Source organism: Diadema setosum, chromosome 14 (assembly GCF_964275005.1).
Source record: "Diadema setosum chromosome 14, eeDiaSeto1, whole genome shotgun sequence".
Lineage (NCBI taxonomy): Eukaryota > Metazoa > Echinodermata > Echinoidea > Diadematoida > Diadematidae > Diadema > Diadema setosum.
This window is the reverse complement of record NC_092698.1, coordinates 12,926,460-13,051,362: the sequence shown is the minus strand read 5'-3', so window position 1 is coordinate 13,051,362 and position 124,903 is coordinate 12,926,460. Positions and strand designations below refer to the sequence as shown.

The 124,903-nt window shown below is 38.6% G+C and overlaps 2 protein-coding genes and 1 pseudogene across 2 annotated transcripts; 1 reads left to right on the top strand and 2 right to left on the bottom strand.

Moving 5' to 3' along the window:
* Nucleotides 1–6,830: 6,830 nt before the first annotated feature.
* On the bottom strand, nucleotides 6,831–62,025 carry LOC140237533 (uncharacterized). The gene is made up of 23 exons (XM_072317468.1): nucleotides 61,902–62,025; nucleotides 54,227–54,354; nucleotides 52,513–52,621; nucleotides 49,600–50,353; nucleotides 48,191–48,340; nucleotides 45,971–46,110; nucleotides 45,235–45,435; nucleotides 42,194–42,341; nucleotides 39,892–39,983; nucleotides 37,157–37,326; nucleotides 34,218–34,419; nucleotides 33,305–33,519; nucleotides 29,438–29,566; nucleotides 27,209–27,341; nucleotides 24,174–24,323; nucleotides 23,655–23,810; nucleotides 22,711–22,875; nucleotides 21,254–21,430; nucleotides 18,237–18,479; nucleotides 17,382–17,564; nucleotides 14,873–14,948; nucleotides 13,968–14,106; nucleotides 6,831–8,349 (listed from the first exon to the last, which is right to left on the bottom strand). The coding sequence occupies exons 1-23, from the start codon at nucleotides 61,998–62,000 to the stop codon at nucleotides 7,140–7,142; spliced, it is 5,169 nt and encodes a 1,722-aa protein (XP_072173569.1). The 5' UTR covers nucleotides 62,001–62,025; the 3' UTR covers nucleotides 6,831–7,139.
* Nucleotides 62,026–73,739: 11,714 nt separating this feature from the next.
* Nucleotides 73,740–121,611, top strand: LOC140237945 (macrophage mannose receptor 1-like; annotated as a pseudogene).
* On the bottom strand, nucleotides 97,861–120,926 carry LOC140237793 (uncharacterized). The gene is made up of 11 exons (XM_072317726.1): nucleotides 120,878–120,926; nucleotides 115,001–115,243; nucleotides 113,061–113,093; nucleotides 112,492–112,521; nucleotides 110,817–110,957; nucleotides 109,310–109,408; nucleotides 104,401–104,558; nucleotides 103,489–103,603; nucleotides 103,118–103,132; nucleotides 102,501–102,654; nucleotides 97,861–101,691 (listed from the first exon to the last, which is right to left on the bottom strand). The coding sequence occupies exons 1-11, from the start codon at nucleotides 120,924–120,926 to the stop codon at nucleotides 101,238–101,240; spliced, it is 1,491 nt and encodes a 496-aa protein (XP_072173827.1). The 3' UTR covers nucleotides 97,861–101,237.
* Nucleotides 121,612–124,903: the final 3,292 nt, after the last annotated feature.

Here is a 124,903-nt window from a genome sequence, read left to right as displayed (position 1 = left end):
AAGACTGTATGGAGCAAATTTCACCAAACTTTGTTGGAGGATGATGTATGATGGGACAATTACTTGATTAGCTTTTCGGTGAAATCGGACAGAGGTCAAAGGTCAAAGATCAAGGTCAAATCCTAAAATTTATCTGTTTATGTGATAACTCAAAACTGGATGAAGCAGCTTTCACCAAACTTGGTCCAAGGATGATGTATGATGGGACAATTAGTTGAGTAGATTCTAGTGACATTGACAAGAGGTCAAAGGTCAAAAGGTCACGGTCAAATGCTAAAAATGTTGCTATTTCCCCCATATCTATGCAATGCCCGCAGTTATTTTCTTCAAACTTAGTGTAGACATGTACTACTGCGTAAGGATTCTTCAGAGAGAGTTTCATGTCATAAGGTCAAAAGGTCAAAGGTTAGGTGAAAATGTTGCAATATCACTTTTCTCTCAAATGGTTCAATGTATCTTCATGGAACATGGTACATATGCATGTACTGACTGGCAGGGATTATCTAGGGAATTTAGGGGTCATGGGTCAATAGTCAGGGGTTCAAAGGTCAAGGTCAACTTCTCAAAATGTTACTACTGTATTTCTCTCATACATGTATACTAGTATATGCAATGATTTCATTATTAGTTTTAAAAGTGTTTAATATATGTACATGTATTACTTGATGGAGATTCTCTTGGAAATTTCCAGCCAGAAGGTCAAAGGTTAAGGGTCAAAGGTCATGTTTAAATGAAAAAAAAATATTTTGTACTGTAATTACACTCTTTCTTCATACCTTGAAAATTATACTCAATGCATAAACTTATAATAAGGTCGGTCAGAAGTCAAGTAAAAATTTTCAATTCCCCAAATATGTGTACCTTAATAGACAATTATAGCAAACCCAGTTCGTGGAAAGTGAACATTCAAGATATTTCTGACAAACCTGTTATTTCGATATTTTGCCAGTTATGTGAAACTGTCATCACACATTGTCAAGACATTGTACTATACACCTATTGGGAGAATCATGCATTATGGCGGAGGCATCAGTCGCCGTAGCGACATTTCTAGTCTTCAAATATATAAAGGGTGGTGTATTTGGTGTTTTTATTTTTTTTTTATTGTAATACATATGAGGATTGAGTGAATGCACATTAGTATAACACATCAGTGAAAGTTTGAGAAAAATCATTCAAAAGTTATGAATTTTTAAAGTTTTGTGCTGCCATTGCACCCAATTTCAAACTTTCATTGATGTTTACTAATACACATATTGATGTATTCACTCGATGCACATTCCCCTTTAAATGGTATAGATGGCCCGCATCATGGCCAAGACCTTCTTTAACACATAGCCACCTGGCTTGGGTTATTACTGTTCTCATCTCTAGGTTGTTTTTTTTTTCACTCCTGTGCATGCACAAATATTCCTATATAGGACGTTTTAGTGGCACATTATTGTCTGCTTGTTTTTTATTGTACAATACGGGAGCATATTGAACGAACTGCATAGACAAATGTATTGATTTGCCATAGGCTACCGTTTTTAGTGGCCATGCAGTAATGATGATGATGATGATAATAACAATAATAATAGTGGCTATTTGTATAGCGCACAGGTCCACCTTTCAGAGCTCATGGTGCTTCAAAAAAATACACCATATTTTGTCTCGTCTGCTTTGCAAACTCTTGTTACAATTCACAAGCGCAAACATCTTGCTATAGGCAAGTGCGAGTAGGTCCTTTTTTAGTGCAGAGCCAACAAGTCTAATATATTGTACGAGTACAGTACTTTTTTACAGTTTACGCTTTTAAAGTTTCTCTAGACAATGATTATAGATGATAATAATTAAACTGGATGGCTTTAATTCATGGAATACCAGGAAATATTACACTTGTCAGGACCAATATTGCACTCATCTTCAGTTTGTGCAATATTAGCCCTAACTCGTGCAATATTCCTTGGTACATGTATACCATTATTATCCATACAGAGAATTTTTAGAGCCCAAATACAAGTGTTATTTTGTCGACACACCTCAAAACCTCCGACCCACTTAGAAAGTTTGTTGAACTCGACCAATATTTTTTGCCGAGGCGACCAATATTTAAAATATTGGACGGCAAGAGGGGGATTCCCCAAAGTTTTTATAAACTGCATCGTGATTGGTTGAGATATACGAGATGACCCGAAATATGAAGTAAAAACGTCTGTGATTGGTCAATCATGAATTAACTAAAATATCGTTTTTCTAAAATTCTGTGTTTATACAAACAAATTTCATATATTGATTAGTTAATTCGACGTTGATCTAAGTTTCCTTTGGAATGTACATCAAAATACATAGATCACATAGATCTGGGAATGAAGTGGATTAACTTGCACTGGAGATTGTACGCGTACCATACCCCATGTCAGGATCAAGTACAGTAGGAGACCATACAGCACTAAGAAACAGAAAGGGTAGCCCCTAAGTGAAAATATTCTTTGCTAAAATCCTCTGTAGGATAATAATGATAATATTGGATGTCCTATTTTCGGTCAATACAAGGAAATATTGGACTCGCTAAGCAAAATATCAGACTCGTCTTCGACTCGTCCAATATTTGTGCATAGCTCGTCCAATATTTCCTTGTATTAACCTCAAGGCCATCCAATATTATATAATTATTTGCCATCCAATATACATGTACTGTATGAGCTGAAATTTTCGCGTACGGATATTTTCGCGCATTGCTACTTGGAGGACATTTTCGCGTGTTTTTAATTTCGCGGTTGCAAGGGTCTAACTTAACTTAGCTATTCGCGTGTTATTTTCGCGGTTCAAAGGCGATTCGCGAAAATAAAACCACCGTGAAAATTTCAGCTCATACAGTAATTATTGGTACAACTCCCCCCCCCCCCCCCCCCCACACACACACACATGCACAGACGCAGTACTAGTAATTGCCTTCAAACATAAGACAACACTCCAGTGGCTTTTCTTGAAAACTTGAACTGTAATATCTCGTGGTGCTTACTTCTGGAGCGTTCTAAATGTTTATGACTGTTTATACAGAGTGTAGAGCTAGCCTTGACAGGTGCATCAGGGCCAGATTGTCTGTTCATATAGAGTTGAGAGTGCTCTGAATGCCCTGTGTAAATGGGGTGTATTCCATGTTGTGCAGTCTCTGCATAACAAAGTGAATATTTTTTCCCTTTTTTTCATAGAGCCCTATCAAAATTTTGAAGGGGGTAGTTTTCATGTTGAGCTCAATGTAAAGTTGTGCTAGACACTTGTTTTTCTCTCCCTTCATTGCGTGAACTATCTCAAAATTTGACATCTTCACTTCTCTCATATATCCATGATTTCTCAACCTTCTCCTTCCCCCCTTTCCTTTGCTGGTTCACCTTTCTCCTCCCAATGATTTCCAAACCCTTTACCTGATTTTCACTCCTTCCTTACAGCTCTCCCTGTCCCCTTTTCTCCCATCTCTACTACCATACTACAGTTCAGCGCTCCCCCTCGATTGTCACTATTTGCTTTCTATACACTCTATGTTGCTTCCCTCCTTCACTCTCTTTCTGAACTCTTCTTTCACCAAACAACAGTCCCTGCAAAGACTACATATAAATGGTGTTACAACAGACCTCTCTTGCTCATTTACATCACCAAGCAAACGTTAAAACCAAACACATTTTTCAGCAGTAGCGGAAAGCGAGTCCCCAAGGTAACATCAAATGATGGCCTCAAAATCAGGTAAAAAGGCTTGCAGATCAGCAGTATAGTCCTCTTTTCAGGCAATTCATACAAAATTTGGCACACATGTTGAGCATGATGAAAAATTGTGCAAGACACATTTTTCAAGAGTGTGCATTGCCACGATAGTAGTACTATGTCCCATAAATCAGGAAAAAGCCTTGTAAATTGTAATTCTCCAATTTGTAGGTGATTCAGAAGAAATTTGGCACATTTTCAAGAGTAGCAGAAAGTATGTTGCCATGGCAATTACAGCACATAGCTACTGCTTATCATTCTCAAGCTGTGTACCAGTACAGAAGTGTTAACAGACTGGTGTATCATTCACATTCATTAACACTTTCAGTTCCTTACAGACCAAATCATGAAAAGTGTGCATTGATAATATCATGTAAGTTGTGGCTGATTCTCCAGTCCTGATATGCAGAGTTGACTACAGTATAAGCCATATATTTAGCAAATCTACTGCTAATTTTTCGCAATTTAGTACTTTCAGACAATCTGCCATCATGGAGTACAGCAATGAATGAAAAAATGTATACCTGCACATTGCATTTATGTCAGGATCAGAGTTAATATTTTCGCTTGTTGTCAAATTTGCAAATAGCACCCAACTTGCAAAATTTGCACAAAAAAATAAATAAAATAAAACCCTCCACAAAACATGGTGTATACAGTAACTCTCAATTCTATCTCCAGTATCTGCTCCACTTTTAGAAGACCACAGATATTGTGTGCATGTGAGCTTTATTCTCCACACACTGTATTGATTCTCTCATAAAATTGCCCTGCATCACCAGAAAAAACATTCCAAACTCCAGAGTCATGTCTTAACAATATAGAAATATTTTATTTACAATACAAAATGCATACTGTATACATCTACAAAGGTGTACCCATATTTGTACACACATTATTTGTACTGTGGGATTCAGTTTTGTTTTTGTTCATCTTTGCATATGCACAACAGAGCGCTTCAACTTTAATTCAACTGCAATATGGTGCGCACAATTCATTTTTGCATGCTATAATAAATAAATGGAAAGATCTTTGAATGTACTTGTTGCAATGGCAGGAAAACCTTTTGGAGTGGAGTTCATCCGTCCTGTATTCATACAATGTCAGTGTCAAACATGGGAAACAATCATACAAAGGGCATTTTCCACAAAGTAAAAACACAACAACTATAGTCCCTAAAGAGAATTTCCAAGAAATATGTAATGAAAATGAAGGGATGTAAAATGCATCAGTAAATCAGGAAGCACATTGTCTAAGGCCATATTTCTCAACCTTTTTCATCCTAAGGCCCACTTTGGCTCCTACAATTTTTTTTTTTTTTTTCGCCCACAATTATATCAAATATGAATGTTTCAAATTTCATTTTTGGCTGACATCATGGCCCACCTGTGAGAGCTTAGCAGCCTGCCAGTTAAGAAGCATGGGTCTAAGGCACTGGGTAGGGCCTACATAATACAGGCCACACCTGAAAGTGGAAGAATGCACATCCTGAGTTGTCATATTCTAAAAGATCAAAGGATCTTGACAAAATGGTCATGAACAATACAGTGCACTCCAATTATAATGTACATGGTTATAATGAAATTCTTGTTACAATGAAATCAAAATTCAGGTTCCAAAATTATCACCAATACTGTTGGTTATAAAGAAATTTCGATATAACGAAAGAAAGCCGCCAGTCCCAAGGACTTCATTATAACAGGGGTACACTGTAGTCGAATTACATATACTTTCTCTTATCATAACTGCACCATACTCTCATCCAAGGTTGACCTGAATTCTATCATACCATTTACCAGACTAGAAGAATGGGTACATGTGGGTGATGATGTTTTTATATGACAGATGTAGGCACAATGCTTTCTGCCCCCCAGTCTTGAATAGTCTAAACAGTCCGTCAGGAATAACAATGTTACTTTGGAGAATTTCAATATTATAATTTTAAAATGATATTATAAAATTATATATAATACAAGTATACACACATACAGGGTATGAATGGGGCGAGTTCATCAAGAAATGGGATTTGTTTAATGTCGTCTTCAATTGCTGGTGATCACCAGTTGCATTCTTGCTAAAATCACTTTAACTAATCTAGCAATTGTCATTTATTTGCCTGAAGATTTCACTCATTCCTTGAATTACAGTGTTTGAATGAATGATACAATACACAGAAATAAGCACACGTGTACATGGATATACAGGAAAGTGAAAAACTCATGTAGAGGTAGAATATTGTTTGACATTTACTGGAGTAGTATAAATGCATTTAGTTATTTGCTTGAGTGGGAGTATTCACACTAATGGATACTGCTAATGTTTTGATACATTGTAACTGATGTAATTGATTAATAATCCGTTGAGGACAAGTCCCAAGTGTGCTCAGGCAAGTGTCTATGGGAAATGCGTTTTGTAGCAAAATCAGCCCATCCTCAAAGGGTTAAACATCATGTAGCAACCTTGTTCAGCAATGCTCTGAGATTGCAATACTTTCAACAAACCTTTTTGGGTAATATTTTGCATTTTCATCATTGCCCAAGTAAAATGATGTTATCATAGCATTATTTCACACATTTTTCATGCATAGGTCTCCATTTAAGAGCAAAAATCAACAGTGTCTGCAGTCCACATGATGTTTTACGTGTAATAATAATCAGCATGATGCCATGGGGGGGGGGGGGGGGGACTTGATTATGCAAATTGTGCTCAGAATGCTCAGCATTTGTGCAGTTGTGAATAGTTTAAACAAACAATAAACCTTGCTCCCTATTTTTCCCTAATGATATATCACTTTTCAGTTTATTGTTATTTTTGTCAGTCTGAGTTGCAACAGAAAGTGTAACTCTTGTTGCAAATCGGGACTCTGTGTGTAGCGAAACAACTTCCAAATGACAAATATGACTGACAAAGTATAGGAGATGTCACATAAATATGTCCTATCCCTTGCAGTACAGAGAACCATTAAAGGGACAATGCAATGCAAATGCATGCTGACTTGTGCTGACTCGTAATACTTTGATCATAACTTCTGGTACCAAAGAAATATCTAAATATGTGCCATACATTTTACCAATAATTTTCTACCATTTTCATTCAGAGTGCCCGCAAATAAACCTTCTAAACCAAAGATTCAGTCAGTGATATCGTCTGTCAATCACTGGTAAAGTACTAATATGATCGACAAGACAATGGAATGCACCTTCTCCAAGGCTGTGCATAACTTGCATGTTTTCCTGCATTGTCTTCTGTAGGTCATATCAGTAACATGCAAAGAATCAGAAAGTTGATATTCAGTGGCATTACCAGGCTTCTGTAAGGACGTGTCAATTTTTGTTTTGTTTTGTTGTTGTTGTTGTTTTTTTACAGTAAAAGTATGTCAACTTGTGATGTAGGTCTAATCATTGATGAATGTATGCAGGACTATTGATCCCACTGTCTTCATGTGATCTTTTGCTGCTGACTGAAGTGGATTTTACAACCTCTTGGGTGAAATGACTTCTGTACTCCATAGTGGAGTGTGCCCTCTGTTGGTCATTGTCCCTGACTGGCTGTGCATTCAAGAAGCTGCTTTGTAGTTCCAAAACTCTCTTTGATAGCTTTGAACCTTGACTAAAGTCCCTATCAAGAAATGGATGGTTCTGGTGTGGTGCTACATCCACACCTACGTCATGGTGATAACGTTGGGTGGTATTACATGTGTCCACTGATTCACAAGATATGTTTACAGGTGGAAGCAGGATGTCCTCACCCACAGCTGAACACACTGTGGGGTGCTTACTCTCGTGCAAGGTTGTGTCTCCCTCATTTGCTGACAACTTTCCTTCACTTGAGAGGTCATGCATCGCGCTTTGACTGCAACTTTTGCTCACATTGTCACAATATTGAGCCTGCTTCTTTGCACAGTGGCCACTTGCATTTGTAGCTTTGTTTTCTGGGTTTATCAATTTATTTGAAGAATATGCATTAGTGTACAAGTGTCCATTTCTAAGCTGCACAGCTGAATCGTGCCCATTAGCATTTGCCATAGATGAGTTACGCAGTGTGCGACTGTTTGCCATCGTCTCACTATGTCCAGGAACCCTGCTATTCTGCATTGGAGATCTTTGTGCATGTTTTTCTTCCATATTCTGTTGATCCTGTCGTGCCATTATTTGGAATCTCTCCTGCCTTGTAGGAAATGTAGACAACTGTACTGCTCTGTCAGCTGAATGGCCTAAGTTTTCATGTTGTTTGTGTCTAGCAGGATTATTGCCCTCTTTGACCGATAATTTCTGAGATACAGAACTTCCTAAACCAGTTCTCAGCTTAGGTGTTGAGGTATTTCCTCTACCCTGCACACCCTGTAGAGAAATTCGCTCATTCCTAGGGTCAATGTCAGGCTGGTTTGTGAGGGACGTTCCCAGATGAGCTTTCAGGCTTTCATCACTGAGTATTACATTTCTTTTTCTAGCTGGAATCAGCTGCTGGTTCATGCCCGATATATCGTCAGTCCCTCCTGCAGACTTCTGTGGAGGGTGTTTCATTTTGATACCTTTGCTGATTGTTGGATGATCTCTGCTTGATGGGCTGTGGTTTTGCTGGGAATGCCACTCTTCACTAGAAATTATTCTGATGTGAATAGAAGAAACAAAGAAATTGAACATTAGAAATTCCCCATTTTCCTCATGCAAACATTAATTCTTTAACATAATATACCAAAGTCATTCAGAATACACAATGATACAGAATATGTGTATTTAGTTACTGGAACTGACCCAGCATGGCTAATCAAGGTTGGCCCTATTTCAAAGTCACACTAACAAATAAATACTTCAATCATTTGGATGTGAAATAAATTTATTTCTGCATTTTGGTTGACAATACGTCATAGGAGAGCTCATTAGTGTACATGCTCGCATCACTTCATTATGTGTTCCATGTGTGCTGTCAAGGCTACTCACCAAGAGTTTACTTTGTCATTTCCCCCTAGATGCGATACAAGAGGATCTGTGGACTACATGTTATCAACATTGACTACAGATTCCAACCACTCACTTGACTCCCACAGGAAATTAAAGGCGTAATTTACCATTTGCAGATGAAACAAACAAAAAAAAAATCATCATTAGTGCTTTATATAGTTCTAAAATGTTAGTTAGGGCTAGAAACAACCACAGTAAAAATTTGAATCCATATAGTCGATGTTAAGTATTGTTAACTACACAAAATGTGAACCAATAGTTATAATAAGAATGCTTCAAGATTAAACTGTCTCCAGTTATGGTTTATTGAGAAAAATACTGATATCTCCTTATATTTTAGGTTTTATTATGAAAATTTTATATGGTACTGGCAGGATGTTTTGTGATACAACAGAACTACACATATGCATTACATGTGATATCTTGAACATTTTTAAAATCACTGCTCCCAAAGGTAAACTAGACCTTTAAGCCAAGTTTTGAAATGAATTATGATTGTTCTGGCAGAAAAAAGAAGCACTGCTACATCGAAGACTGACATACAACTTCCACAATACATACAAACACTTTAACCACAGGTGGCATGGCCAGAACCAGAAGATGGCACAGGTAAGCATCTGCTGGTTTGACCAAGGAGGTATGAAAGAACCATTATGATACCTTTTTGGTTTGACCAGCAACAATACTATCAGTAATACACCTCAGACAAACACAACCAAGGGTAAAAGAAAAACAAACACATGAAAGTCATGATAGAGGTACATCAGGATAATACCATCTAATCAGCCATCAGAGATTTGAACTAGTAGACAGAAGTCAACTTGAGGCTCAACAAGCTAGAAACACAAACTAGTCATGTCTGTCACAGAAGCTTTGCCAGCAGCAAAAAGCCAACTCTAATGGGAGCATCAATTAGATCCTGCCAAGGAATTGAGAGCTGGGGGCATGGTGTTCGTTGGCATATTCCATCACTCTAGTAAAAATACCAAGTACACTGTACTTAGAAAGTTGGACTATGCAGTTTGGAGAAGAAAAAAAAAGACTTAGAACTCTATCACTTCTGATTCTAGAGAAGAATATTATTGAACATTCCTTCATTTAGGAAGTTTGGGCCCCCTGGGGCCCTCAAGGGGAGCATGGTGCCCAGTTAAACAAACTGAGATCCCAACCCCCTAGGCATGCTAACTACCAAGTTTGGTGAAAATTCATCAAGAGGTTTTCAAGAACAATATAAACATGTACAATTTAGGTCCCCATTTGGACCCATCCCACCCCCCCTCCCCCTTCCCCTGGGTCCCAAGGCCCTGGGCACCCCTGATTCCACTGTGTATAATCTTGAATCAACAGTCATCAATGTACTAACTCATAGTATTAACTTAGTTCTATCACCTCTGGTTCTTGGGAGGAAGATTTTTAAAGATTCCTTAATTTTGGGGGTTTGGGCCCCCTGCGGCTCCCCAGGTGGGGCAGGGTGCCCATTTGAAGGAATTGAGATCCTATCCCAAGTTTGGGCCTGAGCGTTTGGCTCAGGTGAGCTACGTAATAAACAAGCAAAATATAGCCAACACTATGTTAACGTTCACGATGAATCTTCAGATTGTTCAGCAAGACGGCTGCATCGAACATCGATCATCAAAGGCACAAATGCATTTGTGGAATTCTTTTGTACATCGATAGAAAACGGACAACTGTTTGAATAATTACAGCCAGTTGGAACTCCAACTCTTAAACCTCCTTGGTAGGTCTTACAATAAACTTGCTCTACAAGCAGCTTGTTTACAACAGTATGCTTACAAATAATTCTATTTAATTATGCGACATTAGTCATGTCGTGGGAAGAAACTCCAACCAATTTACCACGGCCTTCATGGGGACCATCATGGAGGGTCGGTGTAACTTCCGGAAGTGGTAGCGCCGCGCACGTCGACCATACAATTGTTTTTTACCAGCGGCATTTGTCTTCTCCATTCTTGTTGATGGAAATTTCTGAGCGCTAGCTTCTTCGTCGCAATCGACTAAGTTAGAATTGCACTACACACACACGTGTACTCGCAAAATGTCAACATTGCGATTTGACCCCGGAGGTTTTATCTAGGTCATAAGGTATGTAAGTTCATAGATACTCCGAGGGCTTGTCCGCACGGGCAATTTACTCCAACCGGCTAGTCATGGTAGCGAGATACTCTAGAGAAAACTCAGGAGTATCTTGGTGGGAGGAAGAGGTCGTGGTAAGTTCCTCCGACCGGAGGAAGTTACCACGACCTCATTCACACGGGCACTACTCCGACCTTTCCTCCAAAGTTACTCTGACCAAGCTTCCTCCGACCCTTCCTCCGAAGTTACTCTGACCAAGGAGGTTCTAGAGAATGGAGTCGCAACCGTCTTATTTCCTTTGCTAGATGTTCGAAGCCGCCGCTCAAAAATATTTGAAGCATGTGCCAAACATGATCTGCCGCGCAGATACGAAGACAATTGACTTGTGTCTCATTGCATAATCACCAGCCACTTTCAAAGGAAGGCATGTCTTTGTGATGGTAATTACTTTTCGCTATCCCTTCTTATAAAAGGTAGATGAAACAGACACGAGGATGCGCGAATAGAAATTGAGCAAAAAATGCTGAAATAAAGATGAAAATTACTCGACTGGACATACCCGGGCACTAATCTGATATATCTATCAATAAAGAATTATACTTGAAGATTATTCCATATTAGTTTCATTTGTGGAAATTAAGCGGAAAAGTGATAAAACCAGCTTTCCAGGATGGTACAGTTTTGAACATTTTCAGATGATACAGCTCTGATTTACACTTTTGCACAAATTTCTGGATGGGATTGACTTTTGCTTTACATGCTTTATCATTAAGTGAAATTTCATTTCATTTAATAAATAAATAAGCAAAATATGGCCAACATTATGATAACGTTCAAAATGAATCTTCAGATTGCTCAGCAAGACGGTGGCCTGGAACATCGATCATCAAAGGCACAAGTGCACCTGTGGAATTCTTTTGCACATCAATAGAAATCTGACAACTGTTTGAATAATTACAGCCAGTTGGAACTCCATGTATAAAACCTCTTTGCTCCGACCAATACTGCCCTCGTCTGAACACAGCTATTCATGCTTTAGTGCATTTGAGGGTAGACTTTGGCTATGTCTTTCCTTTTGTCATGAATAATCTGAAATTCATGACTGACTCAGTTTTTAGGCACAGGAAAATAAGTGCATAATATGACAACTCCATCTAGTGGCCAGCTGTATCGATGACTAACTTAACCCTCAAGAAAAGGAGAGTTGTATGAGGTCAAAATTGGCTGATATCCAGAACATCTTGGAACCTGAGGTGTTTCAAAGTCATGTCTAGAGGCAAAGAGGTGAGTCTAATGTACTGATAGATGTATTTTTGCAGAATACTACAAGATGAAAAGAGGAAGTAGGTTGAGTTGTTTCAGTCCTTGCCTGTATAGGTATGTGATGTGCAACTTTTTTTAGTCCTTGCCCAACACAAGTATGTGATGTATTCTATGCAAGTAATTATGAGGAGACTGTATGGCATTGCACTTTGCAGACAAATTTCAGTTCAAAGATATGATGAAGGGCATTTCCAATTGAGGTCATTTTGTTTGTATATTCCATGTAAGATAAAAACAAAGAGAAATGTATGCATGGTAGCCAGAGGTATGGTGATACAGGGCAGGTGTAATCAAGCAATCTGACCCAAGCTCAAGGTCTGTTCAAGATAATGGTCAAACTGCACTTCAGACACAGTGTCATTCAGATGGTGACATTACTTCAGTTTTTACCTTGAAGCAACTATTCCAATTCCATTTAAATGCCACTAAACATTTTGGACTAGAAAATTGGCATTAGCCATATGATCTTTGCCCTGGACTTCTTTCTGCATACATGCCTCAAAAACATTTTAGCTTGGGGGGGATCTTGACTCTGAAAATATCCCACATGTATCTAAGCAAATGACAAGTGTTCTGCAGAAGTTTGATTGAACCTGTCCTCTGTCAGTGTCCACTGTGTTAAAAAAAAAAAAATGAATAAAATAAAAAATCAGTGAACCTTTATCTTATGAGAACCTCAAGGTGCTGTACACTCAAGACTTGTAATACACTTGAAGGCCTTACTGAGGGAGTTATTCACCTAAAACCCTCTAAATATAGATACTGGGAAGCACGGTATGGGATGGCAAGGTAGTTTTCACAATTCTTCTGCAAACACTTGCCAGTAATCTTCTTGGATATAGCGATTCCTCAAACACACAAGTTTTCTTTACAAGTGAGACATTCACAGACACCAAACTTGGTCCAAATATGTGCACTACTGTGTTCTCCTATAAATCTGAAATAGATCTAAAATAAATCCATAACTTCACACAGTATCTTCTTGATAAATATATATTTGTCATGAGGCAGAATCAACACAATGATTTCTGATGGCAAAAAAACAAACAACAAAAAAACCCTCAATAGTTACACTGATATTCCAAGGAATCAAAAATGATATTACATTTTCCTTCTGATCTGGTTTAATACGCATCACAAACATACAAAATATACACTGATTTTAAGATGCTAAAAGCAGTCTATTCATTTACCATGTAATATATACATGTAATAGTTGAAATCATATATCTACACATGTATGAAGTTTCAAAATTGTACATTCTTTAAACACAGAAAATCGGACTTTCCCCAAAATTAGTCATGACATGAGGAGACAAGGATCATCATGCAAACACAATTGGTACGCCATCTTCAAGTTTACAAATTACAAAACTTTTTGATTCTTTATAAGACAAAGAACCTGCAACCATTCACAGGCTTGTCATAGAGTTCAGGGGGATACCTGCAATCATGACTTGATGAATTGCTTTTTGTTTGTGCTATGCTCATTATAAATCTTTCAAAACTGGTTGGTGGGATAAAATTGATGTTAACACACACATGACTTAGTTTCTGGTGAAATATGGTTCAAGACAGAATACTTGCAGTATCTGATCTATTTTCAGTCATTAAACCTATCATTTGAAACCCTTCTATTTCAATGCTAATGCTAAATACAAATTCAATGGATGTTTGGTATCAATGAACTATCTCTCTGTTGACAGTTCTTGCCTTAAAACTAGACATAATATCATTCATTCATTTACTCATGATTTTTTCCTCTCTGCCTATCTCTGACCACTGATATAATTTTGATTTGCCCAACTTCTAGCCTGTGTCATACTCCTAACATCTTCATATATTCACCTCTGCCTAACCTTGCCCTCCTGTCTCTTGTAAAACTTGTGCATCTTTGCGGTCACATGCTGGCGCTCCTCACAGACTGCCATTCGGAGTGTCTCCTGACAACGCTTTTGCATGTCGGTGACATAGCTCATAGCAGAGGCTGTAAAGATTGATATGGCAGACAGAAAGGGGTGGGGTGGGAGCAGTCAGGACAGAAACAATTTCATCAAATAGGGGAAACGATGTGGAATATTAAAGTTCAAAGATCAGAAAATCACTGATTGCCAACTTTAAGGTTAAAGTGTAATATATCTAAAATATTGCAAAGGCTTTCCTTGCATTGAACAATTGCATTGGAGATATCTTCTTACACAAACAGGAAAGAATCTAAAGCAATAAATAAATAAATAAATATATATATATATATATATATATATATATATATATATATATATATATATATATATATATATATATGTATATATTTATGCATTTGTGGGGTTTTTATTTCTTTGGAAAAAAGAACATTATTCATAATCCTTCGTTTAACACACCTGTGTCTGTGTTAATAGTTTACAGAGCACATTCTTGGTAGCAAGTCTTATTAATTTTATAGGATAATTGGTCTTCAATTCTGAAAAGAGATTATGTGAATTATTTTTTATTTCTTTCTGCCAACAAAAGTATTGACTGCAATATTTGTGACTACAGTGTTGTAACCAGATTTCAAGGGGTGATATCCTGTTGTGTGCTAACAGTGAAAACAATGTACTCCATTCCTCAGAATGGTTTTCATGAAAATGAGTAAGACCATGGGGAAACTAAAATCACCAACAAAATATTTTTGCCTAGGGACAGAGAGAGTTAAAGACAAGAAAACTAGTGTCTTGGTGGGCTTACATGTATGTGTCTTTATCTCTTCTTACCTCGCACATTTTCCACTGAAGCTAGATAATGTTGCCGTAATTCAACTACCACGTCCGACTCATTACTTGCTGCAGTCTGAAATGATATATATTCAACATAAATGCTTGTAACCAAAGAATTATTTTCATCTTTATTAGTGACATGTAGAGTGAGTGTCAATTCCTTCAATCTTATAAAGAGAGAAAATAAATCCATGGACAGAATGAGACACATGATTAACAAGACAGTCACATACGATGAGCAACCACAATTTTAGCCATAGAGCACAAATCTATATGTCAGACATTTTGCAATTAGTGACTGGTTTGAAAATGGGCACATTCTATGCAAATACTATTTAGTCTTACAATAGATAAAATTCTTAATAAGATGCCTGTCCAGAGATTGGGAGGTCGTAGGTTCGGATCGTGGGTGAGTATGTATGCTGGTGATTTCTTTTGTCATGGCTACTACTAAAACACTGATCAATTCTCGGTATTGCCAATGCTCAAAAACTTCTGTGCACACTGCAGAGCCTTGTCACAGATACGCTGTGAGATTCCTCAGGAGCATTGTAGCTTCCTGTTGGTTTAGACGTGTCTCAGTTCCCATGCAATTCAATGCAATTTTCGTCTGCTTTTCTTTCATTGCTGCTTTTTTCTTCGGTTAGATTTAAGCTAAAAAAGGGTTTAAAACTTCTAACTTTTACTGATTTGTGGTCACTAGAGTCATGGTTAACTACTGTTGGTCACATGATGAAAAGCAAAGAAATCTTCAGAAAAAAAAAACCAAAACCTGGAAATAGACGGAACGTGACCACAGTGCACATGCAGCCAAAACCTGGTGAAGTTTGTTCCTTGTACTAATTCCATAATGCATCTAAAGCACTGCTCGCCGCGAGGCACCCAGGTATTGGCGATACCAAAAATTCAATGCGTATTTACACTGAAGTAGGGCAATTTGTCAATCAGTTGCAATAAAAACAACTTGACGCAAGAATTTTATCAATTTGACTATTTACGCAGTAACCCACTGCACGCTGTAAGCATGAGAATCAGCACTGGCTGTCCAGTGGAAGCTCTATGGTCTAGTGGATAAGACGCTTGTCTGGAGATAGGAGGTTGTAGGCCTGAATCCTGCTTTAGAATGTATGCCTATGATTTCTTTTTTCACGGCTACTACTAAAACACTGATCAATAAGCCAGTTTGGGGTTTCAATTTGCGCATGAGCAGAAAAAGGTCATCTGTACCAACAGGGCATGATGGTTTTTAAATTCACTGAAAAAAGTATCTGTGATGTAGTGATTTTTCAAGTAATCCTTAGGCCTAGATATGGTGCTTGTGAACACATCCACCTGACAGTAAAAGTGGCATTTGGCAACATCAACAACAACAAAATTGTTCATACATTCCATGCAAAATAATGAGATGGATGCTTTCCTAGGTGGTAATTGATGGACGATTCTGGTCACCTGATCTACGCAAGTTGATCTTTGGTTGAACAGGACTGATGAATTCTATAAATTTTTATGTCAGGCAAGCCTATGCATCATGTCACTTTGTAAACAAGTGAAGTGCTAACCAACTGAGAAAAAAGAAAGGTCATTTGTACCAACGTGTGCATGAGCTAACTCCGATCTGGCTTATTCAGTGCTTACTTACGTAGATGTAGGGCAATTTGTCAGTCAGTTACTATTAGTCTTGCTTTGCATACACTATGACATAACAAACACCAAAAGTTCAGGAGGTATCCATTACTGTTTGTGATTGTGTGTAAAGATCCGTGCATTTTGAAATCTAGTAATGATGTATATTTAAATATAAAAACTGGAAATTAGACTCACATGAGGCGACATTTCACTAATTATCAATTGGCTTCCATAGGGGAATAAAGATCCCATCAAAGGAACAGCCCTTGTAATTACATGAAACTGTGCAGAGTCTATGTGCACGGTCCAGGTTAAAAGACGACTTGGAATCCTACGAGCGCCCCTGTCCCACAAGTGTGACAAGTTAAAGTGGAGACCTCCTCTTTTGTTGAGTATGGGTCCCTCCACTCGTTCCATGATGGCCTCTTTGATACCATGCTCAAACCATTTGGAATTCTTGTCCAGAATTATCACTTCCTTGGTTATCAAACAAACGTTTACTTGAGTTTATGTGGGTGTAGACTGCCGAATCCAGGATACTATTCAAACTGTTGGGCCTTCATTTCTGGTTCATATGGGCCCACAGCAATTACTGAATGTATGAGCTGTTCCTTCTATGGGATCTTCAAGCGAAGTGATAATTGGCGAAATGTTGCTTCAAGTGCATTTATTTAAAGTTTTTTGATTCAAATATATATCATAATATATTTTGACTGGATGAATGAGAAGAACTACAATTCAATGTCAGGACATTAATCTATGTTGCCCTGTGTTGCTGGCTCTGCCTTGCAGATGTTATTTGATGAATGTCTCCAAAAGAGGGACAAGAACAAACAAACAAAATTTTGATGGAAAAAAAGAAGGAATAATTCAAACATACCTGTACAGCAACACTGATCTGAATTGGTGGCTTCTTCCCCTTGGCCAATGCTCTCCTTTCCTCCTCCCACTCTGCCTTCATCTGCTCCACCAGAATGGAGTGTTTCTGCTGAATGGCTGACACCCTCTCCTTCATTGACTCCATGGTTACTAAATTTGCTTCATGCATCTCAGATTGCAGCTGCTATGGTAAGAGGGATCCAACATGGATGTTAGTCCAGGGTAGTATTAATTCATCATTGCCAAAGTATCATTTAGTTATTTCTTTAATGCAAATATATTTGGACTGTTGTGTCATTCTCTATACTCACTCATTTCTCACGAACACAACACACAACTTCTTTTTTTTTTTTTTTGTCTTTCTGTAACTATGTCACACTTTTTCATGCCAGAATGATGAACACTATTATAAATGCTTTGTAATAAATTAGAAATGGATGCTTTGATTTCCTCAATTAATGATAACTTCAAAAAATATGCAATATTTTCCTTCTTTTTTTGGGGGGGGGGGAGGGTGGGGGGAGTGGGGTTAAAAGAGAAATGAATGACTAGGTGAATCATGGGAAACTCAAGACTTGTGATTAATCTCTCAACAAGATTAAAAGCAAATGAGCATTAAACCCACTTCCTACGTAATATCATTTACAGAAGGCATGGGGCACAAGAATAGTTCTCAAAGAATTTAAATCACTACTGTCATTGGGGTCTTTCAGACAGATTCATGAAAAAAAAAATCATATTTTCATGGCTGTACATCTCACTTGCTGAGTTGTCATCTAAAGTTAGAGCAGGGCTAGTTTTTGTTTGAATCCTTTGAGGGCCATAGCAAGCACTGAACAACAAGTGGTGCACCTACATTTAATTCTTCCTGCACAGTCCTCTCAGCTTCATGGAGCTTGGCCTGGCACAGCCCAAGCTCATCCCGCAGCTCTGATACTTCCTTCTGGTGTTTGGCCTTCAGCTTGGTGTATTTGTCATGAATGCGCCTCTCATCCTCTCTGGCAGCCCTTAGAGTTCCCTTGATCTTCTCCAAGTCCTGCCTTAGTTTGTCTAGCTGATTCTGAGCTTTCTTTTCCTGGGCAGAGTTTTCTTCCATGGCCTTTGGAAGGGAAAAGAAAGTGAGTATTGCAGACCTTGTGAGCAATGTCTATTCGAAGAGTCTTCTGTGACTCAGCAGTTTTGTGTTTTCATAGCCTGACATTAAAGGGGACTTTTGTTGATGTGTTCTGCTCTAAAAATCTGTATAACGTGGTTAAGATTTCCATGAAAAGAAAACCAATGATTATCCAATGGTGTTTCATTAATATACATACATTTGATGCTTACTGCTTCTATATTGTCAGGTCCATTGTATTACCATCAGTAAAGACTTGGCCACATAGAGTAGGTGCAGACTAGCTATATTATCACACTTGTATACACAGTGGTGGCAACTTGGTGCATGGAGGGACCAGCTCTCTTCGCTATAATGATTGCATCAAGTAATGTACAAGTGTGTATCATGACAGAACAACATCCAGCGAAGGATAGCACAAATATTGTCTTTTCATGAAGTAGGAATTTTTGTAATGAAAAGAGTTGTGATAAGTGGTATATCTGTCATATTGCAAAACAAAGTCCTTGCCTGGTGATACCCTTTAACTGTTTGACCTATATTCTACCTGTATTACCAGTAAATAAAGGGTGAGCCTGTATGTTCACTTTGATTTTGCATTTATGATTCTTATCATGATCATAATATGACTTGTTCTCATAGTGCCTTGTCTATGTTGCTTAAAGCCCTTTAAAGGACAAGTTCACCTTCATAGACATATGGATTGAGAAAATGCAGCAATATTAATAGAACACATCAGCAAGAGTTTGAGGAAAATTGGAAAATCCTTTTAAAGTTATGAATTTTTAAAAAAGTTTCTGCTCAGTCACTGCTGGATGAGAAGACTACTACAGTTTGTGATGTCATATGTGTACAACACTATAAAGAAAGTATAAAGAGAATTCAAGATATTTTCACTTTTCTCGTATAGTAAAAGAACACTTGACTTCCCTCTTTCAGAAGGCAAGGAGGAATAACACTATCCTTAACATACGTCAGTGACGAGTCAAGGAAATGTGCACTTTTTTCAAGAAGTAAAATTTTGTGAAATTCTCTTTTATATTTTCCTTATATCGTTGTACGCATGTGACATCATACACTGTAGTAGTCTTCTCATCCAGCAGTGACTGTGCAGATACACTGTACTTTAAAAATGCATAACTTTTGAACGGATTGTCCGATTTTCCCCCAAACTCTCACTGATGTGTTCTACTTATATTGTTGCATTCACTCAATCCACATGTATATGAAGGTGAACTTGTCCTTTAAAACTCACTATCTTGGCATCTGGAATCAAGCCCGCATTGATAGTGTACTAATTCCACTACTACCTCCAAAGCATTCAAGCCAGTCTGTCCACCCCATCCATGCCAAGGATACTTACATGATTTTGCCTGTGAATGCTTATGGTCTGCAGCCTTATAATCAAAATGATTTCCTTTTGTGTAATTGTAAATATTTTTGTTTTTCTGAAATGTGACACACAATTATCGACAAGTTTGTCCAGACTGGAAACAAAGCTCACAGAAACAAAGAGATAGTAGGAATGAATTACAATCCTGTCTTTACCTTTTTCAGACAAATATTTTGCAGCATTTAGATAGATTTATCCAGAGCCATATCTTTTTTATAACATTTCACCCAACACTTCTAGACAGGAACTTCTAGACAGGAAATATCTAAATGAGGTATTTGGAAGACGTTATCACAACACAACTATGCAACGAGGGCACAGCTGAACTGTATGTAATGTTACAGTGATGTAGGATGGAAAGCTAAAGGTCCTATTGCAGTAAAGAAGCCTGTATTTGTTAAGTAGTGTTCTACTTAACTTACTTACCTGTATAACTGGACTACTTAACATAATAATGTCGGAATTTCGGAGCATGGGTATTTGTTCCATGTTCATCGTGTCACTGCCGGCAACTAGGGACAGCCTGGTGGCAGTGTCCATGCCCAGAAAGCAGTAGATGACAGGTGCGAGTCCCACTGGTTCCTTTTTTCCGACATGTTTGTTAATTTACAGATCAGCAGTTGCGATCTTAACAAATTTAATTTGTAGAGGGAGACAAAGTGAAGAAACTCACACCTGAACCTTCACCCCTCTGAATAATATTTTTCTTTCTTTCATTTAATATGCCTTGTCCGCCTTGGACTACTTAACATAACAATGTCGAAATTTCGGAGCTTGGGTATTTGTTCCATGTTCATCGTGTCACTGCCGGCAACTAGGGACAGCCTGGTGGCAGTGTCCCTGCCCGGAAAGCAGTAGATGACAGGTTCGAGTCCCACTGGTTCCTTTTTTCCGACATGTTTGTTAATTTACAGATCAGCAGTTGCGATCTTAACAAATTTAATTTGTAGAGGGAGACAAAGTGAAGAAACTCACACCTGAACCTTCACCCCTCTGAATAATATTTTTCTTTCTTTTATTTAATATGCCTTGTCCGCCTTGGACTACTTAATATAACAAAGTCGAAATTTCGGAGCTTGGGTATTTGTTCTATGTTCATTGTGTCACTGCTGGCAACCACGGACAGCCTGGTGGTAGTGTCGCTACCTGGAAAGCAGTAGATGACATGTTCGAGTCCCACTGGTTCCTTTTTTTCCGACATGTTTGTTAATTTACAGATCAGCAGTTGCGATCTTAACAAATTTAATTTGTAGAGGGAGACAAAGTGAAGAAACTCGCACCTGAACCTTCACCCCTCTGAATAATATCTTTCTTTCTTTCATTTGATTATTTATGTTAGGAATAAAAGGTTTGAAAGAACAATGACCTTGGCCAATGTCTCTCTCAGCTTCTTCTCCTCCTTGTCCCACTCCTCCTTGGCCTGACAGACAGCTGTAGTCACTCTCTCACTCAGGTCCTCTTCCTGGTTAGCCTGTCTGGACTGCCACTCAGCATGCTGCATTGCATGGTCTGCCTTCATCTGATCTATGGTAGCTGCAGTCTCCTAGACACACACAAATCGTTACAAAAGTAAACAATATCTTGGGAATTATCATGCTTTGTCAGCTGCACCGTGTGTTCATTGCTCCTGCCTCAAACCAAAACAAGGATACTTCCTTGTTTTGTTTTGAGGCAGGAGCAATGAACACACGTATTCACTTCATTTTCTGTATGCATAAAGATTTTTGCCTTTAAGTGCCTTGGCTGTCTACATGTATGTGCACGGAATGATAGGAAGTACTTTAAAACAAGGAATGTTCGCGTGCATTTTAATTTCGCAAATTTTGCGAGAGCCAAGATTCGCAAAATTAAAATGCACACAAAAGTTCTTGTCTACACTACTTAAGCATACTGAAATGCCAGTGGCAATTCACGAAAATCTCATGCCACAAAAGAGGTCATCGGCTCCAATTCGCAAAAATTTCATGCCGCGAATATATATTGTTTTACAGTATTCACTTCATTTTCTGTATGCATAAAGATTTTTGCGTTTAAGCGCCTTGGCTGTCTACATGTATGTGCACGGACAAGAGAGCATGCATAATGTACTGCTAAGAAGTATGGAAGTGACTGGATACAAATTTTGCTTTTATCACTAACATCTCTTCTTCCTATGTTACACTAGTTTAACATAAAAATATCTGGAAACTTTCCTTTGTTGATGTGGTAAGGGGAAAACTCCCAAGATTGTTACTGTAAGTGTGAGTGAATTGTTGGTAGAGAATAAACCTGTTTGACATGACTGCTCAACCAGGGCCTTTTAGATCTTCCGTACAGAGTAACATGCTCTCCTTACTAACAGTAAGAAATATTGTATTCCTATTTTCTGAAAAAGCCTGTTCAAAATATTGGAGGCAACCTACAAAGGGCATGTTTATAATGTAGATACATGTAGCACAAAAAGGCAAAGAAAATGTCTGACTGTAGTCATCAATTGGGGCTTGGGCTCCTCTTGGCACAAACACAGAGACACATACAGAGGATTCACTTTCATTGTACTGCATGGACACAAAGATTAAAAGAGGAGAGTAACAGCTTTTGTAAACTGAGCCCTACTCATAATTTGTGTCTGTATTTTTTTTTTGCCTAGTATCCATGGCCATAATGCTTGGTTCTGTCACACATTACAAGGTCTGTCAGAAGACCATTCCAATAGGGTGGTACCCATTCATGATGCTATCCTTATGTGTTTTCTTTCAAAGGATTTCAAAGGTTTGTTTAGGTCACATCAATCAGCCATTCAAGTAGAATAGTCTTTTCAGTTCATTCTTCCATACAGCTCACCCTTTCTAAGGACATCCTTTTCTGCTTTTCCTGCTTTATCCACTGTTCCTTAGCTGCCTCCACTGCAACAGCCACCTGCTTCACGACATCTGCCTCTAACTCGGCATATTTCTTCTGTACTGCCTTCAAGTCTGCCGTCAACACGAACATCTCATTTTCCTTCTCCTGATGACAGATTTAGAGATAATCAAATTTCACAAAAGTGCACAAGTGAAAGTTTTGCAGAGCAAACACTCTACTTCTGTACAAATGAAGAATGAAATCACCAAATGCAATGTGAATATCATGATTTCTTTTCCCATGGGAATTCTTTCCTTCAGAGAGATTACTGTATGAAACTTTGACTCTGGTAGAATCTAAAATGACCTCATATTTGAAGCAATGCACTGAAAAGAAGAAAATGCAAAGAAATCTTCAAAAATACTCCTGGCTAAAAGTTGTGACATGGGTGAAGTTTCCAGCAAATTCTACTGCATGTGCAGCACTTTTTCCCAATCAGGGTTCAATAACACTGTACTAGTATGTTTCAGCTGCTTTCACAGCCAGTGATACTGTCAAGTTGGTATATTCCATGGAAAGGAATTCCTGTCTCAGTAAGAAATGCTGTCAGCTGTGGGACTGCCATTAGAGTCCTGAGATGAGTATTCCATCTCACAAGTTATGAATGGAGTCGTAGAAATTAATAAGATAATATGACAATGGCAGACGCATTGTCTGCCATTGCGTAAAACGCAAATGCTTAAGTCAACACAGCTTGTGTAGCATAGATATGTTTTGTACACTGCAATGGAGAGATGTGCATGATAGTGCATATTGGCAGTGCCCTAAATTGCATGATTTTATATTTGAACATCCAAGTGGTTTGGAACTGGATAAGCCTGCCACATTCAGGTAAACTTCTATAGACATAAATGTGTCCTAGTAGAGAGGAGTCCTTCACTCACTTCCTTCTTTGCTCTGTCTCCCATTGCTGCAGCTCTCTCTTCCTCTATTGCCTTCTTTATCTGAGTCGCCATGTGCTTCTCAAGCTCCTCATATTTAGTCCTCCATGAGGAGAGCTCACTCTTCTGCTCACATTCTTGTTCTCTTACAGCTTCCTCCTGACAGAAATGAGAAGGGAAACCACCCATTTAATATCAGCTTGCTTCAAAGCAGATAAGACCAAAATGGAAAATGTATAGACATTTTAAACCAAGGAAAGAAATGACATAATCCCCCCTACAAATCTATCATAAGATCGTGAGATTTTAGCCCTCAAAACCAAGTGCATGTATCAAAGCATTGTGTCTTGTCGATAGAAATTGACTACAATGTAACACTCTGAGACTAAAGCACATTTATTTGGTAAAGTTGCTTAATAGAACATTAGACAAATAAAATTATAGATGTATATTTGAAACAATTCACAAAATATATTCTATGTGATATCTGTAAGCCAGTACAAAAATAACAGGACTTTATACCTGCTTAGCTTTTAACTGAAGAAATTCTTCCTCCTTTTCCTTTTTGGCCCGCTCCTGCAAGATTACCACTTCTGCTCGATGGTTGGCCTCGAGAGATACTTTCAGTTCATCCAGAGCTTTTTGTTTCTCTTCCTGCAGCTCTACCCTGACCTGTTGAGAGAGATTATGAGATTACTAGCAGGCAATCACAACAGTAATAATTTATACTGATTATCAATTACACCATGAGATGCAGGGTGGCCACGTGGCTTAGTCAGTAGCATATCTGCCTTGCTATCGAATGGCTTGAGTTCGGGCACTCTGGCAGAGACAAAACAGTCTGTTCCTTAGATAGGACGTAAAATGGAGGACCTGTGTGTTACAGAGTCACAACCCATGCATATAAAAAAAATCCCACTCCATTTTAATGTTCATTCATCGCTTAGAGCAGGGTGCATATTAAAGGTCCTGTTTTCCTTTGGGAACAGTGATTTAACAAATTTTCAAAATATGACATTTAATGCATATGTGTAGGTCTGTTGTACCACAAAACATCCTATCATATACAATTTTCGCAATAAAGCCTAAAATATAAGGATATATCTGCATTTTTCTCAATAAACCGTAACTGTAGACGGTTTAGTCTGGAAACATTCTTATTATAACTATTGTTCACATTTTGTATATTTAACAATACTTAACATCGATTTCACCTATTCAAATTTTTACAGCTTGGTTGTTTCTATCCCTAACTCACATTTTAGAACTGTTTTAAAGCACTAACGCTGGATTTTTGTTTCATTTGCAAATGGTAAATTATGCCTTTAAACCTGGTTAAGTGGTTTGCCCCATGAATATGAAATTGTATTCCATGGAAGACAAGCTAGTGTAGCTGAATATGGGCTATCCAGCCATTTTGTACAGATGGAAAAATGAAAACATGTGAAACAAACATATAGTGCATACAGTACTAGTCATGATTGTACCACATAATCTTGAAGTTGCAAACGTGATGACATTGGTCTTCAGAAGGAAGTTCTCATTGTAATCCTATAAAAGTGTTTCCAAATAAATACGGATTAATTATAATCATTATTGATGGTGCCTAATTGACCCCTTCATTTCAACTGCAACCAAAGTGGACATTGACCAGTTTACTCCCAGTATTTGTGATTACATGGACTATCAAATACAAATTATTTGTCTTTATGAACAATTTCTTAATGTGGTGGAGCCTATCACTGATACTTTTTGCAACAGACAACACAGTGTCCATTAAAGGGGGGGGGGGGGGGACCTGCTTGACTAGATAACAGTCCAGTGGAGCAGTCTCAAAGAACCAAAGCTTGCTTTAATGATCTTTATGGCCTTGTTCAATGATGCCTGTGAAGATATTGAGTCGCAAATTTTTCTTGCCATTTGATGTTCATTTCACAGTCACTTTTTTTTTTTATCAGTGGACACACACTACCTCTGAACTCTTCATTCACGTGAACCTATTCTTCCAAACACTGAATCAGCACCAACTTCTGCAAAGAACATTGCCACTCAATAGAAGCAATCCAGTGATCTCTTGTGATAATATCAAGACTCATCAATAACGACATACGTACACGTACGGTATAAGAGCACATCCAAAATACAGTTTTGTATGACCACACTATAAGAGTCAGAGCATAATATTGTTTATCTTTAAATGCAAAGTGCCATTCATTATGCATCATATACCGGTACTTCATTTAAATAGTACTATTAAAACTAAACATTGCACACAGTACATACGCATACATGTGTAAACGCACTGTAAATGTATGGCTTCCACTAGCATGAGAGGTAACCCTGTCCAGTGCAATGTAATGGCAAAAAAGTATAAGATATCTTTCAAGATAGACTTTCAAATTTGGAAAATCATTTCTAAGTAGGTTTCATCTTTCTTTTTAGTCAATTTAGGTATTAACTGATCTTATAAAAAGCTCAAGTCATGCTGGTTAGGCTCAAATTGAAAACCTGTATAGGTTCTTGAAAATTCTTGATTTAAACTCCTTTTTATCATTGCTGTGTTTGTTTTCATTTCTATATCAAATCACACACACACTCAAACAAAACTAGAACTATCACTCATTGTGATTGATATACCCCCACCCACGACTGAGGGAATTAGCTCAACCAGGATTAATTTTTTTACTTTTTAATGGAAAAAAATGTTACCATGGCAATGCACTGTTCAACAGTGAATAAATGTATTGCTCACTGTTAGTCAAATGCCCCACATCTCAAGTCAAGTGCTCAAAAACTGAGTGAGCAAGATAAATAAACTGACGATTTCTATGGCTTTCAATAAAAATTTTGTTACCATGGCAACACAATGTTGGACATTAAGAAAAAATGAAGTTTGCACAACTATATATATATATGAAGAGTTTGTTTGCAAAAAACGATAAGTCCATTTTTGAACATTTTGAAGTACGGTCTTTTTCATAAAGTACAAAATAATACCTTTTAAATGACATATTGGTCACTACATATAAAGGTATACTTTTGAAGTTATGGTCAAAAGAAACAAAATTTTTTTTATTATTTTCTTCATTTTTCTTGACCTTTAATCGCCAATATCTCCATTTGGCAAATATGGACTTATCGGTTTTTGCAAACAAACTCTTATATATATATATATATATATATATATATATATCACATGTGCCAAATTTCAAGCCAAATGCTAAAAGGCTGAGGGGCTTAGTTGAATTCACAATATAAGTGTATCATTTTCATTCAAAATATACTGTTACCATGGCAACACATTTTCAACACTGACAAAAGACTTTTTGCACATCTAGGTAATGTAGAGGGGTATAATAAATGAAGGGATTGCTCTCTATTGACTGATATTTAAAAAAAGACCTTCCATATCCCTAAATGATTTTGATTCAATTTCCCCCGATTCATTTAAAACTTATCATTACAGTAGCTCAGCATGAGAGTTATATCCTTTCTTCAACATGCTCACCTCTGTTAGAGCAAGTGATAAATGGGAGCTCTTTGCACCCTTTATTTACCTGCATGATAGCTTCTGTACACATTTCTTCCATTTTCTTGCTGGCATCTTCAAGTGATTTCTTTTCTTCACAGATCTCTAGATATAGCTCTTTAGTCTTGTGCAGTTCTTTTTCGAGTTGACTCTTCTCATTTCTGGAAAAATAAGATGAATGGGTGTATGTGTATACATAAAAGCTGCTTAAATTTTCTTAAAAGAGGATGTTCGATGCAATAGCCATCATGGTATCTTCAATGTACACTCCAATACTTTACTCTCCATGTGTGACTGTGCATCACAAAACCAACAAAGTCACATGCCCAGATTTTATGAGGACTAAAAATAGGTAATAGTCAATCCTGAATTTTTCGTATTTTCTGAAAGAGCAATTCTTCTACATTATTCTAAAGTTTCAGATCACAAAACAAATGGGAAATTGCATTTTAGGAGTTTTTCTAGAATACTTTTTTGTGGAATACTGTAAAACCAGGAATGTTCGCGTGCATTTTAATTTCGTGAATTTTGCAAGATTTGAGATTTGTGAAATGAAAATGCATGCGAAAGTTCTTATTTACACTATATGTGCATTGAATGTTAGAGGCAACTCGCGAAAATTTCATGCAGCAGAAAAAGGCTGTTGGCTCCAATTCGCGAAAATTTCATGCCATGAAAATATTGTGTTTTACAGTGGTTTGATTAGGTATGTCTTAGAGGCCCCTTTTCATTTCATGAAAACCCTGTACACACTCTTTACTTTCAACTTTTGAATGGATGACGCCATTGCCTTGAAAGTTGGTATTAGTCATGGACAGAATGTGTGAATAGAGAGTGCTCAATTCTAGCTTAATCTGATAATCTCTTCATTGTTGTTGCTATGGGATTTTCCATCCTGTTTTGGTCCCATTCATTGCACGCAGCACAGCTTGGTAAGATTAAGTGCTTGAATAGACCCTATACTTCACAGCCTCTTTTCTCTATTCACACTTTGTGTGCTTTCTTCCCCGCATTTAGACAGAGTCCATTTGAGTTGAGTTATACATCATTTTAAAGCTTAACCCCGGGCTGACCTTGTGAGTACACTCGGGACTAGTCTTCAACGGATTAAAGTCTGCTCTTTAAGAATCTGCTCTTTCAGAATCTGCCCTTAACTAAAAAAAGTATGTCTGGCGACCCTTTGTTGGTTTTGTGATACAGGGTCACATATATATGGTACATAATATATGACCAAGGCACCACAAAACCAACAAAAAGTCGCCAGGCATACATTTTTAGTTTAGGACAGATTCTAAAAAGAGCAGCCTCTAAGCTTTGAAATGATGTTTAACTCCATTCAAATGGACTCTCCTAACCTATTTAAATATTGGAAAGAAAACACTTTCTCTGGAAAAGTGTGAATTGAGAAAAGAGGCTCTGAGGTATAGGGTCTAATCAAGCACTTAATCTTTTCAGATGTCACATTTCTGTTGTTTCAGAATGGCTTATATTGGACATCAGAAGTGTGATATGCACTTCCAAAGAAGCCAGTTTATGCACTTATTTCAATCTAATACATATCATTTTCGTATAAAGTGCCCTGCAATTACCTGTACTTTGCAGTGAATATCAAGAAATCCCAATGAAAATGTTAAAGAGTGCTCCAAAAATCAAATATACCATGAGCATATTGTGTCTAATTACTCCTGGTGTCCAATCTATTCGACGGTATACCAGGAATTGTGTCCATTAGGTAACTATGGAATGCTTACCCCACAAGGTGAAGAAGAATGGGTTTAGGCTAAACTCCATAGTTACCGCAGGCACACTATTTCTTCTTATGCATGAAAAGAAACATGCATCATTTGTTTTATAGAACAGTGACAAATTTTGCCCAAGAGCCATTGTTTTGATCTAATTTCAGACAATTCTGAAAGTCTTTCCTTTTTGCTTGCCATAGATGAAATCTGTACCATTTTGAAGAGTTTGAGTAATTCAATGTGAAAACACACTTTGAGCAATCACATTGTTGCCTTATTAGATTTAAGTCATGGTACCTGTGGTCAAAACATCACTTGTATTGCACTGGCATCAGGAAATTTTAATTTATTCAACATCTTTCTTGAGCAGTATTGAACAGTCTATTGAAGGATGTGGGAGCTGTTTTCACACATCAATATAAACATTTAAATATAACACATCTAAAAATATATATATATATATATTTATATATATATAAATAAATAGATAACAAAAAGCTATTCAAATGTTACAATACCTGACTTCCTGTAGCTGGTAACGATGGGCCTCTTCCATGTTGTCCTTCTCGGCCTGAAGTTCACTGACCAGCTGCTTCCGCAGATTTTGAGACGTGTCTTCATGTAACTGTAGCCATGTTCTTTGACACCTAACCACGAACAGCAATAGAATGGGACCACTCTTCAATAGTTATGCAAGACATATTTACAACAAAACTTACTTCGGTATGTTCTAGACAAACACATTCTAAAATGCAATATCAAACCATTTCCTATGGTATCAACAACAATGTATGAATGACTTACTGCCCTCTATCTTGCAAACAGAATTGTTAATATTTGCATTGTTGATAGAAACACTAAAAAGGTAAGCCATCTCCATTCACAACAAGCAATCACAATCACTGAATTGACTTCACATTGAAGGAAAGTTCAGGATTAGTATTCAGAATGACCATCAGCATGTTGTCTTCTTGGGTATTGAAAGTTTTGTCCTTGCACTGTTGAGGAGGAGTCCCAAGCATACTTGGGCAAGTGTCTATGGACAATGCATGTTGTAACAAAATCAGCCTGTCTTCAACAGGTTAACCTTACTGTGCTTTGCAGATGCTCGAAACTAACTGTCAGTGACTATGATATCTTTGAGGGCATCTGTGGTGGTACAACATTGGGTGGTAGAAGGCTTTTCTGGTGCACCACATATTCTTTCTTGGGTATGTATGTGGCCCTGAAAATGTGGCCACCAGGTTGATGGAAAACCAGGCCCATGGCCGACAGCACACATGGGACAAGTCTGCAATCATCCACCATTCTCAAACCTCTGCACACGAGATTCTTTGGGATGAAAGCAAGCTCATTACTCAAGTCCCCAACTGGCACCAATGACAAGTCAGAGAAGGTTTGGAGATTGGAGACCCGGACAGTTGTCTCCATCTTCAATAGCAATATCTGGCTAACCCTACTCACCAGAAAGGCTAATTAACACCTATTAGCCCCCACACAATGGTGGTTTAATTGCTAGTTAAAGTTAGACACCCTCTACAATATGTGCAGCCAACCATGACAACCCCCCCCCCCCCCCCACAAGATCTGACTGTGTACACTCTACCATGACCTGCTTACCTACTGTGACCTGTTAAGCCAATCAGAGACTTTCCCTCCAGGAACCCAAAGCCCCATTTGATCCTTCCTGAGGGTAAATGAACTGTATTCTCCTTTAATTACTCTTTTTTTTTTATACCATTACTTTATATTTTTTTCATCAGTTATGTTATGTTTCTGTTAGTTACATTCCCATCTAATCTAAATTATCATTCTCCTCAGTGTGCACTTCCTTTCATTTTGTAATGTTCCTACTTTATATTAGCTGCATGACGGATTTAATATTGTCTACCCGTAATTTTTGTTTTGCTATGTTCCGCGTTGAGCTGGATTGTTCACAAGATGCAACCCCAGAAAATGGAAGATCAGGTGGGAGGAACGTTTCACTGATGCCAGACCTGTGACCCCTCTTGAAAAGTAAAACGGAACAAGACAAAAAGAAACAGAAACCTGCACATAGATGGCGTTAATATTCGGCACATGAATCGTATGCCAGAAAAATTAACAACTTCATCAACAACAATTACTCATTCTATTGTAAACAGCAAGAATATGCTTGCCGAATCATCTGATGTGAGTAGGCCCTTTTCAGGGCGTCATACATACCCAAGAAAGAATGTGGTGCACCGTTAGGCCTCCTAGCACCCAACTGTCAGTGACTAGATTATTCAATCCCCTAATCCCTATTGTGTCACCATGGTCATCCTGTTGAAGTGACTCGAGCATTGTTACAATTTGTAACCCTCTGTTGGACAGTCTGACATATCAAATACAGTGAAGGTGAAGTCTAATAGCCATTGCTAGGTAAAGATCATGTGGGGCTGCAAATATCCAATGCAAAAAGGGCTTGTGATACAAGCTTCACAGATGTATATGTATTGACTACACTACAATGTAGGAGAATGCAAACACACAGACAAAGACAGACAGACAGACAAACAACAACAAAAAAAAAACACACAGACACACTTACACACACACACACACACACTAATGGATGACCATTACTTACTATCTGTGAATGGCAATGTAACATACGCTGCAATCACAGTTCCCTAAAAACTTTCAGGAGCTCTCCTTGAAAAATCTGGGAAAAGTGGGAGCCTTGCTTGGTGTTATCACATAATTATCATGTACACACTATTATGATAATTATCCCTTATAATACTCTCAACAAGCATTTTCAGTTTAATCCTTGCTACTGCAAAAGAAATGAAATTCAGACAAGAAGGGTTACAAGTGGTACATTTGATTTATCAAGTACTCATGTTCTGGCATGACATTACTACCACAAAATAATTTGCAATTTATAGAGAGTGTCTCTGGAATACATAATTTACACTACATCAACGTTCAAACATTCACAGCTGTGAAATAATGTTTCTGTACAAACTTCCCACTGTCTATTCAATCCAATGAGTTTTGCATTAAGTTGTTTTTGTTGCAACCAATTGACAATCTACTCTTCATCAACATAAACAAGTGCCATTATTCAGTAATGGAGTAATAGCCATGAAAAAACAATCATAGGCATGCATACTCTGGTTGGATTGGAACCCATGACCTCCTGTCATATCCACTAGACTACCGAGCTTCTGCTCATTCTCCCGTTTTAGAATCCATGCACCACCAATGTCCACACCGCAAGAGGAATATTTTCCCACCTCTGGGTCGACAACATAATCAAACATAGTACGCTTCCTACATCGGAACTGTTATTACTGGTGTACCATACGACAATAGGGAGCTTTAGATTTTAGACGCGCGGACGTTCAAAGGAAAAAAACATGTTCTGAGCGTGCACAGTAGCGCGCGTAAAGTCAATCTATTTTTAGCTTGCGTCGCCTGAGTTGCTTCCTACGCGTACTGGGCTATTTTCACGTCCGCACAGTTTGCGACGTAGAGAGCTTCTTCATGCACTGATCATATGGGGGCGCGATTTTATTTTTTATACGTTGCGTCCCAGCGTAATCTAAAGCTACTTTTCCACACGACGCAGGGAGAGGAGAACGTCCAGCGCAAGCGTCGGCTTAAACGTCCGCGCGTCAAAATCTAAAGCTCCCTAATATTGACTGACAACAGTTGTTTCTAACACAGCAGAAGCAAATAGTGAGTTTCAGGGAATGAAACCATTAAAGAAAATATTTCACTAACTGCAGTATTCCAAGCACAGGGAAAAAGAAGGATGAGTTAATAGAATTAGCAGTGAAATCCCCAGGAAAGTATGCAGTTTAAAAGTACGCAATCATAAAGAATCAGAACAAAACAGGCAACGAGTGGAAGGTGTTATTTAATGTACTGGCAGTACAGCAGCGTCGCTCAAGGACTTGAAGAATCGCACTGTACAGTGAAGCAATGCTTGTGACAGTGCTCTGATGTGAACAGCCATGTGACTAACCTCATTCACAAACTGCAATTCTGAATACTATTGTATTCGCTGTATGTACATGTGTGTCTATTGTACTGTAATAATCTAGCGGGTGCAGGGGGTGTTAACCCATCTCCCAGAAAGCAACGCGCTAAATCAACTGTCGCATAGAACCGAATGAGGGGACAGGGATTGCGAAATGTGAGAGTAGTCTGTGACGGTTTATCATGGTTAGTGAAAACATTGACTGATAGGTGCTTATTCACATTGATGACGGGCAATATTCCACTATTTGTCACTAACTTCACTGTTTTGTGTTATATGCTTGATAGCTCCTATAAACATCTCCACTTTAGTGCATTAATTATTAATGCTCTCCCTTTCTGCCAGTGGATGAGATAAAAATCAGATTTCTCACCTCTCAACTTCCTCCTTCTTGTCCTGGTCACTCTCAGAGACCATTTGAGCCATCGCTGTCTTGAGCACTGTCATTTGGTGTTGGAGGTTTTTGCATTCCTGTGACTTTTCACTCAACTCAGCTTGTAATCTCTCTCCAAATTCCTTACTAGCTGTGGCATTACATGCTTGCATTACTGGCTCAGATACAGATCTCTTCAAAGTTTCTATTTCAGCCTGGAGGTCAAAACAAACAGCACCTAGCTGGTAGTTGTCATTTTCTAAGTACAGTAAAAGCATTGATTGTATCCAATAAATCAAGGCCCATCAAAGTTAAGATTAATGACTTGCACATTACAAATATGTGGATAACACCATATTTACAGTCATGATATATTTACATGAGACACTCCACTTGACTGAATATCAATTGAAAATATTACCCCTGTGAATGAGCTGGATTTCAGACAAGAGCCTTGTGCTATAAATCAATAGCTAGACTTTTCAATGAAATAGGTTCATACCTACAAACACATTTGTTTCTTTTGACTACAAGGAATGATGAAAATTAATACATGCCATGAATTCACATCGTCATTCTAAAATAAAGAATGAAAAAAAAAAAAAGACTTGGAAATTCAAATTATGACATGACTCATTAAAATCTACATGACACAATAAACAAAACATTTTAGGACTAATTCTAGTGAATTCATTCACAAAAAATAAAACCGAACTGTTTTATGCATCCCACTGCAATACCTTAAAGTGGTGCAACATGATAATATTTTGAATATAAATATGACATTTCAATATAAGTCAACAAATAATTTCAAGCCGAAAGTGAACTTTTAAAGAGGAGAGAACTTTCAAATGAGAGCTGCTACCATCAGCTCATTGATAATCAGGAAATTAAGAATTTGACTAAAGCTGACCTCTGCCTGATGGAGCTTGTCCTCCGCTTCCGAAGCTTTCCACCTGTGACTGTCCCCTTCCTCCCTGGCTTCCTTCAATTCAGCCTGGAGGCGTGTCACATGCTCCCTCTTACTCCTGATGCTCTGTAAGGAACGGCTCAGCTCCACTTTTAGTCTTTCCAGTGTCTCCTCTGGTGACATTGGCTGATGATCCCTCGCAGGTCTACACAAATGAGAGCATCATTTACAAAGGATGAGATACACATAAATCTACTATCATCTGAAGTAAACCATAGAAAATGTTTAATTGGGTAAAAGTCCTCATTGGGTAATAGGGAAAGGGGGTGGGGCAGCTGTCTTTCATAGAAGGGCACATCACGCTCTTCAATCTGCTATTATTATTTTCACTTGTATAAATGTCTGAAACACACACACACACAAAAAAAAAAAAACAATTGGGTCTCTGCTTCACATTCATTTCCTATGTTTTTCCCCATATTCTGCTGGTAGTATAGTGCAGAATGCTTATTCCCACACATTACATTGAACTACATGTATAGTTATGCTACACATTCATTTTTGTTCTTTTGTGTGATATGATTCCATTTTAGAACACTGATTCACCTAAATCTAATTTTCATTATGTAATTATATATAATAATGTTCTTGTGTAAAACCAGAGTGTGTGTCTCCATAAGCTTAACCTAAATATGACATACATTTGACATTAATTGTGACAATGATATTGATACATTGATAACAATGATAATTCAGTGACAGGCTACATTTGCAACTATGATATTTAATTATAGTTGCAATAGTTAATTTTTTATAATCCTATGATTATTTACTTCGGTGTAGTTTGATTTTGTATATTGTAAACACATGTATTTACAATGTTATTATACATTGTACGTATACTGACATAGTTACATACATTAATCTTAATGTTCAGTATGTGCAATTGAATAGGAATTCATGTAAATGCAATAGATATCATCATGATATAATATCAAGTTCTTATTTTTATCTGCCTTTTGGTTGGTTATGTAAATTTTTGTTTTCTGCAATCATTGTCTCTGTAAGCATGACAGTACAAATCTATAGACTTACTGTTATGTTCTTAGTTTGCTTTTATGTTCATGTTGCTGATATCTGTGTGCATCTCAGGAGCCCGCATTGATCTGTTACAATTCACTACGCAAGTGTGGTGCATGCATTCTAGCTAGCCGGCCGCCAGCCTCAGCAGCAGTAGCAGCAGAGGCTGTTAAAACACATGTGGTGAGTAGACGTACATCTCACAAAAGTATTGGAGCTGTTTATGTACAGTACGTACACACTAAAGCTAAGGTAAAATGTCCATATTCTGGATCCAAATGTGTGATAACTAGATAATAAAGATGGACATCTAAATTTCAACAGGATTGCCCAATACATTGGGACCTAGTTCACATGGATAGTTGACATGGATATCAAGAGGTAATATAACTGTGCATGGCTTTGTGCAATGCCAACATATTGGGTTTCATGTGGAGTGATTTGCAAAGGGATTATACCAGTCACTGCTGAAGCAGGGTCCTGACTTAAACAGGAGAAATGTTTGTCTCCTGACCCTCCTGATTACACAGGAGCCACTGTATTATGGAAGAAAAGGTGAGGGCATCTTACCTGAGGAAGGATTCATTCCTCTAGTGATCCTATCACAGAGTTATTTGACAAGTCGTAGACTCTGAGAATGCAGTACTCCTTGATTTTGAAATCCTCTCTGCCTTGTAAGATGGAACACATTTCCATTTATCTCATATGCTAGAAGTCTGTCAATATTGACTATTTGTGTTGGTGTGGCATATTATGTGTGATATGGGACACTTTGTACATATGTATTGTCATCTTGCCCACTCACAAGTGGCCATGGATTTGTTTACAGTCTACTTTGGCCGATGAACAAGTGGGTAGAATTAGATCACTTGTCATCTTCAACACTGTTTGACAAGGACCAATCTACTCACACAAGCTGTGGAAGGTCCAAGGGTAAGAGCAACACAAAAGAAATCAGAATTTCTACACTGCAAGTTCTTTACTTTTTCATTGTATGCAAAGCTGATAAGTTTACATTTAAGATTACTATCATCACCACCACTATTTCTTTTGCTACACTTTGCTTGTCTAATTCCATGTTAGGTGAATATGTTCCCAAGGTTTTGTTTTGTTTTGTTTTTTTCATTGTGTTTGATTTATTACTATCTATCAAAGTCAACTTGAACATGGATGTCCTTTCACTTTCATAACACTAAAATACAGTGGACTCCCGTTATAACAAAGTCCTTGGGACCGGCAGTTTTCTTTCGTTATATCGAAATTTGGTTATAACTGAACAAATAAATAATAACAACAAAGAGCCGATAATTTTGCGACCTGGATTTTTACCATGTTGTTGTGTTTTAACCATGTTCATTATAATGGGAGTGCACTGTATTAGAAATATATAAAGTGATAGAAGGACACTTTTGCATGTCCCCTCGTTTTCATACGTTATCTATCAATTCTGTCATATAACAACAGAACTACTTTGTCCTTATGGTATGTGTGGAATAAACTGTGTTGCAGAAATTATACAGTTATACATTGGGTATTGATGGGTATGTTAGGTGTAATTGCACTGAGACGAGAGGGCCATTTTCACTGTCTGCTATTGTCATTTATAATTTCAAAACCAAGCATTTCTGAGTTTCAAAGGGTGATTATTGCCTACACCAAAGCTTACAGGTACTAACCCACATTTGCTAATCATCCTTTTTCTCTACAAAGAGAATATTCGAAGTTTATTGTCACCAAAACAAAACTTTTATAAACTTACTGGTAAATAAATGCATCATGTATATGATGCAAATACATGGCCATTCAATCAGAATGAAAAATGAACATTTTTATTGGACAAAGGTGAAGGATAGGGGTCTTACCTGCTTGTTTGTGGAGTTTTCCAGTCTTCCTTTGCCAAGTTTCTGACAATGTCTGCATCTGTAGGGGTCTTTGGGGATTGGGAGGAGGTGACCCCTGATACAGAGACAACCCCAAGGTCAGCAGCAGCCTCATAGATCATGAGTTGATCCTTCAGTTCAGATAGTTCCTCCTGTCATAAGACAAGATCAATGTTATAAAAATGTATCAGCATTCTTCAAACAGCCTATTCCATGCCCTGTTTATCTCTCTGAATGTGTCAATTACTATTACCATACCATAAAATGCGATATAAACACAAAGAAACATACCACATAATGCCATATGCGTATTACACCATGTGGTGGTTCACATTATCACTGCCAAAACTAACACATAAACCTAGTACAAGTAAAATGTTGCTCTAAATTGACATTCCATATCACTTTCACAACATGTTGCTTTGTTTGCAACTTTCCTGGTTAATCATTAAACAGTTCCTTATGGGAACCTGGTATACCAGGTTCCCAAAATGTAGATATGAGTGTCTGCATTCCTGGCCTAAAATCATGTTCATTTATGTCATGCTGACCCAAAATAGAAGGTTCAGATTTCTTCTATCAATGTTCTTTTTCTGTATCAAAACTGTGTCTATTTTTGTCTAATTTACCTTTTTCCAATGTAGAAGTGTGCTTGTTTTGCTAAAGATTCATATGAAGACATATGTAGCCATCAAGGCTGTGCTCACTAGATTTTGATTTTTGCTGACCCCATTCGGATGTTCTTGTTGTGTGTAACAAAACAAAAAAAATGTGAGTTCATCAGCACACGTTCTATTCATACCTCATGTTCGATCAATAGTTTGTATTGTTAGATGGCACATGTCCTTGACTGTGGAAAGGGGATACATGCAATGCTTGACTGTTTTCACACAGGCTGATTACTAATCTGTCCTTTCTCTGTCGACGGGCAAAAAGAATCTTGTTTGGGGGCATTAAAAGCTCTCAGAGAATTGCAGAAGGGATGGGTTAATACCTTCAGCCAATGCAGCTTGCTAAACATTTTGGCAGTATCAAAGTTATTCTGATTACACAAGGCTTTTGACCTTTTGTGTTATGAGTCATAGCAGCAAGCCTCTCTGGAAAAAGAAGGGTTTCAGCTTGGGTACACTTCAACACTCCCTTCATTCATCAGCCCATCATACATTAAAGAAATGACACATTATGACAATCATAAATTCCATCATGAAAAGCAAGCATACTTTTCCATTCCATTTCAGTGGATTATAATAGTGAACTGAAACAACTGTGAAATTGTCTCGCAAGTTCCAATTAGCGAAATATTCTCTCTTAATTTGGTATATGACATTTTTATATATGATCTTGCATAACAAAAACCAACAAAAAGTTGCATGTCCTGATTTTACACAAGGACTCAAATATATGAAATGGGTCAACCTAGTTAATCTGAGTTTTCTGAAGAGCAGTCTTTATTCTACATAATTCTAAAGTTTGGGGTCTTAAAACAGATGGGATAAAGTGCTTTTTGCAGTTTTTCTAGAACATTTTTTTTTTTTGCAGAATAGTATGATTATGTAGGTCTCAGAGGCCCCTTTTCATTTCTTAAAAATCATTTACACACTTCTCACTCTCAACTTTTATAACTTATGAAAGGATTGTGCAACAGCATTTAAAGTTGGTATCAGTCATGACAAGAATGTGCTTCATGAGTGTGCAAAATTTCAGCTTAGTCTGATGATCCTTTTATTGTGGATGCTACAGAGTTTTACATCCTGTTTATTGTCCCATTCATTTCACACAGCACAGAACAATGAGATTAAGCACTTGAATAGACTTGAAACTTCGCAGCCTCTTTTCTCAGAAAACACTTTTTCTAGAATGTGTGCCTGCTTTCAACTATTTAAATAGGTTAAAGGGTGTGTACAGTTCTGGTCAAGGTTAGATTTAGCTTTTAAAGTTTTGCAAGATATTCAGAAACCACTCTATGAGATATCAAAGAGCATGCAATTCTAAGGGGTATCAAAAGTTTATTTGATGAAAATCGGTTTTGAAATGGCTGAGATATCCAAAAACAAGGTGAAACAAGAGATCCTATATAAAAAAAAAAACAGTTTTCATCAAATAAACGTTGAATCCTTCTTAAAATTACATGCTCTTTCATATTTCATAAGAGGATTCTCATTATCTCACTTAGGAATGTTCAAAACATGAATCCCCACCTCAACCAGTACTGTACAGTCCCTTTAAGAGATTCCATTTGTATGGAGTTATCCATCATTCTAAGGCTGAGAGTGTGCTCTTTCAGAACCTGTCCTTAACTAGTAAAATATCCATGTCTGGCAATATTCTGAGGGTTTTGTGATGCAGGGTCACAAATTACGAACATCCAAAGTGTTTGCAAGTTTAGGTATACTGTAGATAAAATCAGACTATCAGGTATCTTAAATTCTTTATTCCAGAAGACTTTTCTCATCTCCTGGTCCTACAATAAAAGACATGGTTACTCCCTAATCATCACATATTACAAGTACAATGCATGCAGTGTATGTCAATATTCCTAGCTATTAAGACACTTGTTTTTGGTTTTTGTTTTTTGTAACATTTCAATTACTGAACATAAAACTTAGAATGATGACATGAAACATGATTTTCAAACTCCACTTTCTGAAAATCCTTTCTGCATAGCTCTGAATTGCCTCGAAGACAGACTGAGATATGAATATCATTTTCTCTCATACCTGCAGTGACTTGCACAGGTCATCTGTTATTGCCTTTGATGTGTTGGCCTGCTGCAGTTTTACCTGCAACTCTTGCATCATTGACAAGGAGCCTGTCAAGAAAAAAAAAAAAAAAGAAGAAGAAAATTCAGGCATTGTCAAATGCATTTTATCATGTGGGATGGCAAGGACACTTGGAAAGACTTCTTTGCAGAATTACATACATGTCATGCACAGGGACAATTTCTAGGAAAACACTGAGACCTTGTTAACTGCATTTAGTGCTGTCCTCTATCTGATTAGCAATTTGTTCTGTCACTTGTGTATCTAGAAATGGTTCTATAGTTACGTTCAGACGGCAGGCCCTAACCTCCAGGTTAGGAAACCTCGAGGTTTAGCTCTTGCCCCCTAACTACGACGTGTGTCCACACGACGAATCTTAACCTCGAGGTTACGAAACCTCGAGGTAAAGCTTCTGCCCCCTGTAACTACGAGTGGGTCCCACTCGATGTTAAAACCACAAAACCGGAAGTTTCAGCCCACACTGCTAACAAGACGTCTATTTATTCTTTAGTCCAACCCTGTCGGACTCGCTTACAGGCACTCTTGTTCTCTGTCATGGTATGCAGAGATAGCACTGCACTGATGACTTTATGCCTTTATGAAGATATTCGTCGAAAACATTTTTTTTTTTTTAGCGTCGGAGAAGAATATAGAATACAGTAGCGAGTTTGACGTGTTCAGTTTCAGAGATCAAGCACACGGGAAGAAAAGATGATATTGTTGTGTTGTGCGTCATCGGTTTTTCACGTGTATTGTATTTGTGGTGTACATTTGGGAGGTTGACCCGGAAGCAGAGGGAAATTGTGGGGGCTGGAGTTTACGGCGAGGTCACTCTTAACTTCGAATTCGTTGTTTTTTGTGTCCACACGGTGCTTAACTACGAGTGGGGACCCCACGCGGCTCGTGGTTAGAGCGCTAACCATAAGATTTCTCGTGGCTTGAAACATCGAACAAACCTCGAGGTTTGCTAACTACGAGTGCGTCTTCACGGTCCCTAACTACAAGCTCTAACCTCGAAGTTTCCTAACTTCGAGGTTAAGGGCTCCTGTCTGAACGTAACTAATAGGTATCAGAAGTGGAAGCAATAGCATGAGTGAAGGGGTGGGGGCTGAACAAACAGTGTGCCCTAACCTGGTGTACAAAGAAGAGGCAACAATATGAAAGTGAGAGTCAACCAACTCTGTGAAAGATGAGGACATTCTTCAACTCAGCTTTTCCTCATTGAATAGAGCACCTCTATCTTTCACCTCGTGCGAAATCTTGTACCATCGCACTTGTGACCATTTACTATTTGTATAACAGGGCTTTTACCCAAAGGCTACACTCTGCCTTGTGCATGCAAAATTGAATGAGGCACTCCTGCAAAAGCTTTTATAAACATGAGCATGGTACATTAATATCTAATCTAATAGCCAAATGGAGTAGTGAGTTTTTTTCAGTAGCCCATCTGCCTTGGCTACCCTGCATCTACCCTGGTCGATCGCAGGGTAGGATTTCGCCCGAGGCTGCCCCAAGTTACCCCAAGGCTGTCCACTGTGTTGCGTCTCAACAGACACAATCTTCTAAGGTGAAGATTCTTCACCCGAAGCTACCCTGCGTTTTGTGGCCTGTTAAAGGGGCATTCCGGACGATTTTCATAATTTCACATCATGTAGTACATAAATCAACAGCTTCATGTATAGATTTGTAGAATTTATTGTGGTTCTTGAGCAGAGAAACAGTACTTTCAACCTTTCAAACCTTTTAAACAAATTACACTGAACAAAGATGATGACATAGAGCCTCACATATCTCAGAAATGTAGCAGTGTCATTCCATTACAATACCGCATGCTTGCAAGCTCACCTGTGTGTAATCTATGCATGCCTTCTTCTTTTGTGCTGCTTCCTTGAGCCACATCTCATGCATTCTTATGGTGAGGCTGACATGTCATCATCCTTCTTCATTGCAATTTGTTATAAACTTTGAAAACATTCTTATTTTTCATCCCAATCATTATAAATCCTGAAACTCTGTACCCAGTATAACTAATTTATATATGTTCAAATGTAAAAATTTGAAAATCATCCGGAGGTCTCCTTTAAGACAGGGCTTTATACCTCCAGAACATTTGGTTGGGATTTACAGTACATGTCACTTGAAAGAATAAATCAGCACTTCTGGCAGAGTTCAATGAACCCTTTAGCTGAATTATTAATCATGAATTAAACTGTAGATTAAACATAACAAAGAAGTATTACAGAGTTGATTCTATCACCACCTTGCATTATGAGTTCTTGGCATCTCTTCTGGCTGTCATGGAGAGAGGCAGTCAGCCTGTTGACATTCTCTGCATGCTCCAGTCTTGCTTCATTAGCCACTTTAAGGGATGCAGCCAGCTGTGCCTCCAGCTGCTCTACAGCAGTGCTCTGCACGTAGACACCAAAAGTATTCACACAATCACCACCAACATATAAGCATACAATTATTCACTTTATGCTTACATCAGGGAGGTGTAAGAAAAGGAGAGACAACTCGTTCGTAATTCATGCAAACACATGTTTGGTTTCAAAGCGTTACAATGGGATGTCTAGCATTCCACTATACGCTTTGAAGTCATGCTCTGCACCGCTCTAGTTGCAAGGCGAAGTTCGGAGACAAAGAACGCATTTCACCTTTCGTTGAATTACAAGCTTTATTCCCCCGTAAAATTTTATATGAAATACTCGAATTGATTGAGAGTAGTTTAGGAAAGAATTCAATATTATTAACATGTATTTCTAGTTTCTTCGTAATGCGCAAATCGAAATGAAATGAAAATTAGGCCCTCTTAAAAACCTAATATTCTTCTATAATGCACACATTTCCGCATGTTAGTTTTCTATCCTTTAATCTGGGATATTTTGATCTTTCAAATAAAGTACTCCGCTAAAGCGTGCACCAGCATGCTTTTAAACTATTTGCTGTTAAAATTGTCAGTTTTACACTGCATTTTGATTCGCTGCTCCAATTCAAGGTACACAAATTCATTGTTGCCATCACATTGAAAGAGAGAGAGCGAAATGCAGTAGGGGCAAGTATTTCTAGATGTGAGAGCGCTAGTCCCGATTATTGATGCTCTCTTTTGTCAAAGCACCTGATTTCCACCTGTAGTTAAGCGCATAACTTCTTGGCGGTGCCGCGCATCCTTCAAAGGAGAGCAAGAGTTGTCTCTCCTTTTCTTACACCTCCCTGCTTATATACAAGTGGGTTTGAAAATCAAAATAAACAGAAAATACCTTCCTTTGCTTATTGCACAAGAGAGCATCAAACAGGTCCTTGCATCACACTGCTGTCAAACTGTTGCCAGACAAGGCTTTAATTTACAGTTCAGGTCAGAATTTTGAGAGAAGGGATTTTCAGCTTGAAAATGATAGAGAACTTGTCAAACTGTGAATTACCTATCCCAATGAAATGAATGATGAAAAATCAAACCACACAGAATATTTCACTTTAGACAAATAATTATTAAAGTGACTTTCCAGTCAGGGTTTATTGAAAGGAACTGTCACACTTGTATTGTGTGCCAGTCAGAAAGAGAATTGACACTCTCTGGTAACCATTATGAAGGATTTACATGATTCTGAATCTCCATATGCCAATTTAAGCACATTCTATTCATGACTATCTATGCATAGCTGACAAATTTGAATGTTTTGTATGGATTTAATTCATATCATGGGTAGACAGCACAAGCACACAGAAATGTATACTTCCTCTTATATAAATCTGAAGTATTAAAGACAAATTGTGACCCGCGACAACGGTTTCAGGCAAAAGTCGCAAGAGCAAATTCCCCCCAGGCGGGGTACAAAGATTTTGACCATTATTTTTGTCGATTTAGGTTTTTTGCAGAAATCGAATCTTTGATATGTTTTCTACATCTACACTAAATTTCATAGCATAAGACTAAATTTTTCCTATCGAAAATGGAATTTTAAGCACCCTATGTTGGATCGCACTCGTCAGTTTCGAGCTTCTTTCGAACGCCGCGCCAATATCCCCAGTGTTGATGCGGCGCAGGGTCTCGCATGCGATTGGCTGGTGCGTCGCATACATTTACATAATTCGGCTTTCAGAGACACCAGTTGCAGCGTTTGGGGAATGCTTTGTCCACGCGTGCACGATTACATGCTCCATTGTTCTTGCTTTACTGTGGTTTATATACGCTCGCTCTGTAGTGCGTGCTCTTCGTTTGGCTTTCTATCCAAACCATTCTGCCGCAATGTTCGACAATGGAAGTGAAACAAAGATCATGTAGCATGACATAATCGTGTGAAAAGAAAACTAAATATTCTCAAATTTGTCTACTTATTTTTGTCTAATCATGACAGCAGACTGACTCAATGGGAGGTAGATAAGAGGAAAGGAGCAGTCACCATTGTGACCAATTATATTCAAATACTACACGTCAAGATCGCACCAAACTAACGAGTCGTGTTTGTTTGTTTGTTTGTTTGTTTTAATTTAATTAGCACCACCGAACAAAGCAACATATATGTATGCATGTCTTGTAAAAGCAAAACAAACAGGAAGCGTGACCCTTGCCAGCACTAGCAATTTCTGCCTTCAAAAGGGTCGCCAATGTTAAAGACAAACCAACCACAACGAAAACGCGATTTGTAAATGTGTGGATTCGCCACCGCTACTGTTACATGCACACAGTCATGGCGTGTGGATGCCATTGCGTAATGCGTGCACCATACACATGGACATGTACACCATACGTGCAATTATCGTATTCGCCATCTTCAAAGACGTACTGGTAAACAAACCCGAGCGAAACGCATTGTTTTTCGGCTCCATACGCTGAGCTCCGAGGAAGGTGCCCGGGAAATTTGACTCTCTCAGTGAGCCAATCAGAAGGCGATGTGGTTGCTAGAGGCGGGGCTTAACATCGATTGGCACCATCGTACGGATGGGTGATTCTCCCCTCGCATCGCCGCTCGGACATTGTCTTTGAGAAAGAGGTGAATCTTCAAAGCCTGTTTTCTCGCAATTTTGTCAGGCTAACAACTTAAAAAGTGCATTTTATTTCTCTTTCTTTGCCCACTTATGGTGCCGAAGAATAGAAGTGTTTTATATCAATGCAAAGCTTAGGATATGGGCAATGTGATTCAGTGAAAAAATGAATTTTCAAAATTCCCGACTTTTGCCTGAAACCGTTGTCGCCGGTCACAATTATGGATAATTAGGATTACACATTATTCATCAACTTTACTGTAAAAACAGAAAGCAATTCAATTGTTAATTTTGAAGCCTTCAAAATCGACCTATCATCACCTTTTCTTGTGCCATATTTGATGCAGCATCTAATTTCTCTCTGAGACTGGCCATTTCTTGTGAATATTTCTGCTCCAATCCCACCAGTAGAGACTCATGCTGTTCTCTGGCCCTATGCAAGGGTTGTGAACGCTGCATTTCAGACAGCTGATGGCTAAGACTTTCTATGGTAGCTTTTGCAGTATCCAATTCAGATAGAACCTTCAGAGAGAAAACAGTAATATCATGACATAAACACTGCCCTCAAAACATGATTAATACCATTTTTTCTATTCATCAAACTTCTGTTCCACTTTCTATACTCACTTTTTCCCAAAATGTATCTCATCTTTCCTCATTTATCAACCTTGAATTCTTTGAAACAGGGCAAAATTAATATGATTGGAAAAAAAGGCCAGATCTATATCTTGCAAAAGTTGGTGGTTGTTACAACAAATGAACTCTTAAACACAGTTCTGAGTGAGAAGAGGACATTCATTGACTTGTCCCAAATGAATTCTTCCCTCTTTTCCCATTTCTTTTTACAGACATGATACTGAATATGAATATTCAATTACCAGTACTGTTACTTAGAAAAACATGTTTCTGATATTATAAGTCTTCACAGATTATCACAAAGGCTCATTCATGAACATGTTTATGTCCTCACATACAAATATTGACCTTTAGATTGTAATGGAAAACAAAAACAAAAGTTTGATTTGGCTGTGTGTGACCAAGAGGAATATCCTAATACCTGTTGCTTGGATTCTGAGAGTGACTGGACTTGGTACTGCAGGGCCTGAACCTCTCCTTTCAGGGTGTGAATTTCACTGCTCTGGTCATCAATGATCTTCCGACTTTCCTGGTATGATGTCCCAACTCCCTCCTTTTCATCTGACAATGCAGGAATGGGGTACAAGGGATATGTTTAAATTATTTTTTCTCTTGCTAACTCTACCCATGCACCTACCAAACGTGGACATGCATTGCTCGTTTATTAATGCAAACACCCGTTTCTGTGAAAAGCATCACAATAACATTTTAAAGATGCTTTCCTACCTTGATCTCATCGTGCATCACTGACAGCCAGCCTGGAGGAAAAACAAGACAGTGCTTTGATATATCTAAAAACTACATGCGCAGAAGATAATAACTCTCTTAAATCAAGAAAAATGCATGTGCAGATGTAGTATACATTGGGATATCATCGCTCAGTTAATTTCATTTGCAATATGCACATATTTTATGAGAGAAAGCAAATATTTCGGCAGGTTGGTTGTAATTTGTAATCTAATTTTTCCCATATTTTTGCACATTGTTTCAGAGTAAACTTGGACAGTACTGGTAAACGACATGTATGTCTTACCATTAGCAATGTTATATGTGCGTCCATAAGCCTCCACTTCAGTAATTACTGATTTTGTGACACAAATTTGTCATGATTTGAGATTTGCTGCTCCCCATCAATGTCAATTTTCCAAAGGCAGTTAAGTCTGAAAAGGCACCTCAGCGAAATAAAACTGAAATGATTGAAACGGTTCTTTTGTCAGCGATGATGAACGATTATACAATCGTCATTGTCCAAACATCTGAATGTACTCATCAAGATGCACATAATCAGGTGGGGGTGATGCAGGTCGGATCAAAGAAAGTAATGCCTTAAAGTTTTGTTCAATGCCACATTATGTCAAATTGCAAGTTTACCTACTGCCAGCAGTTTCATGTCTTGCACTTGATGTCTTGATGTCTGTTCCTCAGAATTGCCCCAATTGCTTCTTCATCGGGGGGGGGGGGGGGGGGGGAATCAGTTTACATGGTCACCGATACGATACACCTTTCTTAATTCATATCTATGCTTATTACACACAGATGAAAGTCTGAGGTAAGGGGAATAGAAAGGGGAATAGGCCTTAAAATTTTGCTATTTACCGCATTCTACCTCTATCATCAGTGCAAAACTGCTATGAAATGGAATGAGACATCCGCTAAACTCTTCATATCAACACTTTGGTCCTGCAGCAAAAACTCCCTTGACAGCATAAATACAGCAGACCCAATAACTTAGAAGCAATAAGCATTGAACATATTAAACACACAAACATTCAAATAAAAGTCCTACATGGAATATTATAATCAATAAATTCTGCAGATACCATCGATTACTTCTTCGGTTTCTCTTCACAGAATTCATATCCATGTTATAGATACTGGTATTTCATTGGCATGTGTTCTGAAAGCAGAAACATATAAACACAAGTCTTCCTTAGCCTGGCAGTCCCCTTTAAACCCTGATTATACATATGATTATGAACAATATGGTAAGCAGGTGGACTGGTGCTTCACATGCGCACTTGGTATGAAAATTCTTGATAGCTTCATGCAGAATCTTGGAAGTAGCCTATAAGTCCTATACTTTTTGTGGTGTTGCATGTAATTTACTGAATCATACCATAGGCAAGGTTTGACACTAACGGTGGCCCAGTGGCCCAGGGCCACCAAAAATGAAAGTCGGGCCACCAAATTTCAGAAAAGGGCAAATTTGGTGGCCTGCCTCGGGCCACCAAAATTTTTTGAAAAGTATGTCAATAAATTTGTAACTTTTTGCACCGGAAATGTTGAGGTTTATTCATGAGTAGATATGTCCAGCTTCCAATTCTTACTATGATAAAACTAAAATATTTGACTCATTTTTTTAAAAAAAAAGAACTTTAATTTTTTTAATTGTTTTTTTGGGGGGCCACTAAATTTTTCTCTCGGGCCACTAAAAATTTGAAATTGATGATTTTGGTGGCTCTATCGGGTCACCAAAAAAAAAGTTAGTGTGGAGCCCTGCCATAGATAATAACAAACAAACAAAACAAAAAATGGCAGCACAAAAATGTTAACTCATTTATTCTATTCTATTTTGAGAGAGTGAGGGGTGAGAAATCTTAAAGTCTTAAAGTGACTTGTAGAATGGAGAGGAGTACCATACCTTGTAGCATAGCCAGCTGGTGGTTCAAGATGCGCCGCTCCCTTGCATTCTCTTCCTGAAGTAGCTTCAGCTGGGCTGTAAGGTCCTTGATCTCCCTGCCACGGGCATTGTATAGGATTTCAAGCTGGACCAGGTCTCTGCCATCTGAACCTAAAATATTCCGACAGGATTTGAATGAGAAGATGTTGAGAATCCCTAAACCACAAACCTGTTATAGAAAGCATTCAGTTAAAGAAGAGGAGAAATAGGATTTTGCTGATGGGGTGACACAATGGAGGCAGGAATGTCAAAATAACAGCTGTAGCAAACAAAAAACTTATCATGATGTAAGAAAGCCTCACAGTATCATAACTCCACTTGGGAGGGCTAAGCCATCCTGATCTGAGTCAAATTACTTTCATAATCCATGAGATATCTTTGGCAATTAGCCAAAAATAATCAAGAGAATTCAATTACCTGTTTACCAAGCAAATAAAAACATACTACTATCAAGATGACTGGGCTTTAATTCTTTAATAATATTTGTGGCACAGCAATTTTCCAAATCAAAGGGGCAAAGTCCCGGTAGAGTAGAGGGCGCTGTTGATGATACTGCCGATCACCGTAAGCACTGATACGAAGATTACCGAAGTTGAGCTGTCATCAAGAGTAAAGTGCGTAGGTGTTGCTAAGTAACGTTGCCTTCGTTGTCTTCTCTGCGCATCGCGCAGTCTGTAGTAATGCCAGGGTGCGTGCATATGTGCTTGTTATCATGACATCACAAAAGCATAAGCGCTAAAGAGGAGTCAATAGCGTAGGTCTCTATAGGAAACTTGCGCCGTGCAACTGCGTACGCATTTGACTAAAACAATGGGACCATGCACCTGTAAGACACCTCATAATATATTGTAAGTACTGAATGAGTGGCATAATGGTTCAGTTATTCCATGGCATGCACAAGAATAAAAAGAGTACAAAAAGGCCTGTGGTCTAAGGTTGGATTGTGTCTAAACATCAAAACTCTACACTCTAAGCATTCATTGAGTCATAGATTATAGGTTATAGCCTGATCACTGTGTTGTACATAATACCAATAGCAATGTGAGCAGGGGATAATGTAATGGGAATGTGGGCTGCTGGCTTATCCACTGTCACATAAGAAATAAGATATAAAGGTTCAATAAAGCTATGTCTTAAGTGGTTTTACTCATTCGAAATTTACAAGATTCAGCCCAGTATCACATTTTCATATCATTACAGTCAATCTCATTATAGGAGTAGCATACTATTTCTTTTTAAACATCAAGTTGTATGGAGTTTAGAATCAGGATTACAGAAATATCCTTGTCACAGCCAATATCTTGTTATGCTGTGTTCATTTGAATGAATTTTCCGTGTATGTACATAATAAAATCTCCTGATCTGTTTACCTGCATGTCTAAACCGTGTTTGAAGTTGGTCAAGCTCATCCCTTTCTTGCAGTTGTTGCTGTTGATGAACAGTATCAAAACTGAATATCTTCATCTCATCTTGGTGTGCTCTCATATCCATATTGTTGCTGTCATGTTGCCTCCCACGATACTTCAACATCATTTGCTGGTTGGACAAAGGATGGCTCAAAGTGCCATTGTACTTTTCATGTAGTTGTTCCCAGTTTTGGGCATGTGTCTGTCTGATGGTGGAGCACTTTGTCTTTGAAGTCTTTGAGGGTTCATGGTGCTGGCTGAGTCGTTGGTTCTCATCAGTATCTTGTTCCCACAAATAATCATGCTCCTTTCCATTTCTATGGTTAGTATCAGTACTATGGAGCCTTTGCCCAAAATCTACCCCAGGATGTAACTGCTGGGGAGCTCGGTACATATACACATCGTTTTCAACAGCTCCATGCCCATTTCCTTGTGGGGAGAGATCATCACTTTCACTGAAGTTGGGATGGCTATGATTTATTTGCACATCAACTTGCTGTTTGGCTTCCATCCATGCAACAGAAGTGGGGCTGAGTCCTTGACTAAAGGGAATAGTACTGGGAGCAGGAATCACGAGTCCATTGCTTTGGTGCTCTAATGACCAGTCTTGGCTATCTGATGGGGTGTTATTCCCCATTACATAACTGATATCAGTCTGGGATTGATGGGACATGTTATCGAGGTGGCAGGTGTGGTCAGCCTCATGATCAAGTAGAATCTGATAGAAACAGAAAACGAAGGTACAGATGGTAATTGTGCTCAAAATTTGAATGGATAAATGCAACACATACCACCTCATCATCACTGTCATAGGACACTACTCAAATGCTTGTCTGGTACTGTACTCAGTAAGCTCTCTGAAATATGTTCTGCCTATTGTGGTCTTTGGACCAATCTGGACATAAGAATAAGGGCCATGATGCTCATCAAAGTTTTTCCTCACTAATACGTCATTAACCCGATGAGGACGGGCAGATTTTGCTAGAACATGCATTTCCCATAGACTCTTGCCGGAGTATACTCAGGACTCGTCGTCAACAGGTTGAACTGATATTCATACAACTTGGGTCCTTGTCCCTCCTGAACAACTCTGAATGCTCTACACATGAAAGATTTCTGACAGGCTTGGTTTAGAATATGCCATCACTTTTTGTGAGAGATGAAATGGCAATGTTCTCTTTGACCATTGATGCCCAGTTAAACCCCCACTGCAACTGTCATGTAGAATTTATACTCTGATCTTTAAAGGATGTCAAAATACTACATGCCCATATGACTTTGCTGTGCTACTCCCAGGATCTTGAGAAGTACACTGTAGATCTCTGAAATTTTCCAAATGGTTGCAAAATAAATGCAACACTGGTTGTAATACTATGAGAAGAGTCTTGAACACAACATTTCCTGTGATTGAATGATCTCTGCACATACAAAACAAACAAACAATCATGTGTCTGCTATGGCTATTCAAAATGCCCATTTAGATAAAAAGTTATATCCTTTTGACAGACCCAAAACAACTGACTTGACACAATTCACTGAGCAAATACACAAGAGTAAAAGAGAGAGAGAGAGAGAGAGAGAGAGACAAAACAAGCAAGAACAAAAACAGAGAAAATGCATTTTCAAAAGAGTGCCTAGGTTGAGTGACAGACATATCAATAGGAGCATCAAGAATTGTTTAAATTGTCTGGAATAATATGCCTTAACCCTATATTACTGCGGGGGGGGGGGGGGGGGGGGAGATATTTGACCCCCTTGTCGAAAGTTTGCGACTTCTCTGGAACCACAGCAGATTGTATGAAGTTATCCTTTCATGACTTTTTTTCTTTGAAGTCTTGCACAACATTTGGTACTAAATTTTTGGGAATCGCACAAAGCACTACAAGGTCACAAGAAAACTTAGGGTCAAAGTTCATCCAGAAATAGTGCCTTATCCATACATGTATGTATTATGGAATGGACATGCTACAAAATTTGTAAAAAGCAATCAACTTCCCCCATTTATTATGATAATAAATTCGCATTGTCTTTGTGGCTGTCATTTACAATATCATTGTCAAAATAATACTCACTATAACAAATAAAAACACTAGAATACAAAGGATTTTAAACAAAAGAATGAATAAGAACTTCAAACCCAATCCTGAAAATACTATTCTTACTTGATAATTACTGGGTACTATTGACATTTTCTCTGTTATTTCATATGTCACTCAATGCTACAAAGGGAAGTTAATGATTCATTTTGAGTCATTTAGATATTTTTCACTATGTTTTTCTTTGAAAAATATAAAATAGCACATAGCAAAGATTACAATACTTCTGCAATTAGTATGTGCATAATCTGCATAGTTTATGAATGCATTGCTAATATTTCAGTGTACCTTGATGCAAAATTTAATCAGAAAATTGGTCTCTGAGATTTGGGGGTCAAATTGACCCCACCCTGCAAAAAAGCCGGAGGTGCACATTGATCTGAGCAGTGTGTAGTCACGCATGAATGAAAGCTAATCCCTTCACAGGTGGGGACTGCTCATCATACTTCAAGCATTTTCCATGAACTTTTTCTTTTTGTGTGCCACAGGAGTAATCCTTGGAAGCTTTTAGGTATAAAAGGTAAGCACAGACAACAAATGCACTTGAAGATGTAAGCCTCCAGTAGAATGAAAGATGACTATAAGGTTTTAGGCATAACACTAACAACTAACAACAGACAGACACAGTTGCAGTGGAGAGGACATCCTTGACAATGGGCTCATTAGTGTGAAATCACTTGCTCTATGCTTCTGTGAAGGCTTAAGGGCATGTTCGTGTGCATTTGTTTATAGAGACGGATGTTGGATCAGGTAAACAAAGAGTACCAAGAGTACTACTCACTTCAGCCGGACTCTGCATAGGAAGGGATAGACCCGTAACTTCAGTGGTAGAAACTTGTTGGTGGGCATCAGACTCATAATTCCACTGGTCCTGATCACTGGTAGCAGGACTGCAATATGTTTGTTTGATTCAAGACTTTAAATTGAGGTCAACCTGTTTGCATAGCATTGAATAGAACATTTTAGACTATCAAACACGCTGTGAACATTATACATGATTGAAGTTTAACATCAAAGGAAATAAAATGTACTGTAAAACGAGGAATGTTCGCGTGCATTTTAATTTCGCGAGTTTCGCGAGCGCGAAGATTCGCGAAATTAAAATGCATGCGAAAGTTCTTTTCTACACTGTATTATATGCCAGTGGCAGTTCATGAAAATTTCATGCCGCAAAAAAGGCCGTCGGCTACAATTCGCGCAAAATTCATGCCGCGAATATATCATGTTTTACAGTATTCTTATCAAGTTCTCCTAACTGTATTTCCTGTTTACCTGGGTCCCGTTGCATAAAACTTTTTTTGCAACCATAAAAAATTCAGGTTGGGATTTGCCCAACCTGAATTTTTTAAGGTTGCTAACCTAAGAATGTAAAATCCGTTGCATAAAAACTCTGGTTGGGAGCTTCCAACCGGAATTTTGTGATTTCAACCGGAAAAAAATCCGGTTGGAGTTTAATGCAACGGGCCCCTGGTAAAGGTACATGTATCATTATTCGCTGATCCACTAAAAAAAAATACTATTACGCATCATATTCTTACTTGTCTTTTGGTTTTTCAATGTTCATTTCTTTGCATTTCTCTTCTCTATATCTTGAGCACTCTCTTCAGGGAATTTTTTTTTTTAAATAATATGTTTGCTTTCTTTATTTACAAAATGTTGCAAGTGCTGTTGATGTATTTTCTAAAATGTGTAACACTAGGTAATTTTGCATTTGAAATATGCACTTATACAAGGTATTTAAACTTCAGGGTAATGCCATGTTCTAAAACTCATGATGCCTGCTCAGTGCATGTTATGTAAAAAAACTATGCCAGCATTGTGTTGATTCATGATGTGACAACTGCTCAAGACAACTCCATGATGAGAATGTCCTTGAAAGCTAAAAAGGAGGAGGAAGAAAAGAAGGGAAAAAGATGAAGAATGATGTGGATGTCCTCAAAGCTTTTAAGAAAGAAGAGAAAGATAAAAAATGAAGGAAGAAGAGTTGCCGATGCACACACTAAAAAAGATATTGCCTTATTGCTCTTATCTGAAAATTTTATGATAATTGCAAGTAAACTGACAACACATAGTTCCTGATTCAGTGCTGTCAAGGTAATTGTTCTTAACCTGTTGAGGATGAGCTGATTTTGCTAAAACACATATTTCCCATAAAAATATCTGCCCGAGTATCAACAGGATAATGAATAGGTGGTATCACTATTATGCCCAGGCTAAATATTAGTGGTCGCTTAAGGCCACCAGAAATAAATGACAGGCCAACGCTTAAGGGGAATGAAACCAAAATACATTGATTTAGTAAATGTAGCAATACTAGTAGCAACACATCACTGAAGTCAATCAGATGATCTGTTCAAAAGTTATGAATTTGTAAAGTTCTGGTGGCACTATCACTATATGAGAAGAACTACAACAGTTTGTGATGTCAACTATGGACAACAGTATAAAGAAAGTATACAGATAATTCCACAAAATTTCACTTAAGAGACACAAACCTCTGTAAATGTGGAGAAAGCTCTGGTGAGTGGCTGGATAGAGATGAAGTCTCTCTAGAGGTTGAGAAAGAGTGGGCATCTTCTTCCAAAAGGTCATCAGGTAGGGCCTTCAACAGTAAAGTCCGTAACTATAGTGCAGCAGAAAAAAAATATATATATAACAAATACATGCAAAATATATACAAATACCATAGTAGTGTACAATAGATATCAAATAGTTGATATAAGACTGAATTGCTTATTTGTTCAGTAAGTGAGTAGTGATGATAATTATTTGTGTATCATTATGCAAAGAGACAGTACACAACAAGAACACTTTCCTCAGATACATAATACTAGTATACTGTACTCGTATATATCACCTCATGTACACCAAAAAAAAAAAAAAGACTTTTTGGATACCATGCTGAAACAATCTGTACCTGCAGAAGGAGCATCTTGATATCCTCCACATTTTCAAGTATTTCCTCATTGTCTAGTAAACCAACACTGTCAAGCAGACTTGTTACTAGCACACCTGGCTTTTCCCCCACCATTCCCCTGCTGTTCAGTGTCTTACAGATAGGACATGCCAGTCTCTGTTATGACAGAACTAACTTCCAAGTTGAGAATACTAGGAAAATGTGGCATTCCCTGAAAACATCAGTACAGCCACAAAACACCCGTACAATTGAAGCTCATCTACAGATGCACTGTTGGTTGAGGCTGAGCACAGTCATCTAGGTCTTCACAACAAACTGCTTCAACAGAAATGATGACAGGTAAATAATGCGGCAATGTCTGATGTCACTAAATCAGGCAACATGGGTGCAGTCATGCAAATATTCCAAAAGTACATCCAGTATCTGAAAGCATGCAAAGGTAAATAGAGAGTGTGCACATCAAGCAATCAGTTCACATCTATAGTGAGGCAATGGTCAGGTTTGTATTGAGAAACTTGACAGAGGGATGATGGACTGAAGAGCTTTCATTTTTGTTCTCTAGAGTGCTCAGTCAAGCGGCAGACACTAGAGTCAGAGAAGCCACTTGAAGTTGACATTGGCCCATCAGCATACTCAACCCACACTCAAACTGACACACAAACACAGAATGGTACAGAGATATTTCACAAAGAGCAGGATTAGTCAGGTTGGGAACAGTGAGGTGTGGGTTTCACTTTAGTTGCAGGTCTCTTCGTAAGCCCACCTTCAAATTCATGAATGGCAATCTTTCCGGACAGCTACTGGCATTTTTAAAGATGATGTTTGTCCTAAATCATCGCCAAGGTTTCTGTGATATTGCACATTATATTCCACATAATACTAAGAATCTTGCTATAGGATTGGTCAGGAGCTGATCACGTGATTAAGCGTAGTTTTGCCCATCACATCACCTGAGAAGAAAAGTTCGTTACACTCTATGTTGATAGTCCTTTTTGTTTCGCTGATCTCTACAGTCCATACACAGTCCTAATGCGAGATGAGTACGCGCGAAATAAAAGTATATTGCACTGTGTACTATCACTTAACTAGGTCACTTGATAGTCCACAGTGCAAAGCACTTTTAATTTGGTGCCGGGCGCAGTGCGCAGGGCAAATTCTTTGTTTTGTTATCACTCTACGCGCATACGTCTGAAGTACTGCAGTAAACTACGTAGCCTAAGTCCTCAGGATACTCAGTACCTATAAAGACAGCTAAATCGATTTCAGATGAGGAATAAAATGGGAACATCTAGGACCCTAGATGTGGAATATAAAGCAAATAATCAACTTTTAGTTTCGGGCAATAAGACAAACTATCACTTTTTGTTTCGCTGATCTCTACAGTCCATACACAGTCCTAATGCGAGATGAGTACGCGCGAAATAAAAGTATGTTGCACTGTGTACTATCACTTAACTAGGTCACTTGATAGTCCACAGTGCAAAGCACTTTTAATTTGGTGCCGGGCGCAGTGCGCAGGGCAAATTCTTTGTTTTGTTATCACTCTACGCGCATACGTCTAAAGTACTGCAGTAAACTACGTAGCCTAAGTCCTCAGGATACTCAGTACCTATAAAGACAGCTAAATCGATTTCAGATGAGGAATAAAATGGGAACATCTAGGACCCTAGATGTGGAATATAAAGCAAATAATCAACTTTTAGTTTCGGGCAATAAGACAAACTATCACTTCCTCGGCGATCTGAATGTGTACATTATCTTTCCTCAGCTGCGCTTCGGAAAGATAGCTACATCCAGATCGCCTCGGAAGTGATAGTTTGTCCCATCACCTTCACCAACTTTGATTATTTGCTTACTAATGACAGTGCAAAAGAATTACACAGTATATCGTCGCTGGGGCGACAAGACCTCATATCTACAAAATGTCAAATGTTCAGGAGAGCAAAAAAAAACACATGGCAGCCAAAGCACTGTATCCAATGGGACAGACATTCCTTTGACATGATGTGGTGGCTTTATTTTTAGGGTAAGACATCTAGGATTTGTACAGGACATGACCATTAATCCAATAAAGTCATTTTCACCAAAATTGCAGATACAAGGTCTTGTCACCCCAGCGACGATATGCAATTTCCCATGCTAACTACAATTAAAACCATTTTTTTTTTTTTGAAATTTCTTGAGTGTGAAGTCATCTGGTATGTTAATGTATCATGCAATGTTTGAATTGTCATAAGTAATAGATCAAGTCAGGCAAAAACACATCACTGCTACAGAGTTAACAGGCCTATGCCCTTTTTTTTGTCTCGGAAGGTACACAATTTTGTAACTAAAGAGCAACAGAGAGCAAACTTTAGGAACCATTTTCTCTATCCCATATATTTTGTTGGATATCACAAAACTTCCAAGTTTTCCAAATTCAATCAAGAAAATCTATGGATGTAAAGCATTTCTTGTGATGGATTAGACATCAAATTACAGCTTAGACAGTGGACTAACTGAATATCATGTAAACAGAAAACTCTTAAAAGGCAACTTATGGCTCCATTTGATGTGACAGGTCACTGTATGTACTCCCACTAAATATGAACCCCCCCCCCCCCCACTTAAAATTTGGCTTCGAAATAAAACAAACACATCTATGCAGCAAGCATCGCCATGACTGTAATAGTGTATGAGTGCATACGTTCCACTAACCACTGATGGTCACTGTACAATAAGATACTGCATCATATCCTTGTGATGTGCCCTTCAAACACATTTTATAAGCATGTGTGACCGTCACATCAAAAGCAACCACAAGTCGCTGGCACCACAACCGAGTAAAATCAGATATTAGTTGAGGTACCAATAAAAGATGGAAATTTTGATTTGGGGCCGATTGGAAACTATAGCTTAAATTTCAAGTTGTCACGCTTACCAAAAAGTGTGAAATATCAGAATATTTTCAAATTCATGAAATTCTTCTGTCAAGATGTTTTCATTGCAACTGATTGACAAATTGCCCTACATCGACGTAAATAAGCACTGAATTGATCAGTGTTTTAGTAGTAGACATGATAAAAAGTCATGGGCGTACACACTCGAGCAGGATTCAAACCTACCTATTCAGTGCTTATTTACGTCGATGTATGGCAGTTTGTCAATCAGTTGCAATCAGAATATTTGTACGCATTTTTTTTTTCAGCTTGTCAATTTTTGCTGCACAGCTTGAGCAAGGACTTTGCATGGTGGTTTTATAAGCTCCGCCCCCTAGCGACTGCTCGAAGCTGATTGGCTGGTGATGACATATTTCACTGAAGTCATTCATGGTCCAAGTGCAAGTTACAAAGCACAATTGATCGTTAACTCAGAGCATTATTGTTTCTATTGAAGAGATGCCTTCAATGTAGTTGTAGCAAACAATAGACAGGCTGCACCCTGTCGCCTGACCACATGTAATCCTATCATCGGTTGTGGTCCTTACTGTTGATTGACAGGTGAGCCCCCCTCGCTTGGCCAATAGTTCTGAATGGAGCGGCTTTTGAGCTCTTCAAATGATTGCAGCCTCTGTTGTACCCCATGTTGTACTGGTGCACTGGAGACCGAGTCACTCGCAAGCAAATTAGTATGTGCCGTAAGCCACTTCAGAAGCCCCTTTTTTCTAATGCTAATTAAGACAGAAATCCTGCTTTAATATTTCTGAAATTTTATGAGTATGAAGCCATGTATATTGTGATGCATTCTGTAAATTCTCATAAGTAATGGTTCGACAAAACTTATCAATGCTAAGGAGTTCATGTACATAATTTTCCGTCCAGAATGGCAGGCAATCTCATAACAAAAAAGATACCGAGAGCAAAATTTAATATCGATTTTCTCCATATTTTGTTGCCACAAATTCTAATGTTTGCCACATTCGATTTGAAGTACCTCTGGATGTAAAGCATGTCTTCTAATGGATTATACATCACATTAAAGCTTAGATACTGGACTAACTAAATATCTTGTTAACAGAAAATTCAAAGATTCCAACTTGTGGATGCTTTTGATGTGACGGATCACAGGTATTTCAACCTCCAATGAGGAAGGTGATCTGGGTAGGAAAATCTCCAGCTTAGAAGATGCTCAAGGTTGGATTATCTGCAATAATTTGTTCTAAACTTAAAAGAATCACTGGGGAAAGAAATAGAAATGACTGGCTGAGCACACAAATGTATCCCCTCGACCAACACAAATCATCTCATGTTTCACATTTTATTAGAGAGTTGGCTGATCTGGGGAGTCATTCATCTGGAGTCTTAGCTTACATGTAAAGTTGACCACAGAGAAAAAAAAGGCAAGAAAGAACAACATCAGAATGGTGTATAGTACTGCTGGCAAGGATATCATTTAAGAGCATGTTTCTACTGAGCGACGAAAATTTGAGGTGATGCCAGCCGATGCGTGGTGATTCGTGGTGATACCAGCCGATGCGTGGTGATGCGTGGTGACACCTCGAATTTTTCCTCAGTAGAAACAGATCGGGTAGTGGCCAATGCGCGGTGATGCGTGGTGCTCCGTCGTGGTCGATGCGTGGTGATGCGAGCGACGATTCTCAGTAGAAACACACAGGGTAGCGAAATTCGCTGTGTACCGGACATCTAGAATTTCGCCCCACGCTTTTCAATCGGTTCATCGCACACACTCCGACACTTAATATGTATACACAGCGACTGTATTTTCGCACGCATCATGCTTTGTACCAACTCGCTTGTGTATAGGCCCTACATGTGAATTAATTCATCGTCTACTGTTCGCGTGATTAACAGCCGATTGCACTACTACTGAGTCCTATAGTATTATACTTTGATTTTACACCGCTGACGCGCTTCTTCAGCTTCGAGTCGCCGAATTTCCCGTAGCTGGCATTCGGCTTCCTCTTCTCCTTCTTAAAGGAACTTTAGAAGGAGCACAGCTGTGCATGCAGCGCCAACTCAATGAAGCACATTCTCTACCATCCCCTATTCCATTTTCCTTGTTCAGCATGTAGGCATTCTCTCATTCTCTCTTTTTCTTTCTTTCCTTCCATTCTTTTCATCTATTCTGGCAAGTGATGTTTCTTCTGTTTTGTCCCGTCCTGTCTTATATCATATTTGTGACAAGTGTTTGTAAATAAGTAATTCATAAGTTTCATGAGTGGTTCACAATACTACAAGCTTTGCTTTTTAGTGGACCTCTCTATTCTTTTTTTTTTTCAACTGAAGCATGACTTTGTATTACTTTTTTTTTTTTGCCAGTATGCGCTCTTATGTTTATCGATATCATTTATCTATTGCAAAGGCAAATGTTTTTATTTATGATGTAATACCTGATTTATATTGTGTTATGTTTTGTTGGAAAAAAGAGGAATGAAAATAAATGAATTGAATTGAACTCGATTCATGTCTCAATGCCGATGTCTGAGCGGCTGATATGAGTAAGGCAAGAAGAAACGGGTTGTCTGTGGTTGGCGCCATCTTCGTATTGTTTACCTTCCCATAAGGCAGTGCGCACGTGACCCGATCTGTGACCTGAAAATATGTGACTTCCGGAATCACCGCATTTGCACGTCACCTTTGCATCACCGCGTATTTTATTGCTCAGTAGAAACAGCTCAAGTGGTCGTAAAATACGAGGTGCTGCGTTGGACAAAATTTGTGGCGATGCGAGGGATGCGAGATGCTCTCAGTAGAAACACGCTCTAAGACTCACAATTTCGCCAGGCATTTCAATTGCTAACTCTCTTGGAAGAGTCTGTTTCTTTGAATGTTTTGAAACAGATATATGGTGCCATATAAATGCTGTGAATCATCATCGTCATATCCAACCACAAACACAACAGAAAATCTATGAAGAAACAAGCACTGGAAAGCCCCTTGTTTTGAGATGCCGTATCAAAAGCAAACTGTGAAATTTTATTAGTCACGACATGCGAGTACCTATAAGGAGTTGATTTAAACCAACAAAAAGCTAATATGAATAGAAGCAATAAGAATTGAAGAATTATTGTTTATAAGATATTTGAACTTTAAAAAAAAAAAGAGACTTATATTATGAATAGCAATGGAACGGGACAGCAGGCTTTTTTGAGGCTTGCTCATGTACTTATATAGGAGCCCTTAGACGGAGAAAACCTAACACCCCTGAGATAGCTTGGCACTTTTGTATTATATTTCAAACATTTCATGGCTAAATTTCTTTCCTTTGCTGATATTCATGATAGAATGAACCACCAATATGCAATATACATGTAGATTGTACACTCATGAACAGCAGGGGCAGTTTGAACACAGTTGAAGGCAAAATTTGTCATCCACCTGTAGGGTATAATAAATGTTGTCCATTTGATACAATTGCCGAAATATGAATAGCACAATATTTTTCAGCGGTTATTTTGCCTTTACAGTAATACAAATGATGCATAGGTCTGAGTGTGTCGGTGGATTTGTGTGCATAAGGTAACTTTGGAATGCCTATAAGATAACACAGATGGGGTTTTAGGTTTAGGTTTAGGTATGTGGGGACTAAGGGTGCGTTCGAGCATTCTCCTAAAGCAAACTGTACTGTATCGTACCCGTGCCAGAGGAGCACTCGAACCCTCCTGAAGTGTACTGCACCGTACTGTACCAAGCCAAAAGTGGACTATTTGATGATGTGCTCCAATAGGGTACCAAAAGCGTACCAAAAGTTTGCATACATATATAAGAATGCGCGTAACATGCACATACGTCATAATGCAAAGAGTTCATTCTCTTTGTTTGGGACAGCTGCAAGTAGTTAAAGTGCCAGGTGAATGACCCTCTTGCTACAAAATGCATGACCTCTTCTAAAAATAACTAAAGAGGTATGTTTTCTCAATAGAGTGCTTGAACGCTCCAAATGCAGCACAGTTCAGTACGGTTCACTTTTAATAGTTCAGTTCGCTTTGGTTTGCTTTTGAGCACTCGAACGCACCCTTAGATGAGGGTTAGGGTTATATTTGTGGGTAGAAATTACGTTTGGCTTAGCGTGCAGATATTTCATGGGAGCAATTCTTGCAGGAGCAAATGTCATGGAACCATAGTTTCCAGATGCTGAAATATATTTTATACATACGCTGAATATTATAACAATTCATCATTTTCAGATAAACAGCTTTTCATTATTGTGAAACCCTTTAAAGTTCATACCATACCATTGATTAGTGCTGAATACATATATTTGATATCTAAAAAATAGGCCACCTTGAAATCAGTGATAAAAATGAAGCATACCTCTTGCTCTCTGTGGCAATCTTCAAATTCAAGCTCCTCCTCCTGCTCTTGGCGGAGATGGTGCCCATCAAAATTGATACTTTCTTCTTGATGAGTCATGCTTGCCTAGAAACAATTGTGGGTGTATGTAGGCATCATCTAAGGAAGACAAAAAACAATTTCAATTACAAATGCAAAATATATCTAAACGGTAAACTTAGGGTTTGCAATGGATGTGTCTGCTTCACTGCAAACATGATCACTATGGGAAATACATCTATGTATCAGGGTAATATCAGGGCATAAAAATGCAAAGGCCATTATGTCATTCCAGAGCAGACTACAAAAGTTGATAGAAACTCTTCTCTTGCAATATCATCAAAAAGTGTACTAACATGTCTAGTGTTTAATTAAATTGACATTTCATTCTAGACTCCCAAGATGTGCACATGGGAATCAATGCTATACAAACATTAGATTTACTGTAACACTGCACAGTTCTGTCTTCCTTTATTTGCTCCATCACATGTACATGTAAACATTTTGTCCATGGCGATCTGGTCCGTATGCTGGCCATATATGCTACTTGCAAAAATGAGGTGATCTTATGCATCCACGCAATACATGCAGGGGGGTCAGGTGGGTCACACTTTCAGTAGTTCACTTGTGCACGTCCGGTAATGCGCAGTTACTGTGCATCAGGTACAGGCAGAGCATAAATGCAGTAATTTTCCTTTTTATTTTGACTAAAACATTGCCACTTTCTTATGACTTTATATTTCTTTCCCAACACGTAACAGCTGCTTAGAAAATCACAAAAACTATGGTACTTTGGAGATAGAGAAGGTGCTCCACGGTTTTCGTGTACAATTAAAAAGAGCTCGTGCAGTGCATCAGCACAGCATTGTTGACTCTCTGTTACGGAAAGTATATAGCGCCACCTATGTTTGAGTTTTTACAGTTATATGCACTAGGGAGAATTAAGGACAATAAAGATTCTATGCATGATGAACATAGTGTGGTGTGTTCAAGATTATTTATGCACTATCTATCTAAAAGCATTAATAGATATGCAGATTCTCATCTCTCTCTCTCTCACACAAACACACACACACACACACACATGCAAACAAAAATGATTAACAAAGTTCACATAGCGCTTCATTTCTACTGTTTTTATGACATGTTTTCTTACAGTAGCACAAGCAATATCCTTTAGGTGGCTGAAATCAGTTGCTATGAATTGGCAGGGTGGTAATACTATGACAGCCTTTGAAATGGTCTGAACTCATTGAGGACAGGCTGATTTTGCTACAACACACATTTCCCATGGACACTTGCCCTAGTATACTTGGTACAACGACAGGGTTGTGTGCACCCGGGGAGCAGTATGTAACCAGTCAGTGTCACAGTGACAAAACATGAACGTGTTGGGGTCACTAGGGCATGGCTGGTGCGGTCCTGTTATGTAGGCCTAGGCCGTGTACAGACCTCTTGTAGTTAAGGTTAGGATAATAAGTCAGGTCACTGAACGTCAAACTTTTAGACTTCCATTTAATACACGGCAGATAAAAGCACCAAATTTGGAGAGATAATCCCTCAGGACCTACTCATTGATATTAGAGTAGGAGCCCACTGGAAATTTCTATTTTCATAGCTGAATTTCATTTTGCAGAAATTTCGCGTGCATGAAACTTTTGCAAATTTTACTAGGACCCAAGATTCGCGAAAGCAAAACGCGTGCGATTCTAAACAATGCATTGTATGCCAATGGCAATTCACGGAAGTTTCTCGCAGTGAAAAAAAACAACAAAAAAAAAAACAAACATTGGCTCCAACAGGCAAAAGTTTTATGTAGTGAAAATTACATTGTACATGTATTTATGTATCTGAGGAAGTATATTAACCAAAAAGATGTTAAGATTTGTTGTATATTTCAAATTTTTAATGGAACTAGAAAACATGAATCCAATATTGGATTCCATGGTCAACAGGGCATTTGAAACATGGAGGTGGTTTAATTATTAACCAATTTATGGAAAGAAAATGTTGTTGAGGTGTCATAGTGGAGGTGCTACAAAGTGTATGTAATGCACTATTCCAAGTTTAGTTACTCATATCAAAGGAGCTTGGGAACATTTTCTAATGTTAACCCGATGAGGATGGTTTGATTTTGCTGCAACATGCATTTCCCATAGACACTTGCCTGAGTATACTCGGGAATTGTCCTCAACGGGTTAAGGTGAGGGATCACTGACCCTTGACGCCCCCTCCCCATCAATGGTCCGCAGCCAAACACCCCCCCCCCCAACACACACACTGCAAAACGTTCTGCAGCCCTTTTTTGCTACATGAAACTTCTGTAGTGACTCAAGAAGAATTTGAGGTTCAGTTTTGTTGAATTTTTTTTCCATCTTTTATGGAACTAGAGAACATGAATCCAATCTTGAATTCCATGATCAACAAAGCATGTGAAACATGGAAGTGGTTGAATTAATTAGCAGTTTATAGGCCTATATATACAAAATGCTGTTGAAGTGCCACAGTGTGATGTTCTATTGCTACAGGTAATGCTAGTTCAGAATTACATTGTAATACATTATAGACCTTATATCAAAGGGGCTGCGGAACGTTATCTAATGTTGGGGGAGGGGGCTGCAGACTGTTAAGGGAGGTGTTCAAGGGTCAGTGATCTGAACTTAACTTAACATTAGAAAATGTTCCCAAGCCCCTTTGTCTATACGTTATTAAACTGGGAATAGTACATTGTACATCATACTGTGACACCTGAACACCATCTTCACTTCATGAATCAGTAATTAATTTAACCACCTCCATATATTTCAAATGCTTTGTTGATCATGGAATTCAAGATGTGGTTCACATTTTCCGTTTCCACTAAAAATGGGGAAAAAATACAACTAATCTAAACCTCTTTTTTTTTTTTTTACTGAATTGAAGCTGAACATCCCTCTTGCACGTACCCTAATCTATCAGAGAAGTTTTATTCCGGACATAACACGACTGTGGAACAGCCTACCAGACCAAGCAATCAATTGCACCTCTCCTTTAATGTTCAGGGAAGAGGTGATACATCTCCAGAAGTCCAGCTCCGCTAGTTAGAGGGCAGGAGCAGTTTTTAGCAGCACGTTTTAATTAGCACTGTATGTGCCTTCATAGCAAACGTGAAATACACTGTACATGCACGACTGCACCTCGCACCACATCAGTATGCTGATACGCCACAAGGTGGCCTATACTTTATTGAAAGAAGAACTCCCTGGCATTCAATGCATTGTTTAGAATTGCACGCATTTTGCTTTCACGAATCTTGGCTCCTCGTGTAATTTGCAAAAGTTTCATGGTAGTACTGTACGCGAAATTTTCTGCAAAATGAAATTCAGCAATTAGAATCTAAATTTATATCATGACAATGAAAAAAAAAATCACAGGGCTTCTCCTCTTTGGACTAATATCAATGGGCAGGTCCTCACTGAGGAATCATCATCTTCTTCTTGTTTTATTGGAGTCCTGCTTCAAGGCAATTTACTCCACTAAAAACATATTATAGTTAAGTTCATGTTCAATGGTTTTAATTTTTATGGCATTAATGGCCAATGCCAATGGGGATGGGTGATATGTCAAATGAAATGAGGGATGTCGTGGTATGAATATTTCATTAGGGTAGACCCTATATATCTCTCCAAATTTGCTGTGTATGTAGAACCTAGATCTTTCTTATACACTAACATAACAAAGTAAATTTCACTAGTCTAGACGTCTAAGCAACCTGACTGAATAGCACAACAGTGCACAAGATCTTTATTCTTTAATCTTAGAGGGTGTGTACAGTTCTGGTTGAGGTGAGGATTTAGCTTTTAACATTTTGCAAGATATTCAGAAACCACTATGAGATGTCAAAGTGCATGCAATTCTAAGGGATATCAAAAGTTTATTTGATGAAAATCGGTTTTGAAATGGCTGAGATATCCAAAAACAAGGTGAAACAAAGAGATCCTAATAAACAAGTGATAAAGTACATTCTTCAGCTCCAAAATATTTGCAAAACCTTGTTTCAGAATACGTCCCTGGCAGAAATCTCCGTTCATGTAATAGCAAACAATTAACAGTTAAAAGAACAATCTCGACTCTCGGAGAAAAAGCCTTTGTTTCTGCAGCTCCATCTCTCTGGAACGCTCTTCCACTGAGGATCCGATCAGCAGAGACCATTGAAACATTTAAAAAGCTTTTGAAATCACATATGTTCGCATCTTGTTTTGATTGAATTTTCAACGAATTGTTCATTGGGGTATATCTCTATCTATCTCTTTCTTCTTTTTCAACCTTCTTATGTACACGCTACGATGTATGCTATTCTTTTTGTAATTACGTCCCTCTGCGCCTCAGAATAGGATACTAGATCGAAGGCGCATTACAAATTCTGTACTTAGTATTATAAAGTTGTGGCCTGTCGCCTTTTATTCTAGAATCTAGGTAGTTCTATCACTTTTTTGGATATCTCAGCCACTTGAAAACCAATTTTCCTCAAATAAACGTTGAATCCTTCTTAAAATTACATGCTCTTTCATATTTCATGAGAGGTTTCTCATTATCTCACTTAAGAATGTTCAAAACATGAATCCCCACCTCAACAGTTTTATTAGCCTTGACTAGACTCGGTACAAATGCAGACTTAAATTTATCCCTGTTAGCCTGTTTGTCTGTAACGTTAAGGTTAAACTTAGAAACTGCCTCTTTTCTAACTATACACACTTACAGCGACTGGGCTGTGTATAGTTACCTCTTTGCATATGGATCTAACTCTAGAGCTATTCTAAATTACAACATTAAACAGATGTAGGCCTACAATACATGTTGGATGTCGAGATTTCTACCCAACAAATAAATGTATTGGTGGGACACACAGACACAACCGATCAAACAGTGCTTGCGCCTTTCTTAAATTAACTTTCAAACACTGAGACTATGTACCTTCAAAATGATTGGCCAAACTCGTCACGATGAGTAATTGCTGCAGCAAAATAGTGATACAAATTCGAAATACATGTACACGCGATCGTTTTCTTTCGTAATGGACTTGTATTCTTACCGATGTTTCTGTTCGAACGATCATAGTCAAGCAGACCGCCATAAAGTTGTTCAGTTCGTTTATTGGCAATAATATGACTGGCGGAAGCGGAAGTGATCCCTGTAGGGCCTAGGGTCACGACCACTGACAGTAGTGCAAAGAGATTTTCCCCAGTGGAGGAGAAAAATCTCTTTGCAGTAGGGATACTAGTAGTAAAGTGTTGGTTGAGATGGGGCTTTAGATTTCAAACTTTTTTTGATGATGATTTTTTTTTTTAAGATAATGAGAAACCTGCTATGAAATATGAAAGATCATTTTAACTCTTAAAGGTTTTCAAAGTATTTCATCTACATTTTTTTTTTAATGGCTGAGATATATGGCTGTGTCTTTTCTCTCCTTTTTGTATGTCCGCTCTTCTGCATTCTTGCCGGTATGTACCCAATCCTTCGCAATATCAATCCAGGGTGCGTCTTATATCATTACACTTACTAGAACATCATGAAATCAGGTCTGCTTGTGTACACGATGGCGCGTGTTGTAGTTTCATGTTTTTTCCCCCTTTTTTCTTCTTTCTTTCCTTCCTAAGTTGATTTCATGTCAATTGACATTGGTTTCTTTGATTTTGTTTCATAATATCTGTTTGTAGTTTCATTAAGTCATTTTTCGTTCTCTTTTGTATTTTCTGAGGGTCCCATACCGTACAAGCTTTGCTTTTTAGTGGGACCCTCCATTTCCATTCCAATCCTTGTGTTATGCATAGTATAGGCCCTATGAATTTATGTCATTACTTTTGATCACATGCATTTTGTTAATTTACGTTTTTGAAATACAAACAAATAATGTTCTGTTAATGCATTGTATATAATCTTCCCTCTTTATTTAATGGAAATGAAGAATAAAGTTGATTGATTGATTGATTTATTGATTGATTGATTGATTGATTGATTGATATCCCAAACAAAAACAAAAAATCTGTACTTGACTTAAAATGACAATGAAAGAAACAAAACAACAACCATAGCCAAAATAGACCTACTTTGATTTCGTCGCAGTAGCATGTCGTCCAGCACAGAACGGTATATAACATGCACTATAAGTTTTCCTTACATGGATTATGGAATGACGGTGTGAAACGACAAATTACTGGCAGCAACATCAGGAGAATTGCATAACAATTAAATGCGAGCGAGCTTGAAAATTTTGACATTTTACAGTCCCAAAACTGCCGTTTGTAGCAATATTTTTCCGATTTGGAATTTAAGGGGAGGGGGGGGGGCACACCGGGCGCAACTGCTGGCAATACTGGCAGCAACATCAGGAGAATGGCATAACGATTAAATGCAAGCGAGCGGAGCGAGCGGAGCTTGAAAATTTGGACATTTTACAGTCCAAAAACTGCCGTTTGTAGCTATATTTTTCCACTTTGGAAATTAAGAGGGGGGGGGGGGGGAGAACTGGGGGGCGCCCGGTGCGCCCCCCTGGATCCGCCACTGGTAGTCAAGGGTGTCGGTTTATGTTCATGATTGGGGGAGGTATGACCAGCGAGGGGGCGTCGAAGTGACCAAGCGGGGGAAAGATGTCCAAAATCTGCACTTTATAGAGCATCCCCTATTTGTTTGTGTGTGTGTGTGTGTGTGTGTGTGTGTTTGTGTGTGTTTTATATACATGGAAAAGTTAGGAAATAGCCCAGGTCAAGTTTTATCATGGGAATTCAAGGCATTTTAGTATAGACTAGTATGTAAAGCAACACTGCAAAATCAATGATCTAGCTTTGATATAACGAAGCGTAAGGTACAAAGGTGTACATTCTACATCACATTGCGTAACATTGCAGCGACTCTTTTTGCCGTTCGGATGTTCTGAGTACACTGCGCACATCCTGCTTATACAGTATTCAGAATGTCAACCAGGAATCACGCTGAATCACAATCTTTTGTCGTCTCCGGGCTCTTTGAACAATGTTTCACACTATATACCTCAATGGTTAAAAGAAATCTTAGAAAAATATTTTATTTCTTGATCACCCTTTCATGTCGATTTCAAAAGCAGTTTACTAACCTTTGAATTACCATTTTGGTAATTTCTTTTTTTTTTTTTTTTTTTACCAGCGGATGGGGGGGGGGGGGGGAGGGGTGCCCCCCCCCCCCCCCCGTAGTTACGCCACTGACCAAGCAATAGGTATTACATGTATTGTTTGTCCTTTACATCTGGGTACTCGGTGTACGTGCTATCTGGAAACTGATGGGAATTTAAATTGCCATTATCTTGTATACACATAAACCTTATCAATAGGTTAAATAATGTAATCAACATGGCTACAACGCCATACTGGTATGATTATGTTTTTGTCCCTCCAGTCATGGACACGTTCATCCACAAAATGTGTGATCATGTCATCAGCCACATCATAAAGGCATTGGTTTTGTTTGTTTGGGTTTTTCAACAAGTGCGTCTATGGATCGTTATTGTGACGACTTGACAAAGTAACACCCTATAGAGGTCTTGCATTAGAGACATGATCCAACCGTAGACGATCAACAGCCTGTTAAATTTCAGAAAAGGTTTCCCCTTCGATTCTGCTCGTAAGTACGGATTACATGTACACCCTAACCATTTTTTCTGTCTTATCACCTATTTTAGTTTTTTTTTTTAATTCACTCGCTCAGGTCAGAAAAAAAAAAACCAACAACACAGCACTTCATGCTTGAAAACTACCGTCTTTCTTTTTGTCTGTTTCTAATAGAGCGGAGCGAGAGAGCGCTCAAGAATGTGTTTTGTTTTTTCTTTTTCACGTAAGAGGAGAGCGATGTTTGATGTCTGCTGATAACAATTTGTTCATGATATAGAAACAGTACATAGACATCCTACACAACGACCCTAGGTTTGTTTCACTGGCATTAACACCCCCCCCCCCCCCGATCTATTGAATTAGGTCCTATCTTTTTTACGACAATGTCATACACATCATAATGAATGGTTATAGGTGTGGCATGTACTAGGGTATTGTGTAGACCGCTATTCCTTTTTTTAATTATTATTATTACTATTATTGTTGTTGTTGTTCCTTTGTGTTTCTGTGTTTGGATGATTCCTGCAGTCTGCGGGGGAGCAGATTCAAACAAACATTTGTTTTTATACATATAATCCTTCGATGTCATTGAATTTAAAGCAATTATTGTTTACTTAAACCTTCCACGTTCTCTTCGGCATTAATAGGCATAATCATATAATTCCATGTCATTTTAGAAACTATTAATATTCAAACTATTATTCCTTATCGCAACACAAAAGGAACATAATAGCAATTGAGAAGGATTCTCAGTCTTTACGCCGGCATTTATGAAAATGAAACTACATGATAGTAACAATATTATTAATGATTGTATAGGGACTATACAGGCATTTCCACTGTTTTATCAATGCAGAAGGAAAACACTCAGATTGTTCTTCTAACGTCTTGAGGAAACAGGATATCACATTTTGCTTACACGGAATAATACACATCGTATTGGTCGCAAATGGATTGTGATTTGTGAATCTGTTGAGCCTAGTTATCTATATTTAACAAACTCTCAAATGTATATTTCACATTACTTATAGAATTTGCAGAAGGTTGTACTATTAACATGTAATTCCACTCTATATTCAGGTTGGCTTTAGTAAATGATTAAAATTAGACAAACAGAATGGTGGACGTTTCAACAGATTGGCTCTAGAAACGAAATATATTGAATTAAAAGTCTCACGTCATGTTTAAATAAAACAGCAATACCAGTAGCAACTAAATATTATATATAAAATGTTATAGAGCCGTTGTTAACATAAGAAGGTAATATATTCAAATGGTATATCCCTGTACACTTCCATCCAAGCCATGGACTTTGAGTTGGTATATGATTGATGTTTAATACTCATTTTACATGAAGTGTTCGCAGCATTGTCTCTACTCACTAATCACTGAGACCTTGGTGCAGTGATCACGATAATATCACGAGACTGCGACAGGTGCATGATAATATAACGCTGTTCGTGATAATAAATCATCTCAGAGTTAATGTTAATGGTTTAATATAAGCATGGACCTACAACGAAGGTACGATCAATATCAACCACATAAACATTGATGTAATGAGAACTTATACATGACCGTGGAAGTGGAAGAAAGACATAGCATGTCTATCAATGAGATCATTTCTGTGGGGCTATAGCGGACCGAATTTTGGCTCGTCATAATATTATTCTAGGTGTAATGAAAATGCCAGTAGTTGGCTTTTTTTCTGATAGCACATATTATGACGTGGTTGAAACTGCAAAGGCCCTTAGTATCTTTTTTTTTTTTTTGTAGAATCGCTCAGTTTTCTCTAAAATGGTGATCCTTCTTTTCTTTTTTTAAAGCAAAGATCGTTCTACCCCGTATAGGTCGAATAAAACGGACCTATAGGTGTATGTGTTTTCGTTTTTGTTTTTGTTTTTTTTTTGGGGGGGGGTGTGGACAACTGTATGTTTATGGATTGAAATACAATAAAATAAAATAACGAGGGTGACATTATCATTTTCATCAATAACTATTAAACAAGGTAATTAACAATCTTAGCTATCTTTTTTTCTTACGTATAATTATGAATGTGAAAGCATTGTGTAACAGGGTTGGCACATTTCATAATAACAGATGCATACAAGAGCGATTCGTTGTCTGACGCACTGCGACTTCCATTGGGGCAAAAGTCCGTCTTATCCCACGACGCTCTTTGGGGGAAAACAGCGCACCCAGCTAGTGACCCCTTACTGAAACAGATGCAAATTCACAGATCACTAAAGGCATTCATGTTTGATTCAAATCACCGAGAACCGCAAAAATGAGAAAAGTTAATCATTAACAAAATAACCCTTAAGCTATGGATACCATAAAATAATGTCAAGTATCCTTCATTTTGTGTTTGCCACTGTAGAAACGACGTTATTTTCGTACCTGTGTTGAGATGAACGTTTTGCTCACACCTTACCTTCACAGACGAATTGTACAATTACGTTAGTTTAAGTGCAGTTCATCGTGCATTCACGAAGATAATGGGATTTGTCTGTCTTACCCAAGGGGCCCGTTTTACACCATTTTCCCCTTTGACAAAATGATGTAATTACTATTCTTGACAATGGTATATACGACATTAATACAACTACAACTACTAATGATTCTGACAATCAAAATACAGTTCATCCAGTAGATAGGCTGCAAAGTATTGTTGAGAAATAATGACAAAGGAAATAACTATAAAGATAAATGACAATTATCAAAGAACACAAGACAATCGCACATTTAGTAGGAATGGACTTTAACGTTAATTCGCATGCTCTCAAATCCTTGTCTCCTGCCGAGTCCACCCTTTATTTTTAAGGTACATTTATTCAGTGGGTGATTTTGAGCTTTGCACAGACTCTGAAAGTCTTTGATCAAAATTGGTATCATTTCTGAGCGTATGGAGAGTAATGATAATATCGTTGTAAGGACATAAATTAAGGTGATTTTTTTTAGTAAGTAGCCAATTAATGAGCTAGGACATGTGCAAAAAAAAAAAACCAAACAAAATAAAAACATAAATTTAACTTTCACCTTGCACACAGTTTCTCACACCCTGGCGGCATGTCGATTTCAATTGTCCTTACAATGTTGCCAGGAGCTATTATTTGAGAATAATTATGATCTTATCGAGTGTATCGTAGAGTGGTATGGCAAGCTAAAAATTACACTTTGATCCCTGATTCTTTGTCTTAGTCATCACACTGATATGACCGTCAATGGCAAGTGGCACCGCAGGCAGTATCATTCATATCACTTGCTGCTTGACTTCAATATTTGCGTCATAGTATATGGCATTCCATCTACGCAAGAAGAAATTCAATCCTTTTGATGTTCTCCTTTTAACAATCAGACTATAGGACAATTTGCTGACTTCAAGATTATCGTTGTTTTGCTCTTACATGGAAGCGAATTGGTTCCACTGTGATTATTCATCCATTTGCATCTGTGGACTATTTATTAGTGACGTTGTCACTGCACTACTCAAAGGCTGATGACAAACACAGCGAAATGATTGTGTGTAACCTGATAACATTAGCGTTGTTGGGGTCATTCGGTGAGTTATATATTCACATTACTGTCATGCCATAAATAGTTACGTAATACATTCGTTGCTTCTTCATAAGAAGATTATCTTCACGAAAATTTATTTACTTCGAGGTTAAAAAAAACCAGACCATGCAATCAATATAACAGCAGAATAAGTCGACTGAGATATTTATGCCAATCGCTTTAGTAGACAATATGACGACCTGGGTCGTGTCGACAGAATCGTCATAGATGTTGTCATCTCAGCATCATGGCCATCACCGTTACTGCCCATCCCCCCCCCCCCCCCCCCACGACTGGTAGCTCGCCAAATGCTTTGTTCACTTTCCTGAAGCACGTAATGTTGACAAAAGTCGCCTAACATACGTGTGAAGCTGCAGTAGGCCTATACCCTATGTGCGTTGCTTTCACATTTCCATCACATTTCCATCTATTTGCCTCCGTACTTCTTCTTCTTCTTCTTCTGATTAAGTCTGCCTCCTTCAATAGGCTGAAGATTCCTGTCAAGAAGTCACGAGTATCGCTATACGTTAATAGCATTGATGACAATTTTGTATAATGTCTCATTGGCAGATATATCATTCAATATCACTCACAATACACTAAGTTGACATGAAATCTATTCCTTGATACTGTCGCTCCTGAGATGGTGCCTCTGCAGCAACCACGACTGAACCCACCCAGGGAGGGTGCGAGGAAAGATGGAATCTGTATGAGGGCCAGTGCTACCAGATCCACGGTTCAGTGGTGTTGGTGTCTTGACTTGGAATGACGCAAAGAGCCAGTGTCGGAGTCATGGCGGATATCTGGCGACGATCCTTACACCGGATGCTCAAGGTTGAGTAAAACGTCACTGGAATAATTGTCATTAACACTGCCATTGGTCCTCATAATTAAGACTGTCATCATCACGATCAATATTCTAATCCATGTCATCTCGTCATTGACACCGATCTTTCAGCATTCTCACGTCTTTTTAGTCTTCAGTTTTCTCTGTATATCTTTCTTTGTATTAATCTCTGTTTCATCATTATCAGTAGTTATCCTTTACAATTATAGATACATTCATATTGTTCATGTGCCATAACAACAATATCACCTATCACCCAAATGATGAGTACGAAACCTATATAGTCACTTTTCAGCAATTTCGAGCTGAAACGGGACTTTTCAAAACATGCATTAGAATTATTGCTATTCACTATGCATTGTATGCTAATTCAAACCAGCGAATAAGTACGAATCCCTGTTTTAATTGATTGAACAGTTTTTTTAATGAAGTTATATACAAGTTGCTGAGATCATTTTCTCTTGTTTCTCCTTCTGTTTTAATGGTAACAGCGTTTTTGACTGCCGGTATGGAGTTCGAATTTACGGATGTTGGATAGGATTATCCAACACTGATCCAGATAGAAGGTTTCGCTGGGAATCTGACAACTCCAACGTTGACTTTGAGAGCTGGGGTCGTCAACAGCCGGATGGATATCCGAATGGAGGGGATGATCCCCCAGTAAGGTTTTGTTTTGTTTGTTTCAATCCAATTTCCAATGCACTTAATCCTGCAAATAAGATTATGCAAATTTCCATCCGTCCTCTCCCTACCTGTTTTACTGAATGTCAGTGCATGATTGGACACGCCTCACTCAAGTTTCTCTCTTGTCTTTTTGTACGCATTCAAGTCAGTACTCGTCTCGAACATACTCACTTATTGCTAATTCTTATTGTGACCCTTGAGCAAGATTGTTTTGTATTTATATCTCATCATCATCACCACTCACTTTTGTCATGGATGGTATTCGACAGTGTTATTTGTCAGAGCTAAGATTGAAATGATGACAGTGGATTAGCTTTAATAACATGATTTATTTCAACTACAGAAACGAGTACCACCAGAACAATTTGATTATGATGAATGTTACCATTAGTCATTATGTATTCTATTGCCATTACAACTGCAGACACCCCGTTACCTCTGCAATTAAGATTATTATCATCTCTATCAGCCTTATCATTTAGTTTCGATCAATGTATAGGTAGATAACAGGCATCGTTTGTATCGAGTCTATAATGAGGAGAAAACCTATTCTCTGCGTGTCGGGAAGACAGAGGGCTTGTGTGGCCCCAGCAGGTAATGATGAAGGGACGGAAAATTTCTTAAAGAAACGAGCGTTTTAGGCCAGAAGGAAACAGAAGGACTATATATATCTTGTGATATGCAGGAAAGAATATATTCAAATCGTGTTGTTTATGATGTTATATCTTGTATAGCGCACAGTACACGCGATAGTAGTTTCTTAAAGCTCACAACAAAGCTATATATATCGATGAATTACCTATCATGCCTATATAGGAATGCTACTTTCGTTGCCTATCAACAACCGCCTCTTGCATTCAAAATCTGAACTATAGTTCACAAATGTTAAAAGTGTTACATCCCCTCATACATAAGTTTCTACTATCATACAGCAACCTATGACCTGATCATCGCTTATTTTCTGATTGATTTCTTCTCAATGCCCCTGTAACACAAAATACGTCCAGTAATATCGTTTCCAGCATCTTTGTTCCAAAACTCTTGAACGACCTCCTCCTCAACATTTGTTTGTCACTTTTCACAAACACCTCGAAACTAAAACTCAAACCACATTCTTTGACCATTGAATATTGTTCTTTTTTTTTCTGTATGGTGATGAAATTATCTTTTATATACCAATATAAGTGATCGATTTATTTCATTCTAATTCATTCCACTTCAATCCATTTCCTATTCTTATTTCAACAAAACACAAAGCTGCAATTTACAGTTAGAGTAGCAAGTATTGCCTTAAATATAGCAGGGATGATGAGATTCACAATAGAATATGTAGGAGAAAATATTTCACGTTTCAGAACTACACATTGAGTACCTCGTGCTGACTTTCATGTATTCTTCATCTCGGAGTAGACATGTGTCGTCATGATGTCTACTAGGACTGAAGCAGGGGACTGGAATGACCAAAACTGCTCCAGGGAACTGCCATATTACTGTCAGAAACCCATAGGTATGTTTCTTTGTTCTACGAGATGAGGTGATCTCACTCTTTCACTTGAATTCATCCGAAGAGTGAGCGAAGCATTAAACCCACTGGCAGTTACGATATGAAACATTACTTACCGCATCAGTTTGAAATTTGAGTAAAACTCCGAATTAATGAATTCTTGCGTCGAGTTGTTTTTATTGTAATCTATGATTGACAAATGTCCCCTAATCGATATGGATAGGCCTGAGCACCCATGTATTATTCAATGTTTGTAAGACATTGAGAAATCGGTGCTTATTTACGTTGATCAAAATCTAATACACATCTCTCAGGGATTGGAAGGAGGATAGTTTCGTTTAACAATACTAATTTAGAATGATCAAAAGATGCTTTACTATTTTTCTACTCGCTATTCATAGAAAGATGCCAAACCATTTTGTCGTCTATCTGGCTGCCATAATGATTGTATGACAATATACTATGGAGAGTTGAGGGCAATCTTCTCGGGGTTATCGTTGTAGATCGACACCCACGAGTCATACAGCTCACAAGTTCGACTCTGGGCAACAACGCCCATGAGTCGGACACTATATAGGCAAACAAAGCACACGAGTTGGACACTAGGCAAACAAGACCCGCGAATTCGACACTATGTAAAAAAAAAAAATATATATATATATATAAAAAAGGGGGGCAAAGATGTTACATGGTTTCGGGCTAAAATGATTTGCGTGCGCACCTCCAGGCGACTACGGGTGAGATACGTGCGAGGTACTGTCATGTGCGGGTCATCTGCGGGGACCTCCGGGTGGTAAAGATTGTTCTTCGCAAGTCGCACCCAATGCTTGCCCGGAAAGGTGTGACGTGGCCTTGATGTTTCAAATTACATAATGGACTTTGCGCAATACCGACAGTAAGAGCACAAGAAGTATTATGATGTTTACAAACCGCTGTTCTTTTGTTTTCAGTCAGTTCCATGCGTCAAGGATTGTTTTAAACCAAAACGTTTATCAACAGATCCAACTCTGACGTCTCCCCCTGATATCATATCCCTTTGCAACGCGGACTACGAATCATACTTCCAGTCGTGCTTCAAGTTTTACCCCGCGCCCAAGACTTTCAGCGACGCCGAGGCTGTGTGTGTTGCTGATGGCACGCATCTAGCCAGCATCACGGACGCATACGAAGAGGCGTACCTAGAATCGGTGCTATACAAAGAGCAGCTCGAGTCGGCCTGGATTGGACTACAAATATCGGTAATAATGATGTCTTTTGTGGTCTTTTTTCAACCAGTGTTTGTCAATACAATATCGTACTGTCAATATGATATCATACATGGGTCATATGCTACATAGATTAAACCGAGTACATTCGAACTTTTTTCTCGGTTTTTATCATTAAAACAAACAAACACACATGGGTCCTGGTGGTGAGACCGTCTTTACGACTCTTTCTCACGCTCTTGCTGCACACATAATCGAGGAAATCTGTGTGTTTGTGTATGCTTGTGAGTGCTCGTACAGAGGATTACATCGATGTACGAATAGATTTATGTCATATAATAATAATTTTGATTAACTTTGATTAACAAAGTCATACGCATACACAATATAGATAGTGAAAACCAATATAGACGTCTCTGTATTTGCACTAACCCGTTTAATTAGGTCTGGGCCTCGGCCGATACGTCAGATCGATACTTTGATATAGCAACGACAATATTTTATCAAAGTATACATAGATAAATGACTGTACGTTTCATGAAAGTTTAACGGTATATGCACATGTATATATTTCTCTATGAATGAATGAATATATTATCTCGAGATAGTAAAAGCAAACATATTTGCATGCCTTTCCTGTAGACGTCTCTGTCAATCCAAAATTTGCCTTTTTAGCCACCACATGGGGAAACACATGCAGGAGGCCAAGGATAAACTATTTTATAGCTACGTATAAACATCCTCGAAATCGAGGCATCAACCATCATCTTTGGATGTCACCTTAGGGAGGCCTACGTGGCTATTATTACTAAATTGAGGAGACTGATCTTAAAGAGACAAATCTGTGCCTCCTTATAACGTTTTCAACAGTACCATATCCCATTCAATCCATGATTTACTGCTGACAACGCTTAAAAGCATAATTTACCATTTGCAGATGAAACAAAAACCCAGCATTAGTGGTTTAGAATAGTTCTAAAATGTGAATTAGGAATAGAAACATCTACTGTAAACATTTGAATCAGTATAATCGATGATAAGTGCTGTTAAATATACAAAATGTGAACAATAGTTATGATAAAAATGTTTCCAGATTAAAACGTCATACTTATGGTTTATTGAGAAAAGTGTTGATACCTTAAATTTTAGGCCATACACATTGCAAAAACTTTATATGTAGGATGTTTTGTGATACAACAGACCTACACATATGCATCAAATGATAATGATAATGAATAACATTTATACAGCGCTTAATACTGATGTTTCTAAGCGCATCAATCTGGAAAAAGAAAAGAAGAAAGTATAACATAAAAGCAAAATAGAGCATTATGTACATATTATGATACAACGACAGCAGCAACAACAACAGAATTAAGGTTGTGTAAACAGATAAGTTTTCAACAATGACTTGAACCTATCAACATTTTCAGCATTACGAATATAAAGAGGGAGTTTATTTCAAAGAAGTGGGGAAATAACAGAAAAGGCCCTATCACCATAACGGGTACAGGTGCGGGGACCACGTGATAACTAGAGAGTGGAGGAAGAACGGAGAGAACGGGTTGAAGTGGAGGAGCGGAAGGAAATTTAAGTCTTTAAGATAAGATGGGGCAAGATTATTGCATATCTTGTAAACAATGAGGAGGATTTTAAAGGTGATACGTTGATGAATGGGGAGCCAGTGGAGGGATTGGAGAACTGGAGTATGTGGTCAGATCTTTTTGTAAGGGTCACAAGTCTAGCAGCTGTATTTTGAATTCTTTGAAGTGGCGCAGTACTTAAAGCAGGGAGACCAACAAGAAGGGAATTGCAGTAGTCAAGATGAGAAGAAACAAATGCGTGAATGAGACGTTCAGTGGAAGACTGATCCAATAACTTACGGATTTTACCAATTTTACAAATACTCCAAGCAGCAGAACGACATGAATTCTTAATATGTTGTTGAAAGTTCAGATGCTTATCTACAATAACTCCGAGATCTCTGACGGACTGAGAGATGGGAATAGTACTATCTTCAAGGGAAAATTCTGTGAGAGAGCTACCCCGCCTGAACTGAGAATGAACATATAAAAATTCCAATTTAACACAATTCACTTTCAAATAATTATCGTGAGACCATTGCTGAATATCATCAACACATCTATTAAGTTTGCAGAGTGCTTTGACTTGGGTATTTGGTTGTATGATTATGTAGATTTGAGTATCGTTGGCGTACATAACATGTAGAATATCTTCATGAGAGTTGATTACCGAAGACAGAGGGGCTGTATATAGAAGAAATAGTAAAGGACCAACCACAGACCCCTGAGGGACACCATGTCTGTGAGGGAACGACTGAGAAAATGCACCGTTCACAGTAACCATCTGGTGGCGGTCGTGTAAGTAAGATGCAATCCATCTCAAGACTGTTCCTGTTAGACCAAAATTAGTCTCCAATCTGTTAAGGAGAATTTCATTATTAATAGTGTCAAACGCAGCAGAATAATCTAAAAGCAGGAGAGCAACTTCGTGGCCTCTGTCTACTGCTAAGAGGAGGTCATTGAGTACCTTCAATAAGGCGGTTTCGGTGGAGTGGAAGTGCCTGTAGGCAGACTGATTACTAGGAAACAACTGGTGTTCATCAAGATGATCTCGGAGTTGGCGAGCAACCACTTTCTCAAGAACTTCACCAAGAAAAGAGAGATTAGCAATGGGGCGAAAATTATTCAAATCATTACGGTCTAAACTGGGTTTCTTCAAAAAGGGCAATATGAGCGGCCTTTTGAAGTGCTTAGGATCTACGCCTGATGACAACGAGAGATTCAGTATGTGAGTTATTGCAGGAAGAAATTCGTCTAGACACTCTTTTAGTAGCCATGTGGGGAGAGGATCTAGAGAACAAGACTTGGACGGAAGAGAATTGATGAGACGTTTCATTTGCGACTCAGTGATTAAAACAAACTCAGAAAATACACACTCAGTGTTAACATTTATGTGAGAGGAATTAGAGAAAGAGATTTCAGGAGACACTGGGAATGAAGATGCAATGGTACTAATCTTGTTGTCGAAAAACTCAGCAAACCGATTAGCAAGTACAGTATTTGAAGTATGATCAGGAAGAGAAGAATGCGGATGTGCAATTGTTAGTCTTTTGATGATGTTGAAAAGTTGTTTGGTGTCTGCAGCAGCAATCTCCTGTCTTAGGTGCCTTGACTTGGCGTCGGCAAGGCTGTAGTAGGACTCACACTCTTGCCGATACAGCTCTCTGTCAATGCAAAGACCAGACTTGATCATGCGGCGCTCTGCGCGGCGTCTACGCCTCTTAGCCTCCTTCACTTCTGTCGTGTACCAGGGATTATTTGGCCGCACTGTTATTGAGCGGAGCTTATCAAGAAGTCTTGTTACATGAGAGTTGAGCAGCAAGACAGCCTCGGTGGGACACGCTGGCTCTCTGATCTGGAAAAGTGATGCAGCAATGCCATTTTTAAAGGGGCATTCCGGACGATTTTCATAATTTCACATCATGTAGTACATAAATCAACAGCTTCATGTATAGATTTGTAGAATTTATTGTGGTTCTTGAGCAGAGAAACAGTACTTTCAAAAACCTTAAACAAATTACACTGAACAAAGATGATGACATAGGAGCCTCACATATCTCAGAAATGTAGCAGTGTCATTCCATTACAATACCGCATGCTTGCAAGCTCACCTGTGTGTAATCTATGCATGCCTTCTTCTTTTGTGCTGCTTCCTTGAGCCACATCTCACGCATTCTTATGGTGAGGCTGCCATGTCATCATCCTTGTTCATTGCAATTTGTTATAAACTTCGAAAACATTCTTATTTTTCATCCCAATCATTATAAATCCTCAAACTCTGTACCCAGTATAACTAATTTATATATGTTCAAATGCAAAAATTTGAAAATCATCCGGAGGTCTCCTTTAAAGGAGCAGGGGTCCATAGACCGTAGATTTCTGGAGATGGTCTGCTTCTTAGGGTTCACTGGGCCTTTGAGGTTGAGAGTGGTGACGATGGCGGAGTGGTCAGAGGGCAGAGATGTGACAAGATTAGCATTCGATACGATGACGAACTAGGTCTAGCGTAATTAATGTCCAGCTTTATGAGTTGCCTCTATAACATGCTGTTGAAATCCTAGAGAGTTAATGGTGCTTAGAAAAGATACAACCAAATTATCCGAGCAATCGTCAACATGTATGTTGTAATCCCCAAGCAGAATGGAACGATAGTCATCGATTGCCACTGATTCCAGAAGTGTAGGGAATTCTGACAGAAATAAGTTATTGGTTAAATTGTTCTTAGCAGAAGGAGGTGGCCTGTAAATGCCATATACTGTGAGAGCGGATGAGTGAGAAAGGTTGATTGTGACATCAAGGAGTTCAAATGATGAGAACGTGAAAGTGTCATTTTTGGAAATACGTGCAGATGAACGGACAAGCAAGCAGAAGCCGCCACCTCTGGAATTTGTTCGAGGGCAGTGTACAAAATCAAAGTTTGGAAGAGAGGCCTTCAGATCCGCTATTATCAGGTTGTCTCTTTGTGTACCAGTTAACCAAGTCTCAGTTATAACGAGAATATCGAGCTTGGCATCTACTACTAGATCACATTATGTATGCAGAATTATATACAAATGTGATATCTTGAACATTTTTAGATTCATATACAAATATACAATCTCACTCCATGCACTATCTCGCTTAAGCCGGATCCAGAGTTTTATGATATTGCCCATTATATATATATATATATATATATATATATATATATATATATATATATATATATATATATATATATATATATATATATAGAAAATCTAATTATATACACTGTATATCTGTATACGTGTATATTATGTATATATATATATATAATATAGTATGTGTGTGTGTGTGTACACGTAGGGGTGATCCTTGTACCATGAGCACTCAGACTTCCAAACCACCCCGAACACACACACACATACACACACACACACGGAGAAAAATCAATCCATATAGACCTATACACCCAACAATTGCCCTATGATTTTGAGGTGTGTATTTAATCTTATGCATTTGAATCCGTCTGTATGTCTATGCGTACTGTGTGTGTGCATGCATGGCTAGATATACTACCAGGGAGATCAAAACTTTGCACTTTTCCAGAATCAGAGCGACACGTACGAGTGGACTAATGGTTGGCCAGTTTACTACACTTTATGGGGGTCGGGGGAACCCTCTGGAGGACCCGGAGAGGGTTGTGTCGAGGCTACCACAGGAAGGAATTGGGACGACACCAACTGCAGCAAAGAACAACCCTTCATGTGCAAATACACGGATGGTGAGTCGTAGATCATAAAATATCATCATGATATCAATTTTATGGAAATACTTCAAAAGTTCATTGGAATGCAGTTATCACATCATGACGTACCAAGATGCCATGAACATCTTTATTCATCTTTGTTCATATACCAAGAATAAGTAAACCGTCGATGGGCGTTCGGTTTCAGCACATGGTAGGAGGCCTTAACATGACTGCTTATAAGCAGTCACGTTAAAAGAGGCATAGATCTATTGATGTTCAAAGAGACACAGATGAGTGGGAAGACACGGATATTGGACATTCCTTTTTATTGACGTTTGTATAGTTGTGATCGGGACTAGTGTGCATCGAAAGGGGCAGTGTGTGCGTGTGTGTGTGTGAGGGAGAGAGAGTAAAAGTAGGTATATTCAGTTATCTTTACAGAAATTATTCTTTTATGTTTGGATAGTAATACCACAGTGAATTGATGTTTCTTGTATTATTTGAATAGAAGTGAGTAAATATTATTGGGGGGGGGGAAAGGAAGGAGATAGTGAGAAAGAGGTGGAAGCATCTCTCTCTCTCTCTCTTTTCCTTTTTTGTCAGAAAGATATTTTAAGAAGTGTTCTTTGACCTTGAAGGATAAGTATGACTTCTCGACGTTTCGAGCTGTCTGCGTCTTCTTGTGTGTGTGTGTGTGTGTGTGTGTTGTTGTTGTTGTTGTTGTTGTTGTTGTTGTTGCCAGCGACACATGCAAGATCATGATGACAAAATCGGCTTCGAGGCAGAGCGACAAGTTTGTTTTTACTCCCTATACACTACAAGATTCATACATTTTACATCGATTGGTTATGATGGTGGCACGGCTTGATTGCTGATGGAGAAAGAACCACTGCTGATAACAATATTGTCTGAGAAATGTTGGGGCGCTGTGGCATAGTGGATAAGACTCCCGAATCCCGATCGGAGGACCCGAGTTCGAATCCCGCCCAGTGCTTACGTCCTTGGACAAGATGTTTTTACCCACTGTGTCCCTCTCGACCCAGGTGTGTAAATGGGTACCTGGCAACGCTAGGGTAATAATAATAGCAGGGCCCTCTGGTAGAGCAGTGGTAACACTGAAGAGGCTACCCTGGGTAAATAAGACCTTATTATTATGGTAAGTACTCGGATGAGAAGGGACTGTCAGTTTACTGTGTAACATGCATATATAAAATCGATGTACGGTTCGCTCGTAGCATATGTGGCAGTTCGAGATGTGGCAGTTCGAGATGTAGACGATTGATCAGAGTCATTGCCAGATTAGTCAAATAATGTATACGCACAATTATAAAAATCTACATGTGGGTTTATCCGACAATTTTTGAGTCGGCTACTGGATTCAGTTATGACACAAAACAGCAGTTGACATTATTGCGCTTCATAGGAAATATCACTCCGTCCCTTGCTTCTCTTTGTCTCTGCGTCTATTTATTTTCCAGTCATGGCAGTGTATGTAAATAACTGAAATCTCGATGTGTCTTGAGCGTCTTATATAGGTAGACTTGGCGCACCGAAAACAAGGAGAAAATCGCGTTATTGTTGTTATTACAATTAATTTATGGAACAGTCTCACGGCCAACGACTCCTCCGACCTCAGTTGGATACTGTCTCAATGGCTGGGTCGAATTCGGCTCTTACTGCTACCTCTTTACGACGCAGTCGACAACGACTTTCGCTGACGCCAAAAGGGCGTGCGCAGGCAACGATGGGACGCTGTTGACGGTGCACAGTACAGCCGAGAACGTTTTCATCCTGGAACAGACGACGTCGGATGGCAGTCTCGTCGGGGACATGTGGCTGGGTGTCACGAAAAATGAAGAGGGTAAAGTAATTGAAAACGCAGGTGATTGCGCTCGAGTAGTTGGTAGAATGACGTGTCGAGGGGTGTGAATGTTTCAGTATTTGAGTATCGGAGTATTGATGCATGATCGTGTGGGAGAAATCAAATTAACATAGCCTAGTTTTTGTTGTTGTTGTTTTTTTTTTTTTGTCCACTAGTATTGATGGTGTTGTATCTATAGATTTCCTCTACTACTGTATAGTAAAATAGATAACACCGCAAAAGTCGTGATCAAACCAGTTTTCAGATGGGCCTGGCAAGAACAGGGTGCACGGAATTTGCTTCAGAAAATGTGCGTGTGTATGTGTGTGTAAAAAGTGGGGGGGGGGGGCAGTGTGAAATGTTTTGGGCGGATGTACAAAAGTGCACCTGCGCAGTATTTATCTTCATATTCACTTAAGCTGTTGCCACTAACTACAAAATGTACTAATACTGTGACAAATACGAGGCATGTTGCGTATTATATCGCTTCTCTTGTACTTTAGTTGCCTGAAAACATACGTCCAATACTGGTCTGACTTCTTATTCCTGATCCAACAATTTCATTCCATACAATTCCTGAAACAGATGGTTACGAATATCTCGACGGGGAGCCAGTGAATTTCGTGGACTGGGCTACAGGAGAGCCACACACAGGGACTGACGATTGCGTCGTCATGCAGACAGGTGTGTACGGTCACTGGGCGGCTGCCAATTGCCTCGGCTTGTTTGTCTACGGATGTAAACGAGAAAAAGGTAAGAATGGACTGATATCAGTCAGAAGCTTGATCCATCTTTTCAGACAGAGAACTGAGATGATGGGATTTCGTTGAAAATCGTCCATGTGCTGCACTTATTACGAATATAGCTCCAAAAACGGTACGTGCAACTCACATGCAAGATACATACCCATACTTTCCATACATCCATATACCGTGGCTTTCCATACATCCATACACTGCATATGACATTGCAGTTGTTTGTAAAAAGTCCATCTGCTTCAACAACGCTGGGGCAATTATTGATGACGGCACGTAGTCGACTAAGATGCCTTCGCCTTCTAACGCGATCAGTTTGTTCCACAAGTAGGCCTAATGTCGAGGAGCTGTTAGGGCTCAGTGGATAGACCACAGACTGTCAATCCGAGTTCCGGGGTCCGAGTCCTTTCTCTAGTTGTGCCCCTTACAGGTAAGACACTTTTAATACCCTCATTGCCTATCAGTCCTTGAAAGGGGACGTAAAGCTGGTGATCCTGTACAGGCGCGCCGGAAGCAGTTTTGGATTGGGGGGGCAAACATTGGAGGGGGCTCAAGATTAGACCATGCATATGTTACACAATACACACACACACACACACACACACACACACACGCACACACATCTATTATATATATATATATATGTGTGTGTGTGTAAAGTGGCGTACGGTGGGTCGAAACATGGGGGTAACCATAAAGTAATTTTGACGGTCTGTATGCTTGTGCGTGTGTGCGTGAGCAATCTATGGGACTACAATACATTACGGAATGTGTGATACATTCAACAACGCAGTCATTGAGGAACATTGTAAGTTTTCCTTACATGGATTATGGAATGACGGTGTGAAATGATCGACAAATTATATACTGTCAGCAACATAAGGTGAATGGCATAACAATAAAATGCGAGCGAGCGAAGCGAGCGAGCTTGAAAATTTTGATATTCTACAGTTCCAAAACTGGAGTTTTAATTGTAGCTACATATTTCGCTTTGAAATAAATGGGGGTGCATCGGGCGCAACTGCTGGCAATTATTGGCAGCAACATTAGGAGAATGGTATAACGATTCAATGCGAGCGAGCGAAGCGAGCAAGCTTGAAAATTTTGACATTCTACAGTCCCAAAACTGGGGTTTGTAGCTTTATCTTTCACTTTGGAAATTAATGGGGCGGCGCATCGGGCGCAACTGCTGGCAGTTACTGGCAGCAACATCAGGAGAATGGCATAACGATTCAATGCGAGCGAGCAAAGCGAGCGAGCTTGAGAATTTTAACATTTTACAGTCCCAAAACTGCCGTTTGTAGCTATATTTTTCGCTTTGGAAATTAAGGGGGGGGGGGGGGGCGCACCGGGCGAAAACTGCTGGCAATTACTGGCAGCAACATCAGGAAAATGGAATAATGATTAAATGCGAGCGAGTGAAGAGAGCGAGCTTGGGATTTTGACATTTTACGAGTCCCCAAACTGCCGTTTGTAGCTTTATTTTTCGCTTTGGAAATTAAGGGGGCGGCGCATCGGGCGCAACTGCTGGCAATTACTGGCAGCAACATTAGGAGACTGGCATAACGATTCAATGCGAGAGAGCAAAGCGAGCGAGCTTGAGAATTTTAACATTTTACAGTCCAAAAACTCCCGTTTGTAGCTATATCTTTCGCTTTGGAAATTAAGGGGGGTGGGGGCATCGGACGCAACTGCTGGCAATTACTGTCAGCAACATTAGGAGAATGGCATAACAATTCAATGCGAGCGAGCGTGAAAATTTTGACATTCTAGAGTCCAACAACTGCCGTCGTAGCTATGTTTTTCGCTTTAGAAATTAAGGGGGAGGCGCACCGGGCTCAACTGCTGAATGCGAGCGAGCGAAGCGAGCGAGCTTGAAAATTTTGACATTTTACAGTCCAAAAGCTGCCGTTTGAAGCCATATTTTTTCTTTTATTCATATTATACATATTTATTTTATTTTCTTTGTTTATTCATTTATTTTTATTATCATCGTTATTATTATTATTTTTTTAAGGGGGCTTTTTGGGGGAGCAAAAATGCGTTTTGCCCCCCCACTTTTTGGATTGGGGGGGCGGCCGCCCCCCCTGCCCCCCCACTTCCGGCGCCTATGAATTCCTGTAGTCCTGCTTGCTTACAAGCATTAATTGCTTTTATATTACAGCAGAGGCGTAATGAAACATAACATTATACAAGTATGGCCGTTCATTACCCTGAACGTGAAGTTCATCAATTTTGACCTTTTACGATGATGATTTATAGCCAGCCGCAAGGAAAATGTTCCCAATTTTTAACTATCTATTACTCCTGTTTAAGTTACGACTGGACTTCGTAACTTATGAAAGTTATGATCTTTCATATCATACAAGTATCTATCTGTTCCTCTCCGAATTACAAAACCATGTTTCGATTTAGCACTACCTGGAGGTATCACTAAATATACGTGTATTAAACATTGCACATTGACTTTGACCATTGACGTTTCACTCTTCATATCGATAATCATTTCATATCGATAATCATTAATTTGATCTCATCCTTCTTCGTAAGATTTATTGCCACTGGACATTCCTCATAAAAGTTATGGTTTTCAAATTAGATTGTCAGCCAAAGTTAGTGACCTTCGTCCTCGAGATGTTGTATATTGCCCAAATTCGAAATAGCGCATCTTCTTCTTGTACAGCATGCCATGTTGCAGGGCTAGGTATAGGCCTACAGAAAGAGACAATCAAACACAAAAACAATTGTTTTTGTGTTTGTTTAATATAGTTTCGCTGACATCCTCGGGAGAATGGAGAAAAAAGAATACACCTTTTATGAATTTCAAACAAAAGTATATACGGAGTCATTGGTGATATACTTACAAACTCTGAGTATATTAAAGTTAATAAATGGGGGAATAGATAAATTGATAAATAAACTTGTACTTCTTACGACAAGCAGAGTTTGCTTTATAGGTCAGAAAGCAGCGTATTGACGACAAATTCAATTTGGAGAGTTTTACGGAGAAGCTACATAAATATTGTTCATTACATTTCATTATATAGGAGCACATTTCATCAACGGGAAAGGAATGTAAATGTATCATCACTTCCTTTTTCAAACTAGAAAATGTTCGCGGAGCTTGTTTCGTGGTGTCGTTTCAAGACGAAGATTCTGCTGTAGAATCGAAAGCTCAGGCGCCTTTTGACTCAGTTTTATTCCAATACTCGTTCGCTATTATTGGATAAGTCTTTTTCTGCAGCTTTTTCCCCCTACATTTTTCCTCCCAGTGAATTTTCACGAATATTCAGTGTGCGTAATGATTTTCTTTCTTGAAGCCTTGCACCAATCTATCGAACTGGTTAGTAGAAGGGAAAGTTTCGGATGAGAGATTCGGTGCTCTCCCGAGAGCGGCGATTTTTATCCCGTTGAAGACAAGTTCCGAGTATATTCGGGCAGGTGTCTATGGTATGTATATATATATATATATATATATATATATATATATATATATATATCCCTAGTTGGCACCTTAGGGAGACATATTGGGGGGAAGTGTCTTCATTAGGGAGACAACTGGTCATTAAGGAGACAATTTTCGTGTCTCCATTGCGTAAATTGCCATTTAACATGTATTTTAAAATTTGCATATAAAACAAATGGAAATGTCTTCCAAATGACCCATCTAGGAGTATATATATATATATATATATACATTTGTATATATATTCTGTGTTGATTAAAAAAAAGTCCAGTAATGGTAGCATCATCCGGAAAGAAGATGAAAATAATAATAAGTTAAACTAATGGTTGTAAGGTGAAAGGTCAAGGTCGAAGGCCATCAAAGCTAATTCAAAATGCCATATTCTGACAATGAATTCCCTTTGTGTAAGTCGAACGATGATGTTGTTAAAGTTTACCGAATATATTCTGAAAGCATATCTTTTGAAAGCGATTATTTTGACAGGGATTTGTTCAAAGATTATTTGTTCAACTACTATTATTTATTAACCTGCTTACACTGCTCACTTTATTGCGCCAGAAATGTTATATACTCATAGGTATTTCTTTAGTGCATTAAGGGTTTTTTTGTGTGTGTGTGTTGTGTGGTGTTTTTTTTTTTTTTTCACTGAGCAGGAGAATCGTTTGCGAAGGAGGCGAATGTCGAAAAATGGCAAAGTCCAACATTCAAAGATTTTTTTTTTCTCATGTGTCCCGACAATGGAGCCATAAACTATTCTTGTGCAGTTTGTTAGTAGTTCCTACAACGTATTTGGGAATGTCGTGTGTACAACAGGCGCCACATTGTCCCAAAATTGAACAAAGATGGACACACCATAAAGGAAATGTTCAAATACAGCTCTGATCGTATAAATATCGGGTCATTCGCGAGGCCATCATAAAGGGCTGTTTTCATGGAACACAAGAAACAATATATACAAATGTCGAAAAAAGGAAAAAGTTCAACAGTCGTATTGTAGTCTGCAAAAGATCGCCAAACCGGTGCGGGGTTCGGAAACGTCATTTTTAGTTCGGCGGGAAGTTGGGGGTGGGGGGAGGGGGTGCCTTCCGAACGTGTCCAGCACTCTGGGGCGTGATTGGCTCGTGATTTGTTCTCGAAAATGTATTAAAAGCTTTGTCATATGCGCATGCAATGTTCGCCAAATCTTCGTGAAACCCCAAACAGCTAGATCCCGACAGTTTTGAGGTGAATGTCTCGCGTATATTATGTTCCGCAAAAGCAGATAAGTTCTTCCAATCATTTTTTTGACGTATCAGCAAACTGCTAGCGTGCTGCTCAGGGTGGGATTTCACGGAGCACGCGAACGATTTGCGAAGGACGCGAATGACAAAATCCAACATTCAGAAAAGTTTTTCTCCAAATGTTTTCCGACAATGAAGCCGAAAACTATTCTTGCGCAATTTGTGCGAAGTTTCCATGACGTATGTGCGAATGTTGTGTGTATCATTGCTAAAGTACAGCATGATACGTACACGAAGAACACGCGATGGAAATGCGAACAACGAAAAATTTTCAATAATCATGGGAGAAAATGTACCCAAGGAGTGGTGAAAGCTGTCTTGAGTTGAATTTTTTTCTTTCCTTTATTTCTCCTTTCTTTTTCTCTCATTTCTCTATCGTGTGCTTGCCTACATTTTTTTTCCTAGGACATATCTCCACTAGTAAAGCATTATCTTGATCTTTTTTTTTTTTTTTTTGCAGTTCCTCCGACACATAATCTCTATAGTTCAAATGAAATTTTACATACTTTAGATTAATTTTAAGTGCATTCTGCGATTTTTTTTTTTTGGTATATCAAACATTTATCTATCTTTGCTAGTCTATAATTTCTTTTGTTACTGTAGTTGTTAATAATTGTTCGATGTTTAGATGTATGCTACGATTTTTATTTGTAGAAAACGTATAGGTCATACATCCCCAAACGTGCGCTAAACGTTCACGAGAATGTCTCAAAAGGTACGCGAACAGTTTGCGATTACGTCGTAAAATGATCGGAAAAACTTCGCAGATTTCGCGTAACATACGCGAGACATTCTCCAAAGTTTCAGAGTCTGTTTGGGGTTTCACGAACATTTTGCGAACATCGCGCGTGTCTTGCGAAGGTCTTGCGCATATGACGAGGCTTTAAAGACACTTTCGAGAACAATTCACGAGCAAATCACGACCAAGTGTGCGGAAAGGGTTCGTAAAAAATTTCAAACTTTTTTGAAATTCTCGACGAAGTAAAAACGACACTCGCGAACAATTGACGACGCTTCCGAACCCTCACGTTCGTTTGGCGATCTTTTGCAGACTAAAATACGAATGCTGGATTTTGCCATTCGCGTCCTTCGCAAATCGTTCGCGTGCTCCGTGAAATCCCACCCTCAAGAGAGCACACGAACGATTTGCGAAGGACGCGAATGTCGAAAATCGCAAATTCCAATATTTGGAAAGGTTTTTCTCCGAATGAACCCGAAAACCATTCTTAACCCGAAAACCATTCTTGCGGAATTTGTGCGAAGTTCTCACGACGTAATGTGCGAGTGTCGTGTGTACCATTGCCAAAGTACAGCTAGTTACGTACACGAAGAACACGCGACGGAAATGCGAACGACGCAAATTTGTCAATAATCATGGGAGAAATATTTCCAAGGAGAGTTGGTAGTTATCTTGAGTTGAAGTTTTTCTCTTTCCTTTATTTCTCTTTTCTTTCCCTTTCATTTCTCTGTTGTGTGTGTGCCAACGGTTTTTCTGAGGACCTACCCCCACAAGCATTTAATTTTTCTTTTGTTCCCCTCACATTATATCTTAAGTTTCATATAAGTTTATATAAGTTTCAAATATAATTTTGGTGTACTAAAAGTTATTTTAAGTGCATTCAGTGACTAAAAAAATAAAACATTTCGTTCTCTTTACTATATTTTTTTTAAATATTTTTGTTACTTAATGTAGTTGTTTGATGGTTGTTTGTTTTTTTGAGTTTGTGGATGTATACTACGATTTTGATTTGTAGTTAACGTAGAGCTTTAAAGAGGTCATTACATCAGGGTGCGGATTTGCCCCCAAACATACGCCAAACGTTCGTGAGAATGTCTCATAATCTACACGAACAGTTTGCGGTTATGTCGTAAAAATGATGGGAAGAACTTCGCGGATTTCGCAAAACATACGCGAGACATTTTACAAAGTTTCTGGGTCTGTGTGGGATTTCACGAAGATTTTGCGAACATCTCGCAAGCCTTGCAAAGGTCTTGCGTATATTACAAGTCATGACGAGGCTTTAAAGACTTTTTCGAGAACCACGACCCAGTGTGTGGAAAAGGTTCGCAAAGCATTTCATTTTTTTTTTAATTCTCGCCGAAGTAAATACGACATCCGTAGCGTATAATTTCATGAAGCCGACAGAAAACATTCTCTGCCCCTCTGTCTCTCTCATAATATTTTCCAACAACCTCAACAATACATCATCACTGCGTAACTGACGTGTCCATGGTGCTCAACGCTGTTGGTTTCTACGCGATGGTGCAGCTAAAGCAACAGAACTGCCACAAACGACCGACGAGAGAGAACCAGAAGGTAGTACAGACAGTCATGCATGTACATAACTTGCCCTTTCAGCATGCAGGAAAGGATGTTAGTATTACTTACTTGTGCATCTTATACAGTATAGCACTTAGATAACTGAAATTATGTTAAGGTTGATTATCTTTGTGATGTCTACCACTTTTTTTTTTTTGCCTCTGTAGTGTTTATACAAAGCCCCTTTCACAATTAGTCTGCGACTGTTTGCGCCCATTTGGTCATACGTTCGCAATCCATGTGAGTGTTGAACAAGTGATTGCGAGAGGGTGACGTCAATCCTATCAGCCGCAAGGTCAATCGCATGGTCGTGCGAGTGGACTTGAGACCATGCAATCGCTCGTGGGGTATTAAAAAAACAACAACAATTGAACGGTAGTTACTTTCAAGTTGGACTGATTAATAATCAAGATGCTAAAGAAGAAAATTACAAAGAAGGGGAAGTTGTTAGAGGAGGGCCCTGTTGCAAGAGTGGTCATCGAAGAGCAGGCTGAGACGCCGGCACAGCAGCCAGGGGAGCAGGCGGAGCCTCCAATAGACCAGACAGTAGGCAGAGGGTGGGAAAAGTACGTGTGAGGAGGAGAACGAGGAGGAGGGGAGAAGGGAGTGAAGATAGAGGGAAAATAAGGGTGCTAGAGCTCCCTCCCCACCTCCAGCACGAACTAGCCAAGTGGTACTCGGAACGCCCCATGATTTTTTTGAGCAAAATCGTCATAATATACAGATGCAACATAAATCTCATCCAGTTGACATCTGCAAAAAACAAAAACAAAAACAAAAACACCCTATGTTATAATTTAATTTTATCTCTTCTGACAATTTTGTTTGACTAATGATCAAACCAAATATTGTTTTAATTTCACAATCGCTGTATGATTTTGATAAAATATATCATCATTTACATTTTTCAAAATTCCATCTGAACTATACATTTTTAATTGTATTTTTCATCTCTTGTGTAATGAGAATACAGTACCTGTTCTCTAGCTTGATAAAAAGTCTTCTCATCCATAGCTAATTCAAACTCAAGATGAAGATAATGTATACATATGTATTTTTTTTTTCGCAAAACTTGCAATACGGGTCTAGCTCTATAATAGGTCGTTAGCGCACGTGCGAGTGTTGCATCACCTCCAGCCAACCCAATGCGACTATCGAATCGTGCGAACTCTCGCATCAAGTCGTGCAACGTTGTGCAACATTGTGCGACACTCGTACGACAATCGCAAAACTGGTCGTACAACCTAATGCGAATGAATACATCGCATCTGTGAGCGTCTAGAATTTGAACATGTTCAAAGTTCAGATGCGACCAGTCACGACCTCCTCTGGTTCGTGTGACAGCCTGCAACGACTGCGAGTGCTCGCTAGACACCAAGCGATTGATCGAGGAACAACACGAAAAAGTTGTTGCAGGCATCGCAACCAATATTGTGAAAGGGGCTTAGACTCTACAGAGGACTATATAATCGCCGTGATAATTTTCTCAAGTTCAAATAAGAGCGATGATTGACAACAAACTTGTTATTTCTCTTTATTGAAGGTCTCTCCTCTGGACAAATAACAGGGATCGTCCTGGGTGTGATAGGCTTCATACTATTGGTCGGGACACTGGGAGTGCTGATCTTCTACAGTCGCAAGCAAATTATTCCACGGGAACAATTCTCCAACGAAAGAGACGTTTCTTACGACAATAACAAGGCTTTGTAGAGAGCTGATCGATTGCACGTCATGACAATATTACTCTTCAAAAAAGTCTGTTGTAACATAGTTTTGTTTTTGTTTTTTGTTTTTTGTTTTTTTGTTGGTTTTTTTTTTGTTTTTTTTTTTTTTTGGTCAGCGGAAGGTAGAAATCCTTTCCGGGGCAATATAGATCGGCGGAGAGCGGACGAATGACGAAAATATATTCAGTATAGCAGTCTCAGACCATACTCGATCGTAATATACAATCGATTACATCGACTACAACGATTACATCTATCGGGCCCTTGCAGTATTCATCGTGCGAGAGTGAATCGCATAAAGATTGTTTGCAGCATGCGGTTCGATACTACTGCTAGGGCACGATTTGATCATCACGTGCTAGTAACGTTCTACCTACCCACTACAGAATGGGGGTCAGGGCGCTTCAGGAATAAAAGTCGTGTACTGCATAACGATCAAATCTATTTTACACTCTTGGTCTCAACTCGAAAACAATTCATTATCCTGTTGACGCTATTCAAATCGCGTCAGAAAGGCAAGCAGAGCCTTTTCGATATAATTATTGTGAGCAATTCCAAACGGTGGAGGACGAATTTCAAGCCCCTCTGAGAACATGCTGTAGCTTCAAAGAGGTCGAATGGTTTAAGTCGAACCTCCGGTGATGTCGACTTTCCTCAAATCTTAAATGCAAAACATAACCTATAATCGCTCATTCAATTTCCTGCTGCTCAGATAAACAGAGACAAAAAATCGTTTGACCTTCATATCCGCTTTTCTGCAAGTACATTATTTAGCCGCTGGATTAAATCAAAATTTGAAAACGGCAAATGTTTTAGCTCCCGTTCTGCCCGTCGCGAGTAGCGTGCATCACCGTCGTCTAGTAGAATATAAATTGCGTTTTAAGAAGACGTTTTTCTCATTTTATCTACTCGAACTGCACGTAATAACGTAGCCTTTAAACACTACTATTTAAAACTATCAGTAGTCCATGTTCACATCATGTAAGCTGGAGTGGTCTTTTGCTTTTTAGCCGCTGTAGCCATGTAGAGAATGTCTTTAACCCTGATGTCTACCATTTGATATTTGATATTTTATCTATTTCTGCAATTAATATTTTCATGAAAAACGTAACATACAAGTACATTTTTCTTTTGTACAAAATCATAGGATTACCATTACTTCGACAACACACAATCATCAATTCAATTTCTAAGCCGCAATTTCTCACTCAGCTGAGCGACAAATTATCCACTATCATCTTAACCAGAATCTTTCCTCCCGTCTTGTCATTCTGTCAAAAGGGTATAAGAGTGACTCCTACAGGCGGTATGATATTTATATAAGAAATTCTTTGATTTGGTTTGACTTTCACTGTCAAGTTAAAAGGAGGGGGAGAGATTACTTTGTTTTTTCTTTTTGATCAACATTAGCCTCTTGGTATAGCTAAATCAGTTTGATGTTTGCATGGGTGTTATTTTTTTTTTTACATAACATTCTCAGAAACATGCAACAAAGAGTGGGCCCAAGGTAATTTAGTGTTTAGTATGATGATTTACGTGATGAATGAATAATCTAGAGAAGTTCATCACACTACTACACGATTTACAATTATCACCACTGAATCTAACTTGTGCCCCACTATATATTTAATATCAAGCTTCAGTTACAATGTCGGTGATGAATATTTGTAGCATCGACTATGTATATACGTTACGCAGTACTTTGCCTTTAAGTCAGTTGGGGAGATTACGTAGGGGATACCTTTTACAGACCTCCCAAAATGCAGCAAAACATTAAATATGAACCTCAGGGGACTTGTTTAGGCCACTGCTGAGAAATTTGGAAGTCAACATTATATCTACAATTTGAATAATGCACAAAACTCAACTACTCAGTAGTTCTGTGTGTCAGCCACACTAAAGCCTTTTTGTTGCAGTCTTCTGTATCTTTTATCTATAAACACAAATCTAAAAGTATAAGAGCTGATATAATAACATATAGAGTGTGTGGCAAGAATGTACATAGAAATGTTTGTAAGTTTGGATGAACTTTCTTCACAAAATATACATGATGGACACACATGCAGTGCATGGGTCTGCAAAGGTAGCCTAGTAATGTACTGGAATTTATGGTGAGCCCCGAAAAAAATTCAATTCAAAATCTAACGGTCAATAAAAATGTACTAAATGTTACCTTCCACTTTCAGTACTTTATGGGAGTTTCTAAAATGATACTCTCTTCAACATACCACTGTATTTATACAACTCTTCATTTAAGGCATGCAAATAGGATTCCCTACCTTAAGGTTGTGCTCCATTTGTTTTTACTCAAAGACTTGATGACAAAGTTTATTTATGTCTTTATCACTATGTAGCAGTGCTACATAAAAACCACTTGATGCCGCTCTTACAGCAAATTTGGATTATACATTTATCAATACCTATAGTGGAGAAATCCTCTTGGGTCTCTGAAAATCATGTTGATACTTCCATCAACTCCCCTCCCCCCCAAAAAAAACAAAACAAAACAAAACAAAAACGAAATTAGCGTCTGCGGATTGGAGTAGTGTTTTTAATGAAGATGAAGTATTTAGTTCGTGTTTTGGGTTTTGATTCATACTTTTTATGATGAATCAGTCATTTTGAAGAAATCAAATAATCATTAAAGTCCCTAAGCAACCATGGTTTAAAAAAGTCTTTGTTGAAATGTGTTAATAAGAAAAATACGTTATTTTCAAGTATAAGAAGGTTCCTAGTGACTTTGATAAACGTTCTTATGTTATGAAAATAATAATTTGTTAAATGTTTTGCCTTATAAAAAGAGAATATTTTAGTTTAGTAAGCAATTGAGTGTTACAACAATACTTTCAAAACAGGAAATTATTAGAGTTATTACAAAAATGAACATGGGTGGAATTGAAAGAGATAGTCAAGTTATAGCAGGGGAATTCAATAATTAGTTTGTGAATATACCTCCTGATTTGGCGATAGAAAATGCCCCCCATCCGAGGCCATGCCATATTATATATATATATATTATATATACAGTGATATGTCCCCAAAAATTTGCAATCAGATTTTCGCATTGATAACACCCAATATGATTAAATTGTCTAAATGCTACTTCAGGGTCTTAAAATGTAACATTTTAGCTCTATTTTGCAGAAAACCCCATTCGATTTGGTTAAGCGGTCACAGAGAAAATAATGTGGATTGTTGTAAAGCATGTCATGAGTCTGATTCTTCCAAGTTTAGCACTTCGATGATCTTGTGTGTTAATACAATTGACAGAACTTGGAGGGAAGAGATACCTGACATCCTCTACAAAATTCCTCATTTCTCTTTGACCACTGAAGCAAATCGAATGGGGTTTTCTGTAAGATGTGGCCAATGAGTTATAGTTTCATACCCTGAATTTGTATTTAGATTGATTCACTTTTTTTTAAAGATATCATAGCGGAGGGTCCCGTTGTAATTTTTTTTGGTGGACATACGGTATATTTTTTTTTTCATGATCCCATCCCTGAATTTTTATTTTTGACCCACACAAATGAGCAAGAAGTATTGGATATAATAAAACAACTTAAGAATAAAAGTAGTCTTGGTTTGGATATTTCGAATAATTTAGTGAGAGATGTTGCTCCGCAAATGATGTATTCTTTGGTACATATTTTTATTTTGTCAATATGTACTGGCATTATATACTGTCAAAATGGCTAATACGAATCCTTATTGGAACTCAGCCTTTTTTTTTCTTTTCTTTTTTTGAGGGGGGGGGGGGTAAATTAATGATATAACACACTCATCCAACTTTTAACTTTTAGTTTTATTCGCAGATGACCGTTTAGCTATCTAACAAAGATTCAAAATACTCCTTGATAATGTCAATAATGAATTATTTTCTTTAAACAATCGGATTCGAGTCAATGAACCATCTTTGAATATACAAAAACTCATTGTATGTTATTCGGCAATTATTAAGATAATTTTTTAGTCAGATTGTATGTAATCAAACACCCAATATTCATGCACATTCACAACAATATATATATATATATATTTTTTTTTTTGAGGGGGTCATTGATGGTCATTTAGATTGGAACACTCATCTTGTTTATTTGAATAAACTGAATAAAAAAATACACGGGTTATTTATGAATAAAAGCAATTTTTCTGATAAAAATATTTTGATATTATATTCAGCTGTAATTTTACCACATTTGAACTACGGAATTATGGTCTATCCGAGAGACATAGTCGTTTTTTTTTTTTTCTGCATCAGATATGATAGGCATAACACATACGATTGACCCACTGGTCTTTAATGGGCCTCGAACCCTTTTATTTTTTCTCATACTGTGCATGGCAGACAAGCTCTCGACTGTATCAGCTCAAAGCATGCTAGTACATTCAGTATAGAATAGAGAGCAAGCAGGACCAATTTCCTCTTCTACATAGCAAGGAATTCCACTGGAAAAAGAAACACCCGAGAGAGAATCAATATTCCTATACCAGTGCCATGTAAATAACATAAACACACAAACAATTTTATATTTCAACAGTGTATGATATACTTGCACTGAAAAGCCAACAAGCAATAAAACAAGTAAATAATGGATTTTATTACGTGCAGCTTTTACAACTACAATGCAATATCAAAACGTAGCACCACATAGCTGTAACACAAAATAATTCATAATACATTTGAACTTATTTCCATACACTCTAAAAAAATCCAGGTCAAAACTGACCCGGAATGGTGTGTGACCCCAACGGACCCAGTTCCGGGTCAGTTCTGACCCGGATTTTTTTTTAGAGTGTAGAACTAGATGTATGATGAGATCACGATCCTGTAATAAATAGCTTGTTATCTGTCTCCCAAGAATGTGATAATATCGCATTAAAAAATCATGAGTTGCGATAAAACGTTCAAATACGTATTAACGATCATTACAACCTATTTTAAATTCATATATTGATATATCATCTGTTTTTCTCTCGCATGTCACTACTTAGTGCCTGCAGGTTGAACATAGATTAATCTGTATTTGTTTCGGGGGGGGGGGGGTTGGTTTTTTTTTTGGTTTTTTTTTTTGGGTACTGTAGAATAATTGCTGTTAATAATGATGTATAATTACATGTTTTAGTGATCATACACACTACAAGCCTTGCTTTTTAGTGGACCATTCTTTTCCATACTTACTTTTCTGTCAGCCTTCAAAGAACGCTTTGGTGTTCTTAGTTATTCTACTTAATATAAACATTGTAGGGTCTACATATGTCATATATCCTATCATATACTCTACGATTTTTTTTCCTCAAATTGTCAAACAATATGATTGTGCAGTACATGCTTTGTATTTTGTTTCGCTCATCGTTGGATAGAAATAAAGATGAAATTGAATTGAACGGACATCTAGCATAATTTCTTTTTTTTTATTATTTAAATGATTCTTCCTGTCTTGGCTGAAAGGCGTAAAAAAAGTCAGGGCCATTCTTCAAGCAGTTTATAAGATACATAACATGAAAAAAAGTGTGTTGTGGCGAAATTTGAGTACTCTGAGTAGTATGATAATGAACACATTCAAATGAACACATTGCCCCTTGTAATGGTCATCTTCACCATCAAAATTCTTTTGTTAGATTGAGAATTTACGCTTCATTAGCATCTCGAATAGACATTGAATGAATCCTTTGTGCTCAAGATGTTTGCGGCGGCCGAAATGCGCATGGAATCACAAGGCAATCTAAAACAGAGAACACAGAACAATAACATGTCAGTCCGTGCATTTGTGCTCCTACATTTTAACGTATTTTCGATCGTTTTTACGCACACGTGTGCGGTCATTACGTGTTGAAATGGACTGAAGACTGTTAAGTCTACGAATGAAAGGAATTACGCTGTGCACGAAAAAAAGAAAAAAAAAGTAATGCTTACCACTTCCACTGCGCCTGCGCAGAAATGGCTGAAACGTGCTCTTGGTAGCTACTCTGATCACGTTAAATTTGCACTCGTGAGCGGACGTGCATGTCTTGGCGTGCTAGCCTCTGCCATGAATTTTACACGTAACTATACCGCTTGTCTTTAAAGGTAAACCATAAAATATGTTCCACATGCCTTCAGAAACTGTCGGTATTTGCTCTAAGTTGGACAGATATTGTGCAAAAGAAATGTATGGTCTATGTGTGAAATGACGTTGTGCGAACACGATTCACTTGGATAACAACGAAAACGCGACATATTAGCCAAAAAGGTAGGCCAACAGTTTGGCTATACGAGAACATTATATCCGATCGTGGTTGTTACGGTATGTGTTATACCTACATGTAGTAGATTATCGATAATCGACAAATCGTCAAGGCAGTAAGGGCGTATCCATCGATGTTCCGTGAGAGAGTGAATTGCATTCTGCTTGTTGGGAAATAAGATTACTGGGGCACTATCGATCATCACGCAAAGTTCTACCTATATAGACCCACTACTCGAAGGGAAGGGCTTTTCCGGAATTCTAGTCAGGAACATCGACTTTTATTATTTTACACTTGTCTTTTTAGCTGAAAATGCTTGAAATAAAAGAACTATATTTTCGCGTCCGCCAAACAAGTTCCTTGGTAGACATTTTCTATATATTGCAAGGAAATTCTGAGACCTATCTGTATGTTTCACTTTTCACGCCTGATTATGGAGATGGTTGAAAACGTGAAAAAAATAACTATAGCTGAATGAACACACACTAAAAGGAGAGGGCTTCCAGACTGTGACGTATCAATCGATGCAAATTTACAGGTGATCGGTAAGTGAACTTCTGAGAGTTAGATGAACGGATATCATTAACTATAAATGCAAACAGTCTGAGAAAGGCGCCAGGGGATATGAGACTACGGAAGATATGATATTTGAAAGAGACCCAATATAGGAACAAAGAAACGGCCATTACCTCGCTCCAAAATTTGGAGTTCAATAACAAATTCTGATAACTTCAGTGCTTCAGTCGATCTAGGAATTTATCAAGATTTGTGTAATCTCCTTTGCGAAATGAACAAATACCCGTCGTTGAACTGACTGAATTACACTGTAAGATCCTGTGGGTAACAAAATGTCAGCCACCAGATTGCGCGCGGCGCGAGACTATCAACCTATCTCTCTTGAACATAAATGTTATCGAAATCACATCTCAAGATCGTAGTACGTGAAGCTTAAGTATATTTGATCTTAACCCATCACTTTCGCGTTGCTTTCTGCTTCTTCGAGCTGGTCTTTGTCTTCGGTTGGCGACTGCCTTTCTTTGGACTTGAGGATTTCTTCCCGCCTTTTGCCGGAACGGTCATTGGAGGTTTGCGAGATGGGGCATTCTTTTTCCTGGAATCCTTGAGCTGCACATCTCCAAGACCTTTAATCGGATGTTTTATCCCAGGAGGTGGCATCTTTGCGGATTTAATGGATGGTTGTGCACTACCAGCCGGCCTTGGGGGAGGACGTGTGACAGGTTGGAGTGGCTGTTTGCGTGGATTTGACCCAGAGAGAGGTTGGAGTGAACCGGGAACAGGTCGTTGCTTGCCATAACCTGGATAGCCTCCAGATTTGACAGAAGATTGTGTCCGGCCGTTGGCTGAAGGTCTGTTTGCCTCTTTGTCCATGTATCGCTCTTTCTCGTCATCTTCATTTTCAGAGCAGCTATGAATGCAAGCAAATTTACAATATCTTCAGTGGATTGGTCGTTATGTCGTTCATCTGGATAATGTGCAAAGACCTATTATACACACACACACACACACACACGCACACACACACACACACACACACATATTTTGGTTGGCCGCTCGTGAACAGACCGGTCTACGAAAAGTTAGTACAGTACTGTTGTAGTACAGTACTGTAGTACAAAGGAGGTACAGGCGAGAGTAGGCCTACCTCCTTGGTAGTACACCTGTACTAATTAAAGGTAGGCCTACGTGTAAGAGTAAATCCAAAATTTACCAATGAGAATGCACTACAAATTTCAGGATCTAGATCTACACACTAGAAGATGAAATTGATACCCCTGCATAATATATGCCATTCAGCCTCCGGCCTTGTAGAATGTGGCACCAGACCATAGATGTTTGCCCCTATTTCGAAACATGCAGGGGTAACAGTACCCCCTGCATGTATTGGTGTCTCCAGCAGGGAAAATTACACATGTGACAAAGATTACACGATTACAGTGCCCGCCTATCACCTACTTGTGGAACAGAAAGTTATGATTTCAATGATGACAATAAATTTCGTCGCTTATGGCCATTAATGGAGCGGGGGGGGGGGGAAAGACGTTTTACAGTGCTTCTCTCTGCTATAACATTGTCTTGAGTAGTTGATATTTCATGCATTTTGATAACATCAAAACTATTTAGAAGCACTAGTTGATCTGTAAATTCTGGTGCTGGTCAGTTGCTTTCAAAGGGATCCCTAATATCATAATAAATGGCATGCATAATTATACCCACCAACACACACAAACGCAGCACAGGAGAAGAACAACTACTAAACCTCCTCCGACACCTCCAGCTACCATTAGGGTGTTCTTCTGGTTCAGTTTCAGCATCGGCAAAGACAAAGGAATTTTGGACTTCACCATCGTCATCAGCCGTTGGTGCATGGCTTAAACAGACCGAAGCGTGATTCATTGCAAATAGGAGAGATAAAAGTGCTAGTGAGGTGGATTCCTGTATTCGTCAAGTAAACTACATAAGAAGGCCTTAGTTGATTACAGAATGTTATGATTGTTCGCAGGTAATCCTTATACGACAGAACACTACGGTTGATGCGAAATGATATACGTTTGTCCATTTGTAGAGGTCGTATGCATGTACTGTAAGTATATTTGGTTATGTATGTATTCACTTGAGAGAAAACGTTACCGTATAGTGTCATCATATTTACGATAGCAACGATAACAATTACGGATAATACACTACAGTAATTTAGCATTATCATCGCCATCACTGTGCATATGGACATCATGTTCACAATAATACTCTGATATCGACTACTGGTTTCTTCCAAGTACTCTTTATAGTTTTCATCAAAAAGTGAACATCACGCACAAGCACTTTGTACTCACCTCGTTCTGGTAAGACTGTGGAATAAAACGGAACAAATTGGTTAATAAGACAAATCAACTGAATCATAGTTTAGATGAACAAACTTAGTAAGCCCGCCGACGCGGTAGCTATTATTTCAAGCTTCAGTGTAGTCATGCCGTATCTCATTCTTCATAAAGTTTGTACTCTTGTGCATAATAATCATTGGCAAAGATAAAGAGGCCTCATATCGATACGCATCTAAAAACTCGCCTGCCTTATGTTTGAAGTTAAGGTTGAATTTTTACTACATAAAAATGCTGTGGACTTAATGCAGAAAAAGATTGTTGCAGTTCAAATGATCTTTCGATATTTCTCTACAAGTACAGTCACATTAAGAGTTAACACTTGCCTTCAACCTGTGCAATGTTTGTTACCCAGCGCCTCTGCGAAGCTTGGTGAATTACAATGCACTTGTAAACACCCTCATAGCGCTTGTCGATATTTTTGAAGTGCTCTACGTTGACCTGTCAATCGGGATGATACAATCTGAATTGCCGGATAAGGCTGCACGCTACAATCTGTTTAAAAGTGCTTCAAAACTGTTTGAAGTAGTTGACGTGCTGTTTTCTTGCTCGTACATTAGTTGTCCAAGAGTCCCAGAGTTTTCCTTCTGGTCATTAGCCATAATGGACACCAAAACAATCGCAACATAATTACAAAACTACCTTGCTTTTGAAGTGGAAACTAACAAATCTGAGATGACTTTGCTCGAGATATTAAATTCTTAGATAGTCATCCAATGTAGGTATTTTTCTTAAAATAGAGCTAAATAAGACAAATCAAACACTTTGAAAAGAATCACTTTTGTTCCAGATCAACCACTCTGCTTCAGATTACCCGAGCCATTGGTAGACTCAAATTAGCAAATGTGATCATTTTCATCAAAATGAATGATAACAGTTTAACCAAACGTAGGGTCATTCCAAGGGGCACACAATCCACATTAATTCAGATAGCACATAATTGGTCTCCATGGAGCCTTTCCCAGGGCTCCCGAGGAACGAAACGCATTTCTCTCTATCCATAATATGTACAACTTGTAGGCTTACAATGCGCGATGTGTTGATGCCTTTGCAGATATATGTCATGGTATGCGTTTGTAGCGTCCTTGAAGAGTTACCTATTAGGTAATAGCATACGTTCAAAGAACACTAAACGAAGTTTGTTGCATCAAGCTAAAATCATTCACAAATCAGATGAGCGCCAAGCCCTGTGCCTGTTGTTGATTACATTTATCAACATGTACATCATTAAGCCATACCTCTTCTGGTTCAACATCCTCATAGCTCTTGATCAACCTGTCTCCTTTGTACCACTGCGTGACGAATCCATCAAACAGTAGTCCCAACTGCTCACCATGACAAGGTATCTCTAGTCCTTCTGCCTCGTAAGCTTGCGTGTCGGGTGCCTCAGGTGGCACTAGAGTCAAACAGGGAATGTGACGTAAAATGTTTGCAACAAAAGAAGTTTGTTCATTTATTATGTAAGGTATCGAAAACTCGGCGCTCCTTAAGCACCGAATCAAATGACTGAAACTGCACCGGCCTTAAAACTCGAGACAAAGTGGACAGTTCCAGCACGTTTATTTTCATATTTCACTTGACATCTATGTTATACATCGAAGCCCCCCCCCCCCCCAAAAAAAAAAAATACAAACAAGCAAGATACAAAATATGATATAAAGTGAATCATGATTAGAAAGAGTGCCAGCATATATACATAAAAGACAGTTCTCAATAACATGTGAAATATGAAGGAACCGCAAAAGCCAAACTTTTTTTTTCCCCTTCCACAGGGTTCCTTTATTAAATAATATCATACACACAAATATATACAAAAAGAGATATGTATGTACATGCAGATTTAACACATGATATTCTTGGCCATTCTAAATACAATAAGAACAGCAAACAGTTACAAAAATCAGTTATAAATTGCAAATTCTTTTCAAAGTGTCAGAAAATTACCTGACAAATCATTTCATAAGAAAACACAATCAGAAACATTTAGTAAAATGTAACCACTTTTTCATAAATTTCTTTTCTTCAGATTTGTTTTACATATATACTTTTCCATATCATAATAACTTTTTATCGCTGACATGATTTGGTCAAAAACTGGCAAACAATTTTTGCATTTGGCTGTAAAAATGTCTTTCCTCACTATAATCACAATGCAATTGAGGGCACTGTTATTACGTCCATAAAAACCAAATAATTTATTTTGATTTGTAAGCTTAATGTAAATAGCATTACGGGACAGCCAAAGCTCAAGTTTTGACCATATCTCGTTTGAATATATACAAGAACAAAATATACGCATAATTGTTTCTTTGCTGTTATTACAAAAAGTACATAAGTTATCTGTTACTAATTTAAATCTCAATAAAGCGTCTTTCATATAAAGAATTCTATTTAACATCTTGAACTGAAACCATCTCATGCTTACATCGACAGTTGAATAAAAGGGAATTTGGTAATAAAAACTCCAAATGATATTGTCAAAATCAAACTCCTGTAAACTTTTACATTCCTTTTTTCTTATGTTTCAAAAAAGCCTGGTAGATATGTGCACAACCTTTTTTCACTTTCAGTATTAAAAACAATGTTTCTGGGATAATACATGTAGGTTCCATAATCTTAGGTATGACATTTTTATTATAACCAAATCGAATAGCATTAACACAAACCATAATATTGAAGAAAGTTTACTTGTACATTGTACAGTGCACTCCCGTTACAACGAACACGGTTATAACGAAATTTCGTTATAACGAAGTAAATCTTCTGGTCCCAAAATTATCACCATTAAAGTCTATGGTACAAAATTCGCTTATAACGAACACGGTTATAGCCAAATTTCCGTTATAACGAAGTCTTTTCCGAGCGCCACTGACAAAGAAAAACAAACGAAATGTGTTCCGTTATAACGAAATGCGAATTGCTTTCGAAAATACGTAGCGGAACAAGCATTTATAGCGTCTCTGCATGGGTGAACGCTTCACACCACTGTGTGTTTGCTCCTTGTGTCACGCACAGTTTCTTACGGGAACTTGCGTTTATTATTGTGATACAGTTATCCCACCATATTTCACATAGCTTTCCAGCGTATGATGAGTATTCACCAAACATAATGTGATATATACGTGGTTCTTTATTTTCGTTATATAATGTATTGGTTCGGTTATAACGAAATTTCGTTATAACGAAAGAAAACTGCCGGTCCCGAGCATTTCGTTATAACGGGAGTGCACTGTATTTACGTTGAAAATCAAAATATGAAAGAAATTTTCCATCTGTTTCTAGAACATCGTTAACAAAACGTACCCCCTTAGCACACCATGACTTATAATAAATTACATTATTATTAACTTGTATTCTAGGATTGTTCCAAAGGGGTTGACATGCGATATTATCTACAATGGACTGAGTTAGATCTGAAAAGGCTAATAATACCTCTTTCCAAAATGGGTTGCGCATTGAAATGGCTAATTCTTTGTAATGTTCAGCCCCCATGAATAAGTGGAGAGATGTGTATGATGGAGTAAAGAATGATTGGAACATATGTAAAGTGAGATTTTCGTTACTTGGATAACAAAATAATCTTCTTATCCATGATATTCTAAGTGATTTATCTGTATAAAAATATCTGTCATTTTAACCCCACCATCACTGTATAATTGGCACATTTGTTTCCTACTTATTCTATCAGGTTTATCGTGCCATATAAATTTACAAAAAGATCGGTTAACATCATTCATAATTTCTAATTTTGGTTCTGGAAGAGATAAAAGCAAATAATTCAGTTTGGGTATCAATAAAGATTTTACTATCGTTACTCTCCCTAAGGGAGTCAATGTTCTTTTCAGCCATATCGCTATCTGACGTTTTATCTCTTTAACCTTTTCTTGATAATTGTGATTAACCATTTCAGATAATTTAACTGAAAAGTCAATGCCCAGGTACCTGAAATATCCTTCAGATATCCAGTTTAATTTGTACTCGTGTAAAATCTCTTTTTTGAAAGTTCTGTTCTTCCCAATCCATATTACTTGAGTTTTAGTTACGTTAATTTTGAGGTTGGACATATTTGCAAATTCATTAAGTATTGTAAGAGCACTTTGTAAATCCTGGGTTGAACCGTTGAGTGTCAAAAGGGTATCATCTGCATATTGCAAAAGTTTAAGCGATTTCCCATTCATATACAATCCAACTAAAGAATCCGAGTGTCGTATTAGGATACCAAGTATTTCACTGACTAACAAAAAGAGGAATGGGGACAAAGGATCAAGTTTGGCAAAAAGAGGTAGGGGGACAAAGGATCAAGTTTGGCAAAAGCCAAACTTGTAGAACTGCGAGTTTCAGGGGAAAATACCAATGTAAATACGTTTTGCAATGGAGATAGGACATAAAGTACTAATGACAAAACTATATGAAAGCTAAAATAGCGAGGTACAAAGGGCAAAAGAAGTTAAAGAAAAGAGAAAAAAGAGGGGAAAAAAGAAAAAGTATAAGAACTGAGAGAAAAAAAAAAAACACTGCAGCTTATAAATACACAAGTATACGAGCATACATCTACCATCAAGTTCAAAACGAATTCAAAGTGACGATTATGATACGAGTGCATAAACGCTGAAACCAGAGGTAAAGCAAGCATACAGTATGAAATTGATCTGCCATGAATTATAGCTAGAAGAGCATAATGTAAAATAACAAGTTAGATGATTCTAATCAGGCAAGTTATAATCACTAAGTGTGGAATAGCATTAATTTGAGTTTTTGTTTGAAAATGAACAGAGAAGAACATTTGAGTAATCTGCAGGAAGATCATTCCAGGAATTTGGGTCCCGTGACAACTTTTTTTTTATTTTTATTTTTTTTTAACTAGAGTGTGACAGATGGAAGATGAAATGAATCTCTTTATCCGTCTTGTGGGGAGGGCATGAACCGCAGAGTATTTTTTTCTGAAATATGTGCTTAAATATGTCAGGCAGGTCTGTTGCTGATAACTGATACATAAATGTGCCTAAGTTGTATAAAAACAAATCAGCAAACTAAAGGAGTTTGTTTTCAAAGAAGAAATAATTCGTGTGAGAATAAAAACCAGCTAGGTTGACAGAACGAACAGCCCGTTTTTGTATTTTGAAAATGTTCTCAATGTGTGATTTTGCACAATTCAGATAAGGTAAAATAAGCGCGGAATATAATTTTTCAAAACATACTTGCGAAAAAATGTTTGAGCTTCTATTCCAGTATTCTTGAAAACATCTTACATAGGTAACCTATGTGATATTTCCATAACGCGGTAATGTGCTGTAATGTGAAATACCACAACATTGGCCCAAATAAACGGCGACATCCCGTCAGGAGTTAGCCAAAAACTTTGCTGAATTGTAAATGGGTGAAGCAGGTTAGTCCTAAAACCACTCTCTTCATCAGTTGCCGGGGAGCGGAAGGTGAATAAAAGTATGAAAGAATCGTTTCAAAATGCTTTTGCAAACATGATCGATCCCGGCAATACAAATTTCAATACAAATTCAATGAGGGATGAAGTGCTATAATTTACATCAGGGGCCCGTTTCTTAAAACTTGTCATCAGTGACAACTGCCAGCGAACGATTCCCCCCCCCCCCCCCCCCAACCGCCGCCGGCGAGCAGGATCCGCTTGAACAAAATTCATAACGATTAGAGGCTACGCAACAATATGATAGACTTGTTTGTTTCGCTTTTGCAATTTAAAGTTGTAACCACAATATCGATCGTCTCACTTTTTTATTCAAAATTTTCACACACACACAAAAGCCTCCAAAAGTGTGCGCCAGGTCGCTAAATTTCAATTCTTAGAATACAAAAGCTCCCTTGTAGGGGAGGGGAACTATCTTCTCTCAAACGCTTTCCCTGCTCGGCCGATGCTGCTCTGTTGCTACGTTTCCTCGTTTTCCTCAAAGATTGAATATATCATTGCCCCCCCCCCCCCACACACACACACCTTCCCCAAAAATAGTTCCTGCTTACGACCACGCCCCTCCCAAACCCTTTTGGTCGCTTCACTTCCTCAGAAAGGTTTATTATTTCACATTTTAAATCCCCCATAAAATCCCAGTTACGGGCCTGTTCATGTAGGCCTACATGCTTTCATAGTAAATGTGAATCATCGAACTGAGCACATACCTGCTAGACTAAATACAGCGAGAACAACACCTGTTATACCCCCTGTCTCGGCCTGGCACGTGTAGACGCCGTTATCGCCGGACTTCACGGCTTCAAACACTGCGAGATGTTTCAAGATCAAACATTAGACATGGGAATAACAAATAACGAGTTGTATGAATGGCAAATAATACTTGCGAAGGAAATTGCAACATTATTGAAATACCAATATACATCATCCTGGAAAAAATGGGGAAAACAGTAATATAATAATAATAATAATGTCTTCTTTATCCAGGGTAGCCTCTTCAATGTTGTCACTGCTCTACCAGAGGGTCCTTCCATTATTATTACCCTAGCGTTATCAGGTACCCATTTATACACTTGGGTCATGAAGCTACATGCTTGGGTCGAGAGGGACATGGTGGGTAAAAACATCTTGTCCAAAAACATATAACACTGGGCGGGAATCGAACTCGAGTCCTCCGATTGGGTGTCTGGAGTCTTATCCACTATGCCACAGCGCCCCCACAAAGAGCAAATGTCATTCACAGCAAAGTGTTCTCGACGGGTTGTCCTTCTTTGAATTCACACAAAGTCATGTAATCCATGAATCCTGAATGTGACCTTGTGACATTCTGTGGCGTTTGAAGCCGTCAAGTCCACCGATAAAGTGGGGATCTCATTGCCTGGGAGTCTAGATGGTGACGTTGTGGCGACTCGAGTCTCGCTGGTCGCGGAGTGGTCTCCGCGATACCAGTCCGCGACGTCTCCTGGAGATTAGCCTGGTCTCTGGGGAATCACGAGAGAATTGAACATGTTCTATTTTCTCAGAGACTTTTTCAAGTCTCCAGCTGGTCTCGGAGACGTCTCGGAGACGTCGCGGCGACGTCGCGGCGACGTCCGGTCGAATAGATTGACACCTTGTTTGAAGACGTCTCGGACGTCGCCCCAGAGTTGCCTTCTTGGTGAGAGGGCAAGCCATTTCTCGGTCTTCAGATTCGCACGAGTCGCGGCAAAGTCTTCTCCAGTGAGATGGGCACTTAAATTGTCGCTGTCACTTTGTATGGAAAGGTTCGAACGTCGACCTTGATTCGCCTTATTCGCGAGTTATTTCACTTGGTCTTTAAGAATCACACGAGTCCCGGCGAAATCTCCTCCAGTGACATTGGCCATGATATAAACGGGGTGTATGCCTACGCTTGCCAGAACGACGCAAAGGGTTGGTGTCCTTCACGTCGTGTTTGTCCAGCAAGTATGAATGGCATTTCCTCTGCCGTGCCATCTCCCCCCCCCCCCCCGTGTCGTATTGGTATTTCAGTAACGTTTGTAATTTCCTCTGTCATATATATATATATATATATATATTTTTTTTTTTTTTTTTTTGCACAAGGTAGAAAGTCGGTGATATGAAATAAAATATAATTTGTAATATTATATTTATTTCATGAAATGCCCTCATTAGCCTTGATGGAGGGATAGATACGAATATTGTGTAATAGCTATGTGAAGATGCATTCATGCTCACCCAGTCGCCCGCTATCTACTGCAATGCGAGCCCCGTCAATGGCCACATGTTGACCGTTTCGACGCCACTCAATGCGCGCTTCTGGGAATTCAGCGTGAATAAGGGCGATGCCTGCTGTACAGTCCATTCGTACCTTGGATCAGGGAGGTGAGACAAAAAGGAGTGGGCACTCTGCCCTCAGGGTTTTCCCTATCACTCAACACAGGATTACAAGGGATCAGTGCCCCAACGAACAAGTAAACGACCTCTTACGTAACGAGGTCAGTCTGATCGTTATCACTGCTCTTTGATGTTCGATCCTCGGGGCCGCGGTGATTTGGCCCTCTATCGTTAGGAGTATGGACAGGCCAGTTGACTTGTGTGTGTTCACAAGGACTTGTATGAGGGTTTTACATTCTTTATGCAGGCTCACACAGCATATACTCTTGGGACTTGCTAGTCTAAGAATTCAGCTCTCGATAGATACAAAAATTTTGAAAATCGGCCAAGAAGAAGTTGAGTTTTGACAATGTAACTGTTTAACAATAGCCATTGTTTTGTTCTTGTCTTAATCAAATTACGACGCAATGTCAAGTGTAAATCCTGACTAGCGCTGACGAAATTCACCTGTAGATCAGCAGATGTTGGGGTTTTTCTTTAGCGTGATGTATCACTTCATTGTTCGCTCGTGTTGGTTCTCTTGTCATATTTTTTGGGAAACTTGCGTACATCCGCCAAGACATGTTTTTTCTGGTCCCACTAACATATTTTTGTGAGCAATTTTAGTTCTCCAGGGGGTGAAAACACTATTTGAATGTTTGTTTGTTGTATGCTGGGGATATATTGAGGCAGGAGGGCTCGAATCTACAACAGAGTGGTCATGATGGAGACTACTATAGGACCTAATCTTGGTGAAATAACTTGCCTCCTTGCCTGGTGTATGGTGAAAACATGTGAGAGTTCAGTGAGAGCTGAACTATCTCACATGTCCTGTATCACTGTATGCCTGATAAGATATTCACCATGGCGCTTTTTTTGTCTGTCTCTCTGTTTTTGTTTTATTCTTATTTGAAAGCTGAATGGGTATCTTTATGATGGTTGTTGCTGTTGTGGTTGGTATTTTCTGTGCTAGCTTGGTATTAAAATTATTATCATCATCAGACATCATTATAGGGCCTGTGTTCCACTACTCAGCTGTTCATGTTTCCTTCATATTCTTACAATCAGTACTGGTATATTATTATTGGTGCTGCTAATCATAATTTGTTTCCATTTCATGTAAAAGTTATTTCACCATATAACATGCAAAGTACATTGTTCCCAAGAAATCTCATAGTACATGGACATGTAAATGCATATAAGTTATAATACTTTAAATACTAGCTGCAAAATTCAAAATGTGACCATGCAACCAGTTCACTGCACATCACAATGCACCAGTGTTGTTTGCAGGCACAGCAATGGGTAATGCACCAGTATACACCACCCACCAGTACCACGTGGAGTAATCTAGGTTCTGGCCAGGGAGGGGTGAGACCCACCAGCCTGTTGACAAGGATTGCGCATGTGCACTGTGCGGCCAAGCGGCAGTAATCTAGTTAGTGGAGTGGTCTCTTGGGGAGTGCGGCTCCGAGGATGGTTCAAAAGACACTAATCCAGTGCCCACTCCTTTTCCTCTCACCTCCCTGCTTGGATCCGGGCTCCTCCACGTAATTTTCGTTGCTCGCTGATGGATCGAGGACGCCGGAGAAAAGAAAATGAAATGTTCAACATAGCTCCTATGCATTGACTTTCTTGTTCATTTAATGAAGGTTACACACAACTATCTAAATTCACTTTTAATGTGATTATCTATCAGGTGTTAATCCAGAGTAGCCTCTACAGACACTCTGATGGTCCTGCCATTATTATCACCCCATAGCATACCAGGTACCCATTTTTATACATGTACATACGACTTTAGAGGGACATCATGGATAAAAGCATCTTGTCCAAAGACAGAAGCCCTTTTATGTAGTTTAAACAGGGGACCTTCATCATGAGTCAAGTCAATGTAGTCTAGTCTAATCAACTATCCCATACAGGCCCACAGTAAGTATGTGTGACAAGCTTCATAGATTTGAAAAAGTGACATTGCCTTTGTACGTTATGTGATTTATATTACTTTCCGTTCAGTACAGTGTGACTGATCATTATTATCCCCTCCAACAACACTGCAATCTGAATCTGTTATCAACCTTTCCTGAGATATTGTAGAATACGTACCTTGGAGCTGCTCCTTCAAAGAGTTTGCCAATTCTTTTTGAAGTAAGGATGATTTTGTTATGAAAGAAGAACACAAGAAAGACGTGAAGAAATAATCATGTCACGGCGTTGTAGGCTTGAAAATCAGCGCATACATGATTTTAGTGGCCGGTAATGTATGAAGATACCAAATCGCGAGACGACTGAAAGACATCGCAAACATGTAAATTTTAAAGGATACAAGAGATATCAATTCAATGTATTTCAATGATCTTGAGTTGATGATCCACACACGCATGGAAACACGAATCAAAGAGACAGGTAAAATAGTAAAATACAAGTCGGTGGGTAGGTCGGGAAGTGGCTGGAAAGAAAAGTTCCCCCCCCCCCTCAAAAAAAAAAAAAAAAAAAAAATGGGCCCAAAGACTGTTACACCCAAGCTTGTTACTAAAGATTTGAGAGGGGGTCGACTGACGGTAGGAGGGCGAGCAGGATCCACTTGAACAAAGCAAAAACAAATTAAAAAAAAAATCAAGATGAACACATCTTCCAAAAGCCCCAAATGCAACAAAAAGTTTCTCTTTTTGTTGTTGTTCCTGTTAAATATTTCAAATTAGCAGAAAGCAAACTACATGTAAATAACCATGATAGGTTAACCCCCCCCCCCCCCCCCCCACTCCCGCTTTATCGTCATTTCTGGTTGAGTGTCTTGACTGAGTGACTGGCTGAGTCAAGACACTCAACCACTGAGCCGGCGAAATACTAGACTCGAACCTGGCCGTACACAGCTGGGAAGAGAGGTCTTGAAACCAGGGAGCTGGGGTCCCACCTCCCTGTTCAAACCCCCTCTTTCTTCAGCTAGGATGTTAGGTTTTCATATAATCTAAGCAGTGCATAAGAAAATTACGTAACAATATTACAGAACTGAAAATGGTATATAGATAATAGGTTAAAACAATTCAGGGCAAGTACGAAGGAGAGAAACTCGTATTCATGGCCGATGCATAAAACCTATTGAAGATAAAAAAAAGAATATTTGATTTTCAGTTTGAAAATAGACCGACCCAGATCGTCCCCTATACATAGGAGTGGTGTCTGAAAGGAGTGTATGTTTTTATAGAAAGGCCTGCTATTCAAAATATAGTTGAACCTTCCCATAAAAATTCTATAGTTACCGGACTTTTACCCTACGAGGAATAACCTCTTGGAAAGCCTCCCCATTCCGGTGAAATCTTGCCTGGAAAATAGATGGTAATTGAATATCACTGGGTGTTCTCACACTACCATGAGGTTTTTGTTAGAAATTTACAATTTACTAGTTATGTTATATTATTATCATCATTATCATTATCATTATTATTTTCATGAATTCTCCTTTCCGCTTCTGCCTCATGTTATCAACTGAACGGTGGTGACCATAAAAATGTCTGTTTGTTTATTTATTTTTGCCATATAGGGCAGTGGTGTTAATCGGAGCGTTGTATGTCATAGTTTCCGAGATGTCTCGAAATTGGGACTATTATAGGGCCCATTCTGGTCGTGTACATGACCTTGTGGAACTGGCTAAAAACAATCGCATGTTTGGTTTAAGGAAAAAAAAAACCCATTAGGTCCTACATGCATTATTTTTCAATTTGCAACCCCTCTACCCAATCTGTACAAGAAAAATAGGTTCACTTGCAACTTTACCATTGCCACACTGGGAACTCCGTCAAAGGTGCTCTCATCGAAACGCATAGTTTGAAAGGTGCAAAGTTGCACCCGTACAGTTGCTCCCATTGTGCGGCACTGGTAAAGGAGTGAAGTTGAACCTATTTTTCTCAGAGTGTACAATAACTGACATCACCCCATATCAACCATACATTTGATGTTTTAAGTTTCCAAAGAGAGTCACAAAGTGAATATTCAAAAGACATCACTTCATGCCTCCCCACCTACTGACAAGATCTCTGAGCACTCACCTGGTGGGAGGGTAGCGCCGGGGCATGGCTCCGTATTACAAGCGGCATCATACTCTTCCGTTATGCCTCTGCACGGCTTCCCGCCATTTCGGGGTGGTATGCACGTTCGGTTGTGGTAGCCTCTGCCCCCACCGCACTCCTTCGAACAATATTTAAACGGACCCCATGCCGTCCATTTGCCGTCAATGGGACACACTGTATCCACCCTGCACGACCGCGTTTCATTCCGTTTGCCCTCACAATCTTGAATTTCATTAGAGAAGAGAGCACAAAGGTGACGTATAGTATTTTTTTCTGTATTTTTATGGTCAATTGATTTCATAATTATCTTACTGCTATCTCGGTTATGATCCACACTATATCTGTTTGCAATGATTGAAGCAATTTAATTGATCGTATGGTTCTCGAGGTGCATAAGAAAGTAAAATTTCATCCTCATTTTCATGACCAAGATGGTCACAAAATGTTTGTTTGTTTTCATTTTGATCTGATGGTTGCATATAGCCAATATTCACCTGCAATTTAGCTGATATTCCATGGGGTCCAGTTTCTACGCATTTAGGGCGAACCACTTTACCGAGTTATGCACCCTGCTCTTTGCGATGAATAAAGTTAGTGAAATCAGGGAGGTAAAAGGGATTGTTTGCGTGCATGGTTGTGACTCGGGATCTCATACACGGGACTTCTAGTTTATGTCTATAATCCGAGGGACAATGGTGGAATCACGGAATGTATCAGAAGCCTTATAATTATCTAGTTAGTTACATTGCCTACAATGTATAAACTAGATATATCGCTACGGCGACTGATATGCCTCCGCCATAATGCATGGTTCTCCTAATAGGTCTATAGTACAATGTCTTGACAATGTGTGATGACAGTTTCACACAATTGGCAAAATATTAAAATGACAGGTTTGCCACAAATGTGCTGAATGTTCACTTTCCTAGAACTAGGTTCAATTGGATGAATGATTAAAATGTCAGAGTGCAGGTATTTGGGGAACTGATGATTTTTACTTGACTTTTGACCCTTTTATAAGTTTATGCATTGAGTAATTTTCAAGGTATTGAGAAAAAGTATAATTTCAGTATCAAATGGGAAAATAGCATTATCTAAACCTGGCCTTTGACCTTTGACCTCACAGTACCAAAGAGAATCACTGTTAGGTTGAACATGCATAAATATGTAAGTTTCATGATGATACCTTAATATGGAGGAAAAAGTGCAATTCAGCACTTTCACTTGACTTTTGACCTTTGACCTTTTGGCAAGAAACTTCCCACAGAATATATATTGGGTAATACATGCATACATCAAGTTAAAAAAAAAAAAAAAAAAAAAAAAAAACTTCAGGCATTGCATAAATGGTTACAGCTCGTTATTCCGAAGGTTCGTTATTCCGAAGGCTCTTTATTCCTAAGATTCGTTATTCCGAAGGTTCATTGTTCCGAATTTCATTTTCGGGTTAACCGATCTTCGGAATAACGAACCTTCGGAATAACGCCACAAAATTTTCGGATTAACGAACCCCTTTTCATTTTCGGATTAACGAACCTCTAGGTATAGGGAATTTGCGTGTTTCGGATTAACGACCCTTCGGAACAACGAACCTTCGGAATAGCGAACCTTCGGAATAACGAACAGCACCCGCATAAATATAAGGAAAGTAGTGATATTTTGAGGAGTTGACCTTGACCTTTGACCCCTGACCTTTGACCCATGACCCCCAACTTCCCTAGAAAATCACTGCCCATCGGTACAAGCATATATACTAAGTTCCATGAAGATACCTTGAACCATTTGCGAGATATGGAGAAAAACATGAAATTTCATTTTTTTTCACAAAATAACCTTTGACCTTTGACCTTTGACCCTTGACCCTGTGACCCTAAAATCCACACAAAGTATTATCCTCCAAGGATATACCCTCATACCAAGTTTGATGTAAAACCACCACACGGTTCTTGAGATATCGACAAAAACAAAACGGGACGGACGGACGTACGTATACGGACGTACGGACGGACGGACGGACGGACTACCCGAAAACATAATGCCTCCGGCCACTTCGTTGCGGAGGCATAAAAACTTTGAATGTTATCCTTGGCTTTGTGGTACATCGGAAGACGGGAAATGCACATGCACGTGTGTCTGCACATGTGCGTTTTACCGTATGCGTGCTTGTAAAATTGTGAAGGCCGTGTCACACCTTTCCGGGCAAGCCTTGCGTGCGACTTGCAAAGAGCATTTTTGACTACCCGGAGGTCCCCGTAGATGATCCGCACATGACAGTACCTAGCATGTATCTCAACCGTATAGTCGCCCGGAGGTGCGCACGCATATATTTTTACCCGCAACCGTGTTAAGGCCCTGTCACACCTTTCCGGGCAAGCTACTCGGGCTTGTTACGTGTAGGGGTTTTCTAGCATACCGGACATTCCTGAGGGCGGAAAAGGATTTCAGCGAGTCAGCGCATGTGTCGTACTTGCTGGACGCGTTCTACTTAGATTATACTTGCGGGTGTACTGTGTGACCTTTGTACCAGTCGCGTGGGGGCTGACAACTCAGTGAAGGAATTCCTCTAATGGAATGGCTGAAATCCCACAGAATTTCATCATCTTGGCTGCATACGGGACTGCGAAGTATACCTGCGTGGGAGTTGCCTGGGAAGTGCTGCTGCTAAAGGTGCAATCACACATCGCCGGTTTAGATGGCGGTTCATGGCGGTTCAGCAAATCGCCGTGCTCCGCCAAAGACCGTGTTTACACCGTACACAAACCGTGGTCATCCGTCACCCATCCGCCATGAACCCCGAGAACCGCGGGGAACCGCGGGGAACCGCCAGAAAAATTAAACATGTTTAATTTTTCGTGGCGGTCTTGGCGGTTTGAAATGGACCGTGTTCACATCGCCGTTCATCGTGTTAAGAACGGCATCCTCCGTGTTTGCACCGCAGGATCCGTGATAATACCGTGTTAACACCGCCATAATTTTCAAGCGAAAAGAAACAATGAACTTAAAAGAGAATAATGGCTCCGGCGACACTTCGTGGCGGAGCAGTAAAAAATGGAGATAAACGCAAAGATGAACCCATAATGCAAGATCGGGCAAATATATTGAATGCTACAGTTTCCTTACTTCTTTAACACATATACAGTAACAAATAAAGTTTAATGTTCAAAAAGTTGTTAGGTATGTTGAATAGTACATCATTTACATTAAAAGGTAAGTTCATAATTTTATCAAAGCTTAACAGCTTTTAAGATGGCCAGCAACGTGTTACACACAGAAGACTTATAATGTAAATATGTTAGGTTCTGCTTTCGTGATTAGGTATGCCATTTTTGTAAGACATGTTGATACAGATATAGTGAAACTTAAAAGAGTAGAGGGAAAAGCAATGTTGAAACTTGAAAAAAACACCATTATTATGTTACATGAACCTGTAAGTAAAGAGGAAACTATGCACATAATACTATAATATGCTTATTTGATAATGTATAATGTACATAATATGTCTTTTTTATTGACTGCTGTTAAAGATATCATTATTATATCATCATCATTACCGGTCTTTGATATAGCGCATAATACCTTTGGCAAGGTCTCTATGCGCTTTAGAGGGGGAACAAAAAGATAAACAGGAAAAGGTAATTTCAGAAACAGTAACATGTTGCATAAAATAATCATCATCTACAATCACTATGTTACTATTTTAACAGTTAAGTATTTAAAAACATTTTGGACTTATTGATGGAATTTGCATGTTCCATCACTTGGGATGCTGTTCCACAGTTCTGCGGCGGCATAAACCACGTTTGCCATCTATAGTAGTTTGTCGTAATGGATCGAGGGTATCACATACAGATTCCCCTTACGATTTAGGAACTCTCCTAGGCTCATATTTCACAAGAAGCTCTGAAAGATAAGAAGGAGCAATTTTGTGAAAACATGGATAAACAAGCAACAAGATCTTAAATTCAACACGCCAAATAATTATGTGAAAACTTAATTAAGAAAGAATAAAAAAAAAGAGAGATGTTGAAACAAGCAAGTACTTGTACATCACTTGATAAATAAACCTACAAATGAACAGGAAACTTTGGAAACTATTTTGGATTCTGCTTTGATAGGTATGTCTTTTTAATGACAGTTCATACGGATATTTTAAGAATTAAAAGAGAAAGAGAAAAGTCACATTGAAACTTGAAGGTAATTGGTTGTTGCATCACTTATATCAATCTGTAAAACACAGGTGGTTACAACGTTTCATAATTTCTTTAAAATTGTGTTTACCTAACAAAGCAAAACGCTCATCGTTGAAACCCATTGAGGACAAGTGAAAGGGCTCTGATTGCATCCAACTACATGGGCTTGGTATGGACTCCTCCACCTTCCGGGACGATACGTGTTACTACCGCGTCAATCCGCGTTTGCTCCGTGTTCAAAACGTGTTGAGAACGTAGTCAAAGTGCTTTCCGCCATCACTGGGACACGGTTCACGGCGGTTTGAGAACCGCCATGAACCGCCATCTAAACCGGCGATGTGTGATCGCACCTTAAGGGCCTCCTACTGGCGTTCTGCGTGGACCTCTGCGGGCATTCCCGCGACTCGGCCAGAAAAAGTTTTGGTCATGCTCAAAATTTGGCTGCGGTTAAATCGGACTTGCGTGAGCACCTCCGGGCAACTACGCGCTAGATACTGTCAGGTGCGGACCAACTGCGGAGAGCTCCGGGGAGTAAATTTGTTTCCCCGCAAGTCGAGCCGCAAAACTTCCCCCGTACGGTATGACAAGGCATGAATGAAAATTGCAAACATTATTGTTCGCCCGCTGAAAATCTTCCACGTGCTGGAAACTACCTCCTCGCCACAAGCCCGCGTAGCTTGCCCGGAATGGTGTGACACGGCCTTAAGCAACAATATTCCACATACACAGGGTAGGTGTAAAAAAAATAGAGAAAAAATACAGAACAGCGGCTCTTAATAAGCTTTAATAGTCGTTAATGGCTTTCGTTATCCATGAAACTGCACTTGAGGCAATGCTAAATTCCCACAACAACAAATTTTAATGAAGCGTGCATGTTTGTCATTCCATCAACTTGTTCTGGACACAGGTCTTCCCCTTTCTTTTGAAAAAGGTATGTCCAGTGCTCTTTCATTATACGCACACATTAAGAAAGAAACAATTAACCAACTAACAAAACAAACACGAGCATATATAGAATTCCCACTATGTTTTCTTGATATTATATCCTTCCGCTACAGTGACATCACTAACTTCTTTTCCGACGGTGATGGCACATGGATTTAACCGAAATTCCCAAAACTTTTATTATTTAAACGGAGTGTCCAATTTTCCTGAAAGCTCAGTGATATGTTCTATAGTATATCTGCATCCATTGAGTCCACATCTTTAGTCAGAGTTAATTTTCTTTGAACGCTTGTACGGCAAGTCATTAGTCACAAATGAAGGAAGATCCTGCTGTAATCATTCATGACGATGAGGCAAACAAGGTGAGTTTTTCAGTCATAGGCAATAAAGATTATGTCGTTGCATTTTTTTTTTTAAAGTGTTACTGATCTTGCAACATTTGAAAGATTAATGGATGCACATTAACTGGATCTCATAACTGAGCTGATTGTGCGAGATTGCGCAAAAATTATTATTACACTCTTTGCATTTTACAATATCAAAGAACCATCCCAAGAAATTGTTGTTGAAATTAAATAAACGTTAAAACAAAAAAGTATACTTTGGAAGAAAGAATCGAACAAAGCAAATCGTATTTCACGAAGTTAATGAGGCAGTTAGTGAAAACACGAATCAGTCACTTCATGGCGGGTATATCGTTCCATTATAATCCAAGAATTACCTCGACCTAAACCAGCCTGTGGTGGGTTGTTACATTCTCTTTTCCTCATCTTGACTCCCTGGCCGCAGGTCACACTGCAGTCATCTGACCAGAAACCCCATGTCGACCACCGACCGTTCACTGATGAGGGTTGAGTAAAGGTGAGGGCATTAGCTCTCTGAAATAGGCCCTACTTATTGCATCAAGCATACATGCCATGCGCTAAAAAAAAACCTTTTTATAATGTGGTGATATGTGCAGATGGTGTAAGCTTTTGAGATTTTCATTGATCAATTCCTTGCCCCTTTTCTCGTGATAGTGACCCGACAGGGCACTATATTCTTGCAAAAGCCACACTCGTATTTTTAAAATATCGTAACGGTATTAAGTTTCATTAATTCACTTATGGATATGATGTCGTTACTGTTACTATGTGGTTACTAAGCAGCATCATTAACGATCAAAAGGGGTGTCAAGTCTACTTCCATAAGAAATAATCCATCAAAATACTGCAACTATCGACGATGCACATGTCTGATATCGGAAGGGGGGGGGGGGTAATAATGACAACGCCAGTAATATTGATATTAACATTTTTATCAAAGTATTCTAGGCATCTTCATTATCATTTCTGGTCGTTAAAATCACTGCAAGACAGCGCGATGAATTTACCTGGAGGGCAAAGTTGATGCCTGGTCTGATCGAGACAACGCGTCGTCTGCTTGCTTTCACCTACGCATGGAGTGCCGAAGCCCAAGCAGTCCCGATGCCGCTCGCGAAGGGGTTGGTCGCATGTCTTCGAGCATCGACTCCATTGCAGCCAGTCACTCCATTCTAAAGTGTGAAGTAAGACAAATCATGATCGAGAACCTGTGAATAGAATATGTACAACCTATACTTCATTATTTGTATTAAGTCATTTGACTGTACAATATACGAAATTATCAAGGTATAAATCTAAGAAATGTGTCGATGCCAAATTCATCTCAAATTGTAAAGAAACGCTTTGGTATGTTTTGCTTTCTGTCATCTTTTATTGCGGGGCAAAGAACTGCAATTAGCTTGTCTGCTCCAATATAACAGAACGAAATCCAGTATGACGGGGAATAATTCAGTAACCATGTGGAGACAAGATATAGGCGCGCTGAACTGGAATTCCGCTATTGTGGATGCCATGTGTATAGTAGAAGAAATACAAAGAAATAGAAAAGAAAACCTATACATTTCTCATGTAAATTGAGAAGGGCAGACAATGAAGGGGATGAAAGAAATATTTTGCCATGTTTGAAAAGTGCGGTTCACACGTTATATTAGGGAGCTTTCTTATTTCTTCACATACTTCTTCTTCATATCCTGACATTACAATGAGGGCACATTATCCAGGCGTTAATAGTAGTAAAAAAAGAAAGTAAAAATTCCTAATTATGTGGTATCAGCTAACGTTTTACGCAGACCCCGTCACAGCTTCTCTCCTCCTCGGCGTCACCTGGACATGTGTAGCCCTGAAGAGGTGGAGGATTGTCGCATCTTCTTTCACGCGTTGCCATGACACCGTCGGCACATTCCGTCTGGCATACCCAGGAACTCCAATCGCTCCAGCCACCGTACTTGTCTTTGTTAAAAAAAAAAAGAAAAAAAAAAGAACAGTGGCAAAAAAAATGACGATGTGCCTTCCTATTTCTATCGTCTGTGATTCGTTAATGACCACTAGCATATCCACTTCCCACTCAACATAAATACATATTCCGTTTATTACCGACAACTACATGCAAGAGAGCAAATACTTACATAGTTTGCCTATCATCGGTATCAGCGCTCCTGCGATACCTTTACCCGTCAATCCCCAAGAAACCTCATTTATATGTGGTTTGGTGCTGTCTCTTTTAGTCGTAATTTGTACTTTTGCACTGTCCGTGTTTCAAAAGGTAGTTAGGCCAATATGTCATAAACAGAGGCTCATTTTCTGAGTTTATTACCAGCAAATCTTTGTCAGTACTATTTTTTTAACTTGATTCTTGCCATGTCAGTGTTGTCTTCCCACAGATGTCTTTAATCTTCATTTTGCCTGCTTGTCTTTCTCCTTGTCTCCGTTCTTGTTCATCTACATGTATTTTTTTTTGAATGCAAAATTCTAAGATGCAGTCCGCAAAGGTTTTGACCTCTGATAGGCCAAGGGCCTTTGTCATTCCCTCACATCTGCTGCATTTTGTACTGTTTTACATCTTTATATTTTGTTGTAACAGTACTTGTACTTTTTTTTGCTTTGAAATTGTTTAGTGTATATTTCCGTGTCGCGTTATATATATATATATGCATTTTTAAGAGATGTGAAATAAATTGAATTGAATTGAAAATATATGTATTGGTTTCACCATTTGAGAACGTTGTTGGTCATGTGAATATTGCTTCTGTTGCAAAATTGATTTTTAAATTGGCAAGACATTCAAAAAGATTGAAGTTCCTTTATTATGTCTTCAGAGTTATCAGTTATTATCTGTCTGATTTGTGCATACTCAACTAGATACTATACTCTTTCCAACATATGAGAATCCTCGTGAAATTTAGAGTTGGCAAATTAATGATGACAAGATGATTATGTCTGCAGCAAAGTTACCCAGAACTTGTTGGGCTCGAGGAACTCGACTCCATGTACAGGTGAGGTGTAGGAAAGAATTTTAAATCGCCTTGCAACATTTGCCTTACATTTTGTTCATGAAAAATAGAATTTAGGTATCCACGCATACTGTTTTGGTCAATTAGCATTAATCCAACTCCCCTATGAAAAGTCGCGATTTCCAAATCATTACAGCACTATAGAAAGAGTTATGTCAGAAAGATATCTTTGCTTTAAGTTCATCAAATTAAGAAAAACTAACAAAACAAAACAAAACAAAAAATTAGAGGGAACCTTGTGCAGATTTGTATCCAAGCCGGTAGAACACTATAGTAGCGAATGACCTCATAAATTGAATTGAATTGAATTGAAAATATATGTATCGGTTTCACCATTTCAGAATGTTGTTGGTCATGTGAATATTGCTTCTGTTGCAAAATTGTCAAAAACCTTACTGATAAATTTATTACTGATTTTTGAATTGGCAAGACATTCAAAAAGATTGAAGTTCCTATATCATGTCTTCAGAGTTATCAGTTATATAAATATCTGTCTGATTTGTGCATACTCAACTAGATACTATACTCTCTCCAACATATGAGAATCCTCGTGAAAATATAGAGTTGGCAAATTAATGATGACAAGATGATAATGTCTGCAGCAAAGTTACCCAGAACTTGTTGGGCTCGGGGAACTCGACTCCATGTACAGGTGAGCTGTAGGAAAGAATTTTAAATCGCTTTGCAACATTTGCCTTACACTTTGTTCATGAAAAATAGAATTTAGGTATATACGCATACTGTTTTGATCAATTAGCATTAATCGCAACTCCCCTATGAAAAGTCGCGATTTCCAAATCATTACAGCACTATAGAAAGAGTAATGTCAGAAAGATACCTTTGCTTTAAGTTCATCAAATTAAGAAAAACTATCAAAACAAAACAAAAAAATATTAGAGGGAACCTTGTGCAGATTTGTATCCAAGTCGGTAGAACACTATAGTAGCGAATGACCTCATCACATCTGATTTGCTGATTTGATCGCAAATTTCTATTTTGTTTGCTTGATTTCAATCCATTGACCAAATTGCACATGAGGTGGTGTCCGCAGATAATGCTACATTTGCACCATGTTTCCGGCGGCCACTGCAATCACGTTCCAGGCCACCTTGGACCAACCGGCATGGACGTGACACAATGGGGGTGGGGGTAGGGGGAGGTGGTATGGACAAACGTGACAGGCCGTGATTGCCGCGGATGTCGTGTCAAAGTTTTTTCACTGTCAAAAACATTGCCACGGCAGTCATGGTGCTGATGACAAACCTGGATAGGCCGTTGACAAAAAACAAACAAACAAACAAACAAACAAAACAAAAACAAACCACAAACCACAAACTACAAACAAACAAACAAAAAACGGTGTGAGCAAAATAA

Excerpts from the sequence above, each read along its gene's own strand:
- LOC140237793 (XM_072317726.1), bottom strand. The coding sequence starts at position 120,926 with ATGAGGAAAAGAGAATGTAACAACCCACCACAGGCTGGTTTAGGTCGA. Across the intron at positions 112,522-113,060 it reads TTTGAAGGAGCAGCTCCAAG|CGAGCAACGAAAATTACGTG; the intron begins GTACGTATTCTA and ends TCGATCCATCAG. Across the intron at positions 103,604-104,400 it reads AGGATGTTGAACCAGAAGAG|GTCAACGTAGAGCACTTCAA; the intron begins GTATGGCTTAAT and ends CCCGATTGACAG.
- LOC140237533 (XM_072317468.1), bottom strand. The coding sequence starts at position 62,000 with ATGACTCATCAAGAAGAAAGTATCAATTTTGATGGGCACCATCTCCGC. Across the intron at positions 21,431-22,710 it reads AAAGGATGTCCTTAGAAAGG|GAGACTGCAGCTACCATAGA; the intron begins GTGAGCTGTATG and ends GTGTGTGTCTAG. Across the intron at positions 14,107-14,872 it reads TTCAGTGGAAAATGTGCGAG|CCTCTGCTATGAGCTATGTC; the intron begins GTAAGAAGAGAT and ends CAATCTTTACAG.